The sequence below is a fragment of the Girardinichthys multiradiatus genome, chromosome 8, assembly GCF_021462225.1.
Source record: "Girardinichthys multiradiatus isolate DD_20200921_A chromosome 8, DD_fGirMul_XY1, whole genome shotgun sequence".
In the NCBI taxonomy this organism is placed as follows: Eukaryota; Metazoa; Chordata; class Actinopteri; order Cyprinodontiformes; family Goodeidae; genus Girardinichthys; species Girardinichthys multiradiatus.
Window position 1 is genome coordinate 23,625,526 of NC_061801.1, and position 141,954 is coordinate 23,767,479.

Here is a 141,954-nt window from a genome sequence, read left to right on the forward strand (position 1 = left end):
AAAGAAAACCTAAATCAGAGGCTAAACAGCCTGACATGTACTTTAAAAGATAATTTACAGTCCCACCACATTATTTATATTAGTTAGGTGAAATCTTTATGCAGCGAGTAGCCCTGTTGGAAGGTACCTGCATCACAGTGCTCTTACCTCATTAACAAGCACCTGAGGAACATCCTGCCAGTCATTCTATGTTATGACCCCCCTACAGGTACGAAGAAATTGGTACCATCAATTAACAACTTTCATAGTTATACGATTTTTAAAGCATCTATTTTACGTTGAGGAGTAAACTCTGGTTAGTCATCTGTACTTTAAAGTGGACATCATGCATTACTGGCTATATTTTACCTGAAATTATGACTATTACTCTGACTATATTTTTCTTCAAAATTATAAATGTTTCTGTAGTAAAAATCCAATTATTCTAATTACACTGTAACTTGCAGTTTTTGTAACCAAACCAATATTATTTGCAGATTAGTTTTATTAAGTGAAATATGGATAGTTTTTTTTTATAAGAGTAAAGTGCAGTATGGTATATTAACATAATCTAAAGACCTGAGACAGGAGCAAGTACAGAGAAGAGGCCAAGAATTCAGGAACCAGTTCATTTTTTTCATTACATTGAAAAACATGGTCAAACATGTGCCAGCTTTACATTTTGTAATATTTAATACATGACATTGTTTAATTTGTTGCATATTGTACATATTTCAAACTCTAAATGCATGTTAACTGTACATGAGAAAAACTCCTAAATAGGGCATGTTTAAAAAGATGAATTGCCCGAAAATGAATGTGAATGTAAAATTACTGAGCAAAACAATCATCTTGTGCTGCTTTCGTTTGCTCTATTGTTATTTTTGCATGCTCCAGATCTTTAAAATAAAATCTCACTGTTCAGCTATTTGTTTGCTTTGAGCAACAGATGGAATATCTCCTTTACCCCTTTTTGAAGAGCAAATCTCCCACCAACACTACAAGGCAACCAGACCCTCCATACTGCTTGCATAAGCTGCCAGGACAGGCTCAAAAGCTATTCCTTTCATTTTTAGCCATCTTTATGTTTTCATTAAATGCACAAAGCATGCACCCTGGAAATAGTGGGCTGATTTTTGAGATAACATGCATGCCCATGATGCTAATAATGAGTAAAACTAAATTTAGGTCACAACAGATTCAGAGTTAATCAACATTTTTTATGCATAATGCAAGAAGGCTCATTTGGGCTCATAATGAACTGCACTGTACCAAGGGAGCTGACTGTCTTTTTATTGTAGCCTCGATATGTTGACAAAATGCTCATAGCAGGCTGCCTTTTCAATGTTTCATGAATGCTGTGTATTACAACACAGAAAAGCAATTATTCAATCAGGTTGTTTGCAAGAATATGTCAGAATTTATGATAGCTTTTGCTATCACTAACAGGGAATTGTAACACATTCACCTACAGACTGGCGTGTGTTCTGTGTCCCTGCAAGGCCTTACAATGATTCCAGCTGATTTCTAAAGTGATTTTTATAAGAGCATTTGCCTGGGATTAGTTCGCTCCTGAAAGCTCCATCAAAGCTTTTGGTGGGCTATTTAACAGAGCAGAGGTGGCAAGAGGCTGCAGCCTGACGCTCTGCGCTTGCAGAGTCCAACGGCCTGCACAGATAAAGAGGGAGGATTGGTTTCAGCCAAAGCTGATCCTCCATCTTATATGGGTAGGCTTTTGGAGGGCAACCACAGGTGTGTGAGCGGGCTGAACTCTCAGCCAATCCCTTTAAGCCCTGATGGATTTGTTCTGGTTAGGCTTATCCCCACTTTCTTAAGAGAGTTAAACATTTGGGAAGTGAAACAATTGCACGGCAAAAATCAAAAGCTAAAATTATCGTTGGAGAAGCATATTTCTTTAGGTAAATATAATCTCCATGTCCATCTGTGACTTGATTAGATCAGTACTATCTCTTGTTCTAGTCGTACAATTATCAGTTGTGTTTTGGCAATTTTTTAATCCCTTTCAAGGCAATTTTTAGAAAATTATTTTAAATTTGGCATATTAACAATATATTGACATTTCTGCATGTACATATCATTTTGATTTGTTTTCATTAACTGTCACAGAAACCACATAGGAAATTAGCCGGGCGCCTATCTAGTGCAATTGATCTCTCATCACATGTTTAAGCACTTGATCTAAGCCCTGGCAAATACACAAACAAATGTAAACACATACATATGTAAGCATCTTCCCCCTAGGTAATATGTTTCATTTTATTTCATGTAATATATTTAGACTTCCTTTAACCAGGAAGGTCAAAATTAAATGCCTCCCTTCTTCTCTCAAGACTATGGCATAAGCATGAAATGACAAATTTTATAAAGTAAAATCATTATGTTGATTTCTTGTGTTGTAGCTTTCTGCACTTATTGCTGCAAAATATCAGCTGGTAAAGACACAGTTTGGGAATTCCTAGTTGCAGATGGCAGGCTAACTGTTGGTATGAGTTGTGATATTGGAGAAAGAGCATCTTTGAGCACAAAAGAAAAAAAATATATATATAACATTTTGAATCAATGTTGCTTGCATTAAGATATATGCAGAAATGACAATTACTATACAAAAATATCAATGTTATCAAACTGATGAATTGCTTTTAGAAAGAAATTGATGCTCCACATCGAAATTAATTTTCCAACTCCTGGAGAGATCTTTACAACTTAAATTACAATTAGAGGATATTCTTCTAATGTAAGTTTGATTTTATGGCAGCTCCTTTACACAAAGAACATCACTATTACTATCATCAATAAAGACAGATTTTTTTAACCATGCTTTCCTTCATAATTGTACTAATAACATAAAAAGTTTGACAGGAAAGCAAGCATGTGGGAAAATGCCATATAAAACAATGCATCAATGCATCTGATCATGAAAATTATGAAGCACAACCTAAATGAACATAAATCATTATTGCACTTTATGAACTTTAAAGGTTGCATTTATAAATGGATTGGGCACATCAGAAAATGTTCAATTATTGGGAACATGCTCCCAAGATCAACGTAAAGAAATATCAGTTTCAAAGATTTTGTCTTAATGTGTTACTGTCTTTGTCTTAATGCCACATATTGACAGAAATAGTTCCAGTTCGAAATACAATTACTTCACATACTTATAAACTAAATAAATACAATAAAACAATAATAAATGCAATGCAAAGATGTAATAAATGCATTAATTAGCCATTCACTTTTCAAGCTGATGTTTTATTTTTACACAAAAATAAGACACACTCCAAGTACAAAACACTGTTTTCCATGCATTCATACATATATTTTGTTGATTTCATTAAATACATAGTTATAATCAATACAAATACTTTCAAAATGAACTTTAACAAAGATTTACCAATATTGAAAATGTTTAAGTCATTTGATAATTTGGTGACCATCCACCTGACCAAACTCATGCTATCCTCTCCTATAAATATACAGTACTGTGCAAAAGATCTAGGCAGGTGTGAAGAAGTGCTGTAAACAAAGAACGCTTTAAAAAATATATCAACAAAATGCAGTGAATGAACAAAAGAGAAATCTAAATCAAATCAATATTTGCTGTGACCACCCCTTGCCTTCAAAACAGCATCAATTCTTCTAGGTACACTTGCACAGAGTTTTTGAAGGAACTCGGCTGGTAGGTTGTTTCAGACATCTTGGAGAACTAACCACAGATCTTCTGTGGATGAAGACTTTCTGACATCCTTCTGTCTCTTCATGTAATCCCAGACACACTCAATGATGTTGAGATCAGGGCTCTGTGGGGGCCATACCATCACTTCCAGTAATCATTGTTCTTCTTTATGCTGAAGATAGTTCTTAATGACTTTGTCTGTATGTTTGTGTTCACTCACTTAGCATTTTATGAATTAATAAAAATAAACAATCATCATTTATATTTCTGAAAGCATTTTTTGTTTGCAGCATTTTTTCACACCTACCTGAAACCTTTGCACAATACTGTATATGTACAGTGTGTCTACACACACATACATTGTATGTATGTATGTATGTATGTATGTATGTATGTATGTATGTAATCACAGTGGCTTTGTAAGTATTCACACCCTCAGAACTTTGTCACATTTGTCATGTAACATCCACAAACTTCAATGTGTTTTACTGAGATTTTTTGTAATAGACCACACAAAGTAAAGCATAATCGTGAAGTTGAAGAAAAACATGTTTTTTTGTAAATTTGTAGAATTAGCAATCTGAAAAGTCTGGTGTGATTTCATGTTCAGCTGCCCTGAGTCAACAGTTTATGAAGACAAGCTTTGCTCATAAAACCAAATATTTTAGTCCTTAATTCTTTGCAAAATAGCTCAAGCTCAGTCAATTCGGATGCAAAGCATCTGTGAACATCAACTTTCAAGACCTGACAGAGATTCACAATTGGATTTAGGTCTGGACTTTGACTAGGCCATTCTAACACATAACTATACTTTGATCTAACCATTTTATTGTAGTAGCTCTGGCTGTATGTTGACCCCTATTTCACACTGACTCTGTCCTTCTCCTATTCCTTCTCCTTTCTGCTGTCATCCTTGTAAAAAGGATGTATGGTGTCATGCAAAATTGTAAAATGTTGTGGTTTCCACTTTCAGAATGAACTTCTCATTGTCCATAGTGTCAAATAACTCCTGAGACCCTCTGAATTATTTGTGACCTTGTGTCACTGGATCTGACATAATGTAACTGAGTGTCTCTTATTTTGAAATGCACCGGATGCACTTTACTCTTTCTGTATCTGACTTCCTGTGTGGCTTGATCTGGCCTTTAGAAATTTAAGAGTATGTGCTACATCAGCGGTCAAAGATAAACTCAATCCGTACTTCTGAGGCCTTCACAGAACAGCTGGATTTATAATGAGACTAAATTGCACGCAAATTAACTCAATTTACTAATTTGATGACTTCAGGAGGCTGTTGTTTGCCGTTGATTTTATTTTGGAGTATCAGTGTAAAGAAGGCAGGACACAAATGCATGTCTTTAGCTTTTTGTTTGTTAGACATTTTTGGGGTTTGTCCCACTTCACAATTAAGATCTATTTTGTGTTGATCTTGTGCACAAAATCCAAATAAAACATATAATTTTGTGGTTGGAAAAAGGTAAATAGTTCAAGGGGTGTGAATACTTTCACAAGGTATTGTATGATGTCTCATCTGCTAACTTTAGAACTGGTTTTTAAACAGATAACTTACTACTACATTTCTTTAAATGCTCTTTTTTCACATCATATTCAGACATCTGTCTCCTGGTCTTTTGGCTATGTTGCGAGGTAGAATGATTTTTTTTTTCCAGACAGAGTTGTTCTTTTCGAACAAATCCAAAACTTATATGTGTATAAACAAACAGAGGTCTCAATTAAAGCTAATCATGATCACGCTGAATCATTCACCTTTCAGTTCTCTTCTTAGCATCACAGTCTTTTCTAGAGTGTCTAGTGTTTATACTTTTATCCCCATAGTCATCATGCAGACTGCAATTCATTACACCCGGTAAGTTCAGATCAAAATGGTTCATTCATATTCCTCTATTAACCTTTGCAGTCCAGGGTCTGCAGTGCTATGGCTGCAACATCATCCACGGCCAGAGGTACGTGGACTTGGGATGCTCTAACCCAGAGGTCATCACCTGCACCCACTCACACAATGGCTTTAAACATCGTTTCTGCATCAAGACAGAAAGCAGTAAGTCAGGCTTTTTACTATCCTTATCTTTTAATTCAGTGAGCAAATGTTCTTGTGTTTTTATTCAGAGCCTTTTTTTTACTTCTCTGTTTTAATTCACCCTGATGTACCACTGGATATCGGCATTATAATTTTTAATCATACATTCATGCAAATGTTCCTTGTCTGGCAGATTTGAATATTCTATTTCTCTGCAAAGGAGATAGTTATATAACTTTGATGTGCTCTGCTGAGTAAATTGAAAGTCATTCAATGTTTGATGTTAAGTCAAATGAAGGATGCGGACGTCCAAGGCAGGAACGATGATGGAGCAGATCCACAGAAGCGTGGGTAGCCCAGCTGTTTCTCTGCTTGACATCTCAAGAAATCTGCTCATGTTGAAAGGGCTGATGTGGCACGGTTTTGCAGTTGCTAAGAGAATCAGCGAGCACAGACAAGAACTGCATGTCATGTACTGTATGACAAGCTCCAGTACCAATGTCTTGGCAGTAATCTGTGGCCAGTCGGCCCATTTAATCTTCATGTGACCCTGTCAATTCCAAATCAAACAGATGCTGGCAAAGTTCCATGAAAGAGTCTTATAGTTCTGGTCTCTTTTGTCCCAAAATACTAAACCCTAATCCATAGCTTCCTTCTCTTCTAAAAATGTCCTTTACTTCATTTGCCTCTAACTCAAAGCTCTGCACATTTTAAAGTGAGAAAATGTTAAGCAAGCTATTGTGTGGTTGCTAAAAACAAAGATGTCAACAACATATTACTGAGCTTACACGAGCTGCAGTTTCAACATCAAAAATAAGTTTAGCAATACTTAGCTGCAGTTTAAAGTATCAGAAATCACTTTCATATTTATCAGCAATCCATGAAAAGGAGGAATTTGTTCCTAATGTCACATAATACATTTGTTCCTTAAGTCTAAGTTTTTGAAAAAAACTACTGTATATTTTTTAAAATAATTTTTATTTAACCAGTTAAATTAATTACACATAATCACATATTTTATGTATTTTTAATCACAATAAGATCTATTTCCAAATTATTTATTTAAAACTCAAAATAAAACAAGGATTCTAGCACTAATTCTGTTACATTCCTACAGCTAAAGGAGAAAGAATTTCTGAATGAAAAAATTAATGCCCAAGGTATTTTCTAAGCCTAAAAAAGGTTCTAACTTTTATCAAAGGTCAATGGCCAGTGCTCAACAAACTTCTAATAAAACTACCCAAGGCTGAAATCTGTACTGTCTCTGCACATATCCATGCGCATTCAGTGTGTGTGCATTAATTTATTCACAGTTATATAAAGATATAAAATAAGTGTGTTTTTGTTGTCAAGCACATGTTTAAATTAGTAGAGATTATTAATTTGAATAAGGCACAATAAATGTGGGTATAATGCAGATTAATGGTATTAGACATAATTGAGCAAAGTCGTAATGAAACAAATTTCCCAGTTTCAGGTTTGTAGATTATTTTATTGGTGCTAATATTGCTAAACAGGGCTTTGAAATTAAATGACTTCATATGTTTCTGTGCAATCCATTCTGGTCCATCATCACAGTAGTTCAATTATAGATTTATACTGTAAAATCCCAATCCAAGTTCTTCAGATTTAGACTGCTAGATGGTTGCAAAATAATTCTATGATCCTAGGAGTGTGTATATTATGCATCAAGAGGCAGCTTGGTTGCATTAACACTCAGAGTGCTTTAAGACAATTTCACGTCAATAGAGTTAAATGGGTTAAAAGTATCACCAGATGCTATTTAACCGACAAGACCCGCTATGGCGCTCTGAAAAATTAGCTTTGTGGCCTAAGAGGGAAAATGAAGAAGGATCAAACAATTCAAACACTGTGATCTAGATTTTGTTGTGTCACCTTGACCTGCAATTCAAACCCTGAAGGTTTTCTTCTGGCAGGGGTCTAACAGCGGTTTTGTCTGGCCCGGGACAATGGATGTTTAAGGGTTTCCCTCTTGGACCACTCTGGAACCAAATTGAAAAACTCTAAAGAAAGTAACTGTGTGATTCTGGGTGAGCACACTGGAGGCATGAAAAAGAATAAACTTGACAAAAGAAGATGATGAAAAATATAAAGATGAAAAGAGGAGAGAAAAAGGATGGAAATCTTGAAAAAAAAAAACAATGAGCAAGAAAAAACTTGGTAGAAACCTTCAAAAGAAATTCAGTAAAAGACACAAAAAGTATGAAGCACAAAAAAATGTATCACAGACAAAATCTCCCAAGTGGATCAGGCTTGATTTTGATTGAACTGGGCTTTCTTCTTAGTTCATCTTGGAGCTGGTACCTTTGAAGGGTGCCTGTTGGAGTCATATGCAGATCAACCAACCAGAGTTTAGGTATGCACATGCTGTATAACACAACTAATAAGAAAAATAAAATATCTTTCTTTTTTTCCTTCCACATTCTTCAAACTCAGCCAGAAAGAGAAAACAGTTGCCTTTTAGTTGATGCGGTGGAAACACGCTTAGTGTGGTAGCTATGAGGTGGCTTTAGCCAGGACATTCATTCCTCTCCTTTAGGGAACAGTAGTTATATGCATAACATTCAATTTTTTTCCAATAAAGGTTTCCAATATGTCATATTTATAAGAAATAAAAAGGCAGGTTTACATTTCAGAGTTTAACGCATTAATCACTTTTTAAAGTAAACTAATCACAGATTTAAAGAAAAAAAATGTTTTTCAGAATTTTGAAATAAGAAGAATGCAGTCGTTCAAATGGGATATACTTTTATATGTATTAACAGGCATTCAAACCAACAGTTGTTGATCATTACAGAATAACATGCTCTTAAACACATTAATATCTTAAAGATTCCAGGATCTTTGTGGAATAAGAGAACATTTGGACCAGATCTAAAGTCAAGGTAGGGATCCAGCAAGGACATTTTCAAGGTGCTTGAAGAGGAGCAGATAAAATGTACGTGAAAGGTCAGAATTTTGAAAAAGATATCCAACCATCAATTTGAGTACATTTATTCATTGGAGAAAAGAATTTGTCTTAGGAAATATTTTTAGGTAAGTGTTAACAAACCTCATAAAATAAATATAATTGACCTTTTAAATAATAATTTATTTTGCTATGTTATTCAGGAACATTGAGATTAGTAAACCATGACTGGCTGTTCCCTTGAATAAGATGACACTAATTTCTCTTGGCTACAGGCCCAAAGGCTGGACAAAAATCCAAAAACAGTGTGCATGATGATAAGGGAGTTTAAAAAAAATCTTCAGAGCTCACTCTATGTGCCAACCAGTTGTTTGGTAGACATGCCAAGAAAACCATTTTCTGTCCTACTATCACAAACATAGTCATGGGGTGTTTGCTAAAAGCTACTGGGTACTTGACTAAAGCCATGTGTCAGATTAGAGCAATTCCAGGTGGGTTTGGTGTAAAACCGATTATGAGTATAAAAAAACAACATCCTTTCCACTGTTAAAAGCATGGTGGAGGACCTGGGATGCCTGGGGCCTTTTTCTCTTCCAAAAACGTTCTGAACCACATTAGAGTGCATGATAACATGAACTTTACCAGGACATTTTAAATAAAACTTCCATGCCCTCTGACAAAACAAAAATGAAAATGAATGGTCACTGAGTCTTTTAACAAGTTAATGATGTAAAACATGGGGCAAAACCAATACGGAAATGGTTCACCAGACACAAAATCAACCTTCTTCCATGGGCATCTTAGTACCCAAACCTCAATCCTAAAGAAAACTAGTGGGGTGATCCGAAGAGAAAAGACAATAAAAGGAGACCAGGGAATCTGGACAATCTGTGGAATGAAGAAGTGCAAAGCTCCCTCTGTTTGTATGCTCCAACCTAGTGAAAAGTAAAATGGGAGAAGACTAAGTGCTTTACAAAAGGGGATTTACATTTGATGCAAGTAACTGAGAATGGCGCTGAAACTCTCAATGTTTTGCAGTTATATAAACATACCAGTCGCACATTATACCATGCAAAATGACTAGTGAAATAAAATTTGTTTCTTTTTTATGTGCTGCACAAATTGTACTTGTCAAAGAGCTGCCTTTTCTTTCCTGTGTATTCTGAAGATTCGTAAATGTCTTCCTCATTATCCACATGCAGCATTCAGTGCTTAGTTATGCTTTTTATTCCTGCTGAGCCAAACACCAGCTCATCACTCTTATCTGATTGACTGACTCTCCTCCCCCCACCTCCACCATTGTGTCCCTGCAGCGGCCCTTGGTATCGCCCTGACCAGTGGTTGTGCTACATCCAGACACTGTCAGCAACAAGAGCTGCCGGGGGTGCGAATTCACTGCTGTGACTCCGACTTGTGCAACAGCACCCCGCTGTGGCATCCAAGCACACTCCACTATGTCTGCACGCTGGGTGTCCTGCTGCTGAGGATGTGGTGGTGATGTGAAGCTGCAGTCGGGACAAACCTACATCACTGAATTGCGCATCTCACCGGCTCAATGAGTGTGGTTATTCAGAGTGGTGTTACTGGAAAGCAGCTCTTAGAGATGGTTCTGTCACATTGTTGGCTTGGACTAAGAATCACAGAGAGGAAACACAAAATAACCCATAAACATGTTTGAGGAAAAGAATGAGGTAACATCTTAAACCCATCAGAGAAGTTCTAGTGCACTTACACTTATTTTAATGTAGCGTCAAATATGTCATTTTATGGAACATTTGTGTTAGAGTTTTACTGTCTGTTCAGTAAAAAGAAGATTTAACCCATAATACCCATAAATAACCCATAAATAAAACAAAAATAAATAAGAAATAACCCATAATTAACCCATGAAAACCATAAATGACCCACTGCAATGCTGATTTCAGCTTTACTAAGTCTTACTTCTACTTGAAGGCCTATCTTTTTTCTGTTTTAAGAAGCATTTTTCAAGATCCAACGTTATGCTTGGTGTGGTCTTTTAAAGTCACAGGCTATTTACTTTACACAATAAAATATATTTTATTCAGCTTATGTTGCAGTACTGCAGGCCAGCTGGTGGGAAACAAACTTCATGTAAGTCTTCTATGAAATGTTGGTTAGTGAAAGCATGTAATATTGTGAATTACATCAATAAATGTTTGATATTTTTAAAAGTAAAAGGGCTTGACTTTGCTTTAATTTGCCATGACAAGACACACAATGGTTTCAAATTCTAGTTTTCAAATCCGAATTAGTCAAATGTTTGAGTCTGAGGCCATGCTTATCAACTGGAAAAAGGCAGGTTACTCTTTCGAGTTCAGGAGATTGGTCTCTGCCTCAAACAGAGCAGTTCTAAGATCCTGGTGGCCTGATCAAGAATGACTGCAGGCTGGAGCAGGAGACAAATAAATGGATGAGGTCTCTCCTAAAGTAATGTTGGTGGTGCCCCAATCCAATTAAGAAAAGTTAAAGTGTAGATATAAGTTTCCCTTTACGTTCCGACCATTAGCTATGAGATATTGATCGTGACATAGAGAAATGAGCTTCTTCCAGATAGGGTGGCTGAGATCAGTCTCAGAGATAAGGTTAGGTGCTAAATCATTTGAAGGGAGTTCAGAATAGAAATGAAAAAGCTTGGGGAAAGTTAAAATAAAAAAATTGAATAAAGAAGTAAAACAGTGTGATTGCACAAGTGTGCACACCTTAAACTAATAATTTGTTGAATCACATTTAGATTTTTTACAGCAGGCCCGCTTTCTGGGTACATTTTGACTCTACAGTATTTTCCCAGTCTTCTTTGCAACAATGCTTGAAATATGATGAGATTGCGAGGTTGTCTCCTGCCCTCAGCCTGTTTTACATCAACCCATACATTTTCAACTGGATTTAGATCTGCACTCTTGCTGGGCCATTCCACGTCTTTAATCTTCTTCATATGAAGCTTTTCCTTTATGGATTTTAATGTATGCTTCAGGTTGTTGTCATACTGGAAGATCAATTTCCTCTTCATTTTCAGCTTAGAAGCTTTTGCGCCAGCATTGACTGGTATTTGGAATTATTCATAATTCCCTACACTTTGAGTAAGGTCCCATTTCCACTGAAAATAAACAGGCACTAAGCACGATACTGTCACCTTTAAGCCTAACTGCAGGTATGATGTTCTTTAAGTTATGTTCAGTGTTGTTTAATGCCAATGAGGAGAGACCTCATGACCAAAAAGTTCAGCTTTGGTTTCATCAGACCATAACACATTTTCCAACAGGCTTTAGCCGAGCCTGAATGTTTTTCTTTGTAAGAAAACAACACCTTACCCCATAACCCAGACGTGGGGAGAAATCAGGAGATTGTTGTCACATGTACTACAGAGTCAGTACTCCCAGAAGTTCCTGCAGCTCCTTGCCTCAGGCAGCCCCCCTGACCTGTTCTCTTCTTATGTTTCATACATTTTGAATGGATGTCCAGCTCTTGCTATTTTGTCACTACTGCACCATGTTTTCTCCACTTGATGATGATTTTCTTTACTCTATTCCCAAGCTATATACATTTTATATCTAATGCCTTGAAAATTATTTTGTAGCCTTCTGCTGAGTGATACCTTCTGACAATGAGATCCCACCGATGTTTTGGAACGTCTCTGTGAATCATTGCTTTAGCTGTAAAACGTGACTGAGAAAATGTCAGGAAGGCTCTACTAGAACAGCTGTACTTTATCGGGGTCAATCAGAGGCATTTCAAATGACGACAGACATGTAATGACTCATATATACATGAGTTTGTATATTGGGGTTCTTTCTGAACACAGCCACATCCCCAGGTTAGGTGTGCACATTTATGCACCAACATTATTTAACTTTTTTTATTTTGTACTTTCCACCTAGAAGATTTCATTCTGTTTAGCTGGACAGGTTGTAGGTCAAACTAAAGGAGGAAACAGTTCCAAAAAGATTTATCTTGGTCTCGTTTATTTTACATCACAAAAACATGTAATTTGAGCACGGGCGTGTAGACCTTTTAGGTCCACTGTATTAGTCACCAAGTGTATCCTTTTGCCTCAGTTGATGTGTTAGAAGCAGGAAAATGGTATAAGGATGGGAGCAAGTTTGACAAACAACAAATTGTGATGGCTAAATAACTGGGTCAGAGCATTTCAAAAACCGCATACCTTGTGGGGTGTTCTTAGAATGCAGAGGTAAGTATCTGTTAAAAATGGTCTAAAGAAAGAACAGTGCATCAGGCACACAGATGTTCATTGGGAGCAAAGGTTGGCCTGTGTAGTCCAATACAAAAGATGTGTAACTAGAGCTGAAATTGCTGAAGAAGTTAATGCTGGTTCTGAGAGAAAGGCATCTGAATACACAGTCTATCTTATTTTTGTTGCATGTAAGGCTGGATAGCCGCAGACCAGAAAAGGTGGCCACATTTTCTTTTACATCACATTGCTAGCGGGCTGCCTGCATGTCACTTTACAGGGAAACACATATGGCACCAGGATGCCCTGTTGGGACGAAGGCAGACCAGTGTGGGAATCGGTGATGCATTGGGCAATGATCTTGGTTCCTGCCATCTATATGAATGTTACTTTGACATGTATCAACTACCAATGCATTGTTGCAGAGCATTTAGGCTACACCCTTTCATAGAATTAATATTGTGTGATGGCTGTGGCCTCTTTGAGCAGGACAGTGTATCCAGTCCCAAAGCAAAGATGGACGTAGCTTAAAGAGCGAATTTGAGCTGTTGACTTGACCTCTAAATTGTCCAGATTTCAATCTATTCATGCATATACTGGACACACAAGTACGATCCATGGAGGTCCCACTTTGGGACTTGCAGGATTTAAAGAATCTGCTGTGATCTTGGTTCCAGATTCCACAGCACACCTGCAGATGCGCAGGTGATCCTAATTTTATTCATGGTTGGTTTAGGCTGCAGTTGCAGGACCCATGCAGCCGTGGCTTGACATCACACACATTAGTCCATCGATATTAAAACCGAAAATACTTTTTAATTATTTGCATTAATAAAGGCTGTTACCTGCATACAACATGTTCAGTCTATTTTTTTCTATATTGATTTATATATATTGGTATGTCAAATTTATTTTACATATCATATAATGTTAAGGTTATCTTGTCCACTCTCCACTCCTACTGATGGTGTACAAACAGCAAATCGCCGCATACGAGGTTCTTTGTCCCAGAAGCCCATTGTATAGAGCTGAGGAAACCCTGTGCCGTGAGCAGCCATCTTGAGCCAGGATAACCTGCAAACCTCTTCTGAACAGCTCCCGATTTAATTCCTGGTAAGGACAGACAATGGAAATTACTTAAATGCACCCTTGCAATGGTAATATGTCTAATAAACATAGACGCACAAATGTTTAAGTCATTAATCGGTAAAAACTGGTTAGCTAAAGCTGTGTTTACTAAGACACAGCTAAGTGGAAAGCTAACGGAGCTTGCCAACAGAATGATTGTTTTATGTATGTAATAATGTAGACTGCTTTCTAGTTCTTAGTCTAAAAACTTATCTCACATGTGTCGTATGGCTTGTCTACTTTTGGGTCACAAGATATATTTGCAAAGTGTCTATTAGCGGACAAACTACCCTGCTAAAGCTAACGCTAGCTGACGTTAGTCTGTTGTTTTGTGTTTGTAGAAAAACAAAACTGTGGCCAAGTTTGTATCCGACGTTGGTCATTCACGCAGATGGTTTGGGGTTGTCTTGACTTGTGTGAAAGTGGAGGCAAGTTCGTTATGTGTTGTTTTGTAGTGTTTGTTGTCGAAAAACATATTGACGTTTGCTAGGTTATTAGCCACAGCTAATGCAAACTTCGCTTTCAGAACACCTAATATTGAACTATAATTTTCTATCACATTCGGACATATTTATTGGTTTTCACGTCAGTGTATGATTCTTTCCTCCTTGGCCTGCTTACAGCATTTTCTGTCTTTTTATGCCTCTAGGAAACAACAAATTAGTTAACCCAATGCTGATTTTCTGCCGGGTTTTAGGCTAACGTTAAGCTAGCCGGGTATTTTCTTAGCTAAGTAAACGATGAATGTATCAAATTAAAACAATATACACCTGACACCCTAGACAAGTTTAGTTCTGGTGTCGATATTTGTACTTTTCGTATCTTATAAATGTGTAAACATGGCTTTAGAGAGGTGGCTAACACCCGTGTGTTAGCCACCTCTTTTGGGTTTGTTTTTAAAAATAAAAACGTCTATGTATAAAGAAATGAGTATGTCAACGAAGTAGGCTGTTATAGAGAACTATATATTTTTAATTTGAATAGTTTTGCCTTGTGCGTATTAAAATGCTGCATCATTTTTGTTCGGTGCCTCTGTGTGTAAATCAGCTTTCGCTTAAACTACCACGACCACGTTATTTATTGTGCTTTTCATTGATCGCGTTAACATGACATCGTTATTTTATATATCCAGAGTTTTTCAGAGATCTCAAACCTAATTGTCCTGTTTTTATTGACAGCAGCTTGGTGAACTACCTGCAAATTAAAAAGAAAAGGATCAATATAATGACATGAATGACATATGAGAGACACAATAAAAATATCTGTTGCTGTAGGACCTGGAATTAGTGGTTATGGCAGATCAAATCAACTGTATTTATACAGCACATTTTGCATATTGCATTAAGTTGATTTTTTTTCAATCAACTGCATTTTGTGATTTGTTGTCGAGGATGGTCGTGTTTGTACATCTAAAGCAAATATAAGTGTGCTTGTAAGATGAAACACTTTAGCAGTGCCACTTTTAGATTTTTTAGGGGAAAACCTAGTTGTTTTACCCAAGGTGGGTTAAAAGAATGCTAATAAGTTTGCTAAAAATAAATGTATTTTCCCACAGGATTTATAGCATTTTGTCATTGCAATAAACACAACAAAATATCGTGGTTAAAAAAAAAATGTAAGTCCATAGTGATCATCCTTGATAGCAGTCCCTTTGCTTCGTATTTCTTGATGACTCATGTTTATCACTCACAAGTTAAACCAACCACTCATTAAAGGACACTCTATTGAGCTGAGTAGAAGGGTTGAACTTCCTTACTGGAAAGAGACTCTGTGTTTTAGGGGAATATGAGAAGTGCTGGAGCTGCTCTCTGATCGCATGGTCTCCACTTTTCTACATCTTGATGAATATTCATCCTTTTAATTTTTTTGACCTCACATCTCATTTGTGCTGTTGCTGGGAGTATGCACTGTGATAGATTATCTCCCTCTCTCACTTGGCATGGAGTGAGTACATGAGGGTCACATTCAAGAAAGACCTGAAATTTAAATACTGCATTTTCAGTGTCTGAGCCATGAGACATTTAATTTAATTTCTTATAATACTTTTATATCAGCAAACTGACATGATGGAATTAACTGATATGGGTCAGTAAATTCTAGAGTCCTTATTAGGTCCCAAAATGTGGACATAATAAACACGGGCCTTTTCATGTGCCAGGTGTATATGAATAGTTGAAAACCTGTGTAATACCTGGTAATAAGATAATCTTGTTACTTTTAAGTCTATCCCACAGTGTTTAACGATTTCTAACCACCTTAGATAATGTATAGTCTGAAGTCCTCAGTTTGTAACCAAGTCTCATTTTCGTCCAGTTTAGTTTAATCCTTTATCTGTTCTCTTGCTTGTGTCATTCTCACGGTTTTTTTGTCTTTTGCTCATCTTGTCACAGCACATCCACATTTTTTGCAGTTGCGTCAGCACTAGCCCAGCTAGTCAAACATGGGCATTTCCTGCAGGTGCCAGAGTATGAGCGAGTAAGCCAGGCAGTTCTGGGTGGTGATGTGGCACGTTGATGTCAGTTGTGAAGAGCTGTATCACAAATTACTCTGAACTTCTACTTGCTAAAAAGCACAGCCTTAAGCTACACCACCTCTGAGCAAGGAGGAGAGTAAGAGTCTGCTGAAAGATAATGCTTTCTAGTAAGTCTGAAAGTATCTTCAGTATCAGAATTGCCTAAATGTCTGGAAATGGCTTCACTTAATGAGTGAATTTGATGTTAAACATCAACTGTATTTTCCAATTTATTAAGAGTGACTGTTTTTCTCAAGTATATTTAAATGAAGAACAAAATTGCCATTGAACTGTTATTTTTGACTTTGATTGCAACATCCCTGGCTTACACTAATGTGAGTAAATCACGGCTCAACTCGGCACGAAACCCGTTGTTTCCATTGACGGCTGCTATGTGTTCTGTGCAAAGTAAAATAAACACTCGCCATCGCACATCATGTCCTCCTTAAACAGTGAGGTTCCCTCCCGCCCAGAACTCGCAAGATGATGGCCATAAATGGTGTCCATTAATTCGGACCGCCAGCGCGGCTTTTGGTCTAAGCTGCTCCAGCTATTGTGGTCCTTAATGTTTTTGTAGTTGCTCTTGAGTTTTGTTTTGTTTTTGTTTTTTAGGTTTTCCCGGCACTGCCACAATGTGCGGTACAATCCGTTGCTTGTCATTCTCTCCGCTACCTCGAACACTTTCTCCTGCCGCTGACAACACTCATAGCCAGTTGGTAAACAGTAGTCTGTTGACGCCACATTTCGGCCCTGTTCTGCCCTGATGGGACATGCTGATGAGCAGGGACCAAGAAAGCCAGTACTGGGCTGGAAAAGCCAATAAAGGAAACAGTTGCAAAACAGGCTGAGTGGAGTGGAACTGGCCAAATTAGAGCCCATGGAAAAGGGGCATTAGTAAAGATAATGTCTCTGGAGTTTGTGGCAGCCTCCTCTGTTACAATGAGTTAGATTGCCATTCCCAGTGAGAGCTTCTTAATGTAAAACGAGTGAGATCCATCAACCACTAAGAATTTACGAATTCAGTCAACATGAACCTGTAGACCATGACGAGAATCCTCGACACTTTGTTGTGGGTAGACCGTAAGCAAGTTCTGAAACCCTTCCATTATAAGCCACCTGAAGAGAAGACTTAATTAAAACCAACTATTACAAATTCACACTGCACAGGGGTATGTTTGTAGTGTTTAATTATATTCTAGAAATGATTAGATGTAGCGATATTCTTTTAACTTCCTACAAAGTGGTTTGTGTTCAGCTACTTTTTGTTTTAAACCGCCAAGCACAAGCTGTTGTGGTTTAACAGAAACATGACATGCATCTCACTTAATGACAAACGTAGTACTTGCCAAACGAAGCTCATTATTTAACTTCTTCATTCAACTGGAATAGTATTGCCCTAAAATTCTATATGGATAAGGTAATTTAACAAATCCATGAACACATTTGTCAGTTCAGTATGAGCATCTGTGTGTTTTTCTGGGTGTGTAACCAAGACATTTGTGTAAATGTGTTTTTGTAAGGAGTGTCTGGTGCTGGCGGTGGGGGTTTGTGTAGTAAACCTAAAGGCTTTTCCATGCATGTGGTCCAACTAAAAGGGACTTCAGGGGAAAGCGGATGTGTTGAACTTCAGATAGTCTTGTCCAGTGGCTGCTGGAGATGGGCCTTGGCCTTCCATGGCCCTGCAAGGACAAGCAGGTGTAGGCGATGGATGGATGGATGGATGTCAGATTGGTGTCAGAGCTTGTTTAGTTGTGTCTGTAACAGTGAAGATGTTCTCGTGTTTAAGAAAACAGAAAATGTTTCATCTTCGTGCTGTTGCTAAGCACAGCTGTTTGTAGCACTTCTATTGCTATGATGCAATGTTGGTTCAGTTTAGGAGAAAAGGCCCTTGAGGTGATTCTAGGTGCCATGGTTTTTTTTTTATTGGTTATCTTCAGAAATAAATCCAGAGTTGAGTTTTTAGTTAAACCTTAAATAAATCCAAGCTGAATTCAGAATAAGCAGTCATTTTTTGCTTGTTGGTCGACATAATCTTAGGGGTTCATTTGTGTTCATATTTGCCATTGAGCCTATGTAGCCTGACTTTAAAGTAACGTTTATTTAGAAAGTACCTTTCAAAAACAAATCACTCACAAAGGGCCTTACATAAAACAAATTAAGTTAAAATTAAGTGCCTTATTATCCACTAATTTGTTACAATTGAGGATTATTTATAATTTCAAGGCTTTATTAGGGAAATAACTGTTTAAATGTTTGGCAACATGATTTTTATAAGCACATTGATCAGTTATCAATATTATCACTTTTTGTTCAAATAATATGCATAATTATTAAATGCGTAAGTTAACATACATACATTTATCAAAAATCATTATGATCAGTAGTAATAGTAGACATCGTAGTAAATATGCTATATTTTGAGTAAATATGATGACTCATCAAAATTACAGTATGAACCTACAATGCACACAGCATCCAGGCTTTTTGGTTTTATGAACAAAACAAGATACTGTAAACTATTTTAGTTTTTGAAAATGTATTTTTCTTAATTCAGAGCGCAGAATATGTATGCTTGGGACTGTTATTGTAAAGGTATACAGGAAGCTCTGTCACAGTTACTCTATACTAATATTTCCAACAAAGAAGAAACTTATGAAATGCCTTGTTTTATTTTTGGCAGTACTATCGAGCACAAAGCAGACTCCTGGGTAGGATGGTGGAGGTGCAAGAAATCTGAGAAGTTAGAAACAAGTTGGAAAAAACAAAACAAAAACAGACTACTTGAAAGATCACAAATATCCAGCTAAAGCTTACTTTATTTAGCCATACCCGATAGACAGTTGGACACAGAGGACTCCTGTTGTTTCTGCGGCGTGTGCTGAACACAAAAGTCTTACAATATGATTGAAATGTTCCTGCTTTAGTGAGCATCTGATACTGTGTCAAAGGTGCCAGTGACCAATAACCTTTTCATCCCTGATCTGTATTAAGGCTGCACAATACACCGTGAATATATCACCATATCGGTGTGTGCAATATTCTTGCCTACATCCATAAGCGACTCATTGTCTGCAGCCAGCAACATGAGAAAAGAAATATTTGAAACAACTGAGATGTTACAATACAAACAGCAGGATGTTGTCTTGATTTCTTTAAGTTTATATATTGAGAAATAAATGTTAATTTGAAAAAGTTTGAGAATTTATTCTAAAGCGAATTAATATTATAATTGACTTTTCCTGTTTTCCCTTCTGTTTTCCTTCCAGAGCCACGATGGCCACTGCACCATATAACTACTCCTACATTTTCAAATACATCATTATTGGTAAGTGACAGTTTATGTGATAACAATCCTGTTGTAGTGATGGACTTTTGGTGACCTCCTGTACCAGTACCCAGGGATTTGTAAAGTCCATGGACCTTGCTTAAATTGTACTACAATAATAGTGGCAATTTTCATGACTTTTGCTATTCTGAATATAAATCGGCAATGTTTAAGGTTTTTATATTGCTGTTACACATGTTGCTCATTCAAAGCTGGTTTCACAGTGTCCTTGTGAAACCAGCTTAAAGGGCAGTGAGGAGCAAGCAGCTTTCAGCGTTTGTCACTTGGTCAACTTCTCAGGATTTATTTTCTTACATCAAAATGCCTGAATGCTATTAAATTGCTTTGATTTCATCTGTTTTTCCTCCCTATGATGTACAGTTGTGGCAAAATAGAAGACTTTTTCCTATCTGGTTGCCTGTATGAGGGCAACACTGCAGGCTTTAATTAAAAAAATATTGCTCCTTTGTTTGCTTGGTTGACCTTCAGTTTCTCTCCACATCTCTCAATAGGGGACATGGGTGTAGGAAAGTCCTGTTTGCTTCATCAGTTCACAGAAAAGAAATGTAAGTACTGCCCCAATTTCTAACTCCTCTGTGCGTCTTTGTGTGCACCTCAGTGCTTGCAAGGTTGCCAGATATCTCTGGAGTGCCTAAATCGCTTTAGATTTCTTTTTACGCCAGCGGATGTTGCTGGCAAAGAAGATGAATGGTAGCTCAACAGTGAGAGTCTCTTCTCCTGTGGATGAGCCAGCTGCAGCATCCCATTGCCATTCAGCTCAGTTGTGCTTAGTGCTACTATTAAAAAGCCAGATGCTGTGTTTCTCATTCATGTCTATAATTGCATCCTGGACTAATACACACACACACAAGGGTGGTTTTAGTAAAGGTGTTCAGCCATTTGAAGAAAAATTCAGTGTATTTTAAATCCTTGATGCAGCAGTTGCCAGTTCACAGCAGAAATTTAGTAAAAGAAAAGTTAAATTCCTTTTTATTTATCATTTTGTTTTAATACAATTTACAGGAAAAACGAATCTCAAGTCATTTTACAAAACAGGTGAAAAGGTCCAATTTATTTCCTAATTAACTTTGAGTTAGAAATAAGGAATTAAAAGCAAAAATGTATAGCATGATCTACCCTCACCGGCCACTTTATTAGGTACACCTGTCCAGATGCTCATTAACACAAATTTCTAATCAGCCAATCACATGGCAGCAACTCAATGCATTTAGGCATGTAGATGTGGTCAAGACGATCTGCTGCAGTTCAAACTGAGCATCAGAATGGGGAAGAAAGGTGATTCAAGGTAGTTTGAACGTGGCATGGTTGTTGGTTTCCAGACGGGCTGGTCTGAGTATTTCAGAAACTGTTGATCTACTTGGATTTTCACGCACTACCATCTCTAAGGTTTACAGAGAATGGTCGGAAAAAGAAAAAATATCCAGTGAGCGGCAGTTCTGTGGGCGCAAATGCCTTGTTGACGCCAGAGGACTGGTTCAAGCTGATAGAAAGGCAACAGTAACTCAAATAACTACTCATTACAACCAAGGCATGCAGAAGAGCGCACAACACGTTGAACCTTGAGGCGGATGGGCTACAGCAGCAGAAGACCACACTGGGTGCCACTCCTGTCAGCTAAAAACAGGGAACTGAGGCTACAATTCCACCAAAATTGGACAAAAGAAAATTGGAAAAACGTTGCCTGGTCTGATGAGTCTTGATTTCTGCAGCGACATCCGGATGGTCGCGTCAGAATTTGGCGTCAACAACATGAAAGCATGGATCCATCCTGCCTTGTATCAATGGTTCAGGCTGGTGGTGGTGGTGTAATGGTGTGGGATATATTTTCTTGGCACACTTTGGGCCCCTTAGTACCAACTGAGCATCGTGTCAACGCCACAGCCTACCTGAGTATTGTTGTCCATCCCTTTATGACCACAGTGTACCCATCTTCTGATGGTTACTTCCAGCAGGATAAAGCGCCATGTCATAAAGCACGAATCATCTCAGAGTGGTTTCTTGAACATGACAATAATTTCACTGGACTCAAATGGCCTCCTAGTCACCAGATCTCAATCCAATAGAGCACCTTTAGGATGTGGTGGAACAGGAGATTCACATCATGGAGGTGCAGCCGACAAATCTGCAGCATCTGTGTGATGCTATCATGTCAATATGGATCAAACTCTCTGAGGAATGTTTCCAGTACCGTGTTGAATCTATGCCACGAAGGATAAAGACAGTTCTGAAGGCAAATGGGGTTCAACCCGGTACTAGCAAGGTGTACCTAATAAAGTGGCCGGGGAGTGTAATTCCTTTATTTAAAACAGAAAAGCAACAATTATTCAAAAGTCTATTAAAATAATTGATCACATTATTATGTTTCTATTAATGTTATAACGTTTATTTTCTCTTCATGTTAGTTCACCGATCAGCTCCTTCCAGGTCAATTATTTTGAAAATCAAGTTTTAAATAAATGAGACTTAATCACAAGCAGAGAGGGTGCCTTGGATTTAAGTTGCAAAAACAAGGACTTCATGCTCTAAAGACTTAAGACTAGAGTCCTATTAAGTCTTCATCTCATGTAATCGGGTGTGAAAACAAGCAGGTATGACGGGTATCATGCTACTGCATACGATGCCTATTGAACTTGGAAAGGGTGCGCTTGATTTCTTTGTCAGTGACACTTGAGGACTGTGAGCAGCTCAGCAGACTTGCTCCTCGTTGCTTTCAAACTGTAGTTTGAAAACAACGTAACTTTTCACTGACTTCCTTCCAAAACAGCCTGAGAAAACTGGTCACTCTGGACTACTTCTGGCATCACCTTTTTAAAGGATTTTAAACCATAGGAACGAATAATAGAAAAATAAGCTCTTTTGTAACTTTTTAGAACCTTTTGGTAATTTTGAACCTTCAACCTGTAGTTAATGGCATCAATTTTTTAAAATCCACAAATGGAGAGTAATAAACAATAGCCATACAGTAATAACGTGGTGGCCGGCATGTCCTTCAGCAGTATATCTAAAGAACCCAAGCCCACCTTAATGGCCCGTCTCATTGAGGAAAAGGATAATAATAGTTGAGGCCAAGTAACTGCTATCTAAGGAAAACGAACGGCTAAACAGTTTGTTCCTGAAGTACTCTGATCCAGAGACAGCATCTGTCTTGTCTGAATTAAAAGGCAGTGTCAATTTAACACTAGAACTCCCAGGGCCGTCAATTTGACGGTTTTGAAAGTTTGACATGCCATAACTCTGGTTTATTAAAACTCTTATCTTTCTGGCATCCTGACTTTTTCTAAACCTCTGTCTTGTGTGTTCCTATGTCTCTATTTAAAAAAAATAACTAAGTAAATAAAAGATCTAAGTATTTCTACCTCTCACTACCACAGCCGCTATTTTGACGGCCCTATTATTTAGATTGATTTTTTTTTTCCCCCGCGGCTGAGTATACGTGTGAGCGTTGCCTAGCAACCGCCAGTCTAGAACGCAGTTTGAGAAGGAGATTGTTGGCGTCCTACAAATGGCTTCCAGAAGGATATTTTCTGCTCAAGAGGCATTGGAAATGCTTCAAAAATTAGACGATTGTGATTCTGGTGTCCAGAGGGATTCTGACGGCTCTTAGTCAGCATTCAGTTCCAGTGACAGCGGGTCAGAGAGTGAGCCTCCCCGGACTAAAATCCACAAGTCGTCCCGTTAGCAGGAGGTTGTGGCGCATTATTTCAAGGAAGTAAAAGACTATGTAACAATTTTATCATTTTAGGCTATAGTTTATAGATTAGTAAACTAATAACATAAACTATTTATATAGCAACAGTGCCACAATCAGTGCAGGTTCAGAGACAGGGAGATGAGCCTGGTGCCCAGTGCCCAGCTATAAACTCAGCAAACCAGCTCCCTGGCAGGAGAGAAACTAAAAATCAAGATACTGATAATGGACAAAGAAATAAACAATAAGTTAGGTCATAGATATAATAGCTCAGTAACAACAATCTATTCTGCGCTTTACAGCGTTTGTATCGCAAGACGGGCGCACACCTGAGAAGGAGGAGGAGATAGGAAAGGATGGCGCTGTGTGGACAGTAGTAGGAGAGGAAGAAAGTAGAGCCAGAATGCGTTGACAGAGCGCCAGATCCAAGATGCCCAGACCGCATTCCTCTGCTTGGTGGATGCCGAAATGCTCATCCACGTTCAGAGCTGCAGTGTGTCTGAGGCCTGCAGAGTTTTAGGAGGTGATTCCTCCTCAGACATGAGTGTGGATGAGCTGAAGGCATTTTTAGTTTATGTCCGCGAAGTGAAAGGGGGGCGTAACATGGAGCTGTCCAGCTTTTGGTCAGATTAGTAAAGCTTTTTTTTTTTTTAAATGTACCCACTACTCTGTATTATTTTTCAGTACTATTTATAAATAATAATAAAACATAATAGGTTTTGATCAAATACTATTATTAATTCTTGTCAAAACCATAATTTTATAGCGTGCAAGAAAACCTGTAGCATTCTGACCGCACGTAATGCGATGACGTCATCACCGCCCTCGCATCCAGAATCCTCGCCGTCAAATTGACGAGTTTGGGAGTTCTAGTGTTAACACATGGTGTCTAGTAATTGTACCATTAACAAGCATATTTATTGTTCGGTCTGAAGCATCAGGAAAATGTATTGTTTACATGGACAAATCTGTCAGATAAGTCTGACCTAAACCAGCCAAGTGCCGTTCCTTTAATCCCCGTCACATGTTCAAGGCTCTGAGTTGGTAGTACATGTGTAGAACATGTACGAGGATTAACAAAGAAAGGGGCAACGGTAAAATGAGATGATGCAGAAACAAGTCGGCTCACTTTAGCCCTTCCTGCCCTCCAGTTATGGCAGACTGCCCTCATACAATCGGAGTGGAGTTTGGTACAAGGATAATCGAGGTGAGCGGACAGAAAATCAAGCTGCAGATTTGGGACACAGCAGGACAGGAACGCTTCAGGGCCGTCACCCGCTCCTACTACCGCGGGGCTGCAGGGGCACTTATGGTCTACGACATTACCAGGTAAACAGCTCGTTGTTGTTTTTTTTCTTTCCTCGCACTTTCTGCACGATTCTGAAATAAAATGTAAGTTTGCATCGCGCACATGATGGTTTATTACGTGCATGTTGGAGGAAGAAGAAGAGCAGCAGATGCATATCACAGTCTCTCTTCCACCTTGTCCCCAACACTCTTGCTGCAGCTGCTAGATGGTATCGTAGGTATGCCAAGCAAACACAGCTCAGCATGGGGAATGAATATTTAAACCGGCGGAAACTCTTAGTTGGCCTCAAGATGCTGCACAAAATGGGAATTAATTAGAAATGTTTACATCACAGATGGTTCTATTGATCTTATGCACAAAATGAGAGCAAGTTTACTTGTTTAGCCTTGTAACATTGATACAGATGTTCGTACCCTGTTTTCAAAGGATTTGGCTTGTGCAGACCCGGTCCAGTCCAGTTTAGAAAGCACTGCATGTTTGAAAGAAGTCAGCGAACTGCTTCTGCCAAACCCTTTTAATGGTTTCTCTAATAACTATAAGCCAAAGCTTGTGCACTGATGCTGCTCTTATGGTGCAGCTGCTGCCGTCGTCTGATCTCTGTGTGCAATGGCAGGATATTATGTCTTGACTTGCTGTCATAGTAACGCCTGCTGATGCTGTTGTCTTGCAGGAGAAGCACTTACAACCACCTGAGCAGCTGGCTTACTGATGCCAGAAACCTCACCAATCCCAATACTGTAAGTATACAGACACATATTTCCACTTTGCTCCCTGGTGGTCTTTATTGCATATTGTAATGCTCATTTAAAATACATCTTTATCTCATTGTCTCCTTGGTTTTTTTTGTTTTTAAATATCCATATTTCTTTGACTTGTAGCTGGGTTTTCTCTTAGTCACTCCATTTTCTCTTTCCCTACCATTTGTTTTCCTTCAATTCTATTTAAAAACCACAGGCCCAGTTTAACAAGATTTTTCTTCGCAAACTTGATTAGCTGTAAATCATCCAGCTCTCCCATCAGAGACATATGCTGTACAACACGCCACGTCCATTTCAGGCTTTTTATAATGTATCTGGTATTTTATGTAACCTAAAGGAAAGTTTACACAATTCCTGCCATTATAGTAAACACATTTCTGTACACTAAATGCACATAAATAGCCTCTAGCAATTATTTCAAATGAAATTTACAGCTAAATATTTCACTTAAAGAAGTTTTTTTTGTTGTTGTTTTTTTTAAAGTTTTGTCATCATCGTAAGTATTTTTATGAAAATCAATTGGAGGACATACCACCCACTTGATGTGAAAATGAAAACTTAATCTTGTAAATGCACTGACAGTGGATTTGCACACTTTATTTTTGTGGGGGTTTTTTGTTGTTTTTTTTTTTATGTATTATTTGCAGAAAGTGCTTGTCGAGGCCAACAGGGGGCACTGGTGTTGTGTTTTTTGTCTCAAGAGAATCCTAAGGCTGCTTTTTAGTATGAATAATTACAAGCTTGGTAATCAACGTCCTGCCGTGGAAATATAATTTCTATACTGTAAATTCTAATAATTTAAAGCAGCATTTAAATTCTGACAGAACTATGTAGTTTCTCTGCGAAGTTGGTGTTTCTAGAGACAAAGATAAGATCAGTTTATTACAGATCTTATGACTGCTGCTAGGCAATCTGCCCCTATGTGTTCCTCAGGCTGTCTCTGACGTTCTCTTAACAGATAATGGAAGTTCAGCCTTCCTGTATTTTCTTCAGTTTTATCTGTTTATGCTTCGCAAGATTTGTCCCTGACACAAATTACCGGGCAGGAGATCATCTCACTCTTCCTCTTCCTGTGTCGGCAGGTCATCATTCTCATAGGAAACAAAGCTGACCTGGAGGCCCAGAGGGATGTCACGTATGAGGAAGCAAAGCAGTTTGCCGAGGAGAACGGTGAGCCGGACATCAGTCGGACATGTTCTGTTAGAACATGATCTGGAGCGGTCATATATAGGTTTTGTTAAGGTGGTCTCTGTGAATCAAAGGTCTAAATTCTCAAGAAAATATTCAATTAAAAAAATCAAAAGTAGTTTCCTGTTCAGTTTTAAAGTGGAGATGTTTTATTTGACCCTAAACATGGTTATGATTAACTTCCATCTGAGACAGTAACCTGAGGTTTCAAACGAGAAAAGAGGATAAATATGTTTGTTTTTAAAATGGGTTGAATAATAAGGAGCTGGCATGTGAACTTTAGAGTGCATTTTAATGATTCATTCTTTCTGTTTCTCAGGTTTATTGTTTCTGGAAGCCAGTGCAAAAACGTAAGTCAGAACCACCTCAAGGTTTCAGCTTCTGCAACATGAAGGGCCTCAAAAAATGTTAATAGCCCCTTTGTTACATCACAGCCTCAATCTTTTCATTGGGATGTTAAATGATGGACACAAGGATACATAGTTTTTAATTAATTAGTTTTTTTCTAATAAAAATCTGAAAAGTGTGGCATGCATTTGTGTCCTGCTCCACAGAATTGATACTTTGTAAAGCCACCTGTCATTACACCTGCAAGTCTATTGGGATATGTCTCTACTAAAGCTTCTGAATATAATGAATCATAATCCTCATCGTAATTTCAAATGAAATTAGACACAATCATTGGACTGGTCAATGAATAATACTTTAATTTCATGTAAACACTGAAAAGAATGTCCTATTTCATTTGTATCTGGTCTTTAACTGGGCCATTTTAACACATACATTTGCTTTAATCTAAACCATTCCACTGTAGTTGAACCTTTGCCCCAATCTCATCCTGGATAGTTGGTGTTAAGTCTAATAGCCTCCACACATGGGGTGTCCACTCTAGCGTTATGCTGTGTGGTAGAGCGGTAGAGGTAAGAACTTAAGGTTTATTAGACTGCCAATGCACACCACACTTTTCAGATTTTTATTTGTAAAAATAAGCCCTAAACCATGTATATTTTCCTTCCACTTCATGCTGGTGTTTCACATGAAATTGTTTGTGGTTATAATGTGACACCATGTGTGAATACTTTTGCACGACACTGTATGAACTTTACCTTTTCATGCATTTTGCCTTTTTGCCCTCTTATAACTGTAACTTTTCTTTCCAGAGGTGAAAATGTTGAGGACGCCTTCCTCGAAGCTGCTAAGAAAATCTACCAGAATATCCAAGATGGCAGTCTGGACCTGAACGCTGCAGAGTCAGGGGTGCAGCATAAGCCATCGGCGCCTCAGGGCGGTCGACTAACCAGTGAACCCCAACCCCAGAGGGAAGGTTGCGGCTGCTAATGACCAAGCAAAAGCCCCCCCTGCGCGCCCTCTGTTCTTCTTTCTGTTCTGCCCGTCCTCCCTTGAGCAACCCCCGCATCCATTTCGACACCTTTGTCTGTTCATCCCTCACTGCACCAGGAGCTGCATGAAAGCAGGGCTGTGGAGAAAAGGAAGGGTGAACATCAACTTATGCCAGACTAAGCTCGGCTGTGTGGACTACATATCTCCCTCCTCCTCTGCCTGTCTTTCTTTGTTGCTGTCTCACTCTTAATGTCTCACATTCTTATCAGTGTATTTTTGTCCCATAACACCTGCTCCACTCCACTCATCGTCCTGCAACATTCAGTCTAGTCCTCCCCATCAGCACTGTAGAAGTTTCACACGCCACTTTTCAGTTATGTATAAATCGATATTCCCAAACTCTTCAGATGCATGGTTTGATTTTGACCTCGTCATGCAGATACGAGCCGTTTCATTTGAATGAGGGCAGAATGTCATAAAGTAATTTATTAAGCAGCTACACAGCAGGAATGAATAGCTAGGAAAGCTGTTCCTCCTCCTCTTTCCTGCTTGGAATAGAATTAACTTTTTGTCATTTCTCAGTAACTCGGGAGAGATGCAGTGTGGAAAAGTACAACAAAATATGGCCACCATTAATTTTAGGAATTACTTGCTCACCACTATCTTTTGAAATCTCACAAGGAGTCTTTGGTGTTTTCCAGCTGGTATGAATTCCAATTAGCTGGATGGATGTCTCTTTTAATTTTTTTTAGGACTCATTAAGACGTCACTTTAATCATAATTTACATCACTTTCTTATTCAGCTTTCGTCATGCATCCAACCCCCCATATCTCTCCTCTCACCATCATGTCAGCACGTCTTTACCAGCATTTGTTCTGTCGTTGTTGCCTTATTAGAACTGTTCTTTTAGTCCTCATTTTTTGCTGCACTTCACCCTGATTCGATAAATTTTCTCTTGTAGAATCGCTCTTACATTCTATTAGAAAGTCAAATGTTTTCCAGTGGTCTTTAAATCGCAACTATTTGGAGCTGGTTTGTTGTTTTTCTGGACACATCAAGCAGCATGCCCCCTACTTGAAACATGAAGTTGTAAAACAAAACAAAATAATACAAGTTTATGTCCTTCAAGTACAGTTTCTCTGTAAAATAGCAGTTCCCTGACTGAACAGCTTTATATATATATTGCTTCTTAACTACTGGTGATGACCTTGCTACTGTTTGTTAGTTTAAGAAATTTGTCTGGTGGTCCTGCCAAGGTCTGCACAGTTGGTGTGTTAGTGGGTTGCCTGTAATTCATGCTTGGGGAAATTCTGTAACATAGTTTCTATTAATAAATGTATGTAAAGGAGACACACCCAGACGAGCCCTCTCCACCGACCACCCCGTCTGCACACTACCGAGTTAGCCAATGCGCTGAGGAGAGAAGCTGGTTTGATATGCAGGTTTTATTTATGTCGGCAAACGTCATTTCTGTACAGTTTAGAGAATGGGGGGCATGTTTGTGTTCAGACTCTGCTTTATTTTTCCACCCCATCAAGGCCGCTCCCTGCTGGAGGAGCACTGCATCGCTGTCTTAACTTTTTGGGGAGCAGGGATTGGTTTATTATTGTGGGTGCGGTGGGCTTCCCTTCTGCCACCTTTCCCACTTCTTTGCAGTTTGAGTGACCACTTCCTGCTTTGTCAAAGCAAAAAAAAAAAAAAAAAAAACAAGTAAATATGTATAAATTTTTAAGAAGCTGTGCTAACATTTAAATGCGTTCTTTGCGTGTATATGATTTTAAAATGTTGACATTTTGATTTTAATGACAAAATACTCTAGTCAGAAAAAAATAAATTATACATAACCTGACTGTGTGTGTTTCCTTTTTAAGATGTTGCTGTGAAAAGAAATGCTTGGGTAAGTTAAAGTCAGGATACATCTCAATCAGGGTCAAAATTGTATTGCTTTCTACAGGGGTTGGACAATGAAACTGAAACACCTGTCATTTTAGTGTGGGAGGTTTCAAGGCTAAATTGGACCAGCCTGGTAGCCAGTCTTCATTGATTGCACATTGCACCAGTAAGAGCAGAGTGTGAAGGTTCAATTAGCAGGGTAAGAGCACAGTTTTGCTCAAAATATTGAAATGCACACAACATTATGGGTGACATACCAGAGTTCAAAAGAGGACAAATTGTTGGTGCAGGTCTTGCTGGCGCATCTGTGACCAAGACAGCAAGTCTTTGTGATGTATCAAGAGCCACGGTATCCAGGGTAATGTCAGCATACCACCAAGAAGGATGAACCACATCAAACAGGATTAACTGTGGACGCAAGAGGAAGCTGTCTGAAAGGGATGTTCGGGTGATAACCCGGATTGTATCCAAAAAACATAAAACCACGGCTGCCCAAATCACGGCAGAATTAAATGTGCACCTCAACTCTCCTGTTTCCACCAGAACTGTCCGTCAGGAGCTCCACAGGGTCAATATACACGGCCGGGCTGCTATAGCCAAACCTTGTGGTGTGGAGAAGCCCCAAAGAAGCGTACCACCCAGACTGTTGCATGCCCAGAGTGAAGCATGGGGGTGGATCAGTAATGGTTTGGGCTGCCATATCATGGTGTTCCCTTGGCCCAATACTTGTGCTAGATGGGCGTGTCACTGCCAAGGACTACCGAACCATTCTTGAGGACCATGTGCATCCAATGGTTCAAACATTGTATCCTGAAGGCGGTGCCGTGTATCAGGATGACAATGCACCAATACACACAGCAAGACTGGTGAAAGATTGGTTTGATGAACATGAAATTGAAGTTGAACATCTCCCATGGCCTACACAGTTACCAGATCTAAATATTATTGAGCCACTTTGGGGTGTTTTGGAGGAGCGAGTCAGGAAACGTTTTCCTCCACCAGTATCACATAGTGACCTGGCCACTATCCTGCAAGAAGAATGGCTTAAAATCCCTCTGACCACTGTGCAGGACTTATATATGTCATTCCCAAGACGAATTGATGCTGTATTGGCTGCAAAAGGAGGCACTACACCATATTAATAAATTATTGTAGTCTAAAACCAGGTGTTTCAGTTTCATTGTCCAACCCCTGTAGATTCACCATCTGAAGCCAAAGACAAATTTCCAAATATGTGGACAAAGATTTAACTTTGTCCTTCTTAAACACAATTCACTATGAAATGACATTTCTAGAGTGAGCAGGCTTTAAATACAGAATCTGTTAAAGAAGGTGGAAGAATGTATGGATGACCAGACGAATCAGGACCCCCTTCAGTTTGCTTATCGCTGTGGAGTTGGAGTTGAAGATGCCATCATACACCTGCTTCAACAAACCCACTGTCATCTGGACAAAGCCAGCAGCACTGTGAGGATCTTGTTCTTTGATTTCTCCAGTGCATTTAATACAATCCAACCTGATTTGCTTTGTCAGAAACTCCAGAAGACTCAGGTGGAGGCCTCAACAATCTCCTGGATCAAAGACTACCTGACAAACAGACCACAGTTTGTGAGACTGAAGGGTTGTGAGTCTAACCAGGTAGTCAGCAGCACAGGAGCACCACAGGGGACTGTACTCTCACCATTCCTTTTCACTCTGTACACCTCAGACTTCCAGTACAAGACAGACTCCTGTCATCTGCAGAAATACTCAGATGATTCTGCAGTCGCGGGGTGGATCAGAGATGGACAAGAAGCTGAGTACAGGATGGTGGTGGACCGCTTTGTGGCATGGTGAGGAAACAATCATCTCATTTTGAACGTGACTAAAACAAAGGAGATGATTGTAGATTTTAAGAGAAACAGGAATAAGTCCAACACTATTTCTATCATGAGAGAAGAGGTGGAGGTGGTGGAGGAGTATAAATACCTCGGTGTTCACCTGGACAACAGACTAGAGTGGAGATGCAACTGTGAAGCCATCTACAGGTCCTTCTCAAAATATTAGCATATTGTGATAAAGTTCATTATTTTCCATAATGTAATGATGAAAATGTAACTCTAAACACCTGCAAAAGATTCCTGAGGCCTTTAAAACTCCCAGCCTGGTTCATCACTCAAAACCCCAATCATGGGTAAGACTGCCGACCTGACTGCTGTCCAGAAGGCCACTATTGACACCCTCAAGCAAGAGGGTAAGACACAGAAAGACATTTCTGAACGAATAGGCTGTTCCCAGAGTGCTGTATCAAGGCACCTCAGTGGGAAGTCTGTGGGAAGGAAAAAGTGTGGCAGAAAACGCTGCACAACAAGAAGAGGTGACCGGACCCTGAGGAAGATTGTGGAGAAGGGCCGATTCCAGACCTTGGGGGACCTGCGGAAGCAGTGGACTGAGTCTGGAGTAGAAACATCCAGAGCCACCGTGCACAGGTGTGTGCAGGAAATGGGCTACAGGTGCCGCATTCCCCAGGTCAAGCCACTTTTGAACCAGAAACAGCGGCAGAAGCGCCTGACCTGGGCTACAGAGAAGCAGCACTGGACTGTTGCTCAGTGGTCCAAAGTACTTTTTTCAGATGAAAGCAAATTCTGCATGTCATTCGGAAATCAAGGTGCCAGAGTCTGGAGGAAGACTGGGGAGAAGGAAATGCCAAAATGCCAGAAGTCCAGTGTCAAGTACCCACAGTCAGTGATGGTCTGGGGTGCCGTGTCAGCTGCTGGTGTTGGTCCACTGTGTTTTATCAAGGGCAGGGTCAATGCAGCTAGCTATCAGGAGATTTTGGAGCACTTCATGCTTCCATCTGCTGAAAAGCTTTATGGAGATGAAGATTTCATTTTTCAGCACGACCTGGCACCTGCTCACAGTGCCAAAACCACTGGTAAATGGTTTACTGACCATGGTATCACTGTGCTCAATTGGCCTGCCAACTCTCCTGACCTGAACCCCATAGAGAATCTGTGGGATATTGTGAAGAGAACGTTGAGAGACTCAAGACCCAACACTCTGGATGAGCTAAAGGCCGCTATCGAAGCATCCTGGGCCTCCATAAGACCTCAGCAGTGCCACAGGCTGATTGCCTCCATGCCACGCCGCATTGAAGCAGTCATTTCTGCCAAAGGATTCCCGACCAAGTATTGAGTGCATAACTGTACATGATTATTTGAAGGTTGATGTTTTTTGTATTAAAAACACTTTTCTTTTATTGGTCGGATGAAATATGCTAATTTAGTGAGATAGGTATTTTGGGTTTTCATGAGCTGTATGCCAAAATCATCCGTATTAAGACAATAAAAGACCTGAAATATTTCAGTTAGTGTGCAATGAATCTAAAATATATGAATGTTACATTTTCATCATTACATTATGGAAAATAATTAACTTTATCACAATATGCTAATATTTTGAGAAGGACCTGTACAAGAAGGGACAGAGCAGACTATACTTCTTGAGGAAGCTTAGGTCCTTTGGTGTTTGCAGCAAGATGCTGCATATCTTCTATAAGTCTGTTGTGGAGAGTGTGATCTCTTCTGCCATCATCTGCTGGGGAAGCAGCATCAGAGCCAGGAATTAAAAAAAAGCTAATAAAGAAGGCTGGCTCTGTTCTGGAAACTCCTCTGGAGATCATTGTGCAAAGAGGGATTCTTCATAAAATAAAGAACATTATAGAGAACCATGAGCATCCTCTTCATGAGACTGTCCTACAACAACAGAGTGTCTTCAGTCAGAGGCTTCTTCAGATCTGCTGTAAAACAGACCGCTACAAGAGATCCTTCCTGTCCACAGCCATCAGCAGAATATGAACTACAACATGTAAATTTCCCTTTGGGATTAATAAAGTATTTTTGAATTTCATTTAAGTTGAACTGAATGAATAGATGGTTTAAGGAACAGGCAGATAGAGGAATGGATGATAGAAACCACTTTTAGATAATGGTATAGGGAAGTCAAATTTTCTTTTTCCAAACATGGAAACTCCAAGTTTTTCCAGGTTGTACAGGAACCCTGTTAAATCGAACTATTTACGTGTAGGACAGAAAAAAAAATAAAACACCCAGGTTTACATTTCAAGTAACTTTTGTATTTTACTGCAACATAAATTGCACCCAGGTTAGAGAGGAAGAAACATTTACAAATACAGGCAAACTTTGTTTACAAAATTGGTGATTGAGGCGTAGACACAAAAGTAGGAGTAGTGGTATGTTCAGTACAGAAGAGGAATTAACAAAAGCAATAATGACAGTACCGTTGAAGTCAAGGCTGAAAGCAGTGACTTTTGTCCAAAGGCTTCGCAGTCAGGCAGGGCATAAAGGATGAGACGATTACAGCACAAATACTGAAAATCTTCAAGAGATTCAGACAAACGGGGGGGAAAAAAATAAACATTATGGTGGATTTTCACGGTAGTGTCTGTAAAGGTTCCCCCCCTTTCAGTCATTCTTTTGAGACAGCAATTGACAGACGCATTAATGTTTTAGTCCAGTGTTTCCCAAGGGGGTGTTTGTCTCGGGAGGTTGAGGGCCTGCCAGGGAAACACAGAGTCAGTCCGTTGCCACCTTTTAACTGATCTAACAGCATGCTGCTGCGGCAAGGCCAGGCTGCTACGGATGGCTTTTTTCACTGGCACAGAGAGGGAAAAAGACTTGTTTATACATAAAAGGTCCAGTCTGAGGAAAAATGTAAAAATAATAAACCAGATCCATTGGGAAGCAGATCATAAACCCAGATCCAAAGGGTTTTTTTTTTTTTTGGTACTGCAAACATTTATATCCAATGAACAAAAACACAGCCACTCTCAAGCACATGGCAGAATTCAGCCAAAGCCATATAAGCACACTTCAACTGCAGCCTCATTAGTACTTTTTAAGGCTCTAAATGTTACTGAAGTGTTGGGAGAAGCAAAAGGAGTCGTGAGGCTCGTTTTCTCCACGTTGTTACTTTATGGCACAAATGGCTGCAAATGCTGCAAAAAGCACCAATACAAAACAAACAGCAACACAGTTTCATCTCTTGGCACACAACCAATCAGTAATGACTGATCAAAAAAGTGAAAAATAAAAGTGTCGAACAAAGTCAGTTTACACAGTTTTTCTCGGAAGTTTAAAGCTTAGGAAAAAAAAGAACTGGAAATGTTTTCTAAGGCATGTTTGGGTTTCGATAATTGTCGCAGCAACAATCACATCATCATTAAAGATGAAAACAAATCTTCGAGGCCTTTTGACGATCATGTCCAGTGATAAGGGGGAGGGGAGGGAGGCAGACAAAATTAAATATGCATGACATGATTATTTCAAAAATGACTGATGTAGAATTGGTCCGCAGCCCAATAAAGGCTAAGATGACAATGTGCATACATCATTAAGGCTATTTAATGACATCCACACAGTTTCCTTTGGGTCCATTCAATGCAACCACAGGAGTAAAGTAAGTGGTCGAGTACTGTCGTGTCAACCTACACTGGTCCTCTCAATCACACTATACCCACATCAGGGCTTTACACAGCTCTCAGAGGGTCATGTGTCAAAGTTCATATCAGTTTCCCATCTTGGCACTTTGTAAAGCGCTACCTCTGAACAATGTCACTGATCTCTTTGACAGAGGACAGCAGCTTGCTGAAGTCCTGCTGCGCGTTAGCGCCCCCTGTGGCAGAAGGACAGATCTGAAGCTCACGCAAGCTGCTCTCGAGCTTGGTGATGGCCTCTCGAAAAGCAAACTTGTTCCTCATCTGCAGGATGGAGTCGACATAGCTGATGCAGTACTTGGACAGGTTCTTGCCAGCCTCCAGCACGCCGCTGTGGCTGCCCGTTTGCTCCGACATGCGGGAGATGGCCGCACGGAGTAGCTCGACTCCCTCCAGGACCATCTCGCGTGTTACCGCCGAATTGGGTGTGCGCTCACTGGCTTGGCGGGGTGTGGTCTTGCGGAGGGAGGATCGAGTTTTTGCAATAGGGGTAAAAGCGGATAAGTTCTGATCGGCAGTGGGGGTGACAGTGGAAGATGGGCCCCCCTGGGTCTGGCTGGAAGGAGAAGTGGTCACCGAGGTGGCAGGGGCAGAAGCCTTTAGCCCTGAGGGTTTAGAGCCTAAAGGCCCCTTTTTGGATCCCTCACTGATGGGTGAGCGGGCTTGGTCACTAGCAGCAGCTGTATGGTGGGGGTCTGAAACGTAAGGAAGGCCCTTAGCTTTGATGTCTGAAGGGGAAGATAAAGGGGAAGATGAGGGGGACTCTTGAGTCGGGCTTCGGGGGATTTTGCCTGATTTGGGACCAGTAGGTGGTGGGGGTGGGGCTGGCTTGGGTTTCTGTATCTTGCCTCTTTCCCTGAAAGATGAGGATTCCACAGCATGTTTGGTCCTGCGGGCCCTGCACTCCTCTCCTGCTCCCCCCAAAGCAGGGTGCACATTAGCCTTTAGAAGTTCTGCTTGGAGGGCACTGGTCTTGGAGTTCTCCTGCCCTGTCACACCTGGTCTCTTGACCACTTTGGGTGTCGATGCCTGCGGACTGGAACCAGGATTGAGATCAGCGTCTTTACCCAGGAAGGAAGAGGAAACATCTGATGATGTGTTAAGACGTGGCGGTGGAGTCAGGGTGCCCATTCGACGCGCATTCTCTCCCTTCTGCTCATTGGTCCTCTTTTGTGGCAGAGCTGGCTTCCCTCCCAATGTGCTGGAGTCAAAGTGCCGCTGGCCCAGATCTCGGGGTAGTGTCACAGACTTCCACTCTGTTCCGCCTCGACCGTTGGACATGATGGGGGACCACAGAAAACGGTTTGAATTAGAAAGGCATTCCTCTTCACTGGGTGGCGTCGTAGCCGCCTTGCCCCCTGGGCCTGGCACTGAGAGAGGGGCCTTCTTACGTGGATACAAAGACCCTGGGTAGTTGGGAGTCCCACCATGTGTGGTGTCATTCAGAGACAAAGATGTACCGTTGTTGAAGTTGTCACTGTCCCGTAGATCAGGAGTCACTACCCTCCTTTCAAAGGGAATGTCCGTCTCTCTGAAAGAGGAGCTTCGTTTGGGTGGAGCTGGTGCGTTCTTTTTCTTTATCTTGATGCGGTTGAGAAAACTATTGCCACGGGTCTTATCCTTATCTTTGGGGATCAAGCGGTCATCTTCATTTAGGTTATTGTCCAGCATAGGGCGATCTTTCTTGGGGAGCATTGGTGATGAAACAGCCACCTCTGGTTCCACAAGGTCTGAGGAGCAGCATAAATAGGTCAGGGTAAGGATGGGGGACATACTGTGTCTTGCAAAAGTCTTTGTACCCCTTAAACCTTTTCATATTTTGAGACATTACAGCCACAAACTTCACTGTATTTTATAGGGATTTTATGCGACAGACCAACACATTATGCATAGGGGTGATGATGTAAGGATAGTTTTTCCAAAATGTTTTACCATAAAAATCTGAAAAGTCTTAAAATAATTAAATAAATCATGGACATCTGAATATGAAGTATTGACTCCTTTTCATTTTAGAATTCATTTCAACTCAACAGGATGTTGTGTGACAAATGTCTCAAAACTAAAATAAAAAACTGAAATGAAAGAAAGAATTACTTAAATGATTGTATAGTTCTATAATAAACAACAAGCTAGAAGGGCACATTACATTGTGCATTTATCCCACCTGGACTGTCTCTGTTCCGGTTTTCCATGTTCTTATGGAGCGTCCTGGTTTTGGTTGGCAGCTCTGGAGCTTGTTGGATGGAGCCTAATGTTGTCTTCTTCCCCTTCTTCCCCAACTCCTTTTCAACCTCTATTATTTGGTGAAGAGTCAACAAAACATGGAGTGTTAGTTTTTTTTTTTTTTTTTTAAGTCTATCAAAAAGGTGATTTTTGACGTAGGACCACCAGTGCTTTAGATGATTAAAGAGGCAACACTAACCATCAGAGATGCTGGACTCCTGGAACATGGTCTCGAAGGCTTGATGTGTTTCGGCAAAAGATGGACGCTCTGAGGGGTTCCACCTCCAACCTGAAAGGAAAGAAGTGTACAGCTCAGAAGAACAGAAGGCTTTTTAATCAGGCTGTAGATTGATCTTGCAGCACTCACAGGCTCTCATAAGCTCGTAGACCTTCTCTGGACAGCCCTCTGGTCGTTCCATGCGATAGTCTCTTTGCAGCAGCTCATAGACCTGGGACAAGTCAATGCCGGGGTAAGGAGACATGCCATAGGTGGCGATCTCCCACAGCAGCACCCCAAATGCTAACAAAATAAAAACTAAGGAGTTAGTTTTGTCTTAGACAGAATAGAAACATGTATTTAACGAAATTTGACATAAAAAGACATTTTGTTATATTACAGTCTAATAAATGGAAAGAAACAGAAGAAATAATAAACCTACCCCAGACGTCAGACTTTATGGAGAATGTGTTATAGGCCAGACTCTCTGGAGCAGTCCACTTGATGGGGAACTTGGCACCAGCATGAGCCGTGTACGTATCTCCAGTCATTAATCTGCTCAAGCCGAAATCTGCAACCTTTACCAGGTGGTTTTCCCCAACCAAACAGTTCCGGGCAGCCAAGTCCCTGTGGGTCAGAACCCAGAAAGAACAAGGAGCTACGTGACTTTAAGAGAAGGAAATCTCCTAAAACAAAATGATTAGAACTGCAACTACATGCTGCTAGTAAGAATAGTGCTCTGTGCTGCTGTGATGCTGGATTTCAACATATGTTTGGTGTGGTATTGGGTCACAAGCTGAGTCCTGACAAGCTCCAGAATTTAAGTGCAGTTTGCAAACAAAAAAAACCCCATAAATCATTCCTTGCAGTTTCTAAAGGAACATGTTGAACATGCCAGAACTATTACAACAATGACTTATCTGTGATGCATTGAGAGAGCCAAAACAGAGAAGAAAATAATTTAATACATAATGTCACAAATATTTTGTTTTTTGTTTTAGTATTTTTGGGTCAGATGTAGCCAAGACACAAAGCATCCAATAAACACGTGAGACTCAGATTTAGTGTAGACACCTGTGTATGAAGTTCTTCTTCTCCAGGTACTCCATGGCAGAGGAGATCTGCGTGGCCATGTGCAGCAGCACCACAGCGTTGACCTCCTCTTTGTTGCAATCCCTCAGGTAGTCCAGCAAGTTCCCATGCGTCATGAACTCTGTGATGATGTAGAACGGCGGCTCACGTGTGCAGACACCTGCAAGTACAAAAATACCAACTCTGTTTGTAGATTAACATTTCAACCTTCCATTATAATTAATAGCATACGGTGCTACTTTTCCCTATAAAACTTTAAAAAGCCTACCCCTTGCCCAGTCTACAACACTACATTGGTTATTTGTTTCCTGTTGCATCTGTACAGGAATTCCCAAGGACTGTAGGTTGGGAACCACTGCTCTACATGCCTTGTGCTAAACTAAGGGGTCATCTAATGGTTTTCTTTCAACAGTGTGTTTCTTTAGTTAATTTGTGGAGTACAATAATAGCCATTACATCGACAGATTCTTACACCTCAGATGTGGATCTCTGCACTTGCTCCAGGATACCAAACTGCCTCTTGGCTGCCTCTGCGGCTGACCACGCCCAATCAGTGAACAGCAGTCTGTTCACGTCAGATTTCAGCCCTGCTCAGCCCCAATGGGGCCTGCTGCAGAGCAGATACCAAAAGTACCAGGCTGGAGAAGCCAGTAATGGAAACGGTCGTGAAACGGGTGAGTGGAGTGGAGCCAGTGGGAAAGAGGCTTTGATGCAGACCCTGTCGGTTTAGGTCAACAGTTGTGCCATAATGTTTCTGTTTTCAAATGATGGGTTAAATCATTCTCAGTGGCGTGTTCAAAACTTGGCATATGGTTTCATAACTTCACACAGTTCCAAACTATTCATCTGTCTTCATGATGCTGTTTGTTCACTAATGTTCTCTAGCAAGCCTTTAGGGCCTTCACAGAACAGCTGAGGTTTAACAGATTCAAATACCCAGTACTTAAATAACAATTATGAAAGGAATTGGTAAAGGGGGTTAGACACAAACGCTTGCCACCCCTTTTAGAAAAAGGATGTGAAAACCATGGATCATTTTCCTTCCACTTCACAATTGTCCACTATTTTGTGTTGGCCTATCACATTTAATTCAAATAAAAATACAAAGAAGTTTGTGGTTGTCACATGAAACTTGACTAGCTGGTTAACGGATTTTTAAACGTACCTAAGAGCTGCACCAGGTTGGGATGTTTAATCTCTTTCATTACTGCAGCTTCCTTGAGAAACTCCTCCACCTCCATTGTGTCCTCCTACAAAGTTGTTGCCAAAAATTGCAGAAGAAAGTTAGATTTTAGGTGTAGTTCCATCTTTGCAACAGCAGATGGTAGCATTATTTAGCTTGATCTAAGATTTGTATCTCACAGTCCTAATATATGATGCCAGAGTTAAAAAAGTTTCCACAAGCTTGCATAAGTATGCTTGTTTCTTCTAACCTTAAGTGTCTTGACAGCCACAGTGAGGTTGTACTTCTTCCAAACACCTTCATACACCTCTCCATACTGGCCGCCTCCCAGTTTGTGCTTCATGGTGATGTCAGTGCGCTCCATTTCCCACTTGTCGTAGTTGGGGGAAACTCCGTAGATGGTGGGCTTGTTGCGCTTTGGGGCCGGGTAATGCAGTGTGGTGATAAGGCCGTCCTGCACGGTGGAGTGGTGGTGCACCAGCTCCGCCAACATGGTGAAACGGCTCTCCGACGAGACGTAGAGCTGCAGGAGGAAAGAGTTTTTACATCCGGGTGAACGGATGCAGAGGTAATTATTCTTATTTATTTTTTAAACTAGCAAAAAAAAAATCAACTCAGTTATTGTGCAAATAAAAGTGTTTTAGAAAAAAAATAAAAGTAAACTTTAACATCAGCATAAAACCAAGTTTCATTGCTTTAAGCAATCAGTGCTAAAACACGGGTGGAAACATTAATGAAGTTATAGCTGGAAACATTTATATCTGGAAAAGTTATGATCCTGCTCCGTTCCAAGCTGGCAAGGCTTTCATCAGGAAGTTGGTGGACAGAAGTGCATTGGTCAGGGCTCAGTAGACAGACTTTTCCATTATTCCACTGTTGCATAATACTAAAAATAGTTTCCTTTGTGCATTACTTTATGTTAATAGTCTTGAGTCCCTAAATTAAGGGAATACAGAGGAAAGAATTAAAAGAAATAGCAAACTGGCAGCAAATGCAGAGCTGTCTCAGAGCTGCAACTTGAGTGGCTGTTGATGTAATCTTCAGTTACTGGGGAAGTCCATCATACCAGACTTCTGACTTCCAGCTTAGAGGGATGATGGAAAACCAAGAGAAAAGGCAACCTTGTGTATCTGGCTCTCACTGTCTGTTTGTGCATCTCCATTGTTTATGTGTGAGCGTATTTACTTTGCTGCATCTGTCTGCACTAAGCATGTCTCAGCATATGGGTCAGAATCCGAGTCAGATCTCGTGTGTTTGGTGCTCGTTTTATGAAGCCCAGCCGAGGTCAAAGCCATTCTTGGCGTCGCTGGAGTTCCTGCAGCTAGCTGACCTTGCTTCGTCACAGACAGCAGGGTAATGCAGGTAAAATGATGGAGTGCTTGTGGAAATCTCACACAGAGAATTTCATATTCCTTACCCACACGGACCGCCATAGAGCAGCTCATCTACAAGAAAATATCCTGTGAGATTTTCAAAAGACTGGCTAGGTTTCCTAATGCAACATGTTCTGTGAAGGATAGAAACATTATCTATTATCTGCATGGACATTTTAAAAAGGAGAAAACAGAACTTCCCATTAAAAATTGAGCTAAAGACTGGCATTTCAGTTTCCCTCTGGCCAATCACCAATCAGGACTGATTAAACATAAAATCACCCTATTCTAGCCACCAGCTGATATCTGGGAGCATCTCTTAGAACAGATGCAAATAACTCCAACTGAAAGCATTGAATTCAGCTCTCCCAATGAGGTAATGATCTTTTAAATATGGTTGCAGGCTCTGGGAGAGCCGTTTCATATTGACAAAGGACAGGAAGGATGGGCAAAACACAGGACTGGGCAAGCAGGAGGCTGTTAAATCCTCCTTTTGTAGAAACTAAGTCAGGCTAAAAAGATCAGCAGTGCTGTTGGTACTGAGAACTTAGATAAGTAATAGCCATTCCTTTTATACCTTCCAGCTTGCATTGATTCTGACCAGTATGAGGGTGAAAGGGCATGTTCAATTTTAGGTGCATTTCTGATGACTGTCGTTAACTGAATCAAGTACGTTGCTGTGAAAAAGTGTTTAACCACTTGCAGTTTCTGCTTTCATTTTGTTTTTCACACTTCTTTAAGATCATCACACACATTTGTAATTTTAACCTGAGTGAATTCAAAAAGCAAATGATTATTTCAAGAAAAAAAAGCTATCCAAACCAACCTGGCCCTATGTGAAAAAATAAATGCCCTCTAAACCTAAGAACTGGTTGTGCCACCCTTGGCAGCAACACCTGCCATCCAGTCATTGCAAAAACTGACGAGTCTTTGACATGACTGTGGAGGAATCTTGACCCACTCTTTGCATAATTGTTTTAATATCAGCCACACTGGGGGGCTTTTGAGCATGAACATGACTGGATTTAAGTCCAAACTTTGACTAGGCTATCCTGCATACAGTTTAGTGTGTGTGTTACCACTGGTGCCCACCTTGCCATCCGATGCAGTGTTAATCCTGTAATGGTAGACTCTCCCCTCGTAGCGCAGGGAAATGGACCTCTGTCCGGGACTGCTCTCGCTCTCCCGAACCAGGAAGCTCCCGTTGATGCCCGAGCTAAGCAGGTACTCTGCAGCGTTGCGCGACACTGGGCCATGGTACCAGCTGTGCTTCTCCAAACTGTTGACTGCAGTGATGTAGTTGGATGGCACCCAACCCTGGCCATTCTTGGTCTGTGCCTCGCACCACTCACCGTTATGGTTGTAACGCAGCACACACAACTTCTCCCCTATTCAATCAGAAAGAGTGAGGTAAACCGAACATATTGTACACAATATGTTTAGATGATGTCAGCTGAAGAAAGGTTTACTTTTTCCTTAGATAACACTGGATATGCTGGTAAACACAAGGAAGGAAGGCTTTGTTTTGCCAAACCAGCTTCAGCATTTCATTATCAAAAAGAAATGATTGTGTTATCAGCATTACCGGCCAAAAAAAATCCTGATGCAACAGTGCAGTTAAAGTTACGTTGTGCTTGACATTTTTTTGTTTACTCAAGCGGCTACAGTCCCTCCTTCCTTCCTCCATTTGTCTGTGCGATCCATCTGCAGCACTGTTTTACAGTTGGCTCAATAGGAAAAAAGCCCATATGTCAGAACATTGTCAGGAAGTCAACTGAGGACAAAGAGGGTAGGAGAGGGGACACAAACAAGGAGAATCCCAGCTGTAGTCACAACCTTACAGATTGGTTTGCTCTCTTTAACAGTGTGATTAACTTCTCCTGCCATTTCAAGCCTAATGACAAATACAAATATTTGGAATAACAATAAACTGAGACAAACCTTACCTAAACTACTATTACCAGGGTTCCTACACAAGACGTGTAAACCCTAGACGTTTTCAGAGTTAAGCCTATTAAAATTCATTTAAAAATATTTAAGACTAAAGGTTAATATGAATTTATGGCAATAGATTACTATGATGGATAGGCTTTAAAGATGGATTCACACTTATGCCTGAGAACTTGAGCTGACCAACTGGTCCCCATTTTCACTCAGATCTTTAACAAGTCCCTGGAGCTGTGTGAGGTTCCCTCCTGCCTCAAGCATTCCACCATCATCCCAGTCCTCAAGAAGCACACCATCACAGGATTATGTCGCCCTGATGTCTATGGTCATGAAATCCTTGATTGGTCTGGTGTTGAAGGATCTGAAGGACATCAGAGGCCCCCCTGCTGGACCTCCTGCATTTTCCTCACCAGCCAAACAGGTTGGCAGATGATGCAGTCAATCTGGGACTACGCTTCATTCTGCACCGCCTTGACAACCTAAGAATGTACGCCAGGATCCTGTTTGTTGACTTCAGCTCGGCTTTCAACACCATCAACCCAAATATCTTCCACCAGAAGCTCACCCACACAATGACCTCACCAGCTTTCTGACTGACCTCACCAGCAGGTGAGGCTGGGAAACATCTTCTCCCGCACAAGAACCATCAACTGGTCCACTGGTGCCGTCAGAATCACCTGGAGATTAATCCCCTTAGGCTGTGCAGATAACAGTGGTGTTTTGGAGAATCCCCCCATGTTGGCTCTGCTCACCATCCTCAACAACACTGTCTACTGTGGATCACTTCCAGTTCCTAGGAACCACAGTTTCTCGGGATCTGAGACGGTCTCACACACAGACACTGTTCGTAAGAAGGCCCAGACTGTACTTTCTGCAGCAACTCAAGAAGTACAACTTTCCACAGGAGCTGCTGGTCATCTTCTACATCGCTATTATTTAGTCTGTCCTGAGTTCGTCGTATACTGCGTGGTTTGGCTCATCCACAAAACAGGACAGGTCCAAACTGCAACGAACAATTAGGTCTGCAGAGAGAATCATCAGGACTAACTTCCTTCCATACAGGACTTGTACAGATCTAGGGTCAGGAAAAGAGAAGCGAACATCTCTGCAGACCCCACACAATCCTGGACACAAACTGTTTAGACTTTTACCAACAGGTTGGTGCCATTTGCAAAAACCAGCTGCCACAGAGACAGTTTCTTTCCCTAGACTCTCTCTCTGATGATCACTTAACAGTTCGAGCGTCCAGATTGATACCTTGCATATTTGCACAAATTCAAATAAATCTTCCTCTTTTGTAAAAACACTGTATATGTTTGTAACATATTTTTTATTTTCATCAAAAGGAAAAATAAATAATATAAAATATTTATATTTAAAATGTGTTAATCGAGAGCAAAGAGGAACCGAATTTAAATTCCTTGTTTGTCTTCACAAACTTGACGATTCTGAAAAAACTGAAAGTGGAAGGAAGGCAGGACAGAAGGAAAGCAAGATGGAAAAATAACTAAGGGAGGTAGAACATAGGAAAGAAGAAAGAAGGAACAAAAGAACAAAGCAAATGAAAAATAGGACACAAGGAAAGGAAGGACACAAGGAAGGTCAAATGAAAGGAAGAATACAAAACAGAAAGGAAGGAAGGACAAAAAAGGAACCAAAGAAAAAAGGGGAAGGAAGGAAAGAAAGAAGGAGACACAACAAATGGGAATGGGGACACATGATGGAAAGAAAAGATACGAAGACACACACAATTTATAGAATAAGATGGAAAATCAAGCTTGAAGACTAATATTTTTCTGTACTAATTCACAACTGGAAAATACTGAAATCAAATGACAAATTTTCAGACTGTCACCAATTTCCCAAGATATGAAAATTTGGTTTGCAATAAACAAAAATGTAAATAAAAAACTCCTCTCACCTTTAGTAATGCTGAGTGTGTTGTCACCACTTGCTACGAAATCATAGAGTGCAACAAACAAGTTGGGGTCATTCTCGCTAGGTCCTGCCAAAAGGTTCTCTTTGGAGTTCCAGCGAGCTGCTTCAGACAGACCCTGACCCTCAAAGTCTGGTCTCTGGAGAGCTTCTAGAAAAATACACAGAAAAAGAAACAGGTCAAAATATGAACAAGTATGAACAAATATGTGAAGAATTCAGTGCAAAATAGCAGCTGGAAACTATGTAGATCATGATTTTGTGAAGTGTTTGGGATAATGGCTAGAAAACACTCCTCTATTGTGCTCTTTAATCTTTTCTTTTCTACATCAGCTTCCCTCAAGAGTTCAGTGACGACTTCCAAGAAATCTCCAGCTGAGGTGCTCCTGTGGGATTAAACCTGATCCTGCCGTCCTTAAGGCCTCTGCAAAATCTAATTTCCTGAATTCTCCTTAGTCACTTCTAATTATCTGGAGGATCTACATGTAGACATTAAACTTGCATCAGACCATGAGAATGACTCCACAAAATGCTTTCACGGTATCTGTGACGTGGATGACAATTAAACCTCACAGGGAATTTAATTCAGTATAAACGGTGTCAATTACAGTAACGTTAGAGCAGTAGAATTCATGGATAAATGTGAAAATGGGAGAAAGAAGTTGGTCAAAGTAAAATAAAAAACCTACTAAACTGGTGTTCATCTTACTCATAACAGCAGAGTGCAAGACAGCAGGATTCTCTAATAACTCAACTACAGACTTTTTAAAACCACCATGATTGAAATTTAAGACATACATGAATAATTTCTTCAATAACTTATAATTATAATAAATATCTTACTAACTTAAGTAGATTAAATATATTTTGTCATCATTTTGTCATCTTAGCTTTGGCTCTACCAGTTGACTCAATTGCTTTTGCTCCTTAGTTCCCCAACTTTGACGCCACACAGTAAGCCATATAGTCAGCATTAAAACGAGTTTGAAATATTTGAAGTCTAGTTTTCCAAGTCAGATCTCATCAAACACAAACACTCCTGCAGGGGCTGGTAGAGGGTAAGGTAACAAGAGTGCTATCAATAAGCAGGTTTCAAGAACAGAATGATTGCTGCCACCACATTTTTGAAAATCAATCAGTCAATAAATAAAACAATTAAATGTCCAATTAAATTTAAAAAAGCCAAAAATAAAAACAGTCCGTGGAGGAAGGAGATGACAAAATTTTAAAATGCAAGTAAATTTCAAAACGATAGAAAATATGGACATTTGTGAGATGTTTTAAGGGTTAAAATCGAGATGAATAAAGTTCAAGACATCTACAGAAATCGTCAGTTCTTTATACTTCCAGATCAAACATCTTTGATCTGAGAAAAAAATTGAAACAGCAGTGATTTTAATAGTACAGTACGACTTCAGAGGGAAATTAGGCTAAATAGAACAGTAAAAAAACAACTTAAAGGATCAACCAAAACTTGATGAAGTGATGAAAGAAAAACTGATGGCAATCTTATAATTCCCAAAGGGATATGTTTCTGTCTGAAAAGGTACATTATAATGGTCAAATTAAAGTATTTTATGGCTAAGCGGCTTCAGGATGTTGAGAGTGTTTTTTCATTGGTCAAAATGCAGCCAATCTAGTTCACATCTGAATGTTTAACAACTGCCACTTTTTGCTTTCTTACTCATTTCCAACCCCTATTAATAAGTTAAAGCTCTTGGTCAGGACTATTATTCCATGATTTGACATTAGCCAAGACATTGCACAAGCCTGTATCACGGCCTTGACAATGCCTCAATAACTCAAAGCAGAGGCTGGAATGAGGAAACTGAAAATGCAACATGCTTAGTAAGACTAAACAGAGTCGTCACATGAAAGGGATTGTAGTTAAATATGATTCTATAAGCATACAAAGTTACAGCTGGTAGAACCTTCAGATCTAAGGTCATGTGTGTGCTTCTATGGACAGAACAAGGATTTCACTGTGACAAGCTGCACTGAATTTAACATAACTCTAGGAAAGTGTAGAGCCAAACAGTTCATCACATGACACTGTTGACAAGTCAGAGGAATCCCTGTTTTGGAAAGCAAGAGGGCAGAGTTAGGCTCAACAGCCTAGAAGAGCTTCTTTTTAGATCATAAGCCCTTTTGCTTCGAGGAAAGCATGAAATATTCTTTCAGAGTCTAAAGCCCCATACCGACGGGTCTGGGTTGGTGCTGGAGGAATGATGACCACTGATAAGACCAATAAGTGGAAGAAAGTCCTAATTAACACATTATTATTATGAATGTCTCTAAATGAGAAAGTGGGTTAAATGTTTTAAATGAAGATTGCAATTTTCAATATAAGAAATTACATTTTAATTCTGAGAGGGGTGTGTTCAAGAAAGTATAATAAACAAAGGAGGCCAGGGATGGTTTTACATAGAAAAAAGCAACCAGTAAAATAGATTAGATGGAGATCTGAGATTAAGGATGACTGTGGCACTGAAAGCAAAACCAGGTCATTGAGTGCAAGCAGCTATGGCCACACATATGTACTTGAAAGGCCTCAAATACTGCAGCTACTTATGCAAGGAGAAATACAGCACACAGATGCATTCTGGCCCAAATAAAACACACATGAAAAAGAAAAATCAAGTGACAAATTAAATCCACTGAGTAACCGAGAAGGAAAATGAATGAGAATAATTCTTGATCAGACTAAAGCTCGGCATAGGGGCGAATAGGAAGAAATTACAGCATGAACTGGCTTCATTTCTGAGATGACCGTCAAAGTGATTAAGAGTGTGAGGCTTGTAAAGACTTTAGAGCAACGACTGCACTGTGCTGCAGGAGGAGTGAGCCAAGAGAATAGGGGGAGAAAGATCTTCTAAAACTTTTAACTTAAAGATCAAAAACATCTCGGCAGCGAACCCGGTGGTCCTAGATTTGTAACTTTCTTTAGACTTTATTTCATATTTATAATGCACAGGTAACTCAGATGTTTACATACGTTGTAAAACATTTTTTCCTTATTAAATCATACTAAACGTTTCCTGTTTTAGGTTAGTTAGTATTACCAAAATGATTTGTATTGGCTAAATGCGAGATTGATTCTTTTTTTTATTTGTTCAAAGGAAGACGTTTTCATTAATTTACTTTGTATTCAGTAGAATCATCTTAAAAACTGTACAACTTGGCTCAAACATTTTGAGTATCCTTCTTAATGGCCCATTTCTCCTTACAGAACTTATGTAACCGAATAGGGTTTGTAGGCCGCCTTGCTCACAGACACCTATTCAGCCCTGCCCATAAACTACCTTCTGCATTGAGATCTAGGATTTCTGATGACCACCCCAAAACATTGACTTTGTTATCTTTAGTCAACTTTGTAACTGACTGGGTGGTATGCTTAGGGTCACAAACCACTTGGAAGACCCATTTGTGTCCAAGCTTTAACTTCCTGGCTGACAAAGTCCCGACTGTCTCTTGAAGTATTGCTTCAATTTTTCTACATGATGTTCTTTCCTCCTTGTGAAGCGCACCAGTCCCTCCAACAGCAACAACACTGAACTTCAAAGCTGGGATAGGATGCCAGATCCATTTTTCCTTCCAGATACAATGTTTATTATGGCCAAAAATATCAATTTTCATTTCATCAGACCACAGGACATTCATCCAAAAATTACAAATGCCTGTGACATTGAATTTTCATGATAAATCCAATTACATTTACAGACAGGAAACATTTATTAAATATCTTTAAAAGTAAATTCATGCTACTGAAATGAACAGTTGTTGAGATACAGTACAGACCAAAGATTTGGACACACCTTCTCATTCAAAGAGTTTTCTTTATTTTCATGACTATGAATATTGTAGCTTCACACTGAAGGCATCAAAACTATGAATTAACACATGTGGAATTATATACAGAACAAAAAAGTGTGAAACTGAAAATATGTCTTATATTCTAGGTTCTTCAAAGTAGCCACCTTTTGCTTTGATTACTGCTCTGCACACTCTTGGCATTCTGTTGATGAGCTTCAAGAGGTAGTCACCTGAAATGGTTTTCACTTCACAGGTGTGCCCTGTCAGGTTTAATAAGTGGGATTTCAAGCCTTATAAATGGGGTTAGGACCATCAGTTGTGTTGTGCAGTAGGTGGATATAATACACAGCTGATAGTCCTACTGAATAGACTGTTAGAATTTGTATTATGGCAAAAAAAAAAAAGCAGCTAAGTAAAAAAAAAAAAACGAGTGGCCATCATTACTTTACGAAATGAAGGTCAGTCAGTCCGAACAATTGGGAAAACTGAAAGTGTCCCCAAGTGCAGTCGCAAAAACCATCAAGCACTACAAAGAAACTGGCTCACATGAGGACCGCCCCAGGAAAGGAAGACCATGAGTCACCTCTGCTGCGGACGATAAGTTCATCCGAGTCACCAGCCTCAGAAATCGCAGGTTAACAGCAGCTCAGATTAGAGAACAGGTCAATGCCACACAGAGTTCTAGCAGCAGACACATCTCTAGAACAACTGTTAAGAGGAGACTGTGTGAATCAGGCCTTCATGGTAAAATAGTTGCTAGGAAACCACTGCTGAGGACAGGCAACAAGCAGAAGAGACTTGTTTGGGCTAAAGAACACAAGGAATGGACATTAGACCAGTGGAAATCTGTGCTTTGGTCTGATGAGTCCAAGTTTGAGATCTTTGGTTCCAACCACCGTGTCTTTGTGCGGCGCAGAAGAGGTGAACGGATGGACTCTACATGCCTGGTTCCCACCGTGAAGCATGGAGGAGGTGTGATGGTGTGGGGGTGCTTTGCTGGTGACACTGTTGGGGATTTATTGAAGGCATATTGAACCAGCATGACTACCACAACATCTTGCAGCGGGATGCTATTCCATCCGGTTTGCGTTTAGTTGGACCATCATTTATTTTTCAACAGGACAATGACCCCAAACACACCTCCAGGCTGTGTAAGGACTATTTGACCAAGGAGAGTGATGAGGTGCTGCACCAGATGACCTGGCCTCCACAGTCACTGGACCTGAACCCAATCGAGATGGTTTGGGGTGAGCTGGACTGCAGAGTGAAGGCAAAGGGACCAACAAGTGCTAAGGATTTCTGGGAACTCCTTCAAGACTGTTGGAAAACCATTTCAGGTGACTACTTCTTGAAGCTCATCAACAGAATGCCAAGAGTGTGCAGAGCAGTAATCAAAGCAAAAGGTGGCTACTTTGAAGAACCTCGAATATAAGACATATTTTCAGTTGTTTCACACTTTTTTGTTCAGCATATAATTCCACGTGTTAATTCATAGTTTTGATGCCTTCATTGTGAAGCTACAATATTCATAGTCATGAAAACAAAGAAAACTCTTTGAATGAGAAGGTGTGTCCAAACGTTTGGTCTGTACTGTATATGGTCATAAATTTCAATAAAAAGGCATTTCCAGACTACTCCTTTGCGATTTTGTTGCGCCCTTTTATGACATCAAAGGGAACCGCTGCAGGTAAACTGACTGCTGCTATAATGACCAGCAACACAGACAGCAGCAGAATCATACCGCACGACCAGGAAACGGAACGAGCACAACATCCGGAATTTAAAATAATTCACTAAAGACGGACTAGATCTCACTATATTAATACACACATATATTTATATATACACATGTGTATATATTAGCTGTTGTTTACATTAGATGATCAGGATCAGTTACTGGGTTAACTATAAAACCGAGCAATTAAACATTAAATGCACCAAATTAAGCAACAAATATAGCTTCGCCGCACTCACCCAATGTAGAACAAAACACATGAAAATATCTGGATGCATAAAACAAAATGTGAAGCAGTTTAACTGGTTTAGCTTCCACAGAATGAGTTGTTTTGGACTTGTTACAGCATTTATCACTGGCTTTTATTGCAGGATCTGCGTATGGTTCTTGGAGCTCCTCCGGGCTTCGCAGCGGACTGGACCGAAGCAGATACAGTGTAAATCCAGGGTTCCAGCAAATACAGCACTGAGTGCATGTATGGGGAGTGTGAGTGAGTGTACAATGTCCATTGTTGTTTGTCTTTACGTTGGGTGCGTGAGTGTTTTTATGTGTACGCATGAGGGTAGAAATGTGTGATTGTGATTGTGTGAGCCTGTTTTTTTGTGTCAGGTTGGGTCTTGGGCTGCTCCCTCTCCTGGATCAGTTTAGGCCCCTTTCGAATGTGGGGCCTATTCCCTCCCCGCCACACCACCTGCCGGTGGTTGGCATCTCTGCCCGCTGGTGTACTTGTGGTTATCGGTATCTGGGGCTGGGTGCTTTGGTGTGTGCTGGCTCACTCCCGGTGGCTGCTTGCCGGGGCCTGGACCCCTAGGCTCGGTTGGGCCTCTGCTTGGGGAGTGATGAGTCCCGGGTCTCTGGGTCCATGGTTGGATCTGCTGGGGCGTAGACGGCTGCCGGCGAGGCCTGTGGGCTCGTCGCTGCAGCTCTCTGAGGCTTCTGCACTGTGGCTGCTGGGTGGTTCCCCTGGGATTCTCCCCTGCTCCTCTCTGGGGGGGTTACGGTAGTCCCGGCGGTGGTTCTCCTGGGGTTCCTGTGCTCTGGGGGGCCTTTGGATGTCTGTGGCTCGGATCTCCTTCATATCCGTCCCGGGTCCAGGGGGGCAGGTCTGTGGCTCCTCACACTCACTGTTGCATATTTTTAATGGAGAAACCTTGTATGCACATGCGTGCTCACACTCAGACCCACAGGTGTTTAGATTCAGGTTAGATACACAAATGTTCTATAGAGCCGCATTTACCAATAAATACATCTTGCATTCATCAGTAACGTGCACCTTTTGATAAAAAAGCTGGTAATGCGAACGTTTCTGCAGGTGTAGAAGCGTTCTGTATTCTCTTTATCGTTCTTTCCTCCATTCTATTCTCCTTCTCTCCCCTTTTCCTTTTTGCCCCCCTTTCTCTCTTTTGTACTTCTTTTCTTTTCCTTTCCATTTCTGTCTCCGTCCGTAACAATTGAAATAATCCCAAAGCGGTCTCTAATAAAGTTTATTTTATGAATATCAAGCAGAGCCTTAAAGCGTTAGCTGTAATGCTCCACTTGTGAAAATAAATCTGTTGGGCTTTTTATTGGCACTCAAACAACAATTCTGAGTGCTACTCTGCCGGACAGGACACGGTAAAAAAAAAAATGAAAAAAATACGGCACTGAGTGAAACAACCGGAGGTGAAGCTAAGTAGCATGGAGCAGCAGCAGCAGACACAGGGGATGATTCAAGATCTGAAGACACTACCTGGTGTCATTTTAACTTTATAATAAAATCTTTAGAGAAACATTTATTTAAATATATCGTATGCGCGAGTAATTGACCTTATTTTAATACTACTAATAATTTCAGATTATTATTATTATTAATAATAAAAATTATTATTTAGGATTTTTAATGATTAACAATAACTACCGATATCTAAATGTACTTTTGTGCCAAGGAAATGTTCTTACCTGCTGAGCCTTGATACGTTTAGCAACAGAAGCAACAACATTTTCTTTGGTAATCTTTTCCCATCAGATGCTCTGAACAGCTTGGCTGTAGCATCTGCTTCAACATTCTCCTTCATCTGTCAGATATCCTGACCTCTGACATAATTTCTCTTGCAAATTCAGAGGTTTCTTGTTCGAAGCAGTTTGCAGAAAAATCCTCTGATCACAACTGGCTGTGCTTGGTGGGACCAGCCCATCTGTCCCACCTCACTTTTCCAGCTCTGATCCTCTTCACTTCAGTAAAGTAGTGCAGAATAACTGCTGCTGTCATAGTATTGCTGCCATCACCAGCAATGCACCGTTTCACCATATTAACGCTGTTTTTAACGCAATTTTGCTTCTATCTGAACCATTTATCGCTGACGCTCACACAACGAATGACAGGAGACTTCCCCTTAGACGTCATTTCCGGGCGACTTTGGACTTGCAAAAGTTAACATCAAAATATGCTTATTTTGTGTCACAATTTTCAATTACTGCCCAATTCCTTCAATATTAAGATGTTTGATTTCAATTTCTGCATTTGTGGGAAAATCGTGTCACAGGCACTTCAGGGTCTTCAAGGCCCTGAGTGCATTTGGAACCTCTAAACTGCCTTTTATGTTGGTGTGTCCTTTCACCATCCTTCAGACTTGTCTCACTGTGGATAATGACACTTTTTCCAGCTAGAGCCAGCATCTTGACAAGATCTTTTGCTTTTGTTCTGAGCTTGATTTGCATAGTTTGCACCAAAATGGGCTCATCCCTAAGATGCAGAATCTGTTTCAACACTTCCATGGCATCTATACTTGCATGTAATAGTTTGAAGAGATGAACATGGCACCTTCAGGCATCTGGAAAATTGTACCCAAAGATGAACCAGACTCTTGGAGGCCAACAGGTCTCTTGATATATTGCCTGATATCTTTCTATTTTTCAACAATGTCACATTAGGAAGCAGTAGGTTCGATGTGTTGCATTAAAATACCCCTACAGGGATGCCCCAGTTTAGCTCAAATGTTGTGAGGTAACCTATACAAAGCTTACAAAGCCATGAAATCATCTGGACTTTTCCAAATTGTTAAAGCCTAATGATCTCAGTGGATGTGAAGTTCTGCCTTTGAAAAAGGCCTCACTATTCTGTAATTTAGAATTAGAAATAACTATAGTAATCCTAACTGAACTGTGAAAGTTCAGGGATCATATTTTCCTAGTGTCGCTGCTACTGAATACGAAGCAACACAGAATGGAGAATGGGTTGAAGGATCACACCTTTCAGATTTGGTTCTATCCACTGCACAGGCTGGATTATCTGAAGAAGTGACTAATCAGACCAAAGAACACAGAGGAAGAGCAAGGAACAGCTTAAAAAGGCCAACTATCGATACTGACTACAGCTATAAAAAATACCAAACAGAAGAAATCATAAATTGAATAAGGTTTTCCTGTTTTGAGATTAAATTGAACTGAAAGATGTTGAGATCTACACTTCCTCCTATCTTCTCCTATAAGACTTGGTCAATGTCCACTGCATTATTGTAAAATTTACATGCACTTCAATTGTCCACAACATTAAACCATTCATGTCAATGTCTTTAAATATTTAAAAAACACAATGAAAAACTAATGAAATAATAAAGCCCAGGAATGAAGTGAAAAGTGCAGACTGAGATTAGCTCCCCCTCCCCTCCTAAACAAGAGTTAAATGGGACATGGCCAGGAGTCAGATTTCCTTGTATTCTTTTCCACTTTTTTTCCCTCTGTAGCCAGCCAGAGTGTCTGGCCTCCTTCACCCTCCCCTCTGCTCACTCTCTGCTTACCCTCCCCATTCTTTAGTTTCCACAGCTCAGAAGTCCCCGTTAAGGCTTATCGTCGCAAAAACTAATCTTTTTTCTTTACTCATTAGCCTCAACTTTTCCCCTCCTTTTTGCTATGCTTTCTTAAACATCTGTTTTTATGTCTGCAAAATAAATTCTAAAACATAAGCCTGATGTAAAAGACAATGCCACAGTCGCCATGAAATATCCTTACCTTCCAAGTAACAGCTGGAGGATGACGAAAGGCCTTTCTTAGATTTACACCCCACCAATTTCAGACATATCTCCAACATTTTCATCTGTTTTTTCCCACCTTCCTGCTGAAATAATAGCCGATTGATCAAATCCGTCGTCACTCAAAAGCTTCTGTCTACATTTGTCCCAAAAAAGGAAAGGTCTATCAAAAATTTGAACAGATTTGCTTTTGTTGGGTTATCCGGCTGCTGTATATCCTTCTTGTCTTTACTTTGTTTTTGAAAACGACACACGGCAGCTGTCCGGCAAAGCCTACCAACTTTTTCTTCTGAGCGTCTCCATCTTTTTTTTTTTCCTCCCTCGCTGACTTTAAGATTTTGTCTACCTCTAGGTTTAGGAGACAAACCAGAAATCCAGAGAAGCAGGTTGAGTCCAGGATGTTGGTAGGTTTGTAGAAATCAGTTGTCAGTTTAGCAGGTTTTAGGGCAGTCTGAGTGTTGCCATTCCTCTCTCCTGTCCCCTGTGTGAGCGTGTTTCTGAGGCACAGGGACCACTCATGCTACAGCACCCAACAAAGAGCCTCTTTCAAGCTCTGCCTGCTCAAGTCAATGACATCAGTTGAGCCCTCCCACCTACAAAATGAGGAGGGAGAGACTGCTACCACACACACACTCTCTTTGGGAAAATTACCAGCATCCAAACATCATGCCAGCTTTTAAGGTAAACGCTCCAAACATCTAATTCTAAAACACCCAAATAGTTTAAACTCTTCACACTTCTATAACAATTCCCCTTATCCCTCTTTTGAAGTCATACTGTGGTTAAAAGATGCTCCTCCTCCAACTTTATAGCCCCTTCCCCCCTTTCTGTCTTTCTACCAATCTCTGTCCTCAGTCATGGTTTTTTCCCCTCTTTCGCCACTGTGAAATGTTTACAGGTTAAGGAAACATTTCTGGAAACAGGACTGGGCCGTTACAGGCATAACTAAAGCTCTTTCCCTAAAGTGTAACAACATCTATCTACCAGCTTTTCCTGCACTAAACATTCTCCTAACTAGGTCATATTTTTTCCATTTTAGAAGGGAAAGAAAAAAAACATCCAAATACATTGAAATAAGAACTTGAATATTATTGTACTATACGTATGTATTTGTTCCACCGACCTATGGTGTCCCCATGAAGTTTAAAGAACTTCATGCATTATAATTAGAATTATTACTTATGTTTTAAACTGTTGTTTCATTGTTGGCTCCATGGGAGCATCAATAAATGATGACTGAATGCAATTGCTGTGAGCTGTTTAGCAGCAAAATTTAATGAAACTCATACTGAAGCAGTACATTTGATTTAATTGGTAAGTTTTCTTTGTAAAGTGGTATTGTGTTGTATTGTGAAGCTGTCTGCAAAGATGATGTATAGCCAAAATGTCTGATTAAAAATGTAACTTTTACCATATTTTAATAAAAACCACAAAACATCTAAAGTCTCTATGACCCATTTCCATTTTCCTCAAAAACCTGCTGAAATGGATAAACGAGTTCCAAAATATATTTTCCAGTTTTTTATTACAAAACGCTAAAACAAAATCCAATGTAGTTTTTAAAAAGGTTTAAGTATGCACTGTGCTTTTATAATGCATATAAAAATTTATTTTTTAATTATAGTAATAATAATAATAATAATTACATGACCAAAACAGCCTAGTGTATTAATTATGATTCAAAATAATAGGGGAAACCAGGCAATGTTTAAATAAAAATGATAAAAGCATAGAAATCCGTTTTTGTTTTTTAACAATGTTTATATCAATTTTGAAATGGAAATTTTTTTCTCTAATAGATGAACTTTGTTGGATTGGCGACCTGCCCAGGGTGTACCCTGCCTCTCGTCCGTAGACTGCTGGAGATAGGCACCAGCTCCCCCGTGACCCACTATGGAATAAGCGGTATAAAAGATGAATGAATGAAGGAACTTTGCATTAAGATTTCCTAATTCTTATTTTTTTTTATTACCAATCTACATCAATGAATGTGAGACTAAGACCTGTCCTTCAAACTAAAAAGTTAGCACAATTAATAGAATTTATATATATAAGAATAACAATATTTTCAAACCTTTAGTGATTTCTCAGGTGCCAAATCTGTCTTGTGTGCGTCTACTTCATGTACAGGTCCTTCTCAAAAAATTAGCATATTGTGATAAAGTTAATTATTTTCCATAATGTCATGATGAAAATTTAACATTCATATATTTTAGATTCATTGCACACTAACTGAAATATTTCAGGTCTTTTATTGTCTTAATACGGATGATTTTGGCATACAGCTCATGAAAACCCAAAATTCCTATCTCACAAAATTAGCATATCATTAAAAGGGTCTCTAAATGAGCTATGAACCTAATCATCTGAATCAACGAGTTAACTCTAAACACCTGCAAAAGATTCCTGAGGCCTTTAAAACTCCCAGCCTGGTTCATCACTCAAAACCCCAATCATGGGTAAGACTGCCGACCTGACTGCTGTCCAGAAGGCCACTATTGACACCCTCAAGCAAGAGGGTAAGACACAGAAAGAAATTTCTGAACGAATAGGCTGTTCCCAGAGTGCTGTATCAAGGCACCTCAGTGGGAAGTCTGTGGGAAGGAAAAAGTGTGGCAGAAAACGCTGCACAACGAGAAGAGGTGACCGGACCCTGAGGAAGATTGTGGAGAAGGGCCGATTCCTGACCTTGGGGAACCTGCGGAACCAGTGGATTGAGTCTGGAATAGAAACATCCAGAGCCACCGTGCACAGGCGTGTGCAGGAAATGGGCTACAGGTGCCACATTCCCCAGTCCTGGGCTACAGAGAAGCAGCACTGGACTGTTGCTCAGTGGTCCAAAGTACTTTTTTCGGATGAAAGCAAATTCTGCATGTCATTCGGAAATCAAGGTGCCAGAGTCTGGAGGAAGACTGGGGAGAAGGAAATGCCAAAATGCCAGAGGTCCAGTGTCAAGTACCCACAGTCAGTGATGGTCTGGGGTGCCGTGTCAGCTGCTGGTGTTGGTCCACTGTGTTTTATCAAGGGCAGGGTCAATGCAGCTAGCCATCAGGAGATTTTGGAGCACTTCTTGCTTCCGTCTGCTGAAAAGCTTTATGGAGATGAAGATTTCATTTTTCAGCACGACCTGGCACCTGCTCACAGTGCCAAAACCACTGGTAAATGGTTTACTGACCATGGTCTCTCTGTGCTCAATTGGCCTGCCAACTCTCCTGACCTGAACCCCATAGAGAATCTGTGGGATATTGTGAAGAGAACGTTGAGAGACTCAAGACCCAACACTCTGGATGAGCTAAAGGCCGCTATTGAAGCATCCTGGGCCTCCATAAGACCTCAGCAGTGCCACAGGCTGATTGCCTCCATGCCACGCCGCATTGAAGCAGTCATTTCTGCAAAAGAATTCCCGACCAAGTATTGAGTGCATAACTGTACATGATTATTTGAAGGTTGACGTTTTTTGTATTAAAAACACTTTTCTTTTATTGGTCGGATGAAATATGCTAATTTTGTGAGATAGGAATTTTGGGTTTTCATGAGCTGTATGGCAAAATCATCCATATTAAGACAATAAAAGACCTGAAATATTTCAGTAAGTGTGCAATGAATCTAAAATATATGAATGTTAAATTTTCATCATTACATTATAGAAAATAATGAACTTTATCACAATATGCTAATTTTTTGAGAAGGACCTGTAGGTCTCTTTTATACAAATGCAACATGATGTGACTGGATAGTAATGACAATTAATCCAAACCAACCTTATGACAAATGCAGCTGCATTTTACCAAGTCTGGCAACAATTTTCAAGTCAACAGAGTTCTGAGACAAGTCACATCAATGGGTTTATTGTATACTGCTGGTAAGCTGATTTGACAACATAATGACAAAAAGCAAATACAGGTCCTTCTCAAAATATTAGCATATTGTGATAAAGTTCATTATTTTCCATAATGTCATGATGAAAATTCAACATTCATATATTTTAGATTCATTGCACACTAACTGAAATATTTCAGGTCTTTTATTGTCTTAATACGGATGATTTTGGCATACAGCTCATGAAAACCCAAAATTCCTATCTCACAAAATTAGCATATCATTAAAAGGGTCTCTAAACGAGCTATGAACCTAATCATCTGAATCAACGAGTTAACTCTAAACACCTGCAAAAGATTCCTGAGGCCTTTAAAACTCCCAGCCTGGTTCATCAATCAAAACCCCAATCATGGGTAAGACTGCCGACCTGACTGCTGTTCAGAAGGCCACTATTGACACCCTCAAGCAAGAGGGTAAGACACAGAAAGAAATTTCTGAACAAATAGGCTGTTCCCAGAGTGCTGTATCAAGGCACCTCAGTGGGAAGTCTGTGGGAAGGAAAAAGTGTGGCAGAAAACGCTGCACAACGAGAAGAGGTGACCGGACCCTGAAGATTGTGGAGAAGGGCCGATTCCAGACCTTGGGGGACCTGCGGAAGCAGTGGACTGAGTCTGGAGTAGAAACATCCAGAGCCACCGTGCACAGGCGTGTGCAGGAAATGGGCTACAGGTGCCGCATTCCCCAGACCTGGGCTACAGAGAAGCAGCACTGGACTGTTGCTCAGTGGTCCAAAGTACTTTTTTCGGATGAAAGCAAATTCTGCATGTCATTCGGAAATCAAGGTGCCAGAGTCTGGAGGAAGACTGGGGAGAAGGAAATGCCAAAATGCCAGAAGTCCAGTGTCAAGTACCCACAGTCAGTGATGGTCTGGGTTGCCATGTCAGCTGCTGGTGTTGGTCCACTGTGTTTTATCAAGGGCAGGGTCAATGCAGCTAGCTATCAGGAGATTTTGGAGCACTTCATGCTTCCATCTGCTGAAAAGCTTTATGGAGATGAAGATTTCATTTTTCAGCACGACCTGGCACCTACTCACAGTGCCAAAACCACTGGTAAATGGTTTACTGACCATGGTATCACTGTGCTCAATTGGCCTGCCAACTTTCCTGACCTGAACCCCATAGAGAATCTGTGGGATATTGTGAAGAGAACGTTGAGAGACTCAAGACCCAACACTCTGGATGAGCTAAAGGCCGCTATCGAAGCATCCTGGGCCTCCATAAGACCTCAGCAGTGCCACAGGCTGATTGCCTCCATGCCACGCCGCATTGAAGCAGTCATTTCTGCCAAAGGATTCCCGACCAAGTATTGAGTGCATAACTGTACATGATTATTTGAAAGTTGACGCTTTTTGTATTAAAAACACTTTTCTTTAATTGGTCGGATGAAATATGCTAATTTTGTGAGATAGGAATTTTGGGTTTTCATGAGCTGTATGCCAAAATCATCCATATTAAGACAATAAAAGACCTGAAATATTTCAGTTAGTGTGCAATGAATCTAAAATATATGAATGTTAAATTTTCATCATGACATTATGGAAAATAATGAACTTTATCACAATATGCTAATATTTTGAGAAGGACCTGTATTAGACCCTAGAATAATACGGACCACTCACAGCAGGAATGCTAGGAAAAAATATTTTAAATGCTGTTCTTACATATTTCTATATTACAGCTCTTACAAGAGAAATCGGAAATTTAACATCGGAACGTGGAACCGTTGAACCCTGTAGTAAGCATTAAAAGGTCAACAAACCAATATACCAAATAATAATTGTGGACATAAAAACTACTCAGTTTAATGACCACCTACCTCAACACATAAAATAGGAGAAAGATGAAAACTGGTAAAAACTGGATATGTGGACAAGAGACTTAACGCTCTCCTAGTCTCAAAAAAATCTTTACTGAAAGAACAAAACACACTGAATCTAAAAATCCACATGCATGGACATCTTTGGAGCAGCTAATAAAACTGCAGAATTAACAGCTAATACAACAAAACTATAATAGCCTCGATATTATAATGGATGCTAACGTGTCTGTCAGATCAGCAATCACAGAAATCCATCAACATGACATTAGTCTGACTTCTAACAATCTGTTTAGGCTGAACCTCTAATCATTTGGCACAATGACCCCTGAACCACATCATCACTGCAGTTTTGGTATGGCAAACATTTGCCTACTTCTCATGCACCACCTCAAAACACCAATTATAAAGAAATGCAGGCTTCCTCAAACTCTGAGGAAGGCCTATTAACTTACCGCAGCCACATAGTGTTGGGGAAGATGAGAGGATGAGGGCAAGAGAGGAGGGGCTGTAAAAATGGAGGCAAGAGGAAAAAAGGTTGCAGATGGAGAGGCACGAAGCACATTGTTTGGAAATGAGCTCATAGCAGAATAGCTTGAGTTTTATACTGTGGACTAATATGTTAACAGTTAGCTGACGTACATCCACCCACGAGATGGTTGCTGGTGCTTTGTTTCTCACTCCTCCTGGATACACAATTCCTTCCTCTAAACCTTGATGAAAACCTGGTATACTAGTAAAATGACTGATGTTTTCCTACTTTAACTTTTACTGCTAATAACATATTAGACGTGGCAGAAAAGAACAACACAAAATCACACTGACAGTGGTACAATAGAGCCATCCAATATGTGGAAGAGGAGCTATTATACTTACATTTAAAAAAGGCAGGGGGTGACAAAAAACTGTTACTATTTTTTGTGTCACTCCACATAATTTAATATTTCATTGTTTTATTTCACTTAACGTTAAGCGTAAGGAGAAAAAAACAGACACTTAGGACGCAGGTGTTACGTATGTAGTGCGTGGATGTGTGTTTGCACATGTGGCTGTTTACTGTGGGCCCTCTGGTGAATGCAGCCAGAGCGTCTGAGACATGCAGACCAGCAGATGAAGCTGACGGACTTAGATTTATAATCTGCCACTTAGTGGAGTCCACAGGGAGGAATGGACACTTAAGAAAATGCTCATTGCTCTAGTTCAAGGTTAAAGATTCGTGTTAGCTTCTCGTAATGTTCAACAATGCTGACGCCCTTTACAGACAGACTTCTAGATACATATAATCTCAGAGGCAAATGTAATTATTTTACAGATTTTATAATGAAGTAGTTCAGATGCAGGAAAACTGAGTTACCCTCTTTAAGCCTTTTTAGATGCCATTTTGATGTAATGGAACCGGTCACCATTTTGATGTAATTAACAGGATTAACAGTCACAGACACAAACAAACCTGGTTTTCTCAAGCCAATATAAATTATGTTTTACAAGCACAAAAGACTTGCAAACATATAGAATCATAGTTTAATGAATACTTTGCAAAAGTACCTTTAACCCTTTAAATTATTTTACATTAAGAGTAGAGGTGTCATAGTATGTGTATTTATACCAAAGGTTTTCAGTATACCCCTTTTGCTTTTGGCACACATATGTACTGCACATACATCAAGGGCTTTTTAAAATCAGACCACATGCAGAACGTTTCTAAGCAGAACTGAAATGCAGAACTCTACTTTCCGCCACACAACTTTAAAAAGCGCCACCAAAACAAAGCTGCGTTTAAGGACTCACAACTATCCCTAAAGTCAGCTATTTGTAAATATTATAGTTTCTAATTCAGTTCTAGTGACGATGGAGAGAGAAAAGCAGACAAAACCAAAGCTTTATGTCAGTGTTTCTAGCTCGCTCTACAGCGAACCCAATTATTCACCAACAATTAAGACGATGCAAACAGAAACATAACCTGTACGGAGAAATATAGGCAATAATTCAAACCCAGCTGACTGGAGAATTCAAACAGCCTCAAATGCCCTGACACCTTTTATAGTAGCAGACATGTGAGCATACACCGGTATTGTGTTGAGCGTCCGCCTGTCTAGAGATGTTTACACAGCAGGTATGCTTCTGCAGAACATTCAAGTACAGCCTATACACTACATTGTTTACATATCAAAACCACTCCACAGTGATTTAAACTTATTATAAAATATCAGCACAGGCTTACTCAAAAAGATCTTAAACACTCACATTGACCATTTTCAGGTACTTCTATTATTGTCTAAGGACTTTATTACTAGACAAACTCAAACCACATTCCATTACTTTTACACTGGCTGTTATTTGAAATGCTTGAGTTGCTACAAACCTTTTAACCAATTTGAATAATAAACTGAACTTCACAGTGTAGCTTTATTACTCGGATCAATTTGGAATGTGTGTAACCGACCTACATGGCTGGTTTGAATTTAATTTTTCTGTAAAGTGGCTCGAGACATTTATTGTGAATTGGTGCTATATAAATAAACTGTATTGAATATATTGATAAAATCAAATGATCAGAAAATATTAACATTTTGTTCCCTGTTGAGTAAAAAACATTTTTGTTTCTTTTGACAAAAACGTACTAAAAACATATTTCTTATATCGTTACACCTCCGATTATAACCACAAGACTGTGAGTCAACGCTTTCAATTCAATTACGGCTGCAAGTCTTTTGGGGTATGTCTATCAGCTCTGGGCATCTACAGACTGAAATGTTGCCCATTCATTGCAACATAGCTAAATATCTTTTAGACTAGATGTAGCTACAGGGAACATCAGTTCTCAAGTCACACCACATATTCTCAATTGATTTTAGGTGTGAACTTTGATCCATTTTAGTTCTGACAGGATGTTTAGGGTCATTATCCTGCTGGAAGAAGAACCTCTACCCCAGTGTCAAATTGTTTGCAGCCTCTAACAGGTTCTCTTTTAGGATAACACTATATAAACGTTTTTCACCAAATACAGAATTTTGCAAGTTTTTCAAAAAGTTCAGTTTTGGTCTCATCTGAACAGAGCATCTTCTTCCAAATGTTTTCTACGTTCCCAACCTGGCTTGTTACAAAGTAAACAGGACTTCTAAAGCCTTCCTTTCATCACTTGTTTTCTTCTTGCCCTTTTCTTTGAAGGTCAAGTTGTTGGCTAATTTTGTCATTTGGTGGTCCTTGGCGGCTTATCCAGAGTTACCACTGGCCTATTGGCTGCATTTCAGATCAATTCCGTCTCCTTTAATGTCCTATAAGAAATCTCTGAGTCTTTATATAAATGCTGTATTTAAACTGAGATTAAATTATACACATGTTGACTTACAAATCAGGTGACTTCTGAAGGCAAGTGGTTGCATTAGAGTTTATTTAGGGGAAATAAGAGCAGGCCGAGCACATATGCACACCACACTTTTTAAATTTGTCATTAGAACTATTTTTAGAACAAACTATGCTACACATTTTGTTGACCTATCACAAATATTACCAACCAAACACATCGAGGTCTATGGTTGTAACATGAAAAAATGTCAACGTTTCAGGGGTTTTAGCTGTATAGACAGGTCAAGTGGATGTTTATCATCAAGAGTAAGTTGCTGTGCAAAGCATCTTATATTTGAGGGCAGAAGAAAAGCCAGACAAAATAACAATTCACAATACTGCTGCAACCCAAGTGCTGATATATGGGATACATGGTTGTAATCCACAAAAATACCATTAAATTTGACTCGAAGGGTTTTGATTTAAACACAAATGTTAAAGTTGATCAGGAAGGAAGGAGAAAAACAGAGCTTGTCAAGAGAGAAAGTTCTTGCGGAACTCTGTCACTCTGGGCTTAATTCTGTGATTTAACAGCATAAAAAGAAAGCACTGTGATAAAAGCTGACACAAACAATTAACAAAACCAAAAAGAGAGATAACAGCCTTTTGTGCACATTTTTCTGCTATCAACTTTAAATGTTTTGGAATTGTTATCTACATGCCTGGGGAAAGACCCCACTTGTCTGAATGCTGATTAAAAACAGCAACAGATGCACAGAGGAGAGACTCTGGCTCTGAGACCGTTGAGCTCCAGTGGTGAAACTGATCAAGCTTCTCTCAGCGTCTAAGTGGATCCAGATGCAGCAAGCTTTACAGCCCCACTCTTATTCCTCTTACAGCGCTATGAAGAGGAGTTTAATTGCAATACAAAGAAACAGGACAGCACACCAATAAGGTAACATTTGAGCTGGCAAGGGGGAAGAAAAAAGTAAGTGAAAGCCAAACAATGCATACAAGAGAAAACTTCACTGGTGAATATCTCAACATCTTTAGAAAACGCTTTTTGAAAAAGAAAGGAAGGGTCCACATTTTAATTCATTTCCAACTGATAAATTGATAGTCTGTCAACAAAGACGACAGATTTTCTGCACAAGACGGCAACAATGAGCTCCGTCTTTCAGGAGTCTGAGGTTACAGGTTGTCTGTAGAGAAAACAACAGCTGTGTCTGGAGCTGTGGCGGCCTGCTTGGGCATGGAGCGGGGAACGGCAGTGGGGGAGTTTTTTTCCTGCATCGGTGTTTGTGTGTGCATGGAACCAGGTGGTGACAAGTTCTCAGGCTACATTCCTTACTTCACTTGGAGGTGTTCTCTGAGCAAGCAAATATATGTCTTGTGTGTGTATTTGGAAGATGTATCAAAGTGGAGGGAAAGATCACCATTGTTGCCATGAGACTACAATAATACCATAACTGAGCTTGGAAAATCAATTGCAGCTACATAAGGTTTAAACCAGCGATAATTTTGATTGCAATGTTTAATTTAGTTTTAGTCTTACGACTAAATGTAATTACGTTTTGGTCACATTTCAGTCACTTGTGGTCATTTTACTTTTAGTCAACTAATTTTTACCACATTGTGAAATATACATCACAGAGAAATACCTTAACAAAAATTATTTTATTATACTTACAAAAACATGTATTGTAGGAGGGAATGGAGTTAAAGTGTCATTTTGTACCACAGATTTTTTTGTTTTGTTTTTGAAATAAATTAATTTGGATTTGCATTTTAAAATAATTAAAAACTTAAAAATCCCAAATAAGATTCTAAATAATACAAAAAAAAAAATCAGAATATAATTTTTTTGTGAATCATTGCCATCAAGCCTGCTGTACCTAAGGAATAAATTACTAAATTTCTGCAAATACCATGATGCTATGATATATTCCAGAGGAAATTTTCAAATATGTTAAATGAAAGACCCATAATACCATCAGGGATGTAAACTGAACAAGAGATCAAATGTTAAAATAACATTCCTCAAAACCTTTTGGAAAGAGGAAGTATAAACACTGCAAATAGACCAAAGAATGAAGTAGTCAGTCTTTTTACATTTTGAGATTTCAGTTTCATCCCCAGTCAGACTTGTTTCAGTTTTTTTGTGGTATTCTGCTTCTTATCCACCGCCTCCATTACAAAAACAAAATATTCAACATAATGAGGAAATCCTTTGCAGACAGTCCATTTTGCAGAGGTCTTCTTTTAGGTTTGCAAAAAAGCTTGAAACTGCTGAGATGTCACTTTCTCTGCATTTGGTTGTCCACAATTAAAATGTTTTATTTAACCAGGAAAGTTGCATTTAGATTAAGGACATCTTTTTCCAGGGAGTCCTAGCTGAGAGGCAGCAACAGTTACACAACAATTACAATTAGATTACACAATTAAAATACCTTGCAAATTAAGAACAGTCACAACTTCAAGTCATCTCTAGTGCTCTCAATCTGGACTAAGTTCAGTTAATTTCCAGGCTTAATCCAACATTTTCCAAGTAGACAGAGTCGAGTACACAAAAGCCCTTTTACACTTCATAATTATAAAAATAAATTTGCTGATTAAAAAAGAAATAAGAAGAGGGAATGAGGGAGATTGCACCAGTTATTTGAGTGAGGAATGCACAAAAGATAACATATTTCTCTTTGCTCTCCCCTTCTCTCTGTGCATAATAGGCAATATTACTCAACCCACCTTTGGTTCAAGAGATCTTATACAAGCATGTGATTCTCTTGGAAGCAGAGCGGACAGGCTCAAGAGATGTTTTGGAAAGGATCCAATAAGAATGTGGTCATACTGAGCAGAGATCAGGGTTACACAATTGGCCTTATTTTCCCTGTTGAGGAATTTAGCATGCTAGAATGGAAACTGCAGGTGAAAATATAAAAACTAACTATGGCAGAATACAAGCATCAAGCTAAAAATGTTTGGGTCTTTTTTTTATGTGCATAATCACTGAATGTCACAATGTTGAAAAAACAACAAAGATAACAGAGGGACGCGTCTATTGTGGCATCCTAAAAGTTGAAAAATGGGCCCTTTACAGCAGGAAAAAACTAACTTTTAAAAAACAAGGTTGGGATAGTGTATAAAAGCAAAAACAGATTGCAATGATTAACAAATCTTATAAACGAGCAGAGCAGCTTCAGAAAACCACTGGGTGTCACACTAGAGCAGGACAATAAAAACTCCAAAACAAACTGTGCTGTGGCAACATTATCACAGCTACAGCTTTACACGGCTGTTTATGATTTTAAAAAAGCTAAAAAACCAGCATGGATAGCTTTTAAATGGCAACCACAGGCAACCATTACACATACATATATGCTGGTTTTGAATGCGACTACAAGAGGTATTCAAAAGAAAAAAGTAAGCATGCCCTTGTTTAAATGTAATTAAAATGCAAAGCTCCAAAAAAAAAAAACAAAAGCATTCAATATACATCAAAGATCTGTGTGGTCACTTCCCATATATAGTTTGGAACTAACAAGGTTTAAGATAAACATTAGACCCTCTGAAGTCATCTGTCATTTTTCACACCTTTCCTTAAATACTGTTTGGTTTTATTATTCAGCAATTTTTATCAACCAGCACGTGAGATTTGTAAACACTGATTGCAGGACACAACATGGCAAAACTACTTCTTCCATTGCTTTCCTCAGTAAACTGTTGAGGCTGGTCGTTGATTAGTGTGACAATAAAGGGAAATTTGTTTTCCACGAGACCAAGACTTGATCAGAGGAAAAAACACTGATGGAAAGTGATGTGTCATCTGGCCGGGGACAATCGTTGCTTCCGGAAAGAAAAGGCCTCTGCAGCAATACTTGCATTGAACATCAGCTCCAACAATGCCAAATATTACACCACTATGAGGATTACTAATCCCAAAAAAAAGTTGGTAAACCCTAAAAATGACTATATGAAGCAAGCTAACATAAGTAAACAAACAAACAAATCAAAACTTGTGAAAAAACTTGGAATAATCCGAGTTTCAAGTAGTAAACAAATTAGCTAAGTGACACGGATATCAGTTGAGAATTTCGCTGAAGTGACACGGGCAACCAGGTCAAGGGACAAGCCACCAGAGGCCTAACAGCTGGCCTCAACGAACATTACTAAGAGCTGCTCTGTGATCGTGTCAGTGTGTGCTATAAAAACACACACACACAACAATGAGAAATCATGGGAAGAGATTTTGGTGACTGTATGGATTCCACATCTTTTAGCTAAAAGAGACATTTACTGACTAAAAAAAATTTGATTTATCCAATACACACACAGCACTGCTGACACGAATACACACCTGGATCAGTCATTTTATTAGGTAGAGTGCCAGTATTGAGGTATAATAAATTTTGCCTTCAGAATTGTCTTAATTCTTTTGAGTATTAACACAAAAAGGTACCAGAAACAGTCCTACAGATTTGCCGGCAGCACATACACTAGCCACATCCCGAGGTGCCAAATTTAACTGAACTGGAGAGTACAGAGAACTTATTGTCATCTTCAAGATACCAGTTTGAGATGATTTGAGTTTTCAGACATGGTGCTTCATCCTGCTGGAATTAGCTATCAGAAGACGGTTATAAAGGGACAGGCACAGTCAACAATATCCCTTCATTGGTATAAGAGTAACACTATGATAACCTTGAGAATACGAAAATACCGTAGTATCGTGATGTTAACAAACATTTAGAAAACAAATGTATAAAAGTGATTTCATTACTTTTATTTGAAACAGGAAAGCAACAAATATTACACTGCAGCTGCCAAAATAATATGATACAGTAATTATTACGGTTATAAAAATCTGCTCCATGACAATTATTTTAATTTTGATACACGCATATCAGTTGAGAGTGAGAGACAACATGTGAATGCGTTGACAGTCACTGGTTGAAATGTTTCATGCACTCAAGTAAATGGTGGTCGAAGAAAAATGAAATGCAAAATGCAGCACTGTAAGCTGGTTAATTAGCCGGGTTATTTCCACATTTGGCTAGCCTTCAGTCTGCTGATTAATGTACATGCCCCTTTAGACTCCAAGCCAAATGCAAGCATTCGCTTAGTGACGGTGATGGGTAGAGATTGTTTAGTTTTCACACTACAACCAATCAGTTGACTTTCTTGTAAGCGAGAGAAGTGTGTAGGAGAAACGGGTAAGGGAGAAGCAACCACAGAGTGACTTCGGTTCATATAGGTGGAGAAAAAAAAAATGTCCTTCTAGAGCAGGGATGTCAAACTCCAGTCCTCGAGGGCCCGTGTCCTCAAACTTTTAGATGTGTCCCTGGTCCAACACACCTGAATCTATGGCAGAATTACCTCCTCAGTATGCAGTCAAGTTCTCCAGAATCCTGCTGATGACCTAATTATTAGATTCAGGTGTGTTGAAGCAGAGGCACATGTAAAAGTTGCAAGACACTGGCCTTCAAGGCCTGGAGTTTGACACCGGTGCTCTAGAGCGTGTTCTTACATTTTTTTTTTTTAAAGGCATTTATTCTAAGGTAAGACTACAGGGTTTTCATGTTTTTGAAACTGCAGCCTTAAAACCAAGACATACCCTGAGACCAGTAACTGGCTCATGCCTCATCAGTAACAAAACTTAGGTATGCTATGGTGTTTGAACTATGCTTTCTTGGTGTGTGGCCTAAAGGGTGCCAAGAAAATATCTCCCTACCACCGCCACCAGCCTGAACCACTGACACAAAGCAGGATGGATGCATGCATTGTATATGTCAAATTCTGGCCCTGTCATCTGAATGCCAAAGTTGAAATTGAGACTCATTGGAGCAGGCAACATTTTTCCAATCTGTCGCTGCCCAATTTTGGTGACCCTCTGTAAACTGTAACCTCAGATTCCTGTCCTTCGCTGACAGGATTGGCACCTGGCATAGTCTTCTACTGCTGTAACTCATCTGTTTCAAGGTTTACGTGTTGTGCATTCAGAGATGGTATTACAAATACCTAGGTTTTAACAAGCTAATGTTGGCTTTCTATTATCTCAAACCAGTCTGCCTAATACCTCAATAAGGTGTTTTTGTTTTTGATGCATAACCAATTAAAGGTTAGGTGTGGAAGTTCCAAAAGATCACCAGTGTCTGAAATACTCGGACTAACTGGTCTGGCCCAAACAAACATGCAGAGTTCAAAATCACTTATATCCACTTTCCTCCCTATTCTAGTGCTCAATTTGAACTTGAGCAACATATGTTTCACCACATATAGATGCCTGAATGCACTGAGCTGCTGCCACATGCTATATGGTTGATTTTCTATTGTATCAACAAGCAATTGAAAAGGTGTAGCTAATACGGTGGTAGGAGTGTTTAAGACATCGACTGTACTTCCTGGAAACCATTACATTCCAAGGGATGCTGTACCAGTTTCTCAGCTGATAACAGCTCTTCCATGACATAGGAGGCAGAGCCTATTCTCCTTTAAGAACAATGACATGTTTGCTTCATGCAACATGTTTGGTGCATTCAAGGGTGCACAATTACACTGATTGCAGTTTTCTGGCCGATCACCGATCTTTAAAATGCCTGACCTCTAGCTTCTGATATTGGCCAATACCGATTTTTATTTATTACTGACACTATGGGGTGTTATAAGGTTGCTTTATACTCAATGTTCCAATCTTATTTTATTGAAAAACATTACAAACAATACAAACTTGTTGTAACTGCACGTGCAGACATGACCTGGCGGTGGGCGGGTGTGTCAGTTAGTCCTCTCTCCCAGCAGAGCAAAAGGGGACAGTGGCTGATTTTGAGACCTTTGCGGACGTAGAAAATAACAGTGGATAAGACCAGTTTCACGTGCAAGTATCGGCCGATCACCCAAAATTAAGGCGATTGGTTGGCCAATCAATCGGTGCACCCCTAGTGCAAACTTTACTTTACCTCAGATCAATGCCATTTCCTTTTGGTGTCATCTTTGTGTGCAATTTTTCCATGTCACTTCTCCTCCCATTCAAGACTGAATGAAAATCCACACATATGGACATGGAAAAAGTGGGTCATCTTCCTGGGTCCTCACACTTTAGTATTTAACAATACTGTTTTTGCTACCCCAGTGTTCAGGCATGTTACTAGAAAGGTCTCAGCTGAAGTACATGACAAAGAAAAGAAGCCCTGCTGTGCCCTTACTGAGCAAGCAAAGACATGTTAAAGGTCTATGCATTTCCTGCCACCCAACTTGTCAGGCTGGCTGGGATCTTTTTTTCTCAGAAATACGTTGGTTCAATATGAAATGTAGGCAGAAGTTCAGTGCATTAAAGAATTTCTCACTTTGGTTGTTCAATCATGTTTGGGGAATGGGGATAAACAACTGATATACCTTAATTTGCTCCTAATGCCAAAATAACAGAATTAATAAATACAACAGATACTGTTGTGGCTTGAATACATTTGCTTTGGAGAACCAAACTGAGACAGTCATCTATGATAAACTATGTCTATTATCAGAACCTAAAGTATATCTGCCAATAAGGATGGGAATGCTAAAAGGGAATAAAAAGAACTTGCTGATCTACATAACAGATTTATAAAACACAATGTCAAAACGCTTAAATCCATTTACATTATTTTTCTTAAATGTAAAATCTAAGTGTATTTAAATCTGAGCTGTACATAAAAGAAAAAGAACATGAAGACAAAATGTTATGCCATATCCTATTGGTGTATCTAAAATAGAAGCATTCTTTTCAAAAGCTAATAAAACTAAACTATAATGGAGAAAGTGTATAAAATATTTTTTGGGGATTTTATTTGACAAGCAACACAAAGCGATGTTGGTCCTGCTGAAAGGTGAACCTGAGCTCCAGTCTCAGGTTTTTTGCAGTCCAACAGGTTTTCTTCCAGGCTTCCCTGTCCTTGCTGCAGACTGGCAATTATCGCATCCCTTACAGTTGTATAAAATATTGTTAGAAAAAAAATCATAACTAATGATATTGTGATAGTAATGACTCAAATGACTGCCAAAACCGACAGTGTGATTGGGACTGGTACTCCTTAACCTGTTTCCACCATTGATTCCATCCAATCATCAATAAAGGCTACATCTGCTTTCAAAATATGCTACAAAATGTGCTACTTTGTCTTCAATACATTGAAATTGTTTTAGTAATGTGAAAATATTCAAATGGATATGAATAAGTTTCCAAGGCCGTGTAACTATAGACATTTTAAATCTAAAAAGTATGTTTTTAACTATGTAGTCATGTTTGGACTTATTTTAAACAGGCCTGGTAAGGTATCTTAGTTTGTAATTTATTCCATGGCCCATTCATTTGCAGGTTTTTAACATAAATATACTCTACTCATTTAAACGGAACATTAAAGCCAGCTGAACATTTTCCAGGAGCTTCACAACCATTCTCAAACATTCAGTGCTAGCTAGTCAATGAGTTCACATCAAGCCACTGAACAGTACACAGGCAAACCGAAAAACAGAGACAGGTCTTTGCTTGCCCCTGTACTGCCTGTGACTCTCTCCCAGGCAGCTGCATGTAGAGGTCTCAACCTGCCTGGGAAGCAAGATGGTGGCTGGTTATCCTACTTTTAACAAGATAAAGCTCACCAAGAGGGAGAGGAAAAAAACACAAAGCTGTTGTTGCTGGCCCCTCTCTTGCCCTGTGACTAACATCCCCTCTTATGGCCTAACCTGCTCATTGCAGATGGAAAAAAAAGGGAAAAAATATGTCCCATTACTAACCCTTTGCAAAACCTGACCTTTTTAAGTGAACAAAATGTTTTGTTTTGTTTATCTGACCTTCCTTGACATGTGCCCCTCTGTGTTAACCAAGACTTTTGAGGCAGTGGGTAGAGTTTTCTTACAAATGCAATCACTTTCCGAAACGTTTTATGAATATGTATTTTCTGTTTTAGAGAAAAAGATTTTTCAACAAAAAGCTGCATATTTGTTTTTAACAAGCCATTTATCATTTTAATTTTTACCCAAGACAGCAATGGTTAAGTATTTAGAAATATTAAACATGAAGATTTGTCCTAATCCTAATTACACACCCTGGTACTTCCCATTAAACTAGGTTGTGTAAAATGTAATAAAGAGTGTTTACTAAAGTCCATATTATCTCATGTGTAGAGTGTTAAAAGCAAGCACAAGCAGTCTATGGTTTTCTGGGTGTACTTTATTTAATAAATAATAACACTGGATTCTGTTGTATAGTTTTGCAGCTGGTTTTAAATAATTTCAGAACATACCAAAATCTACATAAGATGAAAATTGCTAGAGGGTGTGGCCTACTTTCTCTTAACCTTTACAGTGTTTTGCAGTATTTTATTTTAATAAAAACTTTAAGCTAACCTGTTAAGCCCTAAGGGGTCCTAGAGCCATTTCCGCCTGAAATTACATACCTTAAATAAATCAAGTATAGCTTCTCAGTTATAATGCCTACATGCAAACTTTTGGTACCTGTGTAAAGGTAAGACATAAAATAATATTTTTCCAGTGGAACCACTATTGTAACTGTTACTATGTCTGATTTATTTGTGATTAAACAGAAAAAATAAAACATTTTTGAGCCTCGCCAAACATGTTTTTCTAAATGAACATTGCAAACCACTATTGAAATCCTTTGGAGTTCCTAGGAGAACCCCCAGGTTGCATTCATCCACATCTTCACTATAACTGCAGCAAATTTGGACTGAATAAGTTGAAGCATATACAGGTCCTTCTCAAAATATTAGCATATTGTGATAAAGTTCATTATTTTCCATAATGTAATGATGAAAATTTAACATTCATATATTTTAGATTCATTGCACACTAACTGAAATATTTCAGGTCTTTTATTGTCTTAATACGGAAGATTTTGGCATACAGCTCATGAAAACCCAAAATTCCTATCTCACAAAATTAGCATATCATTAAAAGGGTCTCTAAACGAGCTATGAACCTAATCATCTGAATCAACGAGTTAACTCTAAACACCTGCAAAAGATTCCTGAGGCCTTTAAAACTCCCAGCCTGGTTCATCACTCAAAACCCCAATCATGGGTAAGACAACCGACCTGACTGCTGTCCAGAAGGCCACTATTGACACCCTCAAGCAAGAGGGTAAGACACAGAAAGAAATTTCTGAACAAATAGGCTGTTCCCAGAGTGCTGTATCAAGGCACCTCAGTGGGAAGTCTGTGGGAAGGAAAAAGTGTGGCAGAAAACGCTGCACAACGAGAAGAGGTGACCGGACCCTGAGGAAGATTGTGGAGAAGGGCCAATTCCAGACCTTGGGGGACCTGCGGAAGCAGTGGACTGAGTCTGGAATAGAAACATCCAGAGCCACCGTGCACAGGCGTGTGCAGGAAATGGGCTACAGGTGCCGCATTCCCCAGGTCAAGCCACTTTTGAACCAGAAACAGCGGCAGAAGCGCCTAACCTGGGCTACAGAGAAGCAGCACTGGACTGTTGCTCAGTGGTCCAAAGTACTTTTTTTCAGATGAAAGCAAATTCTGCATGTCATTCGGAAATCAAGGTGCCAGAGTCTGGAGGAAGACTGGGGAGAAGGAAATGCCAAAATGCCAGAGGTCCAGTGTCAAGTACCCACAGTCAGTGATGGTCTGGGGTGCCGTGTCAGCTGCTGGTGTTGGTCCACTGTGTTTTATCAAGGGCAGGGTCAATGCAGCTAGCTATCAGGAGATTTTGGAGCACTTCATGCTTCCATCTGCTGAAAAGCTTTATGGAGATGAAGATTTCATTTTTCAGCACGACCTGGCACCTGCTCACAGTGCCAAAACCACTGGTAAATGGTTTACTGACCATGGTATCACTGTGCTCAATTGGCCTGCCAACTCTCCTGACCTGAACCCCATAGAGAATCTGTGGGATATTGTGAAGAGAACGTTGAGAGACTCAAGACCCAACACTCTGGATGAGCTAAAGGCCGCTATCGAAGCATTCTGGTCCTCCATAAGACCTCAGCAGTGCCACAGGCTGATTGCCTCCATGCCACGCCGCATTGAAGCAGTCATTTCTGCCAAAGGATTCCCGACCAAGTATTGAGTGCATAACTGTACATGATTATTTGAAGGTTGACGGTTTTTGTATTAAAAACACTTTTCTTTTATTGGTCGGATGAAATATGCTAATTTTGTGAGATAGGAATTTTGGGTTTTCATGAGCTGTATGCCAAAATCATCCGTATTAAGACAATAAAAGACCTGAAATATTTCAGTTAGTGTGCAATTAATCTAAAATATATGAATGTTAAATTTTCATCATGACATTATGGAAAATAATTAACTTTATCACAATATGCTAATATTTTGAGAAGGACCTGTATGTTCAACAAAGGTTTTAGAGGGCAACGTCCCAGGCAGAAATGGGAGCTAGGCAAAGGGTGCAAAAACTTTCCCAAATGTGTTTTTCACCTCATAAAAAGGGAATCTGGTCAAATAAAAGTGCTGATCTCCATTGTAGGAGTCCTGCATATGACATAGCCATTGGTTATGACATTTACCCTATGTATCATCAAAATGTATAGTTTCAAACATACCTGGAAGCTAACGGAGTAGTGCGCAAGCTAGCAGCCGGTGGCAGCAACAAGTAGACCGTAATGTGCAGGCAAATTACATCACCAGAGAAGCTGGTAGAAAGACAAGTTGTGCCTTGATAGAAAGGTGTCTCTAGTTTACGATATGAGACAAAGGTGGGTGCTGCAAAGAGAAAGGTGCTTTTTGTACCATTTTGTTCACAGAGTCAGCAATGTCTGAGGGACCTTAAAATTTCATCGCCTGTGTTTAAGTTGCTGCAAAACTAAAAGGTATTTGCGCAAAAACGGGCCTGCCCGTTGGGCTTAAGAAGCTAAAGTTTACTTGAGCATCAAAAAACATTTGTAGGGTTTTGTAGCTGAAGATAAGAGTTCTTGGAATTATATTAATAAAAAAGATTTTTCACTGATCACTGATTTCGAGCACATGCAGGCCGTCCACCACAGAACTGTACTTGTGTATAATATGGTGCTGCCAGCGTATCTGAATCATACATTTTTTTATTGTGAAATTGCTAAGAACAAATTCAAATTCAATTGAGAAAAGTATTTATGAATTTAATTCAATTTGTTCTTAGCAATTTCACAATTTAAAAAATATATAAACATTTTATCTATGCAGTTATTCATGGTTAAACTATCAAACCCCTCTTAATGTTATCGTCCTGTTTCAAATAAAAGTAATGAAATAACTTTTATACATTTGTTTTCTAAATGTTTGTTAACATCACGATACTACGGTATTTTCGTATTCTCAAGGTTATCATAGTGTTACTCTTATACCAATGAAGGGATATTGTTGACTGTGCCTGTCCCTTTATAACCGTCTTCTGATAGCTAATTCCAGCAAGATGAAACACCATGTCTGAAAACTCAAATCATCTCAAACTGGTATCTTGAAGATGACAATAAGTTCTCTGTACTCTCCAGTTCAGTTAAATTTGGCACCTCGGGATGTGGCTAGTGTATGTGCTGCCGGCAAATCTGTAGGACTGTTTCTGGTACCTTTTTGTGTTAATACTCAAAAGAATTAAGACAATTCTGAAGGCAAAATTAATTATACCTCAATACTGGCACTCTACCTAATAAAATGACTGATCCAGGTGTGTATTCGTGTCAGCAGTGCTGTGTGTGTATTGGATAAATCACATTTTTTTTAGTCAGTAAATGTCTCTTTTAGCTAAAAGATGTGGAATCCATACAGTCTAGACACCAAAATCTCTTCCCATGATTTCTCATTGTTGTGTGTGTGTGTTTTTATAGCACACACTGACACGATCACAGAGCAGCTCTTAGTAATGTTCGTTGAGGCCAGCTGTTAGGCCTCTGGTGGCTTGTCCCTTGACCTGGTTGCCCGTGTCACTTCAGCGAAATTCTCAACTGATATCCGTGTCACTTAGCTAATTTGTTTACTACTTGAAACTCGGATTATTCCAAGTTTTTTCACAAGTTTTGATTTGTTTGTTTGTTTACTTATGTTAGCTTGCTTCATATAGTCATTTTTAGGGTTTACCAACTTTTTTTTGGGATTAGTAATCCTCATAGTGGTGTAATATTTGGCATTGTTGGAGCTGATGTTCAATGCAAGAGTGCTTCTCAATCCTGGTCTTCGGGACCCACAGCCCTGCATGTTTTACGTGTTTTCCTGACTCCACACACCTGACTTAAATAAATGGGTGAATAGCAGGCGTCTGCAGAATTTCATGCATCTGCATACTGTTCAGCGCCTACGTGTTTCAAGTAGGACAGTTATGGCGGTTTCACAAAATGCTTTTAATTGCATTAGGTGTAACGGGATGATGGGACAAAAATCTGAGATGAATGTCTTTTGGCACCATTTCAAAATAAAAAGTACATATACTCTGCAGCAGACTTTGTTAGCTTAACATATTAGCAGAAACTCACCTATAACTACACATATGGCTGCATTTCGTTTTCTTTAAACAGTATGATGACTGTATTGAACGAACATGGAAGAGCATCATCATGAAGCTTTATAATCAAACTGATTAGAGAAGCGAGATTAAAAAAGAAAACTAAAACAATGCTTTGTAATAATGCATCCCACAGATTAAGCAGTCTGGTGGCCCTTAGTCTCTTTATGCAAAGATTTTAACAACATCAGTGGGGGAATGAAGTTCCCTTTAAATAATGCTAAGCTGTACTTAGAAAGGACAATGTTTTGGACGATCAACAGGAACACTAGTGCACTCGGGCTGGACGTACAGTTTTAGGTTATTCTTTCTCTATATGCTTGTTCAGATGGTGAAAAAATACAAAAGTTTTCATTTGTTTCTGCAGACATGCTGATGGCTTATTTCTGGACAAATATATTTACAACCAGGGTGACAATTTGCCCTTTTGATGAAACGAAATCTTTTCTCCCCGCGTCCTCACTAGAACTAAGAAAGTGGACCACATCACCCCGGTTCTAAAGTCCCTACACTGGCTCCCTGTAGCTCAGAGAATAGAGTTTAAAATACTTCTGTTAGTCTATAAATCACTGAATGGCTTAGCACCAAAATACATTACAGACTTATTGTCAGTGTATCAACCACCCAGACTTCTCAGGTCTTCTGGCTCAAATCTACTCTGTATACCCAGAACCAGAACCAAACATGGAGAAGAAGCTTTTAGTTCTTATGCTCCACTAATCTGGAATAAACTGCCAGAAAACTGTAAAAGCGCCGAAACCCTAAGTTGCTTTAAATCAAGATTAAAAACTTATTTGTTTAGAGTGGCCTTTGACTGTGCCATTTAGGCATGATTAGTTGCGTTTTCAGTCCAATTTTCCTTTAATTTTCTTGTCCATCATTCTATTCTCTTTATTTTACTTTTTTAAATTACCTCTGCTGTTTGATTTTATCATTTGATTTGTTTTTCTGTGTCTGTATCTGTGTTTATTTGCTTTGTAATTGTATGTACAGCGCTTTGAGTGTCTCGTTGCTGAAAGGCGCTATATAAATAAACTTACCTTACCTTTTCTATCCTGGAAAGAGTTTCTGTTATATAAATCAATATTTGAATTACTAAACTGAATGTAAGGGGTTGGCAGAGATATGACTGTGTATATGGAGGGGAGGCTGGTAATGTAGGTCTCAAGGAAAGAAGGTTTGGACACACCTGACATAGCACGTGTATATCTGATTAATCAATTAATCAAATATTAAAATGTTAGCTCTTCTCTGTTTGGACCCCACCCCTATGCCACTTGAACAAATAAGTTGCAAATTAGTTTTCTCATTTCTTACTTTTTTCAGCCTCAGTCTGCATGCATCTGCAAGATGCCACACTGAGAACCAGCAAGAACAGTGGCATAGACCCATCTCAGCTTTAGAGTATAACTGATATAACTATAACATGTACTTTCAATGCAAAGGCAAAAATATTGTCCACAAAGTGTTCAGTTCCTGAGTTTTAGTCTGTGCAATTACTTGCTGCTGATTTGTAGTGCTCTTGTTTCAGTGTTGCACATTAAAAGTATGCTCTCCACAAGTCATGACATAATATGTTTAGACCGCTCTGACAGGTTTTACGGCCCCTCCTCCTCCAGCCAAAATCTGTTGCAAAACGCTGATGACATTTAAAATCAATCTACAAATGTACTTATGAAAGTATAACAATTTCAGCAACTGTGTTACTTCTGAACACATTCAATTCAAAATATGGGAAAAACTCCATGCATTCTGTGATTAATTTAGACTTAAAAGACCATTACAAAGGAATAGGTTTATCTTTAGTCATCTTCAATCAAACAAATTAAGAAAAAAACAAGACAAAGTCTCACAAAAGAGAAAGAAAAAGTGCACTGATTAACCTCTATTGAATTTAAAGGAGACTACAGAAATTCCTCTAACCTCACTGTTATATCGTCTGCTATTCTGGGTAATAAACAATGACACCTCCTCAAGGGCGTTTTCATAGCCAAAACTAGTAAATGCTAACACACTAAATATGAATCAAATAAGCGAAGACAAAAAATGTCCCAATAACTATTTCAACATAAATGCCTGCTTGCTATGCCCTTCCAGTTTAAACATTTTTTTATTTGGTGTGACAACAGAAATAAAACTGAAGCTCTAATAAGCAATATATACAGTCTGAAGGTAAACAACCAAACAAATCTAACGAATATCATCTCCAGGTAAGATTTAAGACATTTGTGTCATTGCTTTGCCGGGCACACTGAGGATTTGTCCTTTCTGTGTCACTATTACAAGTATGACCAGCAGATAACTGGGTCATACATACCAAGTTGAAACGGTACTGATACCGTTAAATAATTTGAGATGGGTCTTCTATTTAACAGTATATTGTTTCAATTTGTTTTGTAAATAGAAGACCATAAAATAAATCACTCAAACAAAACACTGACAGGGGTAGAGCTAATCAGTTGACTACAAAAAAGCTGGAGTAATTAGACGCATCGTAACACACATTTATTGCAGATTTCACGTCTGCCAGCCCTAGTTATTCATGGGTCATGGTATCATTTTAAAAGATTCATGGCAATTGCTGTCTTGGAGTTGTCTTCCTAGAGCATTTTAGTGGCAGGTTTTGCCAGAGAAAAATTGTTTTTTGTAAACAGCTTGCTTTATTATTTTCTGGACCTTTTAATAGGGTGGTTAGATGTGTTCTTGAATGCTTTACACAAGCATCTGTCTGCTATCCGGCTGGTTAGATGATACCTATGGCTGCACGATAATAGGAAAACCTGAAATTGCTATATTTTGGTTGAATATTGTGATGGTAATATATTCTCCCAGATATTGCATACAAACAGCCCTTTGAAATTGCAATGTTGCAATGACTACTGGGATTTCACATATAGCACAGCTCCCGTAATGACCGCCATTTAGTGTGTTTTTCATTAAACTCTTATGCATCTATGTATGCATCTTCTCCTCTTAAAACCACTTTTCAGTGCCATCCAGACCTAAACCTACAGACACAATTAAAGCCAGGCATTATACTTTATTGAAATAATAATCCTTATAAACGTGTGTTAAATAAAACACATTTTTAGAGAAACTGAAATCACCAAAACTATTTAAAAATAAATCAAACTAAACTATCACAGCAGCTGCAAATCAAAAGGTGAATACATAGTCAATTTTTTGTCACTGTGCAACTTCAGTTTATTGAAACAGAAAACAGAGCATAGTTAAAGTATGTGATTATAGACCTATGCAAGCATGATGCACAAAACTAACTTGGTAAATTGCTCTGTGTTTGTGTTTTAAAGTTTTTTATCGCTTTAGTCTCTATAAAAATAGAGTTCTGATCTTACCGTGTCTATCGAAAACATTCAAGGGCTGGCTCACATGGCGGGATGAGTCTCTCTTCCCCCCTTTGATGAAAGCTGGCAAACTGGGTCTCCTCTGGTCCCCTACTAATTTCCCCGGCTGCTGCCCCATAAGGGCAGGGTGCCAGGCTGCAGCCGGGACTATCCAAGCTGGTATCAGTTTATCCCCCGTTCAACAGTTGGGTACCAGACAAGGACCGGATCAGGGGAACACAGGAGACCCGTTCCCTGGCTCGGAATGTCCCGTCCGAGAGAACGGGTGATTCAAGTCACCTAAGCAGATCAAAGTTACACCAGTATGTCTCCGCGTGTCACACATTAGTGGAGCGTCTGTGCTTCACTAGACAAAACAAGGCACTTCAGGGGAATCTGAAAGAAAAATAAGTGCATTTACAACTCAATAGTGATATCAATAAAATGGAAAAAAAAGTAAAACCATCTGATCCATCTGAAAAACTGATGCAGAAAAAATGTACTACTTAGGATTAGGCATGGGCCAGTATGTTACAAATACCCTGGTTTCACAGTATCGATACACATTACTAAAAAAAGTATGATAAACTACTTGTATAACAACCGGTAGCTTGCCACATGTAGTTTTTGTAACACGGAGTGAACAGCTCTCCTTTAACTTCTAGACCTTAATGGTCTGTTTTTAACTAGAGGAAATATTTCCAGCAGCCAAATGGGTCTTTTCTGTATATATGACAAAAATGTAGAAGTCTTTTTGCCTTATTGAAACTGCTAAATTTTAAAACTTGAGTATATTTTGGCACCATTAACCTGCCCCTGACAACTTAGATCAGGCCAAACCCCTCTCCATATACTAAACTAACTTAGAAACTGTGTTAAACATTAATTCTACACAGCTTTAATGTTCACAGGGGGCAGCAGAACAGTATTGTCAGATAAAAATATTCATCTCTGGTGTTTTAAAACAAAGACTTTAAAGAATGTCTATATAAAGGAATTCAAAATAATCCATGTGTGATTTAATTGATAAATTAATTGATTGAAGATGTGCTGCCTGCAAAAGAGACAATTATATACAAGGGTTGGACAATGAAACTGAAACACCTGTCATTTTAGTGTGGGAGGTTTCATGGCTAAATTGGACCAGCCTGGTACCCAGTCTTCATTGATTGCACATTGCACCAGTAAGAGCAGAGTGTGAAGGTTCAATTAGCAGGGTAAGAGCACAGTTTTGCTCAAAATATTGAAATGCACACAACATTATGGGTGACATACCAGAGTTCAAAAGAGGACAAATTGTTGGTGCACGTCTTGCTGGCGCATCTGTGACCAAGACAGCAAGTCTTTGTGATGTATCAAGAGCCACGGTATCCAGGGTAATGTCAGCATACCACCAAGAAGAACGAACCACATCCAACAGGATTAACTGTGGACGCAAGAGGAAGCTGTCTGAAAGGGATGTTCGGGTGCTAACCCGGATTGTATCCAAAAAACATAAAACCACGGCTGCCCAAATCACGGCAGAATTAAATGTGCACCTCAACTCTCCTGTTTCCACCAGAACTGTCCGTCAGGAGCTCCACAGGGTCAATATACACGGCCGGGCTGCTATAGCCTAACCTTTGGTCACTCATGCCAATGCCAAACGTCGGTTTCAATGGTGCAAGGAGCGCAAATCTTGGGCTGTGGACAATGTGAAACATGTATTGTTCTCTGATGAGTCCACCTTTACTGTTTTCCCCACATCCGGGAGAGTTACGGTGTGGAGAAGCCCCAAAGAAGCGTACCACCCAGACTGTTGCATGCCCAGAGTGAAGCATGGGGGTGGATCAGTGATGGTTTGGGCTGCCATATCATGGCATTCCCTTGGCCCAATACTTGTGCTAGATGGGCGTGTCACTGCCAAGGACTACCGAACCATTCTTGAGGACCATGTGCATCCAATGGTTCAAACATTGTATCCTGAAGGCGGTGCCGTGTATCAGGATGACAATGCACCAATACACACAGCAAGACTGGTGAAAGATTGGTTTGATGAACATGAAAGTGAAGTTGAACATCTCCCATGGCCTGCACAGTCACCAGATCTAAATATTATTGAGTCACTTTGGGGTGTTTTGGAGGAGCGAGTCAGGAAACATTTTCCTCCACCAGGATCACATAGTGACCTGGCCACTATCCTGCAAGAAGAATGGCTTAAAATCCCTCTGACCACTGTGCAGGACTTGTACATGTCATTCCCAAGACAAATTGACGCTGTATTGGCTGCAAAAGGAGGCCCTACACCATACTAATAAATTATTGTAGTCTAAAACCAGGTGTTTCAGTTTCATTGTCCAACCCCTGTACATGTGGATAGCATGGATCTCACATGTTTAACATAGGATAGAGGCAACACTTGCATTGTGCATTGATTTCCTTTTTACTCCTCCCTCTGCTTCCCACAGCTTAAGCTAAGTCTTTACTAAGTCTATTACTGTCGTGGTCAATGGTTATATATTTTCCCTTTTAATTCATCATCCTTTTCTGCAAACTATCCACAAGATTTCAGCTTTTTCCATGCCACTTGCACTTAAAAAATACCATATTTTAAACAATATCTGTCCAAATCTAAGTGTGCAGGTCTGCCTTCCAAGAAAACAGGAAATTGGTTTTGGGCAGAAAAGGCCTGTTTAGTGTATATAATGCATGGTGTTATATATGAGTCAAAACCAAAACTGTACAAAGAACATATCATCAAAAAACCTATAAAACGTCATAAGCATGTATGCGAGTTTTCAGTTAATAAATCAAAAAGCAATATACTCGGGGCTAAAGTGCTACACTGCTTGCTAAAAGTGGTAGAAACACCAAACATCTAACAAATACATCTGAAAAGAAATCATATTTTGAGTAATTTGTTTAAATACTTTTTTTTTATATAGTACGGATGTTCTTTTACTCTATTCACTTGTTTCCTCGTCTATTCAGACATAACTATAATGAAGTTCTGTATTTTTCAGCCTTTTCAAGACTACGTAGGATTGGAGTGCCTTTAACTCTGCTGTTGGCAATTAACAGTTATCAACAACTGGCAATATTGTCAAAAGGAAACGATTTAACCACTTGGCAACAACGTATTTCGTTGCTCAAAACTTAAACAGAGTGAAGGTAAGTGTGTATGAAAACTTACATGGTCACAGGAACAGTTCAATTGCTGGTTAGCCGGAGCCATGAAAGCTAACCAGCGTCTGCTGGTGGTATGCAGCGCGCAGACCCTAAATGCACATCTAACAGTCAACAGTTGGCTGTCGCTCCTTCCCGACAAACAATTTCGGACAAGTGCACTAAAACATCCCAACAAATGTCTCTGGACACCATACATTCCCACTTTGCGACTGGACTTTCCAAAGTCAGCGCAATGAGTTAGTTTCTAACTTCCGTGTCCACTTTTCCCGTCCTACGGAGCTTCTTCCCCTCTGGTACCCGGAGTGGAGACGCTTCAATCAAGGAGGCGACGAGAAGTTCAGGGAAGTCCGCCGGCGAAAGAACAGCGACTCTTCCTGCAAGCCCTCTCCGATGCTCACAGCCACAGAGCTCTTCGATACCACCTTCTCGGTTTGCGTACCTATTCATCGCTTTCACGTGAAAACCAGAGCAGTAGACTTTGGCCGAGAAGCAGTTGTTTCGCTGAGGCCGCCATACTTCCATACGCAAGGTGGTTTACAGAAATATGTGGGTGGTGCGACGTAAGACGTCACGAGCGTGCGTGGGCTAGCGCTTGGGAGCTGATGGAGCTACAGTTAGAAATCTAAAACTGATTACAGGTACAAAAAGACGCTAGTTAGGTATAGTTAGAACCCGGGACACTGGTTAGTAACAACTCAACAACTGATTACAGCTAGTTACAGTTAAAGGTCTGACAATGGTTGGTAGAGGTATACAATTGATTTCAGTTATTCAAAGTTAAAAGGTCAAACACTAGTTAGATCCCAAACTAGTAGTGATAATAAAATTGCATGCACAGAGTTGCTAACAAGGATTCTGTTGGAGAACAATTAATTAGTACCTCCGCTTGGGTAAAAAAAAAAAAAAAAACACTTAAAAATCACTAACTTTATCCCCTTTCAAAGGCTGAAAAGTTGACCATACGATAATTTAAATCACGTCATGATTCTAATTTATCAGGTGCTTCAGAGCAATTTACAAAATAACTCGACAACGAACGAGCCTTCAGCTGATCCGGGTGGTTTGCCCATGAAAACATTTGGAGGTTTTTCCATCTTTGAGGTTCCAGACAACACAGAATACAAAAAACAAGAATTACAAAATGTAATCAGACAATAGAAATTTATTTGTTAATCATCCATTATCAAAAGATCTCGACACACAAATAATAATTTCACAATTTTTCCTCAGTTTTCAATAACTGAGTTTGATCAAATGTAAAACAACAAAAGCCAGTTGAGCCTTCAGGTAAATGATAAGCGGTCTCCTTAGACAAAGGTTTAATGAGATTTTGGTCAGACACTGCGGTTTGGGGCTTTTAACTTTCCTGTTCCAATAGCTTCTGCTGTGTCAACATTACAATCTCCTCCATCACTTCTGGTTTCAGGATGTCCTTGACCTACAGCGAAAGCATAAAAGCAGTTTTTATTGAGAAAAAAAGTATTTATAAACTTTTATATAAGAGGTAAAAAACACAAATAATTCAATAAGTTTGGTATAAAGAGAAATTGATGAACAAAAAAACTGACTGTCATAAAGAGATGGAGGCTAAAACAAACTGTATTGACACATCAAGATGTTTAGGCTTGGATAACAAAACTTGTAGCAGGGAAAAAGCTGACATGTAAATGCTTTAACAAATTAATACCTGCAATAATTGTAAGGTATTACATGCGACATATTAAACCCATTCTCTAAAATCATGATAGAAAAAGGACAGTTTCAGTTCATAACTGCAGTAGATTTCAATATGACCACCAGGTGGCACAACAACAAAATAAGCATATCTGCACTATTCTAACCTGGGTTTGAAGAAAAAAATGGTTGTACACACACGTACATATGATTTTTTTTTATCTTGTATTTTTTTATTTTACATATTTATGCTTAATGTTTGTACGTTGTGAGTGTGTAAAACCAAAGTCAAATGGTTTGCTTGTGCACACAATCTTGACCTACAAAGTTGACTATGATTCTAAATTAATTCAAAAGGTAAAACACACAAAACATAAATTTTTCACAAGGCGGCATGGCATGGAGGCCATCACCTTGTGGGTCTGCTGAGGAAGGAAGCCCAGGTTGCTTTAATAGCAGCCTTTCGCCCATCTGTTGTGTTGGGTCTGGTGTCTCTCATATTCCACTTAAATCATTACTGTGTCCAGATAATATTTGTATGTGGTGGCTCTCCACCTTTAGTCCAAACGCTGCAAATCTCCACCAAAGTCCTGAATGAACTTTGCCTCACATCCTCTTAAGACTGCACAATATTGCTTGTGCACCTTTGTCTATAACACGTTTTGCTTCCACTCAAATTTCTATGAATATTCTTAGATACAGCAGTCAACTACTTTAGCAAAGATCATTTGTGACTTACCCTTCTTGTAGAAGTCAGAAGTCAGAATGATCATGTAAGATCTGTCTTAATACATTTTTACTGGTCTAATCTAGTATTTTAATTTTCTGTGAAACATAATTTTTAATTGTCATTACCTGTAAGTAATAGTTATCAAAATTTGCGGAAATAAATGCCAGAATTGAATAACCTAGTGTGGAATATTTATAAGTAATATATTTTTAATTACTGAAATAAATCAAGTTTTACTTCAATTTATTAAGATCGCACCCGTATTTTATGTTGGTGATTCCTACCTGGTGCTGGAGAGACGACTCGTAGCAATACAGAACACTTGTGTCATACAAAAGCACTTTATGGGCAGCCAAAGCCAGCAGGCAGTTTCTCAATCGTGAAATCACCTCTCGATCTGACAGGCTCACAGGCTAAGAGGACAGAGACAGGGCACATGCACAAAATAACCTCAGTTTAGCACAGTTCATAAGTGGATGCATTCAAAACAGTTGGGGTCTCCCAGTGCTTCTCTCCTGATTGGTCTTTGTGGGGTCTATATCTACCTCCAGACTGGTGTAGAAGCCCCCAGCTTCCTCTTCTTGTTGTCTCGGCATGGGATACAACCACACAAAACCATTGTTCCCTAAAATGATGGATGCACCACAGGGTAGGTTATGGAAATGTGTTTTCTGCCTCTTGATCAGAGAAGGGGAAAGCTGCACCAACACTCCTTGACCCAACTGAGAAAAAGAGGACAAACAGATCACAAGGTAAAATATGGACTAATTTTAAAACAATGGAACATGATTTTTAATCATTTCTAACACAAGAAAACAAACTTTTTAATCATATAGATTAGAAATTATAGACATAAACTGTCATAACTGCTGATACTCTGTCTGACATGCAAAACGAAGTGGTAAGTTGGTCATTGTTTAGTTGCGTCTAATCACAAAACAACTTTAAAGACATTCAGAGCTCCATGAAATAATCAGTGTACTAAAACTTACTTTCCCATACTTTAAACTGCGAGTGTGAAGTGACAGGGCCCCGTCTGAGAAGACAGACTGCACCTCTGCCTAAAATCGCAGAAAAATTAAAAAATAATTATGTACGAAAACAAATAATAAACAAGTTGGAGGTAATCAAAGGCTAATGATGAATCTGCCCTACACTGATGAGATCACCCTCGTGAAGGTATTCTCTCATGGTGAGCTCATCTTCTGCCGATCTTCTCCTCTGAAAGGTAAAACCAAATACTTCTGCAATCACTGCAGTACAAAAATTACTCAACACAAACAAAGCAGTTTCTAAAACCTCACCAGTTCTCCTCCAGGCAGGTTGACGGATGACAACAAGAGGACAGAGTCTAGTCTAGAGTTGGTCTCCACCTTCCAGCGCTTCTGTTGAACCTACATATAACCACATAAGAATCAACAAGTCTGAAATATTCTTACTGCTGTTATTTCGAAAGAACTGACACAGTCTCACCTCTGTAATTCTGCCAACTACAACATCTCCAACTTCACCGTTAAACCTGCAATGTAAGAAAAACTATGTAATTTAACAGCGTTTACATGATTTTTGCAAAACACAGCAAGATTTAAAACCAAGTAAAAGCAACACAGACGTGTTATCAGAGTTATTAGAATCACCAGCTGTTTAAAGTTCAATGACTCACCTAGTCTTAAGTGGTCTGACACAAATTAGCTTGTCCACCCTCTGCACCTCTCCGGCAACTGATGCTGTCAGTTTGTCTTCATCAACATATGTGCCATGACCCCTGGGGAAAAATCAAAAACTGTGAATAATTCAGCCAAAATGCCACAAACACTATAGCCCCTCCTTGAACCGCCACCTTGACGTGTCAGAGGATTTTTAGTGCTCGACTGATCCCAGAGACTATGTGCTCCAGGGCTAAAATGACCCTGGTAGGGCTTCCCATGGCAAACAGGTTCTGGGTGACAGATCAGACAAAGAGCAGTTCTGAAGCCCCACCCTGGAGCCAGGTCTGGGCTTATTGGCAAGTACCTGGTGGTCGGGTTACTCCTCACAGAACCCGGCAGTGCCTTGCGGGGGGAACCATGAAGGATCGTGCAGGGGTCGGAGGTGGAGACCTCAACAATGCTTAAACTGGCCCGAACTTGTGCAGGACGTTGAGAGATATCGATTAGAAATAGTCTGGCTCACCTCCACGAAGAGCAGGGGCTTTGGAACCCAGCTACTCGAGGGAGGTTGGAATCTCATCTACTCTGGAGTGGTGGAGAGGTGGCTGGGATGGGTTTGCTTGTGTCCCCCAGCTCCTTCATCTCATGCTAGTGTTTACCCCGGTGGATGACAGGGTCAGATCCCTGCGCATTCAGGTTGGGGAGAGGCCTCTGACTGTTGTTGCGGCCTAAGGACCAAGCAGCAATGCGGAGTGCCTGGCCTTTTTGGCATCCCTGTAAGGGGTGCTGGAAGGCACCCCTCTCAGGGACTTCGTTATTCTGCTGGGAGACTTCAACGCCCATCTGGGAAATGACAGCTACACCTGAAGGGGTGTGATTGGGAGAAATGCCCCCCCCAAACTGAACCCGATTGGTGTTTCATTATTGGACTTCTGTGCCAGTCATGAATGTCCATAACAAACACCATGTTCAAGCATAACGGTGTTCATCAGTCTACTTGGCACCAGGACAACCTAGGCCAGAGGTCGATGATCGAATTTGTAGTCTTGTTTTCGGACCTCTCTGCCGCATGTCTTGGACAGTCTGGTGAAGAGAATGGCTGAGCTGTCCATCGATCACTGCCTGGTGATGAGTTGGATCTGCTGGAAGAAGAGGATGCTGAAGGCAAAACCTCGGGCCTGGGAGGAGTCGGTGAGGCCATGGAGAATGACTATTTGTTGGCCTCAAAGCAATTCTGGCAACCATCCAGCGCCTCAGGAGAGGGAAGCAGTGCTTCGCCAACACTGTTTACAGTGGGTTTGGAGAGATGCTGACCTCGACTGAGGACATTGTCAGAAGGTGGAAGGAGTACTTTGAAGATCTCCTCAATCCTGCCGTCACGCCTTCCCTGGTGGAAGCAGAGACTGGGGACTTGGAGTTGGACTCATTCATTACCCAGATTAAAGTCCCTGGGGGGGTCAAAAAGCTCCGTGGTGGCAGGGCTTTGGGAGTAGATGAGATCCTCCTTGAGTACCTCAGATCCTCCTAGAGTACCTCAAGACCTCATTTACATTTCATTTCAAAATCAAGGTCCCAGAGTCTGGAGGAAGAGTGAAGACACACATAATCTACATTGCTTGAAGTCCAGTGAGAAGTTTCCACAGTCAGTGATGATTTGGGGACCTATGCCATCTGCTGGTGTTGATCCACTGGATTTTCTGAAGTCCACAGACAACACAGTCATCTACCAGAAAATTTTAGAGCACTGCATGCTTCCCTCAGCTTACAAGCTTTATGAAGATGCTGATTTCATGCTCCAGGAGGACTTGGACCCTGTCCACACTCCATAAAGGTACCAAAAACTGGTTCAAAGACCCTGGTGTTACTGCGCTTGTTGGGCAAGAAAACTGGCAGCAGGGCCGAGCTCAATTTGTGGCAGTGGCAGGCAGAATTGGCAGCTGGAGCTGCCACTGGAGCGGCTATTCTGAGAATTCAGAACATTCAGAACAATTCAGAATAGCCGCTCATGCTCTATAACAAACCGGCTGTAAATCTTCGTCATCCTTTCAGCACGTCACACATTCACATAGTGCTATTTATTTTCCATCTCAAGTAAATACATTCACCTTACGTTATGGGTCTAAAGCTGTTTATTAAACAATAATCAATATTGACATCATTATTTAAAGGTAACAGGCTATAACAACAATGACAACCCATTTGCCAATTATCAGCATTAGCTTCCACAAAAACAGCGGCAACCGCCGTGGCAAGCTTTTACGGCCAGTCTGGCACCTTCCTCGCAGAATCCCCTGCCACCCTCAGACAGGCTGTGGCAGTCCGACTGCCAATTCTGCCTGCCACAGCCACAAATTGAGCTTGCTGTCTCTCAAAACTGGCCTGACCTCCATAGAAAACCTATAGAATATTGTCAAGAGGAAGATGAGAGACACCAGATTCAACTACGCAGATGACCCAAAGGCCACTATCAAACCAACGTGGGCTTCCAATACACCTCAGCAGAACCACAGGCTGATTGCCTCCATTCCACGCCGCATTGATGCAGTAATCCATGCAAAAGGCGGCCCAACCAAATATTGAGTGCACAGAAATAAACATGCTTTTCAGAAGCCTGACATTTCCGTTTTTAAATATCCTTTTGTTACTGATCTTATGTAATATTCTCATTTTCTGACACATTGAATTTGTTATTTCATTATCTGTAAATCAAAGTCATCAAAATTACAAAAAATAAAGGGTCTTAAATATTTCACTGTATGTGTAATGAATCTATATACATAATCTATATAATAACAGTTGTTCTAAATGAGCGACAGAAAATATTGAAACGTTTTCATGATATTCTAATTCTTTTAGATGAACTTGCAGAGGGTAACGGTGCCATCTGAAATGTCTTGAATCGTTCAGATAAAGTCGTATGCTTTGACCTGCAACTCTTTTGAAATGTTTGCTAAAATTATTTATGTTCACCACTTTCATAAACACACTTCAATGCTTTTCAGTTAATAGCCCCCCGCCGCTTAGCATGTTACTGTGTTTGTGGCAGACCATCTTACTTACCTCATGAACCCAGTGTCTGAAGTGATAACATCTCCGGGGACAACCAGATCTTTTCGGCCAGCAGCAGAAACTGATAGCGACATTGAATTTTTAACGGTCGGTAATCTCATGTCTACAGCCATGCTTGTTGCTGCTCTCCCTTTTTGTGAATGTTTTTTTCCTGAGCTTTAACGTGACGTTTTACCACTGTAGACTTCAATATTGAATAAAAATATTGAATTATATCCAACCCAACCTGTAGTATTAACTCTACGGCCCCCCAAAAAAAATCTATTAAGTTTTAATTTCATCCATCTACTAAGAACGGACCATGCTAGACAACAAACTTCTTCTTCTTTTTGAGATTTTTGGGCGGGTGGCATCAAACGTTTAGATGCATTATCGCCATCTACTGTGCTGGAGTGTGGGCCAGAGTATCTAACTGAGCTATTTTATATTCTTGCAAATACAGGTCCTTCTCAAAATATTAGCATATTGTGATCAAGTTAATTATTTTCCATAATGTCATGATGAAAATTTAACATTCATATATTTTAGATTCATTGCACACTAACTGAAATATTTCAGGTCTTTTATTGTCTTAATACGGATGATTTTGGCATACAGCTCATGAAAACCCAAAATTCCTATCTCACAAAATTAGTATATCATTAAAAGGGTCTCTAAACGAGCTATGAACCTAATCATCTGAATCAACGAGTTAACTCTAAACACCTGCAAAAGATTCCTGAGGCCTTTAAAACTCCCAGCCTGGTTCATCACTCAAAACCCCAATCATGGGTAAGACTGCTGACCTGACTGCTGTCCAGAAGGCCACTATTGACACCCTCAAGCAAGAGGGTAAGACACAGAAATAAATTTCTGAACGAATAGGCTGTTCCCAGAATGCTGTATCAATGCACCTCAGTGGGAAGTCTGTGGGAAGGAAAAAGTGTGGCAGAAAACGCTGCACAACGAGAAGAGGTGACCGGACCCTGAGGAAGATTGTGGAGAAGGGCCGATTCCAGACCTTGGGGGACCTGCGGAAGCAGTGGACTGAGTCTGGAGTAGAAACATCCAGAGCCACCGTGCACAGGCGTGGGCAGGAAATGGGCTACAGGTGCCGCATTCCCCAGGTCAAGGCACTTTTGAACCAGAAACAGCGGCAGAAGCGCCTGACCTGGGCTACAGAGAAGCAGCACTGGACTGTTGCTCAGTGGTCCAAAGTACTTTTTTTCAGATGAAAGCAAATTCTGCATGTCATTCGGAAATCAAGGTGCCAGAGTCTGGAGGAAGACTGGGGAGAAGGAAATGCCAAAATGCCAGAAGTCCAGTGTCAAGTACCCACAGTCAGTGATGGTCTGGGGTGCCGTGTCAGCTGCTGGTGTTGGTCCACTGTGTTTTATCAAGGGCGGGGTCAATGCAGCTAGCTATCAGGAGATTTTGGAGCACTTCATGCTTCCATCTGCTGAAAAGCTTTATGCACGACCTGGCACCTGCTCACAGTGGTAAAACCACTGGTAAATGGTTTACTGACCATGGTATCACTGTGCTCAATTGGCCTGCTAACTCTCCTGACCTGAACCCCATAGAGAATCTGTGGGATATTGTGAAGAGAACGTTGAGAGACTCAAGACCCAACACTCTGGATGAGCTAAAGGCCGCTATTGAAGCATCCTGGGCCTCCATAATCATCCAAAAATCATCCGTATTAAGACAATAAAAGACCTGAAATATTTCAGTTAGTGTGCAATGAATCTAAAATATATGAATGTTAAATTTTCATCATGACATTATGGAAAATAATGAACTTTATCACAATATGCTAATATTTTGAGAAGGACCTGTAATGCCGTTTGTCTTAAAAATCTTATAAATACTCTATTTATCATTTCATGTTTAGCTAGTACTGTTTTCACTTTTAATGCTTCCATACCATACTTCCATAATTCTTGCTTTTAATTTTTCTCTACTCACCCTATATTTTTCACCCTGAATTGCAACATCCTCTACTGTTTCCAAATCCATTTCATAATCACACCTGCCTGTTGGATGTTTACCCAACATATGGAATGTTTTATTTAATCATGTATGTCCTAATTGTAATCTTGTTATGACTGCCTGTTCTTTCCGATACTCTCCAATAACATTTTACCTACCAATTTTTGTATTTGAAATAAATGTCGCCCTTTGGTTCCCTCCTCCCAAAGCCGCTGCCATTCTGATTTTACTTTGTTCTTAATAACAGATTTTATTTCAGATTTACTATATGCAATTTCAATAACTATCTTGACTAAAAGACTATTTGGCTAAACGATCTGCAACTTCATTACTTTCTATTTCTTTATGAGCAGGAATCCACATGAACTTAACTATTAAATAAATTGTATAAGTCTAAATAAAATTTTATAAATTTCATATACTAAATCTATACGGCTTTTGGATGAGAAACCCATAATCGACATCAAGGAGGACAGTGAATCTGAGCAGATAAGAACTCTTTCTATTAATGCCATCAGAATTGCAATCATTTCAACTGTAAAGACAGCTAAATGACCTGATGTTGTTTGTTTCAATGATATGTTTAACTCAGGAATTAAATATGAAAATCCTGTTTTACCTGAATCTGAATCCTTAGAACCATCTGTATATATTACAAGAAATGATCTGTATGTATTCTCAATTCTATGATGTACTACATCTATGCAATTCCTCTTATCTTTATAAATCTGCATTTCTTTATGGATATCTAGATCAACATTAATGCTAGGAAACAACCAATAAGGTGTAACTGAATAGGGCATAGCTGTGCTATATCTCTTCCCTTGTAATCCCATTTCCTCACCACATTTGTTTGCTGCCCAAGCAAAACAGTCTACTTTTGCCTTTCCACTTTCCCAGCACAGCTGTAAAGTTTTAACTGCTGGATGTCTTTCTACCCTATGGCCTTGCAAATTTTCCCAATAATTCATCATAACTTGTTTATATCTTAGATGCAAAGGGAGCTCTCCCATTTCCACCTATATAGCCACATTTGGAGAAGTTCTCATAGCCCCACAGCATAATCTCAGCGCTTGATTCTGAATTATCTCTAATTTATGAATCATTGTTTTTGCAGCGTGTTTATATACTACAGATTCATAATCTAATATTGATCTTATCAGAGCGATATATATCGTTTTTAGAAGAGTTTAATCCCCCCCCAATCTGATCCTGTTAAGCACCTCATTATATTCAACATTTTCTTACAATTTCCCTCAATATATCTTATATGGTCACCCCATAGAAGTTTTGAGTCCAATAATATTCCAAGAAATCTAAAGTTAGTTACTTTTTCTATTTTTTTCCCTATAAATTTTTAAATCAATTTGTTCAACCTTCTTTCTACTAAATACAACTGTTTTAGTTTTATCTACTAAGAATTTTACCCCCCAAGTATAAGCCCAATTCTCAACAGATTTAATAGCATTTTGTATTTTTTCATACACTAATGTTACATTTTTTCCCCTTCTCCATAAAGCCCCATCATCAGCGATTAATGATTACATAATATCCTGATCAACTCCGGAAAATATATCATTAACCATAATCGAAAAAAATAAAGGACTTATAATACTGCCCTGTGGAGTTCCATTTTCTACTCTATATTTATCTGATCTTGCTACGCCCATCTGTACCTGAATAACTATCTAATAAAAATGTTTTAATCCAATTGTAGGCTCTTCCTGTTATTCCCATTTTATGTAGTTTTATGAGTAATCCATCCTTCCATACCATATCATATGCTTTTTCAATATCAAAAAATACCGCTACCACCACCTGCCTATTAACTTGGGCTTTTCTAATATCTGATTCCAAACATACAATAGGGTCCATTGTACCTCTTCCTTTTCTAAACCCACTTTGATATGCTGACAGTAATCCTCTACGTTCTACATAATATGTAATCCTTTCAGTTATCATTCTCTCCATAATCTTACCTAAACATAACTTGAAGGATTTGTTGGGTCCTTTCCTGGTTTGAAAATAGGAATAATAATTGCCTCCTTCCAATTAATAGGTAGCCTTCCTTCTTCCCATATTTTATTAAACAAGCCTAAAAGTTTATCTTCGATTTTGTTTCCTAAGTGCTTTAACATAATATAGCATATCTGATCTTTACCTGTTGCTGTTAATCATGATTTTGATATTGCTCTCTTCATTTTTTGCATGGTAAATGGAGTATCTATAATATTACCTGTGTTTGTTTGATTATTTAAGATTATAGCGTTCTCTCCCCTTGTCTGTTCCCTCCTATTTTTCCCATGTTCTGTTAAATTATCCGAACTATGAATCTTTGCAAATGTGTTTGCCATTATCTCTACTTTCTTCTCATTTATTATAGCCATCTCTTGTTCATATTTTAAAATTGGATATGTTCTCTCCTGTCTGTTACTTCTCATTTTCTTAATCATTCTCCATACATTATTTATAGGAGTTGTTCTTCCTATTGTTTCACAAATATTCCTCCATTTATCCTTCTTTGCTTTTTTAATAACTTTTCTAACTTGTGCCTGAGCTCTTTTATACTTAATTAAATTTTCAAAATTATGTGTTTTCATTAATATTCTAAAAGCTCGATTCCTTTCTTTTACAGCTTCACCACACTCTTGTGTCCACCATGGTACCGCTCTCTTTTTTATCTTACCCTTAGTCATAGGGATTGTCAGTTTTGCTGCCCTTAGTATAATTTCCCTAATTTTTCCCTCAACATCCTCTACATCTAAATTTAAATTAACTTCCTCACTTTGTCTTTCACATAAATATTTTAAAATATCCAATTTAGCTTTGTCAAATACCCATCTTCCCTGCCTTTCCTCCACTTCTATCTCTTTATTAGTATGGATCCTACACAAAATTGGAAAATGATCACTACCAATTATTTCCTGCACTATCTCTAGACAACAAACTTTCTTCTCCTGCTCTCTTAGAGTGCAATGTCAAGGCTTAGGGTGTAACATCGCCCCCTTTAGGTAAGGAGGGCATGGGACTGATTAATATACTTTCTACAAAAAATATTTTCGAAAAGCTGAAACGTTAAATTCAAATTCTTTGAGATCATAATAAAAGTCATGTTATGATACTGTACCGAAAAAGGAAAACAAATGAGAGGATACCAGGTCATGGACATATATGAACCATATCTGTGTCATATGAGTCAGAAAAGGTGGAATATTGTCATTAGTCCTCTTCAATTTGTATATGGGTGGTCTTTCTGTCAAGCTAAAACAATATATGGTGCCTAACCTTCTTGATAATCATTTAATGTATGCTGATGATTTTGTCATTCTGTTTCCTACAATGCTGGTCTGCAGCAGTAACTTAGAGATTTTAATAAAGCTCAAAAAGAGTGTTGTTATGATTTCTACAAATAAGGAAGATCGGAATCAAATTTTTGGATTCCTATTTAGCAAAACAAGTGTTAAATTTGGTTGAGCAAAGGGAAATATTTAGTTTATATCATGAAAAATGTCCTTCTGATAATGTGCAGTGATATTGTTGCAAGTTGTACATTCAAGCTAATATGTTGCCACATGAATTTTACATGTGCACAGATGATGTTGAAGCAGCATGTTCTTGGGCCTTTTGTACCTTGTTTATACGGCTCACCTGTGGTGTAATCAAAGTAAAGCCAAAATATAGACAAGGCTTCCAAGGTGGAAAACTTTAAGTCAAATGTTTATCACTGGTAATATTCCAACTTTCCATGTCTTACTTAAGAAATATGTGTATAAATTTATGTGCCATTTGAATCAGTCAAGAATTGTATTAATAAGAGCTTCGACTATTATAGTCTTAATAATGCCTGTATGTTTTGGGATGGTTTCTTCTGCTTGGAGGAGGAACCTGTTTATGATATAATTCCTATAACAATATATGATAAAATACATTATATTATATTTTATCATAAATTATTGAATGAGTGAATGAATGTATCACTGTTTAACTAGAACACAGGGACCTTTTAAAAGTCTAAATATTATCTACATATATTCAAAAGGAACCAGAGGAAACTTAAGCTTTTTAATATCTGACCCCTTCTCTACTGATGTCCTTTTCTAAAATAAACTTATTTTGACCTGTGTTGATGCATTTTTGCTTTTGTTTCATTATTACATACTTTTACAAGCATATAAACAATAACAGAACACTTATAAACATTCTAAACATTGTAGCCATAATAAGTCATCAATCTTGAGCATTCACATGGTTGGTGGGCTTTAATAGAGAGGAGAAGTCGCTTCTATTGGGAAAAGACCTCCAGCAAAACCAGACTAGGAAGGGTAGCTCTCTCCCTCACCCAGCTGGGTGTTTGGATGACAGGAAATAGAGGCAAACAAAGGTCCCAACCTAAAGTCTCTTCACAACATGATTGATAATTGTTACAGATATGTTTTTCTTTTAAGTTCCCTATTAATACTTTTGCCATAACTATAATTTATTTTCTCTGCCAAAGGTTTTTTAAGATTTTATTTTTAAGATCCCCCAGTGGGCCCACCACCTACAGGGGGGAACCGTGAGGGACCGGTGCAAAGAGGATTGGGTGGCGGACGAAGGTGGAGACCTCAACGGCCCGATCCCCGGATGCTTAGGCTGGCTCTAGGGACGTGAAATGTCACCTCGCTGGGGGGGAAGGAGCCTGAGCTTGTGCGGGAGGTCGAGAGATATCGACTAGAAATAGTCGGGCTCGCCTCCACGCACAGCGTGGGCTCTGGAACCCATCTCCTTGAGAGGGGTTGGACTCTCTTCTACTCTGGAGTGGCCCACGGGGAGAGGCGGCGGGCTGGTGTGGGTTTGCTTGTTGCCCCCCAGCTCAGCCGTCTCGTGTTGGGGTTTACCCTAGTGGATGAGAGGGTCGTATCCCTGTGCCTTCGGGTTGGGGAGAGGTCTCTGACTATCATTTCAGCCTACGGGCCGAGTGGTAGTGCAGAGTACCCGACCTTCTTGGCGTCCCTGTCGGGGGTGCTGGATAGTGCCCCTCCATTATTCTGCTGGGGGACTTCAACGCCCACGTGGGGAACGACAGTGACACCTGGAGAGGCGTGATCGGGAGGAATGGCCTCCCCGATCTGAATCCGAGTGGTGTTTTGTTATTGGACTTCTGTGCTAGTCACGGATTGTCCATAACGAACACCATGTTCAAACATAAGGGTGTCCATCAGTGCACTTGGCACCAGGACACCCTAGGCAGGAGGTCAATGATCGACTTTGTTGTCGTATCATCAGACCTTCGGCCGCATGTTTTGGACACTCGGGTGAAGAGAGGGGCTGAGCTGTCCACTGATCATCACCTAGTGGTGAGTTGGATCCGCTGGAGGAGGAGAAAGCCGGACAGACTTGGCAGGCCCAAGCGCATAGTGAGGGTCTGCTGGGAACGCCTGGCGGAGCCCTCGGCCAGGGATGTATTCAACTCCCACCTGTGGGAGGGCTTCAACCAGATCCTGGGGGATGTTGGAGACATAGAGTCCGAGTGGACCATGTTCTCCGCATCTATTGTTGATGCTGCTGCCCGTAGCTGCGGCCGTAAGGTCTGCGGTGCCTGTCGCGGCGGCAATCCCAGAACCCGTTGGTGGACACCGGCAGTAAGGGATGCTGTTAAGCTGAAGAAGGAGTCCTATCGGCTGTGGTTGGCTTGTGGGACTCCTGAGGCGGCTGACGGGTACCGTGAGGCCAAGCGTGCTGCGGCCCGGGCTGTGGCAGAGGCAAAAACTCGGGCCTGGGAGGAGTTTGGTGAGGCCATGGAGAAGGACTACCGGTTGGCCTCGAAGCGATTCTGGCAAACCGTCCGGCGCCTCAGGAGGGGGAAGCAGTGCTTCGCCAACACTGTTCATAGTGGGGGCGGGAGACTGCTGACCTCGACTGAGGACATTATCGGGCGGTGGAAGGAGTACTTCGAGGATCTCCTCAATCCTGCCATCAAGCATTCCGTGGTGGAAACAGAGGCTGGGGACTTGGGGTTGGACTCTTTCATCACCCAGGCTGAAGTCACCGAGGTGGTTAAAAAGCTCCGTGGTGGCAAGGCTTCGGGGGTGGATGAAATCCGCCTTGAGTACCTCAAGTCTCTGGATGTTGTAGGGCTGTCATGGTTGACATGCCTCTTCAACATTGCGTGGCGGTCGGGGACAATGCCTCTGGACTGGCAGACTGGGGTGGTGGTCTCCCTTCATAAGAAGGGGGACCGGAGGGTGTGTTCCAACTACAGGGGGATCACACTCCTCAGCCTCCCTGGTAAGGCCTACGCCAGGATATTGGAGAGGAGAGTCCGACCAATAGTCGAACCTTGGCTTCAGGAGGAGCAGTGTGGTTTTCGTCCCGGCCGTGGAACACTGGACCAGCTCTATACCCTCTACAGGGTGCTCTAGGGTTCATGGGAGTTTGCCCAACCGGTCCACATGTGTTTTGTGGACCTGGAGAAAGCATTTGACTGTGTCCCTCGTGATGCCCTGTGGGGGGTGCCCCAGGAGTATGGAATCGGGGGCCCTTTATTAGGGGCCATCCGGTCCCTGTACGAGCAGAGCAGGAGTTTGGTCCGCATTGCCGGCACTAAGTCGGACCTGTTCCCAGTGCATGTTGGACTCCGGCAGGGCTGCCCTTTGTCACCGGTCCTGTTCATAACTTTTATGGACAGGATTTCTAGACGCAACCAAGGGCCGGAGGGGGTCTGGTTTGGGCACCAGTGGATTTCGTCTCTTCTTTTTGCGGATGACGTGGTCCTGCTGGCCCCCTCTAGCCAAGACCTACAGCATGCGCTGTGGCGGTTCGCAGCCGAGTGTGAAGCGGCTGGGATGAGGATCAGCTCCTCCAAGTCCGAGGCCATGGTACTCGACCGGAAAAGGGTGGCTTGTCCTCTTCAGGTTGGAGGGGAGTTCCTGCCTCAAGTGGAGGAGTTTAAGTATCTCGGGGTCTTGTTCACGAGTGAGGGAAGAATGGAGCGGGAGATCGACAGACGGATCGGTGCGGCTGCCACAGTAATGGGGGCGCTGTGCCGGTCCGTTGTGGTGAAGAGAGAGCTGAGCCGAAAAGCAAAGCTCTCAATTTACCGGTCGGTCTATGTTCCTACCCTCACCTATGGCCATGAACCTTGGGTCATGACCGAAAGAACGAGATCCCGGATACAAGCGGCTGAAATGAGCTTCCTCCATAGAGTGGCCGGGCACTTCCTTAGAGATAGGGTGAGGAGCTCAGCCATCCGGGAGGGGCTCGGAGTAGAGCCGCTGCTCCTCCACATCGAGAGGAGCCATTTGAGGTGGCTCGGGCATCTATACCGGATGCCTCCTGGACGCCTTCCTCGGGAGGTGTTCCAGGCACGTACCACCGGGAGGAGGCCCGGGGGACGGCCCAGGACACGCTGGAGGGACTATGTCTCTCGGCTGTTCCTGGGAACGCCTTGGGCTCCCCTTGGAGGAACAGGAGGAGGTGTCTGGAGAGAGGGACGTCTGGGCGTCTCTGCTGAGTCTGCTGCCCCCGCGACCTGGTCCCGAATAAGCGGAAGACGACGAGTACGAGTACGAGGTTTTTTAAGATCTGTAAAAAGAAGAATTTTCTTTACTTTCCAAAAATGTCATGGAGGGTTTCTCTGGTATATATTTTCAGAGAAATAGGTATTTCAATTTTTGCTTTTGAAATGAAGAAAAACAGCATTTTAAAAGAATAAATTGCACCTATATGTATTAAAGCATGACCTGTGAGTCTGAAACACAAATTTCTAAAATATACTATTCATGCAGCTGGGTGATAAACTGTTGATTTTCACTCCCCTTATTGTAGATTTGGGCAGATGGCATCACAAGAAGCTCAATAACAAGTTGATCAGTTGGCATTGGTGAACATTATGATGGGCAAGTGACTACTGACAGGTTTTGACACAACTTCAGAAGCATCAAAGTTGCACCTGAGTTGTAAGGTGTGCAACATTGTGTGTTTGAGCACATTCCATGTTTTTGATCATTGCCAGATTTTCCGGAAATCCATGAAGTGTTCTCACATACAGTTAAAATGTTTTGCTGCATCCCAATGGAATGGTTGTGGTGGAGAAATCTTATTAAAAAACACGAGAATAAAGAGGAAAAAACAAGAAAAATACTAATTGATGTTCTCAAAAGAACTTTACTGTGATGTTTCGTTTCACTCTCTACACCTCAGACTTCCAGTACAAGACAGACTCCTGTCATCTGCAGAAATACTCAGATGATTCTGCAATCATGGGGTGGATCAGAGATGGACAAGAAGCTGAGTACAGGAGGGAGCTGGTGGACCACTTTGTGGCATAGTGTGGAAACAATCATGTCATCTTGAATGTGAATAAAACAAAGGAAATTTTGGAGAAAATGGAATAGGTCAAACATTAATTCCATCATGCGAGATGAAGGGGAAGTGGTGGAGGAGTAAAAATACCTCTGTGTTCACCTGGGCAATAGACTAGAGTGGAGATGCAACTGTGAAGCCATCTCCAAGAAGGGACAGAGCAGACTGTACTTCTTCAGGAAACTTGGGCCCTTCTGTGTTTGCAGCAAGATGCTGCATATCTTCTGTGGAGACAGTGATCTGCCATCATCTGCTGAGGTAGCAGCATTAGATCCAGGGACTTGAAAAAGTTCAACAAGCTAATAAAGGAGGCTGGCTCGGTTCTGGGGTCTCATCTGGAACATCTTGGGATCATTGTGCATGTGGAAGCTTACTTTGAAAAAAAAGTATTGTAGATTTACAATGCTTTTTTTCTAGTTTTGCTTAGTCGTAAATTTTATTTTCTGACAGATTTGCTGTTTGCTTGTAAAGCTAGTTTTGTGGAAAAAAATGGCAAAAAGAGACAGGGAAAGAGAGGTAACCATTTTCTATTTCTGGAGGTATTTCATTTCGCCGCCAGATATCACCGCCGAGCCACTCTGCCCACCATCGCAGCATTTTTCACATAACACAGAGCTGACGTCACATGTCAACAACACGCAAGCTTGTTGGTCTCGTCCAATCAGCGTTAAGTCTGATAGACGCTTGTAAAAATGGCGACGGTGAGTCGAAGAGGGGTGAAAACTGGACTCGTAGCTGTGAACAAACACCTCTGGTCCAAACACCGAAGGAACTGATACGGCAGCGGGAGCGAAAGTTCATCGACCCGTTTAATGCCCGCAGCTCCCTGTTGGCCTCTGAGGGAAGACGCTGCGGCTCTGTTTGCCTTTGTTTTCGGGAACTCTGGGTTCCCTGAGGCTGCTCATTAGCTTCAAGTTAGCCGCGTAGCTTCACTGGCTGCTTGAACCTATCTTTATGGCATCCGCGTACCGATAACCTTCGCCGTGCCAAAGCTAGGATCTTTCAAAGTTTTTATTCTCACGTTAAACGGCCTCTAATGAGTCACCTGGATTAAAAAGCTATTTAAGGAGGCTCTCCGCACTGTTGGAGTGTTGAGAGAGTTCCAGCCGTCATGTATTTTCTAACCGGCTGGCCCCGGAGGCTGCTTTGTCCGCTGAGGAGTGCTGAGGAGCCCTTTCATATCCAGCCCAGCTCCCAGAGGTTTTATTTCGCCCTGCTGTCAGAGACGCAGCTCAGCATCTGGTTCTCTCGGGTAAGTTGCCGTCGGTGGCAGTCATATTCACGAACTCAGCTGACCAGATAACAACAATGCCAGCAGTGCTACTTTCACTTCAGTAAACATTCGACAGACCCTTTTCCCTGCTTCACTTTCTCCCAACCAGCTTATTTTCTTTATATTGTGTCAATGTGGGTGCATATATATTTGTATATGTGTTATCTAAATTACGTAGGTATTTTTTTAATATTTAACAGGAATGAAGGTTGGGTTGATGAGTTCTTTTTTTTTTTACCGTGATCTGTTGGCATATGGTTCCACCTGTACACTTACTAAGATGGCAGATGACGCAGTTTTTTGTCACTGCAGAGTTCTCTACATCCGTACACCTGTATAAAATGATGTTCCTGTTGCCTCTTATTTAGTTGTCACAGAGGTGTAATTATTCTTTTGTTTTAGGCTTCTTTACTGCTGGTCATGAGTAAGACTGAGGTCCTTAAATGCACTGTATTCCCTTCAACGTTGCATTGTTTTTGGCCCTGTCACTGTTAAAATTCACTGTTTACAATAATATCAGTCAGGAATGTTTAATAGTTGTCTGTTCAAAGATGTAGGGCCTTTGTGGCCAGTCCATCTATTGGTTGGGTTTTGTAGACAAAACCTTTGGTACAAAAACATTGTGGTTTTGATAGGTATTATTAGTAATCACTGTGGCAAAGTAGGTTGGATGAATCAGAATCAGAATCAGCTTTATTGCCAAGTTCGTGCATACAAACAAGGAATTTGACTCCGGTACACTCTTTTGTTCTGTTTTTGCATTACAGAATATACAAATTTACAATATACAATGTACAATGCAATATTCTGCATTACAAAATACACAAATTTATGAAGGGGGCAAAAGCGTTTGTCCAGGATAGTTTCCCCTGTGATGATATATCAAACAGTTCTTTGATCTGGTTGTGTTCCTTACTATGTTGATGGTTCTGTTTATTGACTGCTTACTGGCTCACACAATACAGCTGTAAATTTAGAGTAAAGGAAACAACAACATTTATTTTGTTCACCTAAACATTTAAGCTATTTATTATAGGTGGGAATAAATAAACCTACAAACCCTGGCAAAAATAGGGAAATCGTTCATTTATTCACTTATTCATCAATGTTTTTTGAACAGGGTCAGCACAAGTTAATATTACATGGTAATCATTGGCCTGTACTTAGGCCTCCCAATCGTAGAATAATTTGTCGACCCAGTTCCTGGTTGGGCGTTTGTATTTAAATGAGCTATGAAATAAACGTTCGGGTATTAAAAGAGAGGCTGTACATTTAAAACCAAACAGCAAAGCTGAAAAACAATCATGCGAGTTAGAACAAAACCACTTACCTTCAAGAAATATTACCACTGGGCCTTGGTGCCAAGCACCATTCTATGCAAACACATTAGTTTTGCCTTTGCCTCTCAATATTTGTGTGCTCAGCCTGAACTGAGTGTTAGAGGCATTTTGACTGCCTGAGATGTGCATCAATTTGAATTTCTCATTCTTATTTCCAGCTTAGTATGGATGCTTGTGATATACATCACTCCCATCATAAATGTGCTGTTTGACAGGGGCTACAGGTCCGTGGTTCAGTAGTTCCAGATGTAGTATCATTTCTTCTGGGTTCTCTGCCTGAAGATGCACATAAAAGGATATCTACACTGTTAAAACAGACAATAGTTAGATTTTTTTTCCAGCTAAACTAGCAGTTTGATTAAAAATGGCTCATGAACTAATTTGTGAACGGTTTTCAAACTTTGTCATGTGTAAAGTGTCTTCCTAATCTGACAACGAGGTAGGTTCTGAGTTTGCTTTTTACAGAAACTATGGTATGATGGTAAGATAATGTGTTACTAGTAGTAGTGTGACTAGTATTTTGCGAAATAAAAATAATATATAACATTATTTATTTCCATCAGTTACTTTTTGTGCTCCTTTACTCTTAGGCATTTAAAGAGAACAGCTTTAACCTAAAAACATAATTTTTTAGGTTAGATTTAGGTAAGGAAGCTTTGAGCAACTCTGATGTTTTCTTAAAGCTTTATATGAGGGAGTTATTTGACCCAATAACCTACTACATTGTTTATGACAATCTGTTGTCCAGGCCCTTTGTATGTTATTAAGATACAGTAACAATAGATGAGGGTCAATGTTAATTTCCTGAGGCACACGGGATGTAGAGCATGTCTTCCTTCCCTCCTTTCTCAAGCATTTGCCTGTCTACGACTGTAAACAAGTATGGGTTCAGAAAGATGTGTGCACTTTGAGCTTTTACTGAGGATTTTCTTTCTCTTTTTAATTTCATCTATCCTCAGCTACAGCCTGAAATCAAACAGCTCAGCTGAGGTGAAGTCAGTCACCTGTATAGTAGACCAGCTTACTATTAAATGTGTTCTGTTCGGTCACCTGGCCACAGCTGTGTGCTTTTGCGGTTCTGGATATTTTAAAAAACACAGACTGAGAGAAATTAGCGGAGTTTTCCAAAATGTTTCGTTGAGACTTTGTTAGTGATGCCAGCAGTGACTGCGTGTTTCTGATGCGACATGGGAAATGGCAAAGCCTGGAGTACAGAGGAGGTCAAGTGTCTTGTTTATAATAGTTTAGCAGTTTCTATTCTCTTTTTTTTTTTAAATGTTGTCCAACAAAGGATGAAGAAAATAAGAGAATGGGAAAATATTTATATATTCAGACTCTAATTCATGACCCATGCCTAAATGTCGTTTCTCCTTGACTTCTTTCCCTCCTTGTTTTCCTTCCTACCATTATTTCCTTGTGTTCCTTGTGCCCTAGCTTCCTTCCTGCATTGTGTGCTCAGTCATAGTTGTTTTGGTTTGTTCAGGTGTCATAACGTCTGGTTTTTCTCAGGAGTCAATTGCCCCTAATGGGAATCAAATTTATAGTAAATGGAAATAGGATGTATTACAGTTAAGTTTTCAGAAAACATTAAAGAATTAAACAGTTTTTTTTTTCTCTCTCATTGCAATAAAGTACAATGGATGTGTACATATAAAAGTACATATAAAATGGTTTTGTTACAAGTGCAAAGTAGAAGAAGAAACAAATGATATTGCAGCCTAGTAGGTACAAAATGGGAGTAGAAATTGGTGGAGTGGATTTATTCAGAACTGAATTATCCTGAATTACTGTTAAGAAATAAAAGTTAGTTTTAAGATTTTCTTAAAAAAAATAGTTATTTTACTAATTAAATTGAAGTTTTAACAGTTTTCAAGGAAATAATGTAAGACAAGGAGGAAATGAAGTGTTCAGTGGTATTTTTTGTGTTTTAATGCTTAAGTGCTGCACCATACTGTTGCTCAAAAGAAGTCTGAGGTTTTTACTTTCCTCTCGGTGGCATTATTAAATTTTAATTATATGAAATGAACACTGTAGGGAAGAAATGTTTAAAGCCTCTTCTCTGATTACCATGTTCCCTGCATCTAAAATACTAGACTCATTTTTCCTCCTTCTTGACCTGACAAACATGTAGTGTTTAGTTTTTTCTTTCTTCAATAGTAGGTCTTGTTTCATGACTAAAATTCCTCACCTTTTCATAAAAAAAGCCAACTGGTTTTTAAAATGTGTGATTATGGTTTCCTGTTTTTAAATATGAATCTGTAATAGCTTACCTTCAGGGGTACTCGTCTTCTAAAAACGTTAGGTTAAAAACATGAAAAACATGAATTTGTGGTTTTTCTGCCTTGAAATCCTTTCCTCTTTAACAGGTTCTTTTGTGCTTAAGGACCTAGTAGTTGAAGTCAAACATTATCTTACAAAGCAAAGGCAGAAAATAAGGGCAGTAACCTGACCAAAGAGTGTGTGTATTTACATTTTTATTTGTTGCTGTGTTTTGTGCCAGAAACATTAACTTAAAGAACCTTTTATTTGAATAAAGTCTTCATCATGTGTATTCTACTTTGCCTAAAAAATAACTTCACGTAATGAAATAAATCCATCCCCAACTTACCAGATGACTTTCTCTTCTGCTCTCGGTGGGGTCAGACGCTTTTCCACTCTCTCCTTGATCCTCCCCCATTTTTTGCCCTGCTTCAGCTTTTTGTCTATGTTTTTCTTAGAGCCTCTGTTCGCATATCCTCCTAATGTTCATTATGGATTTGGTCAGCTGGTCTCTCAACGCAATCGATCAAATTTTCTCACCGGGAAGACAGGGTAAAGGGAAACCCTCTTGTCCAGACGGGATGTTCTTCTCCGGATACGCAATGGATTCCTGACAGTGGAAGATTGTGTGCCTGACAACAATGTCAGTCGAGGACGTGGAAGATTTGTACATAATTGGATTTCTGATAACAGGATTTCTGCTTTTTGGATTTGGCAGTTACCTGGCTTATTGAAAGATTTGTAAAACATCGGCAGCTGTTCAAAGCACTCCAAACCTGCCTGGATGTTTAATGGGATCATTAGAGCTCTCAGCACTCAGACTGATATGTTAAGAGAGCAGAATCGCAAGCTGGCTGCTTTTCCCGGACTCAAAGGTGATATGATTTAATCTTGGAGAAAGTTGTTTGCTCAGGATCTACTGAAAGTACCAGAAATTTGGCTATTTGGATTTCAAATTGAGAATGCCAGTAAGACTTTGAATGCAGGCGGAAAATCACAGCCAGCCTGAACCAAAACATTTATTGTTTGTCTAATTCAGGCGCCCCGAGATGGCCTTCACAGGCTTCTTATCAAAACATTTCTCCTGGATGTTCTGTAAACACGACGCTCTGCCCCAGCAACCCCCCTCATCTGTGAACTGAACTGTATGGCCGTTTGATAAAACTTTAATCTCTTATTCAAGGACAATGGCACCATCGTCAGTGTTGAGAGTCTAATTCTTTGCACACATGATCATACTTAAATATTGGCACCCTCACATGCCCCTGCACAATCTTTGCTTATGTGTGTTGCTTTCTCTTGCTCCTTATTTTTTACCTAAATGTGGATTTCATTTCTTCTCCTTTTCATAGATTTTTAGATTTACCAGTGAAAGGAAAATAATACTAGTTTCTTTTTCTTTTTGAACAAAAGCTGTTTTTACACCAGTGACTCAGGTTCCTTAGTCAGAACTCAATATTGCTTAGTTAAATTTCAAAGGATGCAAATGACTGTTATTATGGGACTACACCTGCACTATACCAGTGAACCCAAGGATCATTCTCTCTTAGCACAAGATGCTTTCCCCTACATAGAGGACCTAATGATATAATTACCTCTTTAGAAAGATTGGTCTAGAACCAGCTCTTACCAGTAAAACCCAAAGGATTATTAATGTTTTCTGTATCATTGTAATGTTGGCCAGAGATTTTTAGATTTCTCAGAAGGATTCATAGATTTTTAGATTTCTTAGAAGGATTGTAGTATCATTTGATTAGTTTTTCTGTATCTGTGTTTATTTTCTTTGTGATTGTATTGTAATTGTATGTACAGCGCTTTGAGTGTCTCGTTACTGAAAAGCGCTATATAAATTAACTTACCTTACCTTAGTAAAACTCATCACTGTCATTCAGCATTGGATATATTATCATGGTTGGCAGTTCTGCTGTCTCTGAATGAAGGATTTCTCTTTTAAATGCTACGTTTTGCTTACCAACGGTCTTTTAAGTTTGTGTCCTGATAAAGAATTGATGTATAATGCTGAAGTCTTTGCTTTAGAGGTACCTTGTAAGGACTAGGTGATAGGCTTTCTTTGTCTGCTTCTGATTAGGCCTTTTTCACAGCAGAATGAGACCGCACTTTGACCACAACGTGGACATCATCTGCAGGTTCTTGGAGATGCCTTCTGTGACACAACACAGCGTGCCCCTCTTTTTACTTCCTGCCAGCATATCTGGGTCCCGGTGGCTGCGTGGTAGAGCCGGATAGCCTCGGTGGTGCATCCATGACGGTGGTGCATTGTCCACACTGGCTTCAAGCCAATGCTGCCACCTCTTCATGCCTGTACCAGGCTCAAAGTGCTCTGGGTAGATTCAACTTCTGTAGCGTTTGGTACTGCAGCTGCAGTTCGCAGGGTGTCTTGCCATGCCTAGCTGCTACAAAAAGGATCTCACTAAACAGCAGAACCAAGCAATCCACTCTCCTCAAAAAACCTTAAAAACACGGGACATACTTAGGTCTTGTAAACATAGACAGCTATGGAGAAGTGTCCACACCTCGAAATTGGGCAAATTCAGTTTTCCAGGGGACAGTGAGACTGGGGAATTCTTCAGGCTGCTGTTCAGACACTCATTTGCATTTGCATTTGTCACAATGTCAAGAAAAAGAACTCATAGCAGCAGCTTATAAAATTACAACAATTGCAACTCAACTTATAAAAAACTTTGAGCTTCCGAGCCTTTGTGTGATCAGCTCAGGTTGAGCAAAATAGCAGGTTCACGATGCTCTATAGCTTTATGGAAAATCCTCTCATACTGTTTATTAGCAGATGCAATTACTGATGCCATGCCCTTGACAATACCTGTAATACTAAAAAACATATGGTAGTTTATCTGATTCACAGCATACAATAAATAAATCAAATTATCCTGGTGTTTATTCGCTTTAAGGTGATATTTAAAAAGTTAATCTATACAAGGATTGATTTAAAGAGTTATGTAAATCTAAATTTTGTTTATATTAATATGCCAAGTACCTTCTTTTAGAGCGCTGAACCACAGTGGAGCATATATTTTTGTTCACATGTTTTAGTGGCTTCTTACTGTAGGTTATGGTTTCATTAAATTTAGCCAACAAAACTAGCTGGTAGGTTTTAGGAAATGATGGCTGAAAATGATTCTCGCTGAAGAACCCCAAATACTTTTTAAAGTTTCGACTCCATTTTAAAACGTATTTAGTAGTTCTTGCATCGTAAACCAAGAGTTATTATTTGAAACTGAGCTGTTATTAATGTTTAGGTGTTTTGTTTCAGAGTCTCCTTCATGGTTACTTGGTTTTGTGGCTCTGAGGTTTGAATGAAGGCTGAAATGTTTTATATTGTGAGGCTTTTTGACGGCTGTGACTTCTGGCGTTGTGAATGTGCTCATTTTTTCCTTGTCCCTTTTCTTCACACACAGCCCAGCGTTTTGATAGTCAGCTACATTGAGTCTGGGAAGGCAGCCGCCCAGTTTGGCTTTTACCAGAAAGCAGAATGGAAACCAGATGACTCCATGATAGCTGTGGCAGTAAGTACAACGCCGATATGTCATCCTTTCTTTGATTAGGTCATGCCTTTTTCTAATGTCCTGTTGGTAATTTGATTGTAAACCTACTGCGAATATTGTTTTATCAGCATCTTCTTCAGTTCAAAATGTGTTTCTTCCTGCCTAATAGCAGCCTATTGCATGATGAGGGCTGTCAAGGTTCTTGCTCCTTGTTTAAAAACACAAATAAAACACCCACTCAAAGACGGCTGTATGTGGCTGGAGAAACTGAACCTGAGTGTCCTCCATCCATACAGAGTCGAGCCTTCATTAAGTTAAAAATAGCATCACAAGTAGCTGCCTTTGTAAAGTGGTAGAACCCCTAAAGGACTCTTTAAGATGAAGTGGGCAGTCGTGGCTCGATCAATGCCATGTCTAATTACCCCCTGTTTTCTTGTCTCCACTTACCTGATGTCTTTTGGGTTTGTGCTCTCTGCGACGGTGGCCGATATTCCTGATACTTCATCACCACATTGACTGGTTAGACTGTGAGCTTCAGCTTTTAGGTCGATAATGAGTAATTTATCAGTTACAAACAAAGAGTCCTCTTCAGATACATAAGAGCACAAAGACCAGCTTTATATGCTGCACAGAAAATGGTAAAATTGAAAACTAGTAAACAAAAAGCAGCCAATAGCTATCAATAAGTCAGACAAGGTGTCTGACCAAAATATAATCTTATAATATTAGCTTTGAATGCTTTGCTCACACCTATTTTTACATTATCTCCATACTTTGTCCTCTGCTTATCACTGCACGTTCTGGCTTTGATTGAGTCAACTCAAAGTGAAACAGTTGTTCTTTTACAAACAAAGGTATTGCCTTGTGGTTTATCAGTCACACGGCTTTCATTTTCAGTTTGATCCCAGAAGTTAGGTACTTTTATTGGTGTAGGGGCTTTTTTTTTAAGCCCATTATGCACCCTGACCTCATTTACTACATATAGGCCAAGACAGCTGGGGAACTCTGTACAAACAAAGTTATAATTTTCTTAAATGTTTGATGGAACATGTCCTCTCCTTTTTATTTTATTTTATTTTATTTTTTACCCCCATGTTGTTTGTGCATTGAAGTACCGAGCAGACCAGTTGCTGGCAACACTGTCAAGGACAAAAGGTGTGGTTGTAACATTGTTTGTCCCAAAACAACACCCAACGTCCTTGATGACATTTTGTCTGTCAGGGTTAAGGCACAAAGCCCAGCTGTGCAGGAGCACACATCTATTAAGTTTTTTGTAAATAATTTAAATAAAATAAAGGAACCTAAAATTTGATAACCTTCTGCCTCGTTAAAGTCAGTCTGTTCCTTTTCCTCCTGTCTCAGCTCTTGCTTTTGTTTTTACCTCCTAGTGTGATGTCAAAATATACATGAATGTGTCTGAAAGAGATGTCACTTAGGCTCGGATTCAGACTCCTTTTCGCCTGGTCTGAACACAGCAGGGAGTAGGTGCAGAAGGTAAAAATATCAGGATTTAATTTCCTCTCGCATCCTGACCTTTATAAACACCATTTGGGTTGGACAGTTTCTGACTTCAAGGTTAGCCTCAGAGTTAACCATAAACACCAAGAAAGTACTGTTTGATTTCAATAAAACAATAAAAATTGGCGTCATATTTGATCATAACAAAGTTAAAATTCACTTTGAGAAGCTATTCATACATCTGAGTATCACAGATGTTAAAACAAACTGGAAAACTTTAGCACCAGACGTTTGTTCACTTTAAAACAACTGTTTACCTCTGAGCTCCTGCATCTAGTGAACCACTGTGGGAGTCGCTTCTCTTCAGACGGCACCGTTGGCTGGGATTGCATTTTTACAGCAACGGCTGAAAGTTTGGCTTTAAATTTTATTCAAATTACCTAAAATTGAGTTTTTCAGTTTCTGACGAGATGTTCACTTAATATGCAGTTTATTATTCAGGGTTGTCTAACAGCGAATAAAACTAGCATGGTTGGTGGTGCTTAAATAATGTCTTGTCTTTGCATGGAAGAGATATTCCTGACCTTAAACAGACTTACTATTATTAACCGACAGGATATCGTTGTTAATAGAAAACATTTTTGCTAATTTGTTGGTAAATTCTGTACCGTCAGCGTATGAAGCAGCTAGGAGCACAGTCTCAAACCTCCAGGTCTTTCCTGCCAACAGATGACCGTTCATCTGTTCTTCCCTGCAATGTTTCACAGCTGAATTTGTCATGTTTTCACTTCTCAAAACTGATTTTTTTTTTTATGTGACATTACAGGATTTAATGTGGAGCGTCAGAGTGGGGTTGTGGGCGGTTTATTGTTGCACATTACAAGGCGCAATAAGCCTGTGGATGTATTAAAGGTTTATTGTGAGCATGTATTTTATGTTCTTCAGCACTTTTCTTCGGATACTGATTCAGACCTAAAACTGCTGAAAGTTGAAGATCTTCAGCTTGTCTCTTTAGTTTGCAATATCGCTCATACTGAGCTCAGCAGCATCCCTTATAAATGATTACATTCTCCTTTCACAAATCCAGCCTCCATACGTTCATTTAAAATGTGGAAAGTGAGTTTATTTACAGAAAGTAACCTCAGAACAAATCTTTGATCTTGAGCTTTTTAATTGATCCTCATTTATATGGAATATTTTATTTATTGCATTACTTTTTATCTGCATTGATATTATATCTATTCATATGTTTCTTAGGTTCCCTTTGAATTATCGTTGCGAGATTTTATGCTATGCTTTAAATTTAGGTTTGCATTTGCATTATTCTTCCATGTTTACTCAGATTATGTAAAGTTTCCTCCTAAGCAGCTTGACTTCTGTATTTTAATCTCTTCTTCTTCAGGGTTTAAATGGGTAGTATATAGACTTCTACAATCGAAACTGTGTGCGATGTATGAACAGGGTTTTTTCTGTAGACTTAAAATCTTATTTTGATATTTTGTGTAAGTCTTGAGACTCACAAGCAAAGATATTGTTCTAAAACTAAACCATAGCAGTTACCAAATAGGCTTTAACTGTTCTGCTGAGCAATGCGCTGTAATGATTCCCATCAATCATGTTTTGAAATATAACCACTGTTTTATTTAGTCTCTCATGGAAGCAGCATTGGAAAACAATTTTTTTACAGTAAAAGAAACAGTACATACCATGCTTTTAGATTTTGGGTTTGCAAACATCATCATTTAGTGTTTATAGACACACGGTGTTGCCCATCCCTAATTTAACAAATGCAGCTGAACGTCAGAGTTGTCTGGAGTCTGTATCTGTTCCCAGGTACAAATATCTCCCCCATCGTTTATAGTAGCCATAGCTTCTCACACCAGGATTTGTATTGTTGTTTAATTACAGACAAGGCAGACTCTGGCTTACCCAGACAGTTGTCCTCACTCTCCATAAACAGCTGTTTTCCAGATGTTGAGGCTACTCACACACCCTGCAGACTCCAAGGCTAATGTAATCACCCTCTTAAACTATGAGCAGGATCTATCTTTGGCTAAGTGTCTATATGGAGCTAAGAGTTTGAGAAAAAGAACCAAAGCAATAAAAAAAAAAAACGTCTTCCAACACAGGAAATACTTCTCACCGCTGAACTTTTACTTCTGTCTTTTTTGGGATCGGTCCGAGGCCAAAATGTTCCCAATCTGTTTTTAGCCTTTCACACTGCAGCGCTCAGGATTTCTCTGCAGGTTTTTTATTTTCTGCGCCTTTATGCATACATTACATTGTGAAAGTAAAGAGGAAGTGGTTTTAAGTCAAAGGAAACAAGGTTCTTCATTGTTCAGCGATAGTTGGAGGAACAACAGAAATAATAAGCTGATGTAAAGGTGGAGAGCTGACATTTTTCTGCAGCAAAACCAAAACGGCCCACAGGTTCTGATGCCCTGATCCATGATGCAGCACGATAATGGTGCATAAGCTCAGCCATACATGCAGTTGCTGCGTTCAGAGTTATCTGGCTGGACAGCGATGGAGGAATGTGTGGAGACTTCTTGGTTAGCACACCTGACAGCTGTGTGCTTTCGGAGCGCTCGAGGCCTTACTTTTTAAGACACGTGACTCACATCTGTGCTCTGCATTTAAACTGTTTGCACTTAATGCTCTTCATGCCAGTGGCGTCTGATTTGCAGCAAAAGTTGTCTGCTGAGTTCTGCTGCAAGGACGTTTTCATGGATACAAATGAGGTTCTGTTGCAGCTGAAGGAGTCGGGCTTCTTTGTCTTAAGTCCTTCCAGGTTTTAGGAAGAGAAGCAACCGCCTGTAAGATTGTGTATGCGTTGTTGCACCTCTGGGATGTGTTTAGACACGTATAAGACAGATCATCACACTGTCTTCTACTGACGTCTCCTTTTCTCAACAAGAACTTCCAAACTCTTTCACTTGGCTTGTCTAAAGTCAGCTTTTTTGTTCTTTAATTTTCTAAATTTTATTTGACAGTGGCGTGAGCTCAGGTCTTTGATGTTGTTAATTTCAGATGCATCATCAAGTCTAGACGTGCAAAGTATAGAATATTAAATGTTATTTGTCAGGGATGTTAAACCGTGCCACCAAATGTTCATTTTTGAGATGTTATCATAAAAACCTGATTCATCTTCTCAGTTTGGATGGGTGTGTAGTGCTCTGCCATCAGATTTTAATGACTCCTCCTGAGTTGTTTGATCAAATGGGTACATTTCCTTTTAATTCATTTATTTTTCTTGCTTGTTTCGCAGGCTTGCTGCACAGCCTGAGCTCTGTCTGTTCATGAACAAACACAAAAACATTTCCTGTATGCTGGGCAGCTGACTGCCTTTGAACCTCGGTGCCTTCATATTTGTGGGGCTCCAGTAGGCGTCCTGCTTCTTCCTGCAACATTATCTCCGCATGTATGATCACACTGAAAGCACAAGGTTTCCTGAAAACATTAGTGCCATCCCAGTCACTGACCCCCTCCTTTATCTACTTTTTCTTTCATCCGGCGTTGTTTATTCCCTCTAACAAGTTGAAATGAACCTAATCAAAGTCCTATCGACAGAACCTGGACCTGGAAATGCTGTCCTGTTTTCCTGTGATTAAACTTTAGATTAAAGATTGAAGCTGGAACTCTGATTTCTGCAGCTGGTGTGCTTTTGAAATGGAAAAAAAAAATGAAATAAATGCCATTCTTTTAATACTCCAAATGTGCGAGAAGCTTTTTATGCTTTAGAGCTATAAGTATTTACAGATTTGTGTGTGTTTTCAATTTGGAAAAATGTTAGCTTTTTGTGGCCTGCGCATACAGTGAACTTGACAATTTTGGCCCATGTTGACCAGAAACTGGTCTACACTAAAATGGGATCCTTAAAATGTCCATTTTAAGTGTGAAAACACTAAAATATTCACCATTTTCAGGTATCTTTTAGCATTAGAACAACCTTAGATTGGTAGGAAAGTGAAAACGGCATTGTATAAACTGATCAACCTCAGACTGAATGATTTTACAATGATTCCAAATTGTTTGAGTTATTCTTTGTAATTTTTAAAAACAAGAAAATGGGGATTCTTAGTTTTCCTCTGAATCTAACAAGAACCTGATTGGTTCTTATTGGTGTGGTTTAAAACCTCTGCAAAGCTTTTTTTTTTTTTCTGACTCAAATATACAAAACATATTTACATATTTTTACTACTTACAAAAAATGTGAATACGGTGCAGCAGCTGTGACATTAAGCTTATAAATATTAAGCTTTTCTATATATTGTACTCCTTATGGTTCCTATAACTAAAAGCATAGAACAATTGAAATTATAATCATTGAAATTATTAAAATTTTAGGCACATTTGACGTCTCCTAACCTAATAATGTATTAGAAAATTTGTGGAGCTCCACAACTTTCAACATATGTAGCCGACCTGAGGTTATTAGCCCCTTTTGTTTGCTTTGATTGAACTCGTTTTTATTCAGATGTGACGGAGGTGGTTTCTGTGTTCAGACATTGCAAAGTCTTGGCACGTTATCGCTGAAGGATGCAGATCAAGTTTCGTTTCATGTTTCATCCAGCAGGCTCTGGTTCTGAAGTTTCTTTGACGGCAGGGTGCATCTGCATTCGTGTAACTGTGTGTTTCTCCACCATGAATGGGGAGTTTTTCCTACGGGAGTTTAAATGCTGGCTATTTTTTTTTTTTTTTGTGTGTTTGTGTGTTTTAATAATGTCAGTTAAAGTGTTGTAATCGGCATAAATAGTGTTGTTAATATAACTTATAGATTGAAATGCTTTAGTCCTGGTGAATCTACACTGATGAGGTCTGAGATTCATGACAACAAGGAGTAAAATAATTTTAAACATTATTCTTTATGTTTTAACTGTTAACACAGATTTCTGTTTGGTGACGCTTCGACTTGCTGATACAAATTTTAGACGATTTGGATTTCTCTTGAGGAGCTATAACCAGAAACATCCAAAATATTTCTTCCTAGCCTTCCCGCTTGATTAAAAAACAATTGGATGTGTGAGTTTTTGACCGGCCAATCACAGGCCAGGTCAAGGTGAAAGGTTGTCTGACTCTGTGTATTTCTTTTTGATCCATAAATCGAGATGAACTATATTATATAACAGTTACATTTTTAAAGAAAGTTTTTACTGGTTAGTTTATGTCTTATACAGTCATATTAAATAAATTAGAATCTGCGTTCAGATGAGGCTCGTTTGTCAGATTTAAAATTACTTTTTCAAAATAACAACCTTTAAGCAGGTATTAAACATACTTTTCATTTAACCAACATATCTGTATCAAAAATGTGTTTTATATTGGTCTGATATGTTATTCTAAACCTAAATGTCGTGTCTTTATTAGCTGTAACCGGAAAATCATCATAATTAACAGAAATAAAGGCTTGAAAACAGCAGTCTGTGCTAATTAATCTATTTAATGTGTTTTACTTAGTGAATTAGGTTACTGAAAAATGAACTTTTCAATAATATTCAAATTTATAGAATATGACTGTAATTCTTCAAGTTATTGGAAGACAACTCAGTCTTTATTGGCCAGAAACCTTGTATAAATATTGCATATATTATAAGCCTTCTTTTCATTGGACATATTTATCCCTTCTCCTATCTCTGTTCTTCTAGCAGACGGAGTGACACCTCTTTAATTACAGCATCTTTATTATTTAGCCATGGGATCAGATAACACTAGAAAGGAGAACCTGGCCAGTTGCAAGAACATTTTCATGTGAAAACATTGACTCATCTCTTTTCACTACAGCCAGAAGACCAAAGGTAACACTATGTTATGTGACCATTAAATTATAACACTCAGACAAATTGACTTCTGTATGTCAGATTATGAATGAACATTATCCTTGTACAAAAATGTACAGATACAGATGAACACAGGCTTTATTATGAGCTAAATTAGCCTTAAAAGAATTTAAAACCTCATAATGGGTCTGGCCTAAAATACAGAATGACGGACTGTATGTGTGTGAATGGATGGATCGATGCAGTCTGTAGATGTCCTTGAACTTCTGTTCATCGTTTCTCTCTTTGCTGCTTTAAAGCAACCTTTTCACACTACAGAGAAATTTGTTCCAAATTTATGGCAAGCAAAGAACGCGTTTACAAAATGGAACTTTGAAAAACTTCTCGAAACAAAAAAGGTTTTGGAGGTAGTTTACAATGTGTATGCAGGAGATGAACCTTAAATTAATTAGATTTTATTTTTTCCAAAAAAAGGAACTTTGAAGACTGACTTTTATGAATTGCAGCCTTTTCGAATCACTTTTTACAGATTACATTCTCTACATTCCTTGTCTCCACACGTCTGGGGGCGGTACTTTTTCTAAAGGCTGGAGCGATGGTGTATTTCTATTGGTCGGTGTGGACGTTAGCATTTGCGTTTATTGGTCAGTGTGTGAAACAAATTTGACCTTTCTTTGGGCACAAGTTGCTTTTATTTCAAAGTGGACAGTCTTGAAAAGGGGCGGAGAGAGGGGGGTGACTTGCAAGAAAGGTCTCAGGGGGTCGGGACTCGAACCCATGACATCTGTTTCAAGCACTGAGGCCTTCGTACAGGGGGCCTACCGCTACGCCATGCATCCTGCCCCCTTTTCACACCTTTTGTATCACCTTTTTAAAAGGGTTATAATGCATAAAAACGTCCTCTCTTTTTGCCCTTTTTGGTGATGATAATATGATATTTTAAAAGAATCTTATTTTTGTTTTCAGACTGCCAATGGCTACATCCTTCTGTTTGATGTATTGGGTGGCGGGGAGGAAAAGTATCTCTATGAGCCGGTCTATCCAAAGTAAGTGATGCACGCATTCACAAGAGATACATAAATGTTGTACCAGGATTCATGAGCAATGCAACAAATCTTACCCGTTTTATTCCTTATTTGTTTTGTTTTGTTTCAAGGGATTATTACATGAACGTAAAAAAATAAGTTATGACATTAAACCTCTTATTTCAGCTGAAAAAGCAGCTGAAATAAAGAGTGTGCTGCCGTCTTTGTGAACATAACTGAGAGAAACTGGACAAGTTAGGGCAGGTTCGCTCATCTCAGCTACAGGAGTTGAAAATGAGCTCATTGTGGAGACTTTGGATAGTTAAGTTTTCAGGAAATCTTCTTTGTGTTTGCACAGAGGAAGCCCTCGAGTAAAGGTGACTCCAGGTTATAAAGAAGAGCAATGCGCCCCTGCTCTTTCTTTGGAGATGAAGAAGCCTGTAGATCTGGAGGCTCCCATCAACAGGTAGACACTGTCTTTGAATCCCCCGTCTGCATTTCTTTTGTTTCTTTTTGTTGTCTCTGCCTGAGACTGCAGACATGTTATTTTTTGACCTTGGACTAATCTTTAAACATAAAGAAAATACTCTAGCACACACAAACAAGTGTAACTCTTTAATACAAGTGAATTTCTTTTAATTATTGAATATATGCATGTTGAACTGCATTAACCTTTTTCCCTCTAGCAGTTTGTCAATAGTTATTGCCCTAACTCAGAAGCACAATGATGTTTGTGCCTTAGTAAGAAGCATTTAGCTTAACATAGTGTCTTCTTCTTCTCTAATGGATAAGCAGAATAGACTTGGCGAAGCTTTCCATAATGTGTAACGACAGAAACCTTCAGAAAGAAAGAACAAATGATGGGGAACTTGTAATATTGTCAGGACCATAATGGATTTAAATGAGGATGCGAATTTTCTGACAGATTTCAAACTAAGCAGTTTGTTTACTGTCGACATGAGATTGATTGCTTGTCTAAGCCCCTGATGAACATGTTTTTTGTTTTGTCTTAGATCTGATGTTGCTATTTTTTCTGCTTATAACTTAACACATTTTCTTGGTTTTCCTTTTTAAAAAGAACTTGCAAAAATATTCATACCTTTTTCATGTTTTATCCTGTTAGAATCACAACCGCCAATATATTTTATTCAGATTTCAGCACATAATTGCAAAGTGGAAGGGAAATGGTACAATGCTTTCTTTTTTTAACAAATAAAAATAATAAAGAATATAGAATGTGTTGTGTGGATTTGCATCTTACCATCTCTTTACCTTCTAAAACATTTTCTGCTGCAATAAACAATTGTCACCATATATATTACTGGCATAGATAAAACTATGCCCTAAGAATTAAAAATACTTTAGTATTTATAGTGTAGTACTATAGTAAAAGATCCCAAAAATGTATATTAATCAGTGAACATAGGAAAATATCAAGTTTTTAGGGGTCTTAATTTTGCATAACATTCAAAGCTTGTTTTAGACAAACAACTTTTTTCTCTTGCCATTTTTAAATGAAAAACTGCCTTTTATTGTTGTGAAAGAAAAAAAGTTATATCGAATTAAAACTTGTTGACTATATTTATGTCGCTCATGGTTTTTTATGTTTTTCTTTTCTTTGCTGATTGACAGTAAGCTTCCCTTTAGTCAGCTTTCTTTTTATCTGTTTTTTTTTTTTTGTTCTCTTCCAAATCTCCTCCACTTGACAAAGATTATAGGGCAGTCATCTGAATCAGAGCACTGCATTGGTATTTCACATGCACAGCTTGATTGTGCAGGAGATGAGTGGGTGTCTCCCGCTGTGAAGCTGCAGTAAAAAGCTTTGCCTCCTCCACAATCAATCCACAGCGCCTGCTCTCTTTGGTTCTTGTCATGTCTGTCCGCAGTCTCTGTCCGTCTTTCTCCCAGTTGTGTTGAGTCTACCCTATCGCAGTCTTTTTAAAGAAAACACTGTGCCCTACAGACCCAAACACAGGCTTGTTTGTTCCCGTGTGCCTTAGAGGACAGTGAGACGAGGCACTGGCAGCTACATAACTGCTGGTTGGTAAAACTGGTCAGGATACAGCTGGATGATGAATAGCTCACTGTTTTTTATCCTCTTTTGTCTTCTCGTTACTGACTCATCTGCTGCTGTTCTTTATTTTATGTAAAAAGACAATTTCTTTTTTTTGTCTCTTTTCAGTCTTCAGACTCTTCAGGAGGACCTACTGGTCTGTACGGCAGACGGATATCTCCATGTACTGCACTGGGACGGGCTCGGCAGCAATGGACGCAAGGCCATCTGCCTCACTACAATCCCCTTTTCATTAGACCTGCAGTCCGCTCGAGGTTGGACAACTTATTTTAAAATATCACAGCAACATATCAATAAAGAATATCCTCTCCTGAATCATAAATTGGAAAATATCTTGTGTATTTGTGTGTAGGTGGTCCCTCGCTGGACCTGGAGGGGGTTTACATCCGTTGCATGGAGTACTGTTTGACCCTAGACGGCTTGGCTGTGGTTCTCAGTGATGGGCGCCTGGGCTTTATCACACCTCTAAGCAGCTCGATCACAGCAGATGTAAGGATTCCCACAGATGCAGGCCCTTTGCTCTCAAAAATCACTTTATAATGCCATCAAAACCTTTCCTTCTTCATGCTTTCATCGCTTGTCTGACCAAACAGAGGCTTATTTTCTTTTAGGCAATATAGTGCCATCGCAGTGCTTTTTTTAAAACAGAATGATGCGGCTGCAAAATCTATCCCAGCTTCAGCCTTGGTGTAGATTTGTGGCTCTGACCGCCTCCGCTCCCTGATCTGATGAGCCACTACTTAAATTCCCCTCAGGTTCTCCACCGCAAACCGTCTGTTCCTTGCATAGAAAAGCAGTTTGAAAAAGTGCTTCAGACTGCTGGTGTTAAAAACAGTGGTCAAACACATGCTGCAAAGCTCTAAAAGAATTGTAATTGTTACGGCTCTAATCAGTGTACTTAGCTCTATAAAACCTAAACTGGCCACCATAGCCAGGCACCCACTCAGCCCAGTGTATGTGTGAAAGTGCCTAAAAGTGTTATCTCTGTGATTTAGGATGATATGCATGCTTTATTTATGCCAAAATTGAAATATGAGTACTTTTCAGTTTTACAAAGAAATGGAAAGGCACCCTTCATCAAATTCTCCAGTAAATCTGTTTTTTTCCCTGTTTAAATTTTTTTAATTTTAGGCAGGCAAACTATAAAACTATTTAGTTACTCTTTAGTAACCTTCAGAACTACATGTCAGTTCTATCATTGTGTCAGACGAATCAAAAATAATTTTTTGCATTAACAGAGAGTTCATATGAGATAATAAAGCCTACTCATTATAAACCGGTACCCCTCCTACCTGCTAGTCCTGTTGCCAATGATGAAATGTTCTCAGTTCCTTAATTTTTTCACTGCAGGTATTATACCAGAACCAGTGTCATATCTGGAATCGTTCCATTCAAACTAACCTCATTCTTAACAGCTTGAAAACAGTTTTTGTCTTTCCTTTTATTAAAAAAGGGTGAAGTTTACAAGTTTTATATGAGTCTGGTTTCAGGAAACTGAATAGCACTAGAACTGCTTCCTCTAAAGTTTTAAAGGATTTTAGGTAAACCTTGGACCACATCAAGGATGTCTGCTTTGCACTTAATTTTGAAAAATCTATATAAAAATCAAAAATGATTTGGCAGTGTAGATCATGAAGAGGTTTTCAGATAAAGCCCCTTCAGTCCAAACTGAGTTGGTTTTAAAATTATTTTCTTGTCATAAGTGTTGTTTTCTTACTATGTTGTCTTTCTCCTTGTTACCTGAATGTCACAAAAGTTGTCCCCCAAGGCTCTTTATTAGGGTCTTTTTTTGTTTATATTAAAATTGTGGGTTCAAAAAGTTACAGATGGAGCTATCCATCTCTAAGCTGATGACACAGTTGTAACTGTCATGCAACTATAGTTGCCCTGGTGTTTGGTCACCATTTCTTAAAAATGTTCCTTAAATACCACAAAGTAGTAGTAAATGTAGAAAAAAGAAAAAATGTTAGAGCAGTTCGTCCTTAATCTTCAAATGAGGAACCATACTCTGTCTTAATTGATAAAAACATTTCTTTTGAGATTTATATTAAACTGCTTTATAAAAAGAACCAAATATTTTTTTATACAAATAAATTCTTTTTCATTACCATTAAAAAAAGCCTTGTTTTAGCAAACGTCTTTGCATACATTGAGCCCAGTTGAATTATTAATGTGAATGCCCCTGTTTCCTCTCTACAGATGTTAGACGCTACTTATCATTTAGCACTTGGGTCCATAACAGGATGTACTCTTACCCACCATTGCACTCTACACCTTCACAATAACTGGCTTTCATTGTCCAAATGCAAATGGTCATTGGTATATTTTTATTTACAAATCAACATCGTCCTAATTATTAGCGTATTTAGCGTCCAATATATCATTTACAGATAAACAGTATGTCCAGAACTTATTTCTCTTGAAGTAAGCATTATTTGGATCTGAAGCTATGCACTTTATTGCAGTTGAAGTTTGAACCTATTTTAATCCCGGGAGAGAATGGATGGCTTAATATATGTTCCAGCTTTAATGTTTTTATGCTAGTTTCTGCTTTACTTGATTTTTTTCAGTTAACGCGTTGCATTGCAGAAAATAAGTAATTTAAAAGATAAGGACCTTGGTGTTGATATTTGGTAATGTTTGTCTTGAGGACATAGCATCAGTGACCTGTACTTTCTAAAAACTGAGATCATGTTTTGTTAATTGTTTGATATAGGCATACTCCATATTTTTTTTAATATGTTAAAGAAGGCAAGACAAACCTAAAATGAATGTATTGGGTAGAAAGGATGCTCATTAAACTAGGGAGGGTTTTATATGTAGTTTTAATGCTACTTCAGATTCCTTCAATTTATGGATTTGTCTTCTTTGTGTCCAGCAGCTGCAGGGAGTCTGGGCAGCAGACGTGATGGATGGCACCTGTGTGGCTGTCAACAACAAGTACAGACTGATGACTTTTGGCTGCGCCAGGTCTGTTCAACTGACTCACACTTTGTCTGTGTATTTGCGGCACAGAGCTGGGTGTGTTTACTTGCATTTGTGTGTTACAGTGAGATTGTTGTCCTTGCGGTGTGTGTCCTCTGTGAAAATGTGTCAGTTTGTGTTTGCCGAGGCTACCTCATGTGTGCTTGTCAGGATCTCCTCATGGATTATGAAACCTGACGGCTTGGCAGGAATTTCTCTCTTCACTGTTTCCTACTCGATCTCTTTTTACGTGTTTCTAGGAACAACATGCATAGTTAAAAGTCCAGACATTCCTTCTAAAATGAAGTAGAAAGTAAAACATTTTTATTTGTTTACAGGGACAGAAATGCACGTATACTTGAAAAGTACCCTGCTGTAAACAAGTATTAGAAATAAATACCCCTGAAATGGGCTAAAGAGTATGCCCAAGAAAAGTAAGAAAAGCACCACATCAAGGAAGGAGTACGATAACATGGAGGAAGATATAGCAATGCAAGATAGCAACGATGCGTTAGCTGACACAGCCAGAGCCGAGTAATGATGCTAACCTGGGAATTATCCTGAAAGAACTGCGAGAGTTTAGAAAAGATTCCAGCAAGAATCTGAATGACGTACAAAAGGATGTGAATAAGGACTGAACGAAACGGGAAATGAATCAATCAACTCGTCTTTGAAAAACCTGGTTAAATGTTATGACTAAAACTGATATGATTGAAGAAGCAAAGATGTGCTTTTTTTAAGGAGCTAACACTAAAGAGTTCAGATGTTGAAAAGATTACACGGCCTCAATAATAGTGATTTCTTCAGGTACGCCATCACTTAAACAGCTGTATGTTAAAAAATCAAAAGGCGTTTCAAAATAATCTATTAGAAATATTCGTATTAGTGCTTACAAGATAGACCCCAGACATAAGGTGATGTCTAGATGCCATTAGAGGACTTGAAGAGATTAAAACAATAAATACCACTCACATAAAACAAAAATGGAATAGGGAAGCCAATATCCGCCTTTCAGAAGACCTGGATGAAATACTGTGGATTTCAGTGGAGGATATCATGCTCGAACTTATGGAGATCATTTGGGTGGAAATGTCTGATTAGGTACTTAATTACACTAGTTCAACAAGGCCACCATTCGGGTTCTTCCAGTTGGAGCTCGTCATCCCAGGAAGCCAACCAGTGACTATATTTGAAACGGACAATACTCTGGTAACTGGGAGGAACTTCTTTTTGGGTTTTTAAGCTCAACTACTGTAAATGTTAAAACTAAATGTCTATTTGGAATACTGAGTTTAGCTGCAAGAAAATCAGTTACAAGGACATGGCTTAAACCTGGCATACCATAGATAAATGGTATAATACAATTTATACATACAGGGGTTGGACAATGAAACTGAAACACCTGTCATTTTAGTGTGGAAGGTTTCATGGCTAAATTGGACCAGCCTGGTAGCCAGTCTTCATTGATTGCACATTGCACCAGTAAGAGCAGAGTGTGAAGGTTCAATTAGCAGGGTAAGAGCACAGTTTTGCTCAAAATATTGAAATGCACACAACATTATGGGTGACATACCAGAGTTCAAAAGAGGACAAATTGTTGGTGCACGTCTTGCTGGCGCATCTGTGACCAAGACAGCAAGTCTTTTTGATGTATCAAGAGCCACGGTATCCAGGGTAATGTCAGCATACCACCAAGAAGGACGAACCACATCCAACAGGATTAACTGTGGATGCAAGAGGAAGCTGTCTGAAAGGGATGTCCGGGTGCTAACCCGGATTGTATCCAAAAAACATAAAACCACGGCTGCCCAAATCACGGCAAAATTAAATGTTCACCTCAACTTTCCTGTTTCCACCAGAACTGTCCGTCGGGAGCTCCACAGGGTCAATATACACGGCCTGGCTGCTATAGCCAAACCTTTGGTCACTCATGCCAATGCCAAACGTCGGTTTCAATGGTGCAAGGAGCGCAAATCTTGGGCTGTGGACAATGTGAAACATGTATTGTTCTCTGATGAGTCCACCTTTACTGTTTTCCCCACATCCAGGAGAGTTACGGTGTGGAGAAGCCCCAAAGAAGCGTACCACCCAGACTGTTGCATGCCCAGAGTGAAGCATGGGGGTGGATCAGTGATAGTTTGGGCTGCCATATCATGGCATTCCCTTGGCCCAATACTTGTGCTAGATGGGCACTGCCAAGGACACAGTCACCAGATCTAAATATTATTGAGCCACTTTGGGGTGTTTTGGAGGAGCGAGTCAGGAAACGTTTTCCTCCACCAGTATCACGTAGTGACCTGGCCACTATCCTGTAAGAAGAATGGCTTAAAATCCCTCTGACCACTGTGCAGGACTTGTATATGTCAGTCCCAAGACGAATTGACGCTGTATTGGCCGCAAAAGGAGGCCCTACACCATACTAATAAATTATTGTGGTCTAAAACCAGGTGTTTCAGTTTCATTGTCCAACCCCTGTATATTTCCCCAAGTAGCCCTTCTTTTGTTTTCTCCTCTATGAGACCAATTCAATTACTTAATATCCTGTATTACTATGATAGAAAACAACCCATGTTCATGTGTTGTTTATAATATTAAAACAGGGATCTGGTACAAAGGGATTGAAGACAGGAAGAGGAGTGTCCTAAGGCTTTGAGACTCCAACAAACAGCAGTGAGAACCATTATCCACAAATGAAGAAAACATGGAACAGTGGTGAACCTTCCCATGACTACTGGCCAACCAAATTTACTCCAAAAGGGCATCGACGACACATCCAAGAGAAAAATCTCTAAAGCACATGCAGACATTGCTTACCTTAGTTCAAGTCAGGTGTTCACCTAGTATTTGTCAAAAAAAAAAAAAATATATATATATACAGGTTCTTCTCAAAATATTAACATATTGTGATAAAGTTCATTATTTTCCATAATGTAATGATGAAAATTTTACATTCATATATTTTAGATTCATTGCACACTAACTGAAATATTTCAGGTCTTTTATTGTCTTAATACGGATGATTTTGGCATACAGCTCATGAAAACTCAAAATTCCTATCTCACAAAATTAGCATATCATTAAAAGGGTCTCTAAACGAGCTATGAACCTAATCATCTGAATCAACGAGTTAACTCTAAACACCTGCAAAAGATTCCTGAGGCCTTTAAAACTCCCAACCTGGTTCATCACTCAAAACCCCAATCATGGGTAAGACTGCCGACCTGACTGCTGTCCAGAAGGCCACTATTGACACCCTCAAGTAAGAGGGTAAGACACAGAAAGACATTTCTGTACGAATAGGCTGTTCCCAGAGGGCTGTATCAAGGCACCTCAGTGGGAAGTCTGTGGGAAGGAAAAAGTGTGGCAGAAAACGCTGCACAACGAGAAGAGGTGACCGGACCCTGAGGAAGATTGTGGAGAAGGGCCGATTTCAGACCTTGGGGGACCTGCGGAAGCAGTGCACTGAGTCTGGAGTAGAAACATCCAGAGCCACCGTGCACAGGCGTGTGCAGGAAATGGGCTACAGGTGCCGCATTCCCCAGGTCAAGCCACTTTTGAACCAGAAACAGCGGCAGAAGCGCCTGACCTGGGCTACAGAGAAGCAGCACTGGACTGTTGCTCAGTGGTCCAAAGTACTTTTTTCGGATGAAAGCAAATTCTGCATGTCATTCGGAAATCAAGGTGCCAGAGTCTGGAGGAAGGCTGGGGAGAAGGAAATGCCAAAATGCCAGAAGTCCAGTGTCAAGTACCCACAGTCAGTGATGGTCTGGGGTGCCGTGTCAGCTGCTGGTGTTGGTCCACTGTGTTTTATCAAGGGCAGGGTCAATGCAGCTAGCTATCAGGAGATTTTGGAGCACTTCATGCTTCCATCTGCTGAAAAGCTTTATGGAGATGAAGATTTCATTTTCCAGCACGACCTGGCACCTGCTCACAGTGCCAAAACCACTGGTAAATGGTTTACTGACCATGGTATCTCTGTGCTCAATTGGTCTGCCAACTCTCCTGACCTGAACCCCATAGAGAATCTGTGGGATATTGTGAAGAGAACGTTGAGAGACTCAAGACCCAACACTCTGGATGAGCTAAAGGCTGCTATCGAAGCATCCTGGGCCTCCATAAGACCTCAGCAGTGCCACAGGCTGATTGCCTCCATGCCACGCCGCATTGAAGCAGTCATTTCTGCCAAAGGATTCCCGACCAAGTATTGAGTGCATAACTGTACATGATTATTTGAAGGTCGACGTTTTTTGTATTAAAAACACTTTTCTTTTATTGGTCGGATGAAATATGCTAATTTTGTGAGATAGGAATTTTGGGTTTTCATGAGCTGTATGCCAAAATCATCCGTATTAAGACAATAAAAGATCTGAAATATTTCAGTTAGTGTGCAATGAATCTAAAATATATGAATGTTAAATTTTCATCATTACATTATGGAAAATAATGAACTTTATCACAATATGCTAATATTTTGAGAAGGACCTGTATGTATTATTGATTTCCAAGAGTTTTTGAAAAATATCCTTTGGTATGACGAGACAAAGGTGGTTACATCTAGTAGTGAGACTAACAGACCATCACAGACAAAAGTGGTGCTGATAATCTGGGGCTGTGTTGCTGCCTCAGAACCAGGACAATCTGCTGTTATTAATGGAACCATGAATTCTGCTGTCTACCAGAAAATCCTAGAACATCCTGTCATCAGTTGGTGACCTTAAGCTCAAGCACAATTGGGTCCTGCAGCAGGACAGTGATCCGACTCACACTAGCAAACCCACCTGAATTGCTCAAAATAACAAAACAAAACAAAAACAAAAAACAGGTTTTGCTGTGGCATAGTCAAAGTCTAGACCTAATCTAATTGATTAAACAATGCTTGCGGGCAGTTGTTGCACAACCACAACCATTTGTTAGGTTTAGGCCTGGGTGTGGTGAGTGAAATTGATTTCAGCTTTAAAAAAATGGGTTTAATCACAGTTAATTGATGATTTTTAACAAGGAGGCAAATACTTTTTCACATAGAGCCAGGTTGATAGCCTTTTTTCTTTCTTCCAAAAAATAAAATTATTTTTTAAAAACTGCGTTTTCTATTTCCTCTATTTATGTTTGATATTAAACTTAGTCTGATCTGAAACAATAGACAGGAGGGTCAATGGTAGTAGAGAAACAGAGGACGTTTTGTTTTTGTGGAAGAAAGGTGTGGGTTCACAGTTATGTGCAGACTCATTTTGATCGTCTTGTGTCACAACATCTTATTGGATCAAATGTTTTTCTTCCCCATCTTACAGTGGTTGTGTGTTGGTCTACATGATAGACACCGCGACAGGATCCATGCAGCTGTCCCACAAACTGGAGCTCACACCAAAACACTATCCAGGTATCACTCTTGCACTTTCCATTACTCTTTATCTTTTCACACATCTTGCCTGCTTTTAACTGCGTTAAATGCATCTATATTTATCACTTCCAAATTATAGTTTCACCCATATGAGATGTAAAGGTACGGCTCCCCCTTGTGGCCGTACTTCTTTTGAAGTCCAGATATTATCATGTAATGCAGTCCTTCCAGGCTCGACGCCTTTTCTTTGCAGCTTGTTAACATGTGTCATCGCATAGAGGTGTTATGACTCTAAAACACATGAACAGGAGCTCCTATCAGGATTACCACATGCAGCTCTAACATTATGAACTCAACGTTCATAGTGGTTACAATCTGAAACAAAATTTGAATCTCTTAAAACTCTGAAGAAACACGTGCCATTCAGAGACGTTTAATACTCCGTCCTGATAAAGCATTGTGCGCATATGCAGCAGCAGATTAATTTGTGGCTTGCTGTAAAACATTCAAGCATAAATGGTTAAAAAACATATTACTTTGCTGGAAGATTTGCCCCCTCTGTCTCAGCAGATGCCTGAAACCATAAGTCTGTTGTTTCAAACCTTTTGCAGGTAAAGATAACTGGAAATGCAGCGTTGTTAAAAGTGTTTGCCCCCTTACACATTTCTCCCTAAATATTTCAAATCATCAAACAAATTTCAGTGTTTGTTTGATAAAGATAAACAGAGTTAATGATGATAACATTATGGGAAGGTATGCAGTTTGATTTGAAAATGTTCCAAGTTTGGAAAAATATGGAAATATTCAAACTTAGCATGTAAAATATTGTAATTTTGTAGACTTTATTTCCTATTCTGCTAAAAGATAAAAATGAGAATTGTTTAAATATTAATGTATTCTTTCATCAATTTATGTTTAGATGATAACCTCCCCTGTGAGCCGCATACATAGTTGAGTGTTTGTCCAAGTTATTGATTCTGGTTTTTGAGCTACTAATAAATAAACACACTGATTTAGAAATCAAAAAAGGCCCATTTCCCTGCTTTTTGTGTCCTTTAGATTCTCTTAATTCTGGATTATAAACCCAAAGTTTTTGAACTAGGCTCGGTTTAAATACCCAACGAAATATTGATATTCCTATTTTTGTAATCTGGTGAATTGAAGGTATTACTAATCACAAACTGTGATTTAAAGGATCTGTGTTTCACGCTCATTCACTATTAGGAACTCCAATCCAGTTGTCCATGATCTCATTATCCTTGTTACTGAAGGGTTTAGTCTGTTCAGTTTATTTTGATGGTTCTTGTAAATGTTCTACAATCAAGTTGCTAATTACAATTTATGTCGAAAATCTGAGATTGTTTTTCCAGCTTGCTATTTCAATAAAGAACGGAATGAAATAACGAATAAATATTTGCTGCACCATTTTGCGCAATAAACCAGCCCACAAATTCCCTCCATTCTTCTGCCGCTCAGACATCTATAACAAGACCGGCGCCGTCAAGCTGATCCGCTGGTCACCTGACTACAGCGTTGTCATGGTAACATGGGAGTGTGGAGGCCTGTCGCTGTGGAGCGTCTTTGGAGCGCATCTCATCTGCACTCTGGGAGAAGACTTTGCGTGAGTGGACGCAGACACACCTCTCACATCTTTTAAATGTACTTTATTGTTAAGTTTTGCTTTGTTTTGGGTTGTTGTTGTTTTCATATCTTTGCATTTTTATTTATTTATATATTTTCTCCTCAGGCATCATTCGGATGGCACCAAGAAGGACCCACTTAAAATAAGTTCTATGGTAACTGAATACATACATGCTGCTTTTCATCTGAATTTAACTATAAAAATGGGAGGAGCTGTGCTGTCGTGAAAGTATTTTCACATCTGATCCATGTTGTGTGTAATTATTTACCTGTTTCAAGGTGGCACCTGAGAATGCATTGTTTGATGTAATAACTGTAGACACTTTGGTAAACCATTATGGAAACGTATAGTACAGTGCAAAGAATCTGGATTTATCTCTCATTTCTCCTTTTTGTGATCTCAACGAGCCGGGTATTTCAGGTCGTCCACAGTGGTCTAGGTCAATACTCCAGACTCTCTAAAGATGTTTTAGTTCAGTCACCTCATATGTGTTTTTAAGGAACATTAGTGAACAAACAACGGCTGGGCAACGAGAACATTTACAGAGAATAGTTCAATAGGTTCATGTTAACTCTGGAGGAGCTGCAGAAATCTATAGCTCTTATGACCGGACCATTGTTAGTTATGTTCTCCTTAAACCTGGCATTTGTGGAAGAGTGGCAAGAAGAAAGTCAAAGTTGAAACACAGCCATAGGAAGTCCTGCTGAAAATTTGCAAGAAGTCATTTGCAAACATGTAGAAGAAAGTCCTCTGGTCAGATGAGACCAAAATGTAACTTTCTGGCTTAAATGCAAAATGCTATTTTTGGCTTTTTACGTGTTCAAATGGTCCAGTCAAAATCCATACCTAAATCCAATTAAGAATCTGTTGTACGATTGGAAAATTCATGTTTTAAGACGCTCTTCATAAATCCATCCGAGAATGAGCTATTTAGTAAAGAAGAATGGGGCAAAAATTTATTTCTGTGTCTTTATGTGTGAAGCTGGCAGAGACAAAGACTTGCAGCTGTGATTGCAGCAAAAATGTGGTTCTTCAAACCCTAACCCTAACCCAAAGACTCAACAGGACTCAATATTAAAGCCAAAGTTTAAAAGAAAACTTTCAGAAAGTCTGGAGAACTATTGATTAGGATTACACAACAGTCTGTCACCTGGACAGCAAACTCTAAAGAAATTAGGCGTAGCTTAAAAGTTTTTTTTTTTTTTGCCTGTTAAGGTTTATTTTGTTCTTTATGTACTTACTAACATGGATAATGTGCTGTTTGCCAGAGCTGGGGAGCAGAGGGCTACCACCTGTGGGTGATCCCTAACAGACAGGAGAGGAGAAAACTGGAGGATGGGGAGCAAGATGTGGAGATGATTTCTCCTCCTCACCCTTCTCTGCAGGCCGGGATACTGCAGTTCCACTTCATTAAGAGTTCCCTCACAGTCAACCCCTGCACGGTGAGAGGAGTATCAGAAACCTTTCAGCAGCAAGCACACAAACACACGGCCACATTAAACATTCATGCACTTTTTGTTCCTTTGTCAACTTTACAGAGTAACCAGGAGCAGGTGTTGCTCCACGGCGAAGACCGCCTCTACCTGACCTGTGGTGACCCCACACAAATCCACAGCACCTCTGACACACACACAAACCTGCACCCACGGGACGGCAGCCCGCTGCATCACCCACCCAATCCAGACTCCTCTCTTTCTCAGGGACTCAGCACTTTACTGGGACACAAGCACTGGCATGTGGTCCAGGTAAGGGTGTGCACGTACCAGCAGACAGGATCCCAGAAAATTTTAGAAATATAAGCTTGCATCATGTTATATTACGTTCCGGTCAACCAAATGGGATTTTTCGTCACCTGACCAGCAGCAGTTTTATATTAGCTTCACTCAGGTGGGTAAGAAGTTTAGCTCACTGTCTTCCTGTTTTCTCTTTAGATTCACAGCACATACCTTGAGAGCAACTGGCCAATTAGGGTAAGTGTGTGTGTGTGTGTGTGTGTGTTTGTTTGGGTGCATTTTTGCTTTTCTTCCATCAGTTCCTGATAACACAAACATGTGCAGCTGATTTAAAAAGCCTCCTAAAACGAGAGAAAGAGGAATTGTTTTCTATTTCATGTTGGATATGAAACTGGAAAATAAACAGGAAAACAAATAAGACATTACAGAAGGAGTGGTTTAAAGCCTATCTTGGTCATTTCAGGATGTTCATCCTTTTTTGCTGCATGGGATGCCTAGGTTTGTCTTTGCATAGTGAGTTTAAATATTCACTCAATTAAACCCTTTAACATTGTCTTCTTGACTTTAAATGTGATTGTATTGGTGCAATACTATTAACATTACAATGCTGCGACACATACCAGATTGTGTGTTTACAAAGTGATATGTGCATAGTGGTGCACGTCACGGCTTAAAAAGTGACGTTCACTGACTGACTGAGCTGGATCCGGGAAAAAAATCCAGTGTCTAAATTTGCAAAGTTGGTGGAGACACTCAGGAACACTTTGGTGGTTCAACAAAGTGCGCCACACATTTCAGATTTTTATTCGTGAAAAAATAAATAAATGAAAACCATATTTGGTTCTCCTTCTACTTAACAATTATGCACTACTTTTTGTTATATAAGGACCCATTAAAATACATTTAAAAAGTTTTAGTTGTACTTTTTTGTGGTATTTTTTTAATTTGTCAACACTTTGTTGCAGTTTGCAGCCATAGACACAGCAGGACAATGCATGGCTGTCGCAGGCAGGCGGGGCTTTGCACACTACTCCTTGTTCACGAGGAAATGGAAGCTGTTTGGGAACATCACTCAGGTGTGCAGATACTGACTGGCTTTGTTGAGGCTGAATCAAGAATTTTTGATGAGTTTAACCATTTGACTCAGAAGAATTACAAATACAAATTTAGCCTATATTCCTATTTTGTATGACAATAATTAAAATTTGAGATGAGATTGTTTTTCTTGTAGGAGCAGAACATGACTGCAACAGGAGGTCTTGCCTGGTGGAAAGACTTTGTTGTGGTGGCATGCTACAATTTTACAGACCAACAAGAGCAGGTGACAGACTCTGCATCAGTGTTTCTCATCAGTTCTGTAAAACTGAAGCAGTGTTTGTTCACATCATGGCGACTGATTAGTTTTTCTATGTTGGGGCTCTAGTTGAGGCTTTATCAGCGCTCATCCAACCTGGACAACGCCTTTGCTTCGGTCACCAAGCTGCACTCTGACACGCTGCTGCTCAACGTCTTCAGAGACATGATCATCCTGTTCAGAGCTGACTGCTCCATCTGCCTCTATAGTATAGAGAAGAGAGACGACAGGTGGGTTCCTTCGGTGTTGACTTGCTTCAGTCCAATTTATCTCAAGCACCACAGTCTGCTGTGAAAATAAAAGTCTCTGAAGGAATTAAAGATTGAATCTTCAGATTTTGTTATATCTTTCCTACAGACTGCAAATGAGAGAAAGCTTCAGCAGTGATGGCGCTGTATATTTCTGCACTGTATGAAAAAGCTAACGAAGTCTTTATCCGTCTCTTTTTCGAGGCTGAAACTTTGTTGCAATAGCCTTTCTGGGACATTTTCTGGATAAACTTAGGGGTCCAGGGCCAGGATGCTGCATGTTTTAGATTTCATCCTTTCTCTAGAGCTGAATTGAATGACTGAAGTGGCTCCAGTCAATGAAAAGACGGAACTAGTTTAAAGGTTGACACAGTGGTTGTGTCTGTGATGGTGGATAAGAACGTGTCAGTATACTAGTCTAAAACAAACATAAAAACCCTCTACTTGCAATGGAGTGTTATTTTATTTCTATGGTTGAGACAAGGGTTGTTACAGTATTCTTTCCTATCTTATATAAATTCTCCTTCCCCGGTTTTTCGTCTAGCTAGGTTTCTGTGTCTCTAGCAGCAGGAAAATTTGTAGCATCAGTAATTTGTAGTATGTTTTGGGAATTAGAGCTAGGTAGCTGCATTTGATCTAAATTGTTTGTCTATGCCTTTTCATCTGGCTAAGATGCTGGCTAACGTGTTCTACTGAGATTTGCCTCCCGCTTCTGGTGAAGAAAGTTATTACAGATATTTATTCCTAATGATTTATGTTATTGTTTTAGGAGTGATTTAATGCTTTATTTCAGTTTTAGAAATTCCTCTGTGTATTTCCTTTTTATAATTAAAATGGATAAAACACATTGAATAAAATGAGTACTTCAGTCCATTGTGTAAATGAACCAGACACGCAGGCTGATGGTATAAAACAAGAATAAAATATTTTGTCTTATTTGTTAATGTTATACGAGACTGAATTGAAAAGGAAAACATGCAACTTCTGTGTACAAAGAGATGGATAATAAATGTACAGCAGTGTCATCTGCATACATCTAAAATGTAACATGAGGTGGACGAGTTCACAAAAACAAGCTAAAAAAGAGAGAACCTAGTGTAGAACCTTGAGGTACACCAGCATTAGTATCGACTATCACTTAAATGGTTTTATTGTTGCTTTTATTTTTGTTTTCAAAATGACTAAATGTAATGTTTCTTCTTTCTCTGTGTACTTGTTATTCCAGTCCAACACCATCTGTTTGCGTGGAGCTGCTGCAGGAGGTGTCGATGTCTCGCTACATCCCGCATCCAGCTCTTGTGGTCTCTGTCACGCTTACATCAGTACGCACAGAGACGGGCATCTCTTTGAAAGCACCGCAGCAGGTGACTAGAAACCCATAGAAACATACGCTGACTGAGCTGTAACCAGAGGGATGTTAATCTCTGTGTGTGTGTGTGTGTGTGTGTGTGTGTGTGTGTGTCCATGTCAGGCCTGCATGGCACAGAGCATCATGTTGAACCTGGCTGGCCAGTTGATCATGCTGCAGAGGGACCGTTCAGGCCCACAGGTACGAGACAAAGAGACACCTACCGTCAACAAGAAGCTGGTGAGTCCAAACTTCTCTTTAAATGTTTAGTTTTTATTGAATACAATCCTGTAACAGTTTTCCATCCTGTCTTTTAGCTACCATTCTGTCCTCCGATTGTGCTGGCTCAGTGTGTGGAGAACGTGTGGACCACCTGTCGCTCCAACAAGAAGAAGCGCCACCTGCTGGAGGCCCTTTGGTTGTCCTGTGGAGAGGCGGGAATGAAGGTTTGGTTGCCGCTGTTCCCCAGAGACCATCGGAAGCCGCACTCGTTCCTCTCCAGACGTATAATGCTGCCCTTCCACATCAACATCTATCCACTGGCTGTGCTGTTTGAGGACGCCCTGGTGCTGGGAGCGACCAATGAGACCGTCCTCTATGATGGGCTGCAAGGATCCTCTGAGCCACTGGAGGCACTGTTTCCTTACTGCACGGTAGAGAGAACCTCCCAGATCTACCTCCACCACATCCTGAGGCAGCTGCTGGTCCGCAACCTGGGCGAACAGGTTTGTTTGTTTATACACTGGCTTATGGTTGGACTACTTTATGGGAAAACTCTAAAACAGCACTTAAACGTAAATTTTTTTCCTCTTATTTCCCAGGCGTTGATGCTGGCTCAGTCATGTGCCTCCCTCCCCTACTTTCCACATGTCCTGGAGCTGATGGTTCATGTGGTACTGGAAGAAGAGGCAACTTCACGGGAGCCTATTCCCGACCCTCTGCTTCCCACCGTGGCCAAGTTCATCACAGAGTTCCCCCTGTTCCTTCAGACCATCGTCCACTGTGCCCGGAAGACGGAGTATGCTTTGTGGAACTACCTGTTTGCAGCCGTGGGAAACCCCAAAGACCTGTTTGAGGAGTGCCTCATGGCTCAAGATCTGGACACAGCAGCCTCCTATCTAATTATCTTACAGGTGAGAATGAGGAAAACAACATACTAAATCACCTTTAGACTAATGATGTCTAAATATCGTTTTTTTTTTTGTCTTCTCTCGAACTACTTCAAGAACATGGAGGTTCCTGCAGTGAGCCGGCAGCACGCCACTCTTCTCTTTAACACGGCTCTTGAGCAGGGCAAGTGGGACCTTTGCCGTCACATGATCCGATTCCTCAAAGCTATTGGCTCAGGAGAGATGGAGTCCCCGCCCCCCACGCCATCAACTCAGGTAAGATGATTCAGAGAAATTATTTATGTACAATAATCTTAGTTTCCTTAAATCCTGCTGTTTTAATCAAACTCTGGGATGATGCAGGCATCAGATTGTGGCCGGATTAGACTTAGAACCTCATCTGGGTAATAAATGTCAGTGTTTATAACTCCCACTGTTCACATGGAAATAAAATATTCAAAGAAATTGTGTTTCAAATGGATAAGCTACGTCCAAATCCCCCCTCTACTTAATATTTTGTTAAATGTTGCTTAGCAAGTTGGACCTTGACCACTTATTTTTACTGGATATTTGACCACCTACTGTGTTTAAATTGGTTTGTTAGTAGTTTCCCTGTCCACTTATTTTTAACCGTTCAGAGCGGCCCTACAGGCTTAATGTTAGCTGGCTTTTATCCAATCAAAAACTAGTTTTAATGTGATCATGTTTTTGTTGGAACATCCAACTTTCAACCATCTGACCCAAGCTGTCACTGTCTGTTGAAAGGAACTTGGTTAGAATGATCCAGTCCTCCAGCTGTAAGCTGCTGGAACAGTATTGTCGCTGATCAGCATGGAGTGATTGACTGCACCAGCTGTCAGGCACGGTGTTAGCACCGTCATGCTGAGAGACTGTTTTGCTGCCGGTGGTACTGGTGTGTTCCGCAAAGGGGGTAGAATAATGAAGGCTGAACTGGAAATTATTGTTTGTATTAATTAAGTTCACGTGTATTTTTAGCTTTTTATACATGAACATCTCTGGTTTCTGGGAGGACCTCTTACAGTAAGAATCATATCTTTCTCTCTGAAAATAAACTCGGCAATAACTACACTGATGTGAATATTTCTTCAGGAACCCAGCTCAACTGGCGGCTTTGAGTTCTTCAGAAATCGCAGCATCAGCTTGTCTCAGTCTGCAGATTCCATCGTGATGGGAAAGTTCAACCTGCAGAAGACCTTCAGCATGCCCAGCGGAGCTTCTGCTAAAAGGTACAGACACAAGCTCAGTTAGCCTAGAGGGACTGTAACAAATGTTCAACTTTGTGTCTGTGTTATTTCCTCTCAGTCGGGATGTGGAGTGTGCAGAGAACATGTACATCGACATGATGCTCTGGCGCCACGCCCGCCATCTCCTGGAGCAGGTGCGCCTTCGTGACCTCGGGTGCTTCTCTGCCCAGCTGGGCTTCGAACTCATCGGCTGGTTGTGCCGTGAGAGAAACCGCGTGGCCCGGGTCGACGATTTTGTCTCTGCTCTGAAGAAGCTCCACAAAGATTTTCTCTGGCCCTTCCCCGTCATTCCCGTGGGAAGCCTCAGCTCACCTCTGAAGAATGGACGCTGTCGCAGTGGTGAGCAAGCACGGTGCTCATGTAATTTTTCTGTTAGAAGGCTTGATGTTACGTTTAGCTTCCCTTACTCCTGTTGATCTTTTTGTATTGTTCCTCAAAGTGCTAAGTACACAGCTGCTGAAGTCTCAGTCTGCAGACAGTCTGCTGAACAGCGACATGGACACAGCCCTCCCTTCAACAGCTACCACTAACCACACCTGGATGGACGGGCTCGGGCAAAGCACCAAAGACATGGACACAGCCTCATCTGCTCACTCCAACCAAAACTCACCACAGACGCATGATGCCTTCCTGTCGCTGCTTACGAACAAAGGTAAAAATAATCATTTTTTAGGCTGCTAAAAAACAAAAATCTCGGTCTTTGACTGGTGGCTTCTGTCGCTGCATCCAGTCGAGGAGTACAGCGTGGGCTCGGCCACAGACCTCACAGAGACCAGCTCAGTGGTGGACGGTGATTGGACCATGGTCGACGAGAACTCCTCCACTTTGAGTTTGAGTCAAGCCGAGCTGGAGCACATCTCCATGGAGCTGGCCAACAAGGGCCCACACAAGTCCCAGGTGCAGCTCAGGTGAGTTTTTTCTTTCTCTTTAATTCCCTTTTTCTTATTTTCTTTAATTTTCCAATTTTTCTTTTTTACCCAGGTTTTTCTTTCTTTTTCCTCATGTTTCTTTTTTTCAGTATTTTTCTTAGTTTAAAAATGTATTGCATATAAACCCGAAGCTGCGTTTTGATGTCTGCCTCTCTCTGCCCATTAGGTACCTCCTCCATGTGTTCATGGAGGCGGGCTGTTTGGAGTGGTGCGTTGTGATTGGTCTGATCTTGCGGGATGCAAACGTGATCAAGCAGGTGATCAGCTTCCTGGACTGCCCCGAGGTTCCTCCAGAGACCTCACAGAGCATCCGAAACGGCTTACTGGCCGTTGATGCTTGGACCTCCACTGATTGGTGGGTTGTACTCCTTCAATTTTGACACATCACAACTGTAAACCACTGAGCATTTAGGATGTTTCAAGTAATAGCACAACACAAAGTAGTGTATGATTGAAAAGAGGAAGAAAAATATTATCTGCAAGGTTCCATATAGAATAAGCACTGTATTTAATAACATTACCCTATGCTAAAATAAATTTACATTACTTTACTAGTAGAGAAAATATCAACCAAATTCTTTATGAAAGGTGAAGTTTTTTGCATGGACATCTTTAAATAAAAATAGGATACTTACATAATTCTTGTAAAAACTTACAGGACCTAAAAGAATTATTCATTAAAATTCAACTGAAAATGTAATTGAACTTAAAGAGGAAAACAGCCCAAGATTGCACCTTTCACAGCAGGATAATGACCCAAACATGCAGCCAGAGCTGCAGTAGAATGGTTTATTCGTGTGTTAGAACGGCCTAGTCAAAGTCCAGACCTAAATCTAATTAAGAATCTGTGGGATAGACTTGAAAATTGGTGTTTCCCAGACAGTTTCACTCTACATTGATTTTTTTTTTCAGTTAAACACCCTATATTCTCTTCCTTCCTCTTCACAACTATGCACTACTTTGTTTTGGTCCGTCTCATAAAATCCCAAAACCACGGAGTATAGTGGCTGTAACAAGACAAAATGTGTCTTTAAGAGGTATGAGGACTTCTTGGTACCGTTTGTGTTTGACTGTTTTGTCTCACTAACCCATCCCTGCCACTGTGTTTCTTGACTCTTTAGCCTGGGATACAAACCATTTATCAACCTGATCCAGCCACAGCTGCAGCAGCTGATGGACTCGACGTCTGAGCAGCTGCAGCCCGAAGCCTTCCAACCTGCCAGTCAAAGCTGCAAGCTCGCTGCCTCTGAAGGCCCGGGTGGGGCCGCCGCGCCCCGGGCCGAGGACAGCAGAGGGGTGCCGGCTCCGCTCGGCCTGGCCTTGCCCTCGCTTGAACCTGCTGGAGTCTTTTCCCGCCCTCCTCCTGAAGACTCTCCACCTGAACAAACAGAGGAGCAGGGAGAGGAGGAGGGAACCTACGACTGCACCTTGTCCTAAATGCCAGGGCCAATTCTGGACTTCAACCTGTGAACTTCAGAATGAGGAAGCAGCAGCAGTAGCGGCTGACTGGAATTAGACTTTGTCTGCATGTGCGTGCTCAGAAAGTTCCTCTCCCCGCAGGTTCATACTTCAGTCAGTATTATTCAATCTTTAAATCCGCCCTTTGTTCAAGGCATACTGAGCTACCAGCCGGTTCTGACATTGTCTAACATTTCACCAAACTGTGCTGTTGGGGATAAAGGTCACCTGTGTCAGTTTTTACTCCTCCTGGAGGTGTTTGGATGCACATGAAAGCACCTAGCTTTTTCTATCATTCCAATAAATGCAACGAGTTTGATCATCAGGCTACATTATTAGCAAATTGTAGAACAGAAATTATGAAATGAGTCTGAGCCTGCAGAACATGTGCATGAGGAGTTTCGTACTTCCATACCTCATTGTTTTACAATATTTTGATACCTTTTTAAAAAAATGGAACAGGACAAAATACCAAATCTTTCTAACAAACTGTCGCTCTACAGTTTCCCTGTGAAAAACACTGAGTTCTGTGGAGTCCTGATGTCTAATGTACAGGTCCTTCTCAAAATATTAGCATATTGTGATAAAGTTCATTATTTTCCATAATGTCATGATGAAAATTTAACATTCATATATTTTAGATTCATTGCACACTAACTGAAATATTTCAGGTCTTTTATTGTCTTAATACGGATGATTTTGGCATGCAGCTCATGAAAACCCAAAATTCTTATCTCACAAAATTAGCATATTTCATCCGACCAATAAAAGAAAAGTGTTTTTAATACAAAAAACGTCAACCTTCAAATAATCATGTACAGTTATGCACTCAATACTTGGTCGGGAATCCTTTGGCAGAAATGACTGCTTCAATGCGGCGTGGCATGGAGGCAATCAGCCTGTGGCCCTGCTGATGTCTTATGGAGGCCCAGGATGCTTCGATAGCGGCCTTTAGCTCATCCAGAGTGTTGGGTCTTGAGTCTCTCAACGTTCTCTTCACAATATCCCACAGATTCTCTATGGGGTTCAGGTCAGGAGAGTTGGCAGGCCAATTGAGCACAATCTAAAATATATGAATGTTAAATTTTCATCATGACATTATGGAAAATAATGAACTTTATCACAATATGCTCATATTTTGAGACGGACCTGTAGTCTCAGAAGGGAACCAGCGGCACACTTTCTTTCCACAGATCCCTAGGATTTGTCTCCTGTTTAAGGTACCAGAACCCTGAGCTTCCTGAACTGTGTTGACCAGTCGGCTGTTTTTTCCCCTCAAACTTTCAAGCCAGCAAATCTGGTTTTCGTGCAAAACCGAATTCATCCAGTCATTAATGCGCTCTTAAAGCTGCTCTGATTTTTTTTTTTTTTTTTTTGGACCTATCTCTGACAGCTTCAGGTAAATCCCTCCTCTGCAGTGTTAAGAGTGAGGCATCAATTTAAATAAAGGGAACTGATCTCATTCGTGTTCAATCTGAGTCGTCCACTACACTGTACCGATGCAGTGAGTTGTGCTGCTTTCCCTGATGCGATGCGTATTACATGATGGGTGGCTTTGATCACTTGAACTGATTTTAACGTATTAGTCCTCATTATCGCTGTTATTTATTAGCATTATAGCTGAGTGGAGGTTTGTTTTTAAGACTTGAGAATGAGCTCAAATATCAGACTGGTGCGTTGGCTGTCCACCACAGGCACTAAAGGGGTTTCGTCAGTATTCTAATGTGCAATGCATTGAAAATGTTACTTAAGCTTTATGTTTTTATGTTCTCCACCTTTTTTTTCTCATTGTAGACCAAAACAGGCTGTAGGTTTGCTTCTGTTGAAATTGTTGTCTCTCGGACGGTCTCTACAGGAAAGGGCAAAGTGTCGCTGTGATTTAAATTCAGTTCCGGCGGGCCCAAGCTCCATAGTCATACTACGTTGCTCCGCTGTGACCTTTTGTTTTACACTTGAAAACAGTAATTCGATGAACCAAAGACTAACATCCAGAGGCCTTCTGTTGAAACTCGACAGTCGTCTTGCAGAGGGAACCCGAAATGTAACCAACACCACTCTAAACTGATGCTGACAAAATCCAAGACGGTTTTCTACGGAAATGAATATTGCCGATGTTTTATGGGTTTTTTTCCCCCTTCTCTGCAGGGTGATGGGGGGGGGGAGACAGTCGGGCATGGCTCCCTCCCCGCTGTGTAAACTGTGTACAGTTTAAAAGTATTGCCTGTTTTGCTCAGAGTAACGTTTTACATCTGGGGCCAGCAGACATCCTGAATGCAGTGTAAAGATGACTCTCTTGTACATTTTGTCTTTTCTACTCATTGTTCAGTTTTCTACTTCATTTTCTGTGTACATACAGACCAATAAATTATTTTTAAAATGAATACT

General features: G+C 40.0%; 5 protein-coding genes across 8 annotated transcripts in view; 3 read left to right on the plus strand and 2 right to left on the minus strand.

Annotated features, from left to right (window-relative positions):
• LOC124872810 overlaps window positions 1-10,841 on the plus strand; it is a 12,575-nt gene extending 1,734 nt beyond the window's left edge. For both annotated transcript variants that reach the window (XM_047373164.1, XM_047373165.1), the window contains 2 exons: window positions 5,595-5,735; window positions 9,957-10,841. In XM_047373164.1, the coding sequence (XP_047229120.1) occupies window positions 5,595-5,735; window positions 9,957-10,141 (326 nt within the window). In that variant the 3' untranslated portion in view covers window positions 10,142-10,841. The remainder of the gene's footprint in view (window positions 1-5,594; window positions 5,736-9,956) is intronic.
• Window positions 10,842-13,839: 2,998 nt separating this feature from the next.
• Window positions 13,840-29,970, plus strand: rab14l (RAB14, member RAS oncogene family, like). Its single transcript, XM_047373367.1, has 8 exons — window positions 13,840-13,963; window positions 19,757-19,815; window positions 20,328-20,381; window positions 24,676-24,853; window positions 25,504-25,570; window positions 26,674-26,761; window positions 27,099-27,129; window positions 27,940-29,970. Exons 2-8 carry the CDS (start codon window positions 19,764-19,766, stop codon window positions 28,115-28,117), a joined length of 648 nt encoding a protein of 215 aa, XP_047229323.1. The 5' UTR covers window positions 13,840-13,963; window positions 19,757-19,763; the 3' UTR covers window positions 28,118-29,970.
• Window positions 29,971-34,106: 4,136 nt separating this feature from the next.
• abl1 (c-abl oncogene 1, non-receptor tyrosine kinase) lies at window positions 34,107-84,558 on the minus strand. 2 transcript variants are annotated; one of them, XM_047372672.1, is made up of 12 exons: window positions 84,023-84,558; window positions 80,863-81,246; window positions 45,465-45,629; window positions 42,689-42,984; window positions 40,474-40,746; window positions 40,206-40,290; window positions 39,023-39,200; window positions 38,391-38,575; window positions 38,099-38,251; window positions 37,931-38,020; window positions 37,673-37,801; window positions 34,107-37,238 (listed from the first exon to the last, which is right to left on the minus strand). In XM_047372672.1, the coding sequence occupies exons 2-12, from the start codon at window positions 80,987-80,989 to the stop codon at window positions 35,611-35,613; spliced, it is 3,309 nt and encodes a 1,102-aa protein (XP_047228628.1). In that variant the 5' UTR covers window positions 80,990-81,246; window positions 84,023-84,558; the 3' UTR covers window positions 34,107-35,610. The 2 variants fall into 2 exon arrangements, with proteins under 2 accessions (XP_047228628.1, XP_047228629.1); XM_047372673.1 differs by lacking the exons at window positions 80,863-81,246; window positions 84,023-84,558 and adding an exon at window positions 55,014-55,654.
• Window positions 84,559-85,160: 602 nt separating this feature from the next.
• On the minus strand, window positions 85,161-91,498 carry exosc2 (exosome component 2). The gene is made up of 9 exons (XM_047373026.1): window positions 91,132-91,498; window positions 88,086-88,187; window positions 87,896-87,941; window positions 87,727-87,816; window positions 87,578-87,643; window positions 87,415-87,483; window positions 86,968-87,144; window positions 86,707-86,835; window positions 85,161-85,456 (listed from the first exon to the last, which is right to left on the minus strand). Exons 1-9 carry the CDS (start codon window positions 91,251-91,253, stop codon window positions 85,376-85,378), a joined length of 882 nt encoding a protein of 293 aa, XP_047228982.1. The 5' UTR covers window positions 91,254-91,498; the 3' UTR covers window positions 85,161-85,375.
• A 10,643-nt stretch (window positions 91,499-102,141) lies between these two features.
• Window positions 102,142-139,891, plus strand: ric1 (RIC1 homolog, RAB6A GEF complex partner 1). 2 transcript variants are annotated; one of them, XM_047373536.1, is made up of 27 exons: window positions 102,142-102,706; window positions 109,761-109,868; window positions 118,049-118,128; window positions 118,466-118,573; window positions 120,290-120,435; window positions 120,534-120,670; window positions 123,060-123,151; window positions 128,434-128,522; window positions 129,960-130,104; window positions 130,231-130,279; window positions 131,394-131,567; window positions 131,664-131,870; window positions 132,057-132,095; window positions 132,824-132,934; window positions 133,090-133,179; window positions 133,282-133,442; window positions 134,686-134,824; window positions 134,932-135,048; window positions 135,126-135,533; window positions 135,630-135,941; window positions 136,035-136,193; window positions 137,028-137,164; window positions 137,241-137,521; window positions 137,622-137,834; window positions 137,913-138,090; window positions 138,278-138,466; window positions 139,233-139,891. In XM_047373536.1, exons 1-27 carry the CDS (start codon window positions 102,566-102,568, stop codon window positions 139,546-139,548), a joined length of 4,326 nt encoding a protein of 1,441 aa, XP_047229492.1. In that variant the 5' UTR covers window positions 102,142-102,565; the 3' UTR covers window positions 139,549-139,891. The 2 variants fall into 2 exon arrangements, with proteins under 2 accessions (XP_047229492.1, XP_047229494.1); XM_047373538.1 differs by having other exon boundaries at window positions 123,063-123,151.
• Window positions 139,892-141,954: the final 2,063 nt, after the last annotated feature.

Coding starts and splice junctions, on each gene's coding strand:
- rab14l (XM_047373367.1), top strand. CDS start 19,764: ATGGCCACTGCACCATATAACTACTCCTACATTTTCAAATACATCATT. Junction 25,571..26,673: donor ACCTCACCAATCCCAATACT/GTAAGTATACAG, acceptor CTGTGTCGGCAG/GTCATCATTCTCATAGGAAA. Junction 27,130..27,939: donor CTGGAAGCCAGTGCAAAAAC/GTAAGTCAGAAC, acceptor TTTTCTTTCCAG/AGGTGAAAATGTTGAGGACG.
- abl1 (XM_047372672.1), bottom strand. CDS start 80,989: ATGGGGCAGCAGCCGGGGAAATTAGTAGGGGACCAGAGGAGACCCAGT. Junction 45,630..80,862: donor GAATGTTTTCGATAGACACG/GTAAGATCAGAA, acceptor GTATTTTTCTAG/AAGCTCTCCAGAGACCAGAC. Junction 42,985..45,464: donor CACACTCAGCATTACTAAAG/GTGAGAGGAGTT, acceptor CTGATTGAATAG/GGGAGAAGTTGTGTGTGCTG.
- exosc2 (XM_047373026.1), bottom strand. CDS start 91,253: ATGGCTGTAGACATGAGATTACCGACCGTTAAAAATTCAATGTCGCTA. Junction 87,817..87,895: donor TAGTTGGCAGAATTACAGAG/GTGAGACTGTGT, acceptor GGTTATATGTAG/GTTCAACAGAAGCGCTGGAA. Junction 86,836..86,967: donor GCTTCTACACCAGTCTGGAG/GTAGATATAGAC, acceptor CTGTCCTCTTAG/CCTGTGAGCCTGTCAGATCG.
- ric1 (XM_047373536.1), top strand. CDS start 102,566: ATGTATTTTCTAACCGGCTGGCCCCGGAGGCTGCTTTGTCCGCTGAGG. Junction 102,707..109,760: donor TCAGCATCTGGTTCTCTCGG/GTAAGTTGCCGT, acceptor CTTCACACACAG/CCCAGCGTTTTGATAGTCAG. Junction 120,436..120,533: donor AGACCTGCAGTCCGCTCGAG/GTTGGACAACTT, acceptor ATTTGTGTGTAG/GTGGTCCCTCGCTGGACCTG.